General features: G+C 43.3%; 2 protein-coding genes, 1 long non-coding RNA gene and 1 other non-coding gene across 6 annotated transcripts; 2 read left to right on the forward strand and 2 right to left on the reverse strand.

The window, feature by feature from the left end:
• The first annotated feature begins 32,592 nt into the window (after positions 1–32,592).
• Positions 32,593–46,440, forward strand: LOC128597101 (uncharacterized). 2 transcript variants are annotated; one of them, XR_008383203.1, is made up of 3 exons: positions 32,593–32,728; positions 43,540–43,644; positions 44,613–46,440. It is a non-coding gene; the product is annotated as an uncharacterized LOC128597101 (long non-coding RNA). The 2 variants fall into 2 exon arrangements; XR_008383202.1 differs by having other exon boundaries at positions 32,611–32,948.
• Positions 46,441–50,258: 3,818 nt separating this feature from the next.
• Positions 50,259–53,618, reverse strand: ACKR1 (atypical chemokine receptor 1 (Duffy blood group)). The gene is made up of 2 exons (XM_053605971.1): positions 51,996–53,618; positions 50,259–51,292 (listed from the first exon to the last, which is right to left on the reverse strand). Exons 1-2 carry the CDS (start codon positions 52,014–52,016, stop codon positions 50,309–50,311), a joined length of 1,005 nt encoding a protein of 334 aa, XP_053461946.1. The 5' UTR covers positions 52,017–53,618; the 3' UTR covers positions 50,259–50,308.
• Positions 53,619–53,765: 147 nt separating this feature from the next.
• CADM3 (cell adhesion molecule 3) lies at positions 53,766–85,570 on the reverse strand. Of its 2 annotated transcripts, XM_053605968.1 has the most exons (10): positions 85,294–85,548; positions 66,408–66,509; positions 64,135–64,275; positions 63,573–63,725; positions 62,742–62,879; positions 62,261–62,431; positions 60,269–60,359; positions 59,679–59,848; positions 56,868–56,993; positions 53,766–56,008 (listed from the first exon to the last, which is right to left on the reverse strand). In XM_053605968.1, the coding sequence occupies exons 1-10, from the start codon at positions 85,373–85,375 to the stop codon at positions 55,890–55,892; spliced, it is 1,293 nt and encodes a 430-aa protein (XP_053461943.1). In that variant the 5' UTR covers positions 85,376–85,548; the 3' UTR covers positions 53,766–55,889. The 2 variants fall into 2 exon arrangements, with proteins under 2 accessions (XP_053461943.1, XP_053461944.1); XM_053605969.1 differs by lacking the exon at positions 66,408–66,509 and having other exon boundaries at positions 85,294–85,570.
• Positions 85,571–110,068: 24,498 nt separating this feature from the next.
• On the forward strand, positions 110,069–110,142 carry TRNAR-UCU (transfer RNA arginine (anticodon UCU)). Its single transcript has one exon. It is a non-coding gene; the product is annotated as a tRNA-Arg (tRNA).
• The last annotated feature ends 11,450 nt before the right edge of the window (positions 110,143–121,592 follow it).

Here is a 121,592-nt window from a genome sequence, read left to right on the forward strand (position 1 = left end):
CTGAGGGGTGAAAGGGATACCCCATTAAACAGAAGATGAACATCACCCTGGGGTGTGAACAAGACTCCCCTGCAGACAAATTTGATACAGACAGTTATTTGATGGGGAAATTTAGGATTAGTCTCATAGACCTGAGTGCTTTTCTCAAAGGAGACATGTACCACCTATTGTAATGAACTTTTTCTAAACTGACAGGCTTTCTTTTATTTTTTCTTACAAACTTTCCTTTTGACATAATTTTGGACTCACAGAAAAGATGCAGAAATAGTATAAAGAACTTTCCATCTACTTTTAAAACATTCTTTATTGTGGTAAAATATGCATAAGATAAAATTACTATATTAACCACTTTCAAGTGTACTTCAGTCATGTTAAATCCATTTACGATGTTGTATAATTATCACTATCCATTTCATTTCCATAACATTTTTACCATCAAAAAGCAGAAACTGTGTACCCATTAAACAGTAACTCTCTACTTCCTCTTGCCTCACATCCCCTAGCAACCACCAACCTATTTTTTGCCTCTGTGGATTTGCCTATAAATGAATTATAAAGTATTTGTCCTATTTTGTCTGGCTTACTTCATTTGGCATAATGTTTTTAAGTTTGGTCCATGTTATAGCATGTATCAGAATTTCTTTTTAAGAATGAAAAACATCCCATTGTATGTATATAACACTTTTTAATTTTTAGTTCATCTCTTGATGGACATCTTGGTTATGTTTTGGCTACTGTGAATATGCTATAAACATTGGTCTACAAGTATCTGTTTGAGAACTTTTTAAAATTCTTTTGGGTATATACCTAGGAGTAGATTTGCTGGATCACATGGTAATTAGATGCTTACCTTTGAAGAACCACAATCTCTTTTTCACAGTTGCTGCATCATTCTATATTCCTACTAGCAATACACAAGGGTTTTAATTTCTCCACATCTTCACCAATACTTGCTTTTTTCTGTTGCTACTGTTGTTGTTTTTAATATAATAATCATCCTTATTGGTCTAAAGTGGTATCTCACTGTGGTTTTGATTTGCATTTCCCTGATGACTGGTGATGCTAAATAGCTTTTCAGGTGCTTATATTAGCTATTTGTATATTTTCTTTGGAGAAATATCTATTCAAGTTCTTTGCTTACTTTTCAATTGCTTTTGTTTAGTTGTAGGAAAGATTTATATATTCTAGATATTACTCCCCTATCAGATATTAAGATATATGGTTTGAAAATGTTTCTCCCATTTTATAGCTTACTTTTTCACTCTCTTGAAAGTGCCCTTGGATGCACAAAAGTTTTTAATTTTGATGAACTCCAATTTGTTTTTGCTTTTGTTGCCTGCACTTTTAGAGCACATCCCAGAAAGCATTGCCAAGCCCAATGTTATAAATGTTTCATCTATGTCTTCTTGTAAGAGTTGTAAACTTTTAGTCCTTACACTTGGGTCTTTGATTCATTCTGAGTTAACTTTTGTATATGATGGAGGGTAAGGGTCCAACTTGATTCTTTTGCACGTGGATATACACTATCTCCAACACCATTTGTTGAAAAAACTGTTCTTTCCCCATTGTCTTGGTACTCTTGTTGAAAATCAACTAACCATATATGCAAAAGTTTTTACTCTGGGCTCTATTATTTTCCATTGGTCTACATATTGGTCATTATGCCTCATATACTTTTCACCAAGATTTCCCAAATGTTAATATTTAACCATGTTTGCTTTATATCCCCTCTTACTTATTCTTTCTCTTTCTTTCCATTTTCTCTCTTTCTCTCTCTAAGTATGTATGTTTTTTATTTACATTTTTTGAACTGTTGGAATTCAGTTGCAGACATAATCATCCATTAGCCTTAAATATTTAATGTGTATTTCTTAAAAGCAAGGATATTCTCTTATATCATGCATTCTCAGTAGGGGTGGTATATATCACCCCCAGTGAGATAAAATAGGTTCTTTTTTTTTATTTTTTTTTATTTTTTATTGTTGGAGATTCGTTGAGGGTACAATAAGCCAGGTTACACTGATTGCAATTGTTAGGTAAAGTCCCTCTTGTAATCATGTCTTGCCCCCATAAAGTGTGACACACACTAAGGCCCCACCCCTCTCCCTCCGTCCCTCTTTCTGCTTCCCCCCCTCCCATAACCTTAATTGTCATTAATTGTCTTTGTTAAAGAACAGATGGCTATATAGGCTGGTTTCATCTCTAGATTCTCCATTCTGTTCTACAGGTCTATGTCCTATTTTTATTCCAATACCCTGCTGTAGGACAGTCTGAAGTCTGGTAAAGTGATGCTTCCATAGCTGTCCTTATTTCATGGAATTGCATTCGATATTGAGGTTTTATTCTGATTTCATGTGAATCATAGAACTATTTTTTCCAGATCTGCAAAGTATGACACTGATAATTCAGTGGCAATTGAACTGAATCTGGAGACTGCTTTGAGTAGTGTAGACATTTTAGCCTACTTTCTTTTGAAAAGTTTCATGTCTTTGGCCCATTTTTCAATGGGGCGGTATTGAATTTTTGATTTGGTTCTCAGCTTGACCCTTGTTGGCATATATGAGTGTTACTAAATTGTGTCCATTGATTTTGTAATCTAAGACTTTGCTGAGTTTATTTGTCAATTTCAGAAGTCTCTTGACAGAATGTCCTTACAACTTTTTAAAATCCAGAACAGTTTTTAGTTTTTTCTTGTATTTTATAACATTGATATTCTGAAGAGTATAGGCCAGTTATTTTGCATAGTTTTCCTTAGCTTAAATTTTTCTAATATATCCTCATGATTAGATTCAAGTTATGTCCTTTTGGTAAGAATTTTGTTTTTTTGCAGTGCATTTTTCAGTCTTCCTTCTCTCAGAGTGCAACACTATTCTAGGCACTGGGATTATAATAGAAATGTAATACAATCTCTGCCTTCTTAAAGCTGGAATCCTGAGGAGGGGTTTATAAAGGACTGCCACTAGAAAAAAGGAAAGACTTAGTGGTAACTCTAAAGAAGGTTTGCTTTGTTTTTCACAACCTCAGTTAATTGGACTAAGGCTACTGATAAACAGATTTAATACCAATGTAAAGAAGTCTTTCCCTTGGGAATGCTGGAGATAAAGTAGGTTTTTCAGAGAGATGCTGAGTTTCCTACAAGTCAAAAGGTAGAATTTTGTAACGGCTAGCATTTGACTGGTTACCAGAGACCATTTTGATTGGAACTGATCCAGTCTCTGTGCCCTCAGGAAAATAAAACTTTTCTGAATCTTAATATTCTTTTTTTTTTTTTTGTGGTTTTTGGCCAAGCCTGGGTTTGAACCCACCACCTCCAGCATATGGGACTGGCACCCTATCCCTTTGAGCCACAGGTGCCGCCCTGAATCTTAATATTCTTATCTGTTAAATGGAAAATAAAAAGTACTTATTAAAGAGTTGTTGTGAAGGCTAAATGTGGTGATGCATGAAAAGGTCTTATTTCAGCACCTAGAATTTACTATGAGTTTAATAAGTATGATCATTTTTTACCTCTTTTATGTTTACATGGATGGAACTAGAAAATATTCTTCTTAGTAAAGTATCTCAGGAATGGAAAAAAAATATCCAATGTACTCATTACTACTACAAAACTAGTACAATCACTCATACTTTCATATGAGAGATGAATCACAACAATAGCCCAGGATGGAGGGAAGGAGAGAGAGATGGGAAGGGAGGGGGGTGTTTCGATAGAGAGAGGGTTAATGGTGGAACCACACCTATGGAGCATATTGCAAGGGTACAAGTCAAATATATCAGGCATTGAACACAAATGTCTTAACACTGTGATTAAGTAAATGAGGTGAAAGATATGTTAATTAGTGGGATGTAAGCACTCTAATTTGTACAAATAATCAACACATTGAATCCCACAAAGGCATAAATGTATTCATGATCTATGTATATATAACTTACTAAAAAATAAATAAAAAAGTGTGATCATTATAATTTTTAAGAAAAAGACTACTCCACCCTGCCCCCTCCTCGAGTTAAATATATATATATATATATATATATATATATATAAAAGAAAAAGACTACTTAACTTATTACTTTTTAAGAAGATTGTTCACTAAACAAGGCTTTTAAAGGCAAGGCCAGCATAGGAAGGAAGTTGGCATAATACTGGATTCTATTCCAGATATGCCAATTTTTAATTTATTATTATTATTTTTTTAAATTAATGAATGTCAAAGTTGTACATGTAATGGTTTTCTATAAGTACAATAGGGGATCTGGCTTCCCTGGGTTGGGCCAGTTTAGAAGATGGCTGGTTTCTATTATAGTTAAGTGTCTGTACCTGGCTGAACCTTGAATGAACTGAGACGAGCTTACAGCATTAAGGTAATCCTGGTTTGACTCAGGGGTGGATTTACTGAGAAGCAAATGAATCTTAAACTTCTCTCTCATTTGCACAGACCCTTTTTTTCATCCTAACTAAGCATTCATTTTCATGCATTCAAAACCTGAATCTGCCCTTGGTTAGGTACATGTACAGAGAACTGAAGTCAAATTCTGCCCTGCCTGTTTTACTTGACGAGAAACAAAAAAAATCCCAGTTTTAACATCTCATCTCAGGATCTTGTCTCAGAATGTTTTGGTACGACATATAGCAAAGGAAACACAAGGTCATTACTACAATGCCATCCAAAGCAATTTTTTTCTTCAACCACATGTCTCCCCTCTCAAATGGTCTTTCTCAAAAATGCCTTGATAGGCCACTAAGTTACATTGTTGAGTTCCCAACTCCTCTCCCTTCTTGTGCACCCAAAATCATTGTTTATAGAGGGACTAATAAGCAAAGGGAATTTAACCTGCTTTCTGTTTAAAAAATATCTGGATTTTTTGGTCCTCTGGAAGTAGAGAATAGAGGAGAAAGTGTAGAAAGAGGCTTATGACCTGGCATAGACGACAACCTATGGAGAAATGTTAGTCAGTGAGAGATGGAGGGAGTACAGATGGTTGAATAATTTTGAGATTATCAGATATTAATCTGAAATGGTTTGCAGTGTGATGCCTTTTTTTTTTTTTTTTTGAGACAGAGTTTCAAGCTGTCTCTCTGGGTAGAGTGCCATGGCATCATTATATCTCACAGCAACCTCCAACTCTTGGGCTCAAGCGATCCTCTTGCCTCAGTTTTTTCTACTGGTAGGAAAGACAGGATCTTGCTCTTGCTCAGGCTGGTATTGAACTCGTGAGCTCAAGCTATTCACCCACCTCAGCCTCCCAGAGTGCTAGAATTACAGGCATGAGCCACCACGCCCAGCTGTGTGATACTATAATTTATAGCCTTTCTCTGTCCCTTCCCTATAAATTCTGGTAGAAAGCAAGTGTCTGACCGACTGCTACATTAAGGCAAACAAATTGGGCTGATTTCTTCTGTTATGTTGGTGTCAGATCAAAAGACAGTAGCAGAATTCTGAATTGAGAAATCAGAATTAGGAACAAGTACAAAAATAAAAATTCTAGTGAATTTGCAAGAGAGTTTAGGCATTCCCATGGGACATAAAATAGGTTTGAACCAATTTTAAGTGATTATATGCATACATCAAAGGACAGGTTGATCCCCATTGACATCTGAGAGGACCAAAAGACGTCAAAGAATCAGCAGGTATCTGTCAACCAGAATACATTTGGTAGGTGTTAGGATTGTCTTCCCTTGGGTACTGAAGGAGAAATCAGTGACTGCTAGGCACAGAAGAAACTCATAATCCTTAACTGTGTGTGCCACTGACTGGTCTTCCTACTGGGAAAGACGGAAAGTGGTCACAGTGTGGAGAGAAGGGATGGGCAGCAGAAGGCGTGCCATGTGAATTGCTGGGGACCTTGGTTCAAGTGCCAGCTCTGCCATTAGTTCAAAGTGACTCTGGGAAGCAGTTTATTTTTTAAATTCTTTACATACAAACCATTCAAACCATTATTGCTCAAATGCTGGCCAGTCTTTTAGAACTGAGCTCTCTAGTTTCTCTTTCTTACAGGGTATCCATTTTTCTTCTGTTTTATTTTGCTTTGGGTAGGTGGTTTGTTATTACTCAGTCATCATGGTTTGATCATCGTGCTTACTGATGGCACATGACACTCTTGCATTTTTTGGTCATTCATAAAGTACTGTCTTCCTTCCTTGAAAAAGATTCTACTTGATTATCCTTAATAGGACTCTCTCCTCCATCCAGACAAAACAACCATTCTTCAGGGTCTTCTCGATGCTTTTTTATTTTTTTCTGATAGATACAATCTTGTTCTGTTGCACAGGCTGGAGTGCAGCGGAGCAATCATAAGTCACAGCAACCTCTGCAGCCTCAAACTTGTGGACTCAGGTGATCCTCCTGCCTCAGCTTCCTGAGTAGCTGGGACTGTAGGCATGCCCCACCACCCCCGACTAATTTTTTTAATTTTTTGTACAGACAGGGTCTCACTGTGTTGTCCAGGTGGATCTCAAACCCCTAGCCTCAAGTGATCCTCCTGCCATGGTCTCCCAAACTGCTAGTATTACAGGCATAAGTCACCACACCTAGCTGATTCTTCATCCTAATTAAGGCCTAACCAGAGTACCTGCCAACTGCCATTGATAGAAACGCCTACCAAAATTTGGAAATAACTATTTTTTCTCAACTGTCTAGAACTTCTACCCAATTTTTTGTTTCAGATGAATTCATTGGCTTTATAGTTGTGCAAAGTATTGGAAAGGATCATAGATTATCCAAAATAAGCACAGTGCTTATGGCTTCCCATCTGTAAGAACAAAATTCCTAGTAAATGCTGATTAAACACACATTTCTCCATTCATGTTTGCAGGGAAAATAAGTGGCTCCCACTGTATGAGATGGTGGTTTTATTTTAGGGAGTTCCCTTCTGTTTGACAAGAGTTAAGTATTAACTATGCTGGCAGTAAAATATAGATAATATGCTTACCAGGTTGGGATCTTAAGTTTATTCCTTTTAGAAAAGGGCCCTTTTTATTATAGGCATACTTTGTTTTATTGTGTTCACTTTGCAGATATGTACATATGTCATTTTTTACAAAGTGAAGTTATGGTGACCCAGTGAGCAGGCCTACTATCAGTGCCATTTTTCTAAAAGCATGTTCTCACTTCCTGCCTCTGTCAAATTTGGGTAATTCTTATAAATTTTCAAACCTTTTCATCATTCTTCTTATTATATCTGTTATGGTGATCTGTGATCAGTGATTTTTGGATATAGCTATTGTGATTGTTTTGAGGCACCATAAAATGTGCCTATATAAGAGAGCAAATTTAAGAAATGTGTGTGTTCTGACTGTTCTTCCAACTGGCTATTCCCCCATCTCTTTCTTTTTCTTCAGGCCTCCCTATTCCCTGAGACACACCCAGTTGATTCTTCATCCTTAATTAGGATAAAGAATTTCAATATTGAAATTAGGCCAATTAATAACCCTACAAACCCTACAATGGCTTCTAAGTATTCAAGCAAAAGGAGGAGGCACACATCTCTCACTTTAAATCAGAAACAAGCTGAGATAGGCCAAAAGCCAAGCTTCTCATGCCAAACAGTGAATTCAAAGAAAAGGCTCTTGAAGTGAATTAAAAGTGCTACTTTAGGAAATGCACTAAATGCGCAAATGATAAGAAAGCAGAACAGTTGTATTGCCAATACAAGAAACTTTTCATGGTCAGCATGGATTAAACAAGTCATGACACTGCCTGATGACAATTTCCAATCCAGAACAAAGCCCTGGTTCTCTTCAGTTCTACAAAGGCTGAGATGGGTGAGGGAGCTGCAGAAGACAAGTCTGGAGCTAGCAGAGGTTGGTTTAGAAAGTTTAAAGAAAGAAGACATCTGCATAACACAAAAGGGCAAGGGGAAGCAACAAGTGCTTGTGCAAAAGCTGTAGCAAGTTATCTAGAAAAGTTAGCTAAGACAATTGATGAAGGTGGCTACACTAAACAGATTTTCACTGTGGACGAAATGGCCCTATACTGGAAGAAGATGCCATCTAGGACTTCTGTAAGAAATCTGTGTAGTATCTGGAGGAAAAACCCCACAAAACTATGTGTGTGTTGGGATGGGGCACTAAGACTGCAGCCTCCAGGAGCCTCTCACTCTCAGGTTAGTCCTGCTTCAGCCTCCTGCAATCCATACAAATTATCATTTAAGTGCTTCAGTTTAGGGCTCCAGGGCTTCTCCAACTATAAGCACATCTATCTGCATGTGACTCTCTGGATTCACCTGTCTCTCCAAATTTGGGAGAGCATTTTGCCCTGCAATCTCATTATTCTGACGTATCTACGAAAAGTTGTTAATTTTGTTTGTCTATTATTTTTTTGTCAGAATGGGAGTGAAGATTTCTAAGCTTTTTACCTGTTGGAACCGAAAACTATCTGATCTCTCTTAAAGGCCAGATTTTTCTTACCAGCTTTTTAAGAGCACCCTCTGTAGCTTGGTACAGCTTGATTTTTTTCTCATGATGAACTCTTAAGTAGAAATATCAAGCCCATATGAATAATACAAATACAGAGTTCTTTTTAATATCATTCCATCTTGAAGCGTTATTTGAAGCTTTCAGTTCATACTGAGCTTCCCTTTATCTGAGTATAAATCCCTTTTTTGTCTTTTTCTCTCAATTTGCACTTACATACTTCCTAGTGACACTGATTTTTTTTCTTTGAATGGATGAACTGCCTCTTTAAATACAAGCTTTTTTATGGGAAGGGAAATATTTTATACAATTATTAAATCTCTAGTTGTGCTATCATGAGTGTACATTAGCACATGGGAAATATTAAATTAAATGCTTAGGGTAGTCCAAGGTTTACATTATTTTTTCCTTCTATTTTGGTGTTTGTGAGGCTCCATCATGTTTTTAGGAAAGAGATATGCCCAGGTCACCACAGTTTATAGAGGCTGATTATAACAGATGGAAAGGAAGGAAGTGAGGACAAAGAAGCCAAACATTCAGACTCCATAAGTGGCTGATATGTCATTCACCACCAGTTCAAAATACAGCAATAAATGTTTTTATTTCAAACTAAATGCAATGAATCAATAGCAGTTCTGAAAATCCTCCATGTAAATGATTAAACTCCTTCATCTCTACTTTCCCCCTTGTTACCTACTTTCTATTTGATTACTCTTTTTCTAACTTTTTATGTTAATTTGTGGATTTTTTAATTTATTTAATAATGATTTAGCTGGTAACATCAGCAAGATGGCAGGATAAGAGGTCCTAGGTTCCACTACTCCACCCCCAGAAAATTCAACTAGCAAATATCCACAGACAAGAAGAACTTGTAAACCCTCCAAAAAACTTGAGAATAAGCCTGAGAAAACTATGTGGACCACAGAACAGAATAAAGATCTCAGGAGGGGATAAGAGAAATTGTCTCACTGACTGCAACACCCCTCCCCCAAGTCAGCAAAATGCCATCCAATGTGAACTTCCCAGGACTCATGTTTTCAACAGTAGGTAAAGAGAACTGGAGGTAGATATCCAACTTCCCTTGCATTCCAGGAAACAATCCAAGGATGCGCACTCCCATCACTCCCTAAAAGCAAAGCAGGAGTAATGGCATGGCTAGACCTTTGAAGTCAGGTAGAAACAAAGCAAGGAGGTGGAGCTCACAGTAATCAGTACACTGATTTTGATGGGAGCTCTGTTTACCTGGCCATGGTGCACCTGATCAAACAGCTACTAGCCAACAGCATAGCCTCCTCACAAAGCCAAACTGGTCACTCCATGAAGTGGTGGGAATTTCTACCTGGCTTGAAACTCTGGAAAACCAGCCTCCATAACCCATCTTAGCTCTTACCCCTAGGCTCTACCTAGGGAGAAAGATGCTCATCACAGCACAGTTTGGTAAGTGGCCAGCTCTACCACACTCAGCCCTAAAGCTGACCCAAGACCCAATCCAGGGAGGGAGACAACAGCCAGAGAATACTTCATCAAAGAGCAGGTGCTAGTTTTGCCACTCATTCTTATCCATCTTGATTAGCTTCTCTACCTAACTTCATGGCCCAGCCTGAAATCCTATTCAATTTCAGATCTCAAGTGAAGAAGGAATTTGAAAAGAGAAGTGAGAGAAAGGAAATTTTTCTTTTTAACTATTGGGGATTCATTGAGGGTACAATAAATCAGATTACACTGATTGCATTTGTTAGGCAAAGTCCCTCTTGCAATCCTATCTTCCCCCAAAAGGTGTGGCACACACTAAGGCCCCACCCCCCCTTCCCTCTCTCTGCTCTTCCTTTCTCCATCCCTCCCCCCTTTTTACTCTCTCTGCTCTCCTCTTCCCCCACTGTGACCTTAATTGTCATTAATTGTCCTCATATCAAAATTGAGTACATAGGATTCATGCTTCTCCATTCTTGTGATGCTTTACTAAGAATAATGTCTTCCACTTCCATCCAAGTTAATACAAAGGATGTAAAGTCTCCATTTTTTTAATGGCTGAATAGTATTCCATGGTGTACATATACCACAGCTTGTTAATCCATTCCTGGGTTGGTGGGCATTTAGGCTGTTTCCACATTTTGGTGATTGTAAATAGAGCTGCAATAAACAGTCTAGTGCAAGTGTCCTTATGACTCTATTGTATGTACTATGTTTCTTATCTTTTAGTGGTTCAGAATTTTTCTTTGTTTTAGATTTTTAGTAGTTTGACTATTGTGTGCTTTGGTTAACCCTTCTTTGGGTTGAATTTTATTGGTGATCTCTATGTTTCCTATACCTGTATGTTGGCACCTTTCTCCAGATTTGAGAAGTTTTCAGCAATTACTTCTTAAAAGTTCCTTTCTCTCTCTCAAAGAAAGATTTTTTAAAAATGGCAATCAGGAATACTTTCCCCAACTGTGTTGTCTTTCAGAAATAGAAAAGTTCATTCCTGCTAGGCTTGCCTATAGAAATTACTAAAATGTTCTTTAAGCTGTGTCAAAATGCCACTAATAACATAAACACTACGAAAACAGAAAACTCAATGATATAAATAAACAGAGTCCTATTCAGAATACTCTGGACTAAAATGGTGCTATCTTAGGAAATTTTAACACCAGTATGATGGTTAATTGACAAATCTATTAAACTATTACAACTAAAATGAATCATCAGGGAACAAAAATTTTAAAATAATGTAAAATTTGACATTAAAGGTCTCTCTTTCTCACCTCTTTCATGATCGTGATCCACTTCTAACTCTCTTTTGAAGTTCTCTAAACTTTCCCTTTTCAAAGAAAAAGAAAAAAATGGCCTTAAAAACATAAAATGAAGACAGTAAAAATGTAAAGTTATATACAATCAAAGTCAAATTGCATCAGCATAAAATATCATAGTATCAGTATAAGATATTTTATGTGAGCCTAAGAAAGATTATAGAAGATATATAAAATAAAAATAAAAATATTCAAAGCAAACCACCACAGGAAACCATTAAATCAAAAAGGGAGACAGAAGTAGAGAAAGAAAGAAAAAATATATATAAAACAACCAGCTAACAAATTTTAAAATGGCAGTAGTAGGTCCTTACATTTTGAGTGTAAATGGATTAAATTTTTCAATAACAGGACATAAAGTGGCAAATAGATTAAAAAGGAAATAGAACTCAAATATATATTGCATACAATAAGGTAAGACTCACCTTACCTTTAAGGACACATAAGAGTCAAAGTAAAGGGATGCTAACAGAGAAAAGGTGTTGCTATACTCATATCAGACTTTAAATCTATCAAAATAGACTTTAAGTTAAAAACTGTTAAAAGAGATAAATAGAGTCATTATATAATTATTAAGAGGTCAGTTCATTAACAGTATATAACAATTGTGTGTGCATATATATACAACAATTCATATATATATAATAAAACTATAGAAGAATCTGAAAGGAGAGCTAGATTGAAATACAATAATAGTAGAGGATTTCAATATACCTCTTTCAACAATGGGTTATCTAGATGGAAAATTAATAAAGAAACACTGGACTTAAACTACATTTTAGAATAAATGGATCTAACAGAAGTATAGAGAGCATTTTATCCAAAGCAACAGAGTATACATTGTACTGAAGGGCACCTGGAACATTTTCTAGCACAGATCATATTATTAGACCACAAAGCAATACTGAAGAAATTTAAGAGTGTTAAAATATATTAACTACACCTTTTCTCACCACAATGGTATGAAACCAGTAATCAATAACAGGAAAATTTGGAAAACTCACAAATACATAGAAATCCACAAAATTATTTTGAGCAACTAATGGGTCAAATAAGAAATCAAAAAATATCTTGAGTCAAATAATAATGGAAACAGAACATACCAAAATTTATGGGATATAGCAAAAGCAATTCTCAGAGGAAAATTCATGACAACAAATACCTATTTCAACAAAGAAGTAAGATTTCAAATAAATAACTTAATGTCACACCTCAAGGAACTAGAAAAGGAACAAACTAAGCCCAAACTGGTGACAAAATGAAATAGCAAGGACCAGAACAGAAATAAATGAAATAGAGACAAAAAAAAAATTAGTAAAAAATCAATAAAACCAAGACTCAGTGTTTTGAAAAGATAAACAAAATCAACAAACTATTAGCTAGACTAAGAAAAAAGAAAGAAAAGACAAATAAATAAAAGCAAAAATACAAGAGGAGAAATTACAATTGATACTACACAAATACAAAGAATTATAAGAGATTACAATAAACAGTCGTATACCACTAAATTGGATTATCTAGAGAATGAATAAATTCCTAGACATGTGGGCCTATTGGCTCACACCTGTAATCCTAACACTCTGGAAGGCTGAGGCAAAAGGATTGCTTGAGGTCAGGAGTTTGAGATCACCCTGAAGAATGGTAAGACCCCATCTTTACTAAAAATAGAAAAAATTAGCTTGGCATGGTGGCACACACCTGTAGTCATAGCAAGTAGGAAGGGTGAGGCAGAAGGTTTGCTTGAGCTGAGGAGTTTGATGTTGTGGTGAGCTATGATGACAATACTTCACTCTAGCTGAGTTGACAGAGTGAAATTCTGTCTTAAAAAACCCAAAAACTTTCCCATCAAAGAAAATTCCAGAACTTTATGGCTTCACTGCTGATTCTACCAAACATTTAAAGAAGAACTAATCTTGACTCCTTCTCAAACTCTTCTAAAAAATTAAAGAGGAGGGATTACTTTGAAACTCTTTTTATTAGGCTAGCATCATTTTGGCAGCAAAGCTAGATAAGAACATCGAAGTTAATGATAATTACAGGCCAATTTACCCATTGAACACAGATGCAAAAATTCTCAACAAAATGCTAGTGAACTAAATGCAACATTACATTAAAAATATTATTCACATGGACAAGTATGATTTATCCCAGGGATGTAAGGATGGCTAAACACAAATTGACAACTACAAAATTTTAAGACAGGCTGTGTTATGGTTCATTATTTTACTTCCAAGAAACACAGTTGACAGCTTCCTTTCTGGTTCACCCATGAAAGTTTTAATTTACTCAGCTTATAGATATTGTTTGGAGGGCTTTGTTTGTTTCCATCTGCATAAATTTTGTTTCTTGATTATTTTATATCTTAAAACTTTGGTAATGATCAATGTACATTATGTGAGTCTATATATAGATATGATATAATATCTATATATATGATACATTTAACAAAATGAAGGAAAAGCCATATAGTAATCTCATTAGATAAAGAAAAGGCATTTAACAAAATTCAACATTCTTTTGTGCTAAAAATTCCTAAGAGATTAGATCTAGAAAGAATGTTCCTCAAGACAACAAAAACTATAGATGACAAGCTAACAAATAATATTGTATTCAACGATGAAAATTAAAAACCTCTCCTATACACTCAGGAACAAGATAAGGATGTCCACTCTCACCATTTCCATTTAATGTAATACTGGGAGTCCTTGCCCATTTAAAGCATGAAACAATAAAAATCCTCAAAGAAAGCATAGGAAAAACACTAGAAGATATTGGCCTGGGGTAAGACTTCATGAAGAAGACTGCCATGGCAATTGCAACAACAACAAAAATAAACAAATGGGACTTCATTAAACTGAAAAGCTGCTGTACAGCCAAGGAGACAACAACCAAAGCAAAGAGACAACCTACACAATTGGAAAGGATATTTGCATATTTTGAATCAGACAAAAGCTTGATAACTAGGATCTATAGAGAACTCAAATTAATCCACATGAAAAAAGCCAACGATCCCATATATCAATGGGCAAGAGACATGAATAGAACCTTCTCTAAAGAATACAGACGAATGGCTAACAAACATATGAAAAAATGTTCATCATCCCTATATATTAGAGAAATGCAAATCAAAACCACCCTGAGATACCATCTAACCCCAGTGAGAATGGCCCACATCACAAAATCTCAAAACTGCAGATGCTGGCATGGATGTGGAGAGAAGGGAACACTTACACTGCTGGTGGGACTGCAAACTAGTACAACCTTTCTGGAAGGAAGTATGGAGAAACCTCAACGCATTCAAGCTAGACCTTCCATTTGATCCTGCAATCCCATTACTGGGCATCTATCCAGAAGGAAAAAAAATCCTTTTATCATAAGGACAGTTGTAGTAGACTGTTTATTGCAGCTCAATTTACAATCGCCAAAATGTGGAAACAGCCCAAATGCCCACCAACCCAGGAATGGATTAACAAGCTGTGGTATATGTATACCATGGAATACTATTCAGCTATTTAAAAAAAATGGAGATTTTACATCCTTCGTATTAACCTGGATGGAAATGGAAGACATTATTCTTAGTAAAGCATCACAAGAATGGAGAAGCATGAATCCTATGTACTCAATCTTGATATGAGGACAATTAATGACAATTAAGGTCATGGGGGGGAAGCAGAAAGAGGGATGGAGGGAGGGGGGTGGGGCCTTAGTGTGTGTCACACTTTATGGGGGCAAGACATGATTGCAAGAGGGACTTTACCTAACAATTGTAATCAGTGTAACTGGCTTATTGTACCCTCAATGAATCCCCAACAATAAAAAAAAAAAAAAAAAAAAAATGGAGATTTTACATCCTTCGTATTAACCTGGATGGAAATGGAAGACATTATTCTTAGTAAAGCATCGCAAGAATGGAGAAGCATGAATCCTATGTACTCAATTTTGATATGAGGACAATTAATGACAATTAAGGTCATGGGGGTGGGGGAGAAGGAAAAGCAGAAAGAGGGAAGGAGGGAGAGGGGTGGGGCCTTGGTGTGTGCCACACCTTCTGGGGGCAAGACATGATTGCAAGAGGGACTTTACCTAACAAATGCAATCGGTGTAACCTGGCTTATTGTACCCTCAATGAATCCCCAACAATAAAAAAGAAAAAGAAAAAGAAATAGAAGGCATCCAAATTGGAAAGGAAGGAATTAAATTGTTACTGTTTACTGATGACATAATCTTATATATAGAAAACCCTAAAGACTCCACCAAAAAATTCTTAGAACTAAGAAACAAATACAGCAAAGTTGCAGGGTAAAAAAAAAAAAACAAAAAAACAGCACATAAAAATCAGTGCACTTCTACACACTAACAACAAGCTACCTGAAAAAAAAAACCCATTTATAATAGGCACAATAAATAAAATACTTGTGAATAAATTTAATTAAGAAGATTAAAGATCTGTACACTGAAATTTACAAAACTTTGATGCAAGAAATTGAACAGCACACAAAAAATGGAAAGATAGCCCATGTTCATGGATTGGAAGAACTAATGTTATTTTATATGTCTATACTACCCATAGTGATATACAGATTCAATGTAATTTCTATCAAAATTCCCAGCCATTTTTCACAGAAATAGAAAAAATCCTAAAATTGTTTAAATGACAAAAACATTCACAGAGAGCCAAGGCAATCTTGTGCAAAAAGAATGAAGCTGAAGGCATCAAACTACCAGACTTCAAAGTATATTACAAAGCTATAGTAATTAAAATAGTATGGTATTGTCATAAAAATAAACACTCCAACCAATGGAACAGAATAGAAAGAGCCAGAAAATGAACCCACAAATTTACAGCCAATTGATTTTCCACAAAGATGCCAAGAATAAACTATAGGAAAAGGACAGTCTCTTTAATGAAGGGTATTGAGAAAACTGGATAACCACATGCAAAAGAGTAAAATTCTATCTTTTATGTCACTTTTATCACACACCATATACAAAAATCACATCAAAATGACTTAAATACTTAATTGTAAGACCTATAACCAGAATGACTATAAGAAAACATGAAAGAAATATTATATAGCATTGGTTTAGGCAATGTTTTTTTAATATAACTCCAAAAGCTCAGGTGACAAAACCAAAAATAGACAAATGGCATTATGTCAAGCTAAAAAGTTTCTGTATTGAAGAGGAAACTAATAATGGAAAGAAGAGTCAACATACAGAATAGCAGAAAAATAGTTGCAAGCTGTACATTTGATAGGAATTATTTTCAAAATATATAAAGATTTGACACAATCCAATATCAAGAAAAGAAACAAACAGATTTTAAAATGGGTAAAGGACCCGAAAAAACACTCCGGAAAAAGAGACATAGATATGGCCAAAATATACATAAAAAAAAATACTCAACATCACAAATCATTATGAAAATTCAATTAACACCACAGTGTCATACTGTGAATGTGAATAAGCTTGCTCCTGCCAGCATGCCTATTTTCAAAACAACGAGAGATGAAAGTGTTGGAGAGAATATGGAGAAAAGGGAGCCCTAGTACACTGTTGGTAGGAATGTAAACTAATACATTATTTCTAGCCATTATAAAAAACAGTATAGAGGTTTCTTTAAAAACTAACAATAGAGCTATGATATGATCCAATGATATCACTCTGGTTATATATCCAAAATATTTGAAATCAGTATGTAGAAGAGATATCTGTATTCCCTGTTTATTGCAGCATTATTCACAATAGTCAAGATGTGGAATCAACCTAAATGTCCATCAATGGAAGAATGGATAAAGAAAATGCGTTCTATATACACAACGGAATATTACCATTTGTAACAACATGGATGAACCTGCAGTATTTAAGTGTAATTAGCCAGGCACAGAAAGACAAATACCCCATGTTCTTATTTATATGTGAAACTTATAAAATTTCAAATATACAGAAACAGTGAGAAGAATGGTGATTGCTAGACGCTGGGGAGTGGGGAAAGGCAGGGAACATCGGTCAAATGGAGCAATGTTCATTAGAGTAATAAATAAGTATTTGAGGTGATAGATATGTTAATTAGCTTGATTCAATCATTCCACGTAGTCTGCATATATTATAGCATCATTTTGTGCCCCATAGATATATACAAGTATAATTCATCAGTAGCTAATTCAATTCTTTTTTTTTTGAGACAGAGTCTCACTGTGTTGCAGCAGGTTTGAATGCCTTGGTAACTAGCTCATAGCAACTTCAAACTCCTGGGCTCAAGTGATCTTCTTGCCTCAGCTTCCCAAGTAGCTGGGACTACAGGTGCCCACCATTACGCCCAGCTAGTTTTTCTAATTTTAGTTGAGATGGGGGTCTCACTCTTGGTCAAATGGGTCTCAAACTACTGAGCTCAAGCAATCCACCTGCCTCAGCTTCCCAGGAGTATAAATTAGGATTATAAGTGTGAGCCACTGCAACCAGCCAATAAAAATTAATTTTTAAAAAATATTTAATGACTACTTCCTATGTGCTAGGCCTTCAGCAAAATTTTGGGGATAAAGGGTACAAAAATATACTGTTCCTGCACAGAAAACTTATAGCCCATGAAGACAGACAAGTTAAGAATTACAAAAATAGGCTGGGCATGGTGGTTCATGCCTATGATTTTAGTACTCTAAGAGGCCAAGACAGGAGGATTGCTTGACCTTAGGAGTTCAAGACAAGCCTGAGCAAGAATCAGACTGTCTTCATTAAAAATATAAAAATTAGCTGGGCATTGTAGCAGGTGCCTGTAGTCCCAGCTACTTAGGAGACTGAGGCAGAAGGATCACTTGAACTCAGGAGTTTGAGTTTGCTGTGAGCTAGGCTGAGCCCATGGTACTCTAACCTGGGCAACACAGCGAGACTTAGTCTCAAACAACAAAGAAAAAAAGAACTACAAAAACACATAGAAGAAATATTTAATTCAATCTAGGGGCTCAGGAAAGCTACTGGTAGGAAGTAACACCCAAAAGGAGGAGCAAATGAAAAGGAAGAAGTCCTTACTACATGCAAAATAGATAATATGCAAAAAAGCCTAGAGAGATATTAATACTATTGTGTTTAAAGAACAGAAAGTAGTTTAGAATAAACAGAGTGTCAAATATAGGATGACAGGCAGAGGGGAGGATAGGTGGAAATATAGAAAGAGAATGCCTTGAAGATAAGCAGGGTTCCATTTATTAAGACATTTTTATCACGTCAGTAAGTGTGAACTTTACCCTAAGTGCCCCTGGAGGGGAGACATTGGAGGCTTTCAACCACGGAAATGACATGATCCAAATGGTATTTTGGAAATATCACTCTGTTAACAGCTGAAAGAAGGGGAATAACCCTTGACATAAAGTGGCTACTGAGCTGTTCTAATGATCCGAGGAAGAGATGATGGGGCAATGGGAAAGAAGAGAAGGGAACAGAAAGGAGAGAGAAACATTTAGGAAGCATAACTGTTAGGCCTCAGGACTAGTTGAGTATGAAGGGTAGCAGGTGACTAGTTACCTTTGGATGCTGCATTTGCACCCCCTTCCCTCGTGCAATCAGCTGTGCTCAGGGTAGGAAGGTCAAGGGGTCCAAAACACAGCAGCAGAGGAGCTCCACGGAAGGACACAGTGTCTGTGCCAGTCTGAGCCCTTGCACCAGCTACTGAATAGTTCTCCACTTTGACTCCCGAGGAAATAAATAACTACAGTGGTTTCTCCAGGAATAAACAACTACAGAGGTTTTTCTGCACCAGAACAAGGTAGGACTTTAATACACATAGGAGGGAAAATAAGAGTCTTGTTAATGACGGAAAGGGTAGTAAAACAGAAGCATGGTGTCCAGTTAACTCAAGCCTTCCATAGAGATGGTGTGGATGAGTGGAGGGGGGAGGCCTGACTTCCCCCAGGGTAACCTTGTCTGCCAGTAGCCAGGTGTTTCTTTACGGAGAGGTGCCTGGTAAGTTGAGGCAGTTAGCTTCTTCCTCACCCAAGTCCTCATTTTTAGCAACTCCCTGAAAAGAAATGAGAGTCACACTGCTCTTTCCCAGCCAAGGACACCCCAGCACTCTAGTAAGCATGCTCCCTCCTGGTGGTTATTTCTCATGGACTGGCCCATGAAAGCTGTTTTTCAGATCCACAATAGTACCTCTTTTTTACCTTTGATCACTTTTCTGTGCTAGGAGGTTTCACTCTGAATAAAGCTGTGCTATCCATCTAATTATTGTGTGATTCTAAATGAATTCAGCACCTACCAGCAGCAGCCACACTGTTGCGCTTAGGTCCTGGTGGGGTCACAGGCCTATATTCTTGTGCTATTATGAAGCTATTTCTGGTGAAACTGAAAAACAAAAAAAGAATACTGCTATTTAAAAACAACAGCTTGCTTGTAAAGAAGAGTAGCAGATAGATCTTGTTAAAAATAATCTCGGGGACTCTGCATGGTCTTTTGTGCTGATAATGTACTGAACTACTTTGCCCCTTTGCCAAGAACCTTCATGGATTTTGGTGCAATGTGAGCCTGGAACTGACCTTTGGAGTAAGGACTCAAGAGAGCTTTGTTCTGTATTATAGTATGAAGGGGATTCAGAGTTGATAGTAGGTGATAGGATATGGGAGAGAAATGGGTGAGGGGAAGATGGGAAGAAAGACAGGAGGGCAGGGAGGGCAGAGCCACTAAGAGGGACCACTCTGTGCAATGCATGAGGTGCCACACACTTGAAAACACTTCTTGGGAGGGTAGCTAAAGTAACAGAGGGCAGAGATGACAGCATTCATTTGTAAGGGCACATTTCTGCAGTAATTTCTGTGCCTCACACCCTCCACATCATCATTTCAAACTTTACTTAATAAAGTCTGATATACACTGTATGTGAGAAATGTTAAGCAGAAAAAAAGGCAGACGCGGATGGCTCCTGTGGCTCAAAGGAGTAGGGCGCCAGCAGGTGGCAGGTTCAAACCCAGCCCCAGCCAAAAACTGCAAAAAAAAAAAAAAAAAGGCAGACGCCACATCCAGGCGAATGCATGAATGAGGAAGTATGTTTAGGACAATCTAGAAATTGAACCAAGGCAGCAGAAGCCAAGGTATGAGCATATCAGCCTCTGAGAATACACATAAATCACGGGCTGGCATTGCACTTTTCAGTTGTGAAAGGGAGGGAGGATGAGAACATTTTTTTGAAAGAAGGGATAAATGCTTGGTTTTACCAGCAATGATGCCCAAACACGTGTGACCTGTGCAAAGGCACAATGAAGTACATTCAGATCATAAGTAAAAGTTGTAAGTCAAGAGAAAAATAACTGGCTAATAAAATATGTTCAAAAATTTTACCTAAGCAAATACGTCTTTATAATATCAAAACTAAAAGTATGTAGAAAATTATGGTTTTGATATGACTCAAAATTAGCAAAACATCAAAGATGTCTGAAATTATTACTGTATATGTCTAGGTATTCTGTTTATAAAGTGGTTATGTTTGAATAAGGAATAAAATAGACACACAATTCATAAAATATGTTTTTTTAAATGATTTTTCTTGCCTTCATTTTAGAAAAATCACTAGTTATGTTCTTTTGATCAGTATTTTCACATAATATTTTTCTTATTGATAGCAATGTCAAATTAGGTAATTTTCCTGAGTTATTGTGGTCTTTAGATAGTTTTTGTTAATTTCATTTTGTAGAAATTTGCTTTTCTGTTGCAGTAGCAATTGGAGCTGACAAGAAGATGCTTAAATTAATGTTTAAATTTGGAAATGAACTGTAAATTTTACATATTATATTCAAATATTATAATGGGATCAAATATAAGAAATTATCTTCATCATAGAGTATGTTACAAAATACTTACATTTCATCATATAAATTACTATCATGTATATCACAATTCTTTTTTTTTTTTTTTTCAGTTTTTGGGCGGGGCTGGGTTTGAACCTGCCACGTCTGGTATATGGGGCTGGCACCCTACTCCTTTGAGCCACAGGCGCCACCCTATATCACAATTCTTTACTTTCTCTTGAAGTAATAACTATCAACACAAAATGATTTAAGTTCTTCTTTCAAAATTTCAATGCTGGACTATTGTAAAGAAAATCAAAAATGGCAACATCCAGTTTTCTCTCTTTGAGTTCTACCAATATCTCTCAAATGGACTTAAAAATAGTCTGTATAGAAATTAATCCAGGAATTTTTAGGTATGTACCATTTCCTTCAGAGTTAGGAAAATGCTCTTTTGATTCATTTCTTATATTTCTTCTGTGTTATTGGACTATCATTTTTATTGTAGGTCTCATATGCAGTTTCTTTTAACATAGAAAAGACGTTTCTCTAAAATCTTGAGCCCTATTTCTATATTCTTTTAAAGAATTATTTCTTTGATGGTGATGGTGTTCAGAAGCTTTTGCTAACATTATTAATGGCAAGTAATATTTCTTAACATGACTGTGGATGACACAAATTAAACTATATTTTATTTTCTGCTGAAGACAATGATTCACTGTCCATTCAAGGATCTTCTCTTGCTTCTCTTACCTTATTTAAGCTAAATTCAATTATTCCTAACAACATTTGGTTGTCATTCCTATCACATGTCTAACAGTGGTGGTAAGGTCAAATTTGGTACGCCTTTCACCAATATATTCCATCCTTGAAAGATTCAGAAAATATTGTACATAATCTTTGAATTGTTCCAAAGAATGCCATATATATCTTTCTGTGACCAATTCAAACTATTCAATGTAACGGCACCCACCAAAAAAACCTGCTAAATTTTTGGCTAAAATTCTGGCATCGATAACATTGATTGAAATTGAATTTTATTTTGCTTCAACTGGTTGTATGATGTCAGAACACTATGATGGCCGTTTTCAAATATCTTCATCTAATAAAGCTCAAGAGGTTTAGTCTTTCTTAGTTGTCTTCTTTCAATGAGCAGGTTGAAATTGCATTTGAGGTTTCCAAATGGCACTTTTTATTTGAATCATTCTCTTTTCATTCTCATTGTCTTTTATTAGTAATTAAATTTTCATTTAGTAAGGGGTATGAAGTCACAGGTCTTTCTTTTCATCTGTTCAAGTTGCAGATTTGATAAGAACAATTTTCTTGTTCATATGCATTGCTTTCATAAATTTCTTCTATGTAATAAAACATAGTAACATCCTAATGACAATTTTATACAGATCGTGCATGTCAGAAGTATGCTTACTTTCATTGTTGACATTTCTATATATTTTTTCTTTACTGCTTTTTTCTTTTCGGAGCTCAGATTTCTTAATTTTTACATTCTTGTACTCGCTCATTCTCCGTGATTAAAGGATTTGAAAGTTATCCTCCTTCAAAGTGCCAAAAAATTTGAATATATTTTCATAAAAATGTAAATTAAAGTAAATATGAAAGATTTTATAAAAACAATTTTCATCATTCAGAAAGTTACTTTTCTTTTAAAATACACAAATGTATTCAAGTTAAAGGGTAAAAATGAGTTATATTTAATAAGTAGCAATCTTATTCAAAATTATTTTAAGCTTAAGTTGTATATAATATTTTTAAATTTCACTTAAATCACTTCAAATATCTTTACAAAATTAACTTATTCACAATTCAAGAGTTCAGTGTCTATGTATTTGCCAAGGTAAAGAATCAGTGCCACACCTTTTGAATGTTATGCATATTATGTTGGCTACAAAGTCTAGATGTAAGAGTAATATGAATTGTTTTACATTGTAAAGCAGTTCTCCTCCGCTACACACAACCTGTGCTAGCTGATGGGTCTCTGTGGAACCGCAAATTGGAATGCAAAGAGAAGCAAGAAAAAGGACAATCGGCACTACTGGGAAATGATAATCTTTTATACAAGAATGTGCTGCGTTCATGTTATCCTGGAGGACAAATTTGACAAGTTAATTAATTTGTTTTTTTCTATCCTAATAGCTTCTGCCATTCAAATCTCTCCTCATGCTAGGGAGTATCCATCTCACAGTGCCACAACCCACCAACTTAATGGTATTTGGATGCAATTGCCTTTTATTTTTATTAATTTTGTTTATCATTGACACATAATCATTATACATATTTATGGGGTACAGAATATTTTCATACGTGTATACAATGTGTAATGATCAAATCAGGGTAATTAGCATATCTATCGCCTCAAAACATTTATCATTTTTTGTGTTGGGAATATTTCAAATCCTTTCTTCTCACATTTGCCTTCTAATTTTAGGACAATGGGTAAGAGCTATGGAGAAGAATTTCTGTCAGGGAGCAAAAAACTTTAGTCACTAGAGCAGATGTTAGGGTTATGTGTCCTCAGGCAACATTGGACACTGAAACCTGAGGGTAGAAACACCTTTCTATTTTTTTTTTTTTTTTTTGTAGAGACAGAGTCTCACTTTATGGCCCTCAGTAGAGTGCCGTGGCCTCACACAGCTCACAGCAACCTCCAACTCCTGGGCTTAAGCGATTCTCTTGTCTCAGCCTCCCGAGTAGCTGGGACTACAGGCGCCCGCCACAACGCCCGGCTATTTTTTTGTTGCAGTTTGGCTGGGGCTGGGTTTGAACCCGCCACCCTCGGTATATGAGGCTGGCGCCTTACCGACTGAGCCACAGGCACCGCCCCCACCTTTCTATTTTTTAATAAATTAGCTTTGGCTATGTTTATGATATGTGGGGCCTTCTCAACTGTGGAGCCTACAGCAGAACTTCTTTGTCCAAATCAAAGAGTGTTTGTTAACTGATACTGGCAATTGTTTTAAATATTTTTATAGTAATAAAATGGCCTAACTTTAGCTTATGATAGCATGTGTATCACTGATGAGAAGCCACATTTCCTTTTTGGTTTCGTTACAACTGGTACCCATAACATTTATTAACAGCCTTATTATGTATCTGGAATTCTAACGTCCTTTACAGTTGTGAGTATTGATGGTTATTTCTTTTTCTTCATCCTTTTTTAGTAAAATATTTTGCTTTTCTAGTAACTTCTCTTCTTTATCTCTGGGCTTTGTTCAGGGGAGATGGAATTTTCTAGATTATCCGACCTGAGTTGTCTGCTGATGACAATGTCAGGAGAAATAAGTCCCCACACTATGCTGGGCATGTAGTACCCAGTGGTCCTTCAGAGCTGATTTCCTGGCCCTAGAGGTGAAGATTAGTTCAGAGAAGAGCACATGGTCCCAGAAAGGACAGGGGTTTTCAGAGATGGATATGATATCTGAGATGTCTCTACTTCAAGACTATAAGCACAAAAGATCACATAAGCCCAGGCTATTTTTGCTATAAACTACAGAATACCTGAAAAAAACCAACACAGAAGAACAAGAGTTCTATAAACTACAGGATACCTGAAAAAAAAAAAAAAAGAAGAAGAAGAAGAAGAAGAGGAGGAAGAGGAAGAGGAAGAAGAAGAAGAGGAGGAAGAGGAAGAGGAAGAGGAAGAGGAAGAAGGAGGAGGAGGAGGAGGAGGAGGAGGAGGAGGAGAAGGAGAAGAAGAAGAAGAAGAGGAAGAAGAGAAAAACACCTAATGATGTCATTTCAGCTCCTAGATCTAACCTGACTTTAGATTTTTGAGTTATATGAACAATGATACTCTTTTATTGTTGTCTTTTTGAAAAATCCAGTTCAGGTTAAATTTTCATTATTTATAACCAAAATCTTGGAAATACACATAATACACAGCCTTCCTCCTGCCTGCCTTCTGGTCTTGCTCTTGTACGTAATTCACTTGAATTTTCAAAGTGACTTCCTCTCTCACATCTTTGTGACATTGAATAAAGGATGCTAACAATGATGTACTTTTTCACCATATTTGGAAATATTTGTCACATGCTCTATCATTTATTTTCAATGTGTGTGTTATTATCTTCATGGTTACGGGTTAGTAAATATATGTTTGTAAAGTTCAGGTTTCTTGCCCAAGATCAACAGCTGGAAGGCGAGTGAGGCAGGAATCAGAGTCTGGACTGACTGACTCTAAACTCTCTGTCCTTCTCTCGCTGTATCACTAGTAATAAAAATAGTGGTGCTAGTTTACTGTTTATTTTAGATGCTCTAGATCCAGTCACCTCTAAGTTGCCATTCTCACTGGGATTCCATGATTCTTTGTGCCCACCATACATCCCCATTTACTTCTCTCAAAGAGATCATTGATCTTTTCCTACTGTCTGTAGAGCAATTAGTTAAATAATTAGTGGTTCTCAGATTTTCTTTTCAGATTAATTAATATTTCTTAGGATTCTTCTTAATATTCCCAGCATCAAGCACTGACCCTGGCACATGGCAGCTGTTCTAGGCTATAGGCCTGTGGACACATGTTGGGGGATTATTTGAGCCATTAAAGATTTGCTCCTTCTCTGTGTAAAACTGTGTCCTCTTTGAGTGCTCTCTTTAGTAGAATACAGTTCCTTAGTTCTTTCAGTTCTTTTTGATATAAACATGCAGACATGCCCCAGTTGAGACAAGTTTAGGCTATGGTACTTTTATGAGTATGAAGAACTAGTTCCCTAGGATGATTAATTTAATGTTTATTTTCAGGATGGCTAAGAAGGGTAGGAGGAAGGAAGCAAAAAGACCAGCGATATTTTGTTGCAGGAACAAGTCATGAGTTCATCATGGCCCTTATCATAATGCATGAGAATTATTCATTGATCTGTACCATTAGACTATAAACTCCATGAAAGAAGAAACATCATTTGTCTTGTTAATTTATTGCCCAGAACCAAGTGCATGACTTCACACCTGGTGTTAAGTGCATAGACTTTAAAGTCAGACCACTTAGACCAACCATATAGATGCTCTGTGTTCTTAGCAAGCCACATAACTTTCATAACCTTTGGTTTTCTTACCTTTATTTATTTATTTATTTGGTTTCTACAGAAACTGGGATTTTTTTTCACTTTATTTTTATTAAGTCATTTGTACATAGATCATGCATACATTCATGCCATTATGGGATTCAATATGTTGATTATTTGTACAAATTGGAGTACTTACGTCCTACTAATTAACATAGCCTTCACCTCATTTACCCAATTACAGTATTAAGACATTTGTGTTCTACACCTGATAGATCCAACTTGTACTTGCAATATGCTCCATAGGTGTGGTCACCCTATTGGTTTTCTTATCTTTAAATGGGGATAACAGTCATTTCTATCTCAAACGGTCATTATGAAGGTTAAATTTGGTAATTCATAGATTTAAACAATTTGCTGTTTAGCATAATTACTGCTACTTATTGAGCATTCAAAAATGCCTGTTGCTGTTATTATTAATATTATAAGGTCTTCAGTAAATATTTTTAAGTGAATTAGTATGGGTTCCAGACCATCACTCTTCCTGTCCCTAATGTCGCCATCTACACCAGTTTCATAATGTTCTCAGCCTTCAACCAACACTTCAGATGGGATGTGACCCATGAAATGTCACAAAGACTGGCCGCTTTGCCCTTGCATTATTAGATTGCTCATATAATCAGGAGTTGACTCACATTGTTCTTGTCAGAATCCTTAACCTTTCTCAAATATGTCCCATTTATCAACTTGTTCAGGTAAATCTCAAGGTAAGGGAACCCACCAGTCAAGATGATAACTGACTTCAAACCAGGTGTGGACCTAAGGGCACATAGAAAGGACATTGTCTCCTCAGTGACTCAGGGAAGCAAAGAAAATAACTCTGGAGTTGGGTTTGGACGGGAGAACAAAAGTTAAAACTGGGAAACAGGATGGGGATGACAGTAAAGATGTGATTTACATGTCAGCAAATGCCGAACTGAAGTAACAAAAGTGTGCGGGTAGTTACTCACCTGAGTAGAGTTTGCATCCTGAGGGCTCTGCATAGTGTGCAATGATGCATCTTTGTGCTCTGAAACAGCTGAGAGGGAGGTGTGCAGCTGGACAAGTGAAGAGGAGAGCAAGTGGGTCCCGGGGCATGACCTCTGGAGGAGGCCCTGGCTGTCACATTATATAGCAGAGGTGGAAATGTACTCAGCAGGAAACGTGGCCTCAGAGCCTGGGGCTTAGAAGCTGCTCTGGTGCCTGCCTCATCACACGCTCATGGAGGATCATGCGCTTTTACTAGCCCAGATGGGCACCACCTGTTTCTGAGCTGACATCCTGGACTTGTGAGCACTGAGCAGCAGCCAAAGTGTAATGAATCGTCACTGTGGCCTGAGCCCTGTCATTGAGCTAAACACCTTTCTCCACACCCTTGATTCTCTCACTGTGGGGAGACTGGGGAGACAGCCTACATCTTAGGCACTCATAGGCAAAACCCAATGCCTCCCCACTCCCAGGCATATCCTGGACTGAGCCAGAGGAACCTCTAGTCCAGAGGAGGGCTTGGTCTTCTCAATAAATCCTTCTTGATGACTGGACTGGTATCTTGAAAATGCTTGGTGAAGATCTGTGTACAGAGTTGATTCATCGACTAGTTAATTAATTAAAAAGTTGCTTCTAAGCTTAATTGTTTGGCTTTTAAAAAAAATAATGTGGACATATAATAGTTGCATATCTTCATAGGGTACATGTGATGCTTTGATACAGTCATACACTGTGAATTAATCAAATAAGGGTAATTGGGGTGTCTATCCATCACTTCAGCCATTTGTCATTTCTTTGTGTTAGGGACATTATAATTCCACTCTTTTAGTTATTTTAAAGTATACCCTAATTTATTATTGATTATAGTCACTTTGGTATGCTGAGAAATATTGTTCATGTTATCTAACTATCCAACTTATATTTTTGTACCCGTCAACCATCTCACTGTATCCCCCTCTTCCCACTACCTTCCTAGCTTCTGGTAATCATAATTCTATTTTTGGATTTTTTAAGAAAGATTAAAGCATATGTTTAGTCTGGCCTACCCAAATGTAAGGTTCCTTTTTCTCCCAAATTCAAAACACCTTGAGGAATTATAATACATACGTGTAAATCCTGGGGCTCTATACGATATAATCTTGTCTCTAGCTTTCATTTAAAGACACTCTAAAACCAGAAAATAATTAAAGCAAGTCTGATCTTTATTTGACTCTTTTAAGGAACATTTAAGGAAATTCCATTTATAATCTACAACATTTTTGGCACAGAACAAGCATTCCATAAACAGAAGTTTTGCATATGTCATCATTATTATTTTCCATGTATTATCATTTTTTTAATAAGCCCTTTCCCAAGTTCTCATTTCTATAAGGGCTTTGTCCCAGCAGGCTGAAATCCTTCTGTGAAAGTTCGTGTCAAAGCACACATCTTATCTCAATCACACTGAAAGCCATTATCAGCTAGGAACACAGCTTAAATTAGTTTATAAAGATTGGCTTCAGTCACTTGAGATCAAAGTAACAGAACCTTGGAACCCCGTAAATAAAGAGGCTTTCTGGCCCCCAAAATGAAGAGCATTCAATGGAATATTTGTAACAGGCCCAAATTTCCAGTCTAAAACAAGACAAACCATTTGAATGCAATTTCTTCTTAAACACTTAAAGGAAGTAACCACCTTTTAATATGAATGTAAAAGAACATACATTCTTAGACTTTCTCTGTCATGAGACAAGTGATATAACTCAAATAGAGCAACCAGCTTGTATTTTACTATCTTTCACAACAAGCATTACCCATCAAGAGTGTATGTATATCTCTAGCACTAACTTAGAGAAAGCCAAGTCATTCAATTATTGAGAAACATACCTTTCCAGAAGAAGGTCAACTAATCAGCCAATAGAAATTTTATAGCTTTCACTTTTAATAATATCCCGTCCTTTTAATTCTACATTCTATAATCACTAAATAGTTTTCTGTTCTCCACTTCGCTAGTGACCTTAGTCAAGTGACTTACATGTCTGGGGCACACCTTTAACAGTAAATTAAAAAGGTGGGCTAAATAGTCACTAAGTTTTTTTTTTTTAAGTGCAAGAGTTTTTGTACACGATATTGTTTGTAATTTTACCTCCTAAGCAGAGCAACTTATCAAGGATCCACTGTGTAACTGGTTCTAATTTTTAAGGTTTGTCAGTAATGTGCATCTTTTCCTGTTTAACTATGTTATTGCCTCTATTTACCTTTAGACAGAACCAATTGGCATATATCAATAGAGCAATGCAATTGTTTAATTGAATACCACATTACAGTTTACAAAGTATTATCTAGAAGAGAGACAATAGGGCATGGTGATCAGAGAGTGTGGACTCAAGAACCAGGTTGCTGGGTTTGGTGCGTTCTCCATTACTTCCTAGCTGCATAACCCTGGGATCGCTGCTAGTGCTCCAGTGTTGCCTACGATATAAAGGGGAAGTAAGAGTGACTATTTCATAGGGCTACTGTGAGGAGTAAATGAATTAACACATGAAAGGGTTTCAAAGAGTGGCACAACCCACAGCAAGCCCTCCGTGATCATCAGCTATGACACTGATCATCATCACGTCCATTGATCTTCGCAGGACCAAATAGGCATTTCCAATGACCTTTCATATGAAATGATTGGAGGATAAGATGAATTGTGCTGTCAAAAATCACCCAGTTTAAAGCTGGGCACAGTGGCTCTTGCCCGTAATCCCAGCACTCTGGGACGCTGAGGCAGGCAGATCACCTGAGCTCAGGAGTTGGAGACCAGCCTGAGCTAGAGCAAGACTCTGACTCTAAAAATAGCCAGGTGTTGTGACAGGCACCTGTAGTCCCTGCTACTCAGGAGGCTGAAGCTAGAGAATCACTTGAGGCCAAGAGTCTGAGTTTGCTGTGAGCTATGACACTATAGTACTTTACTGGGGCAACACAATGAGACTCCATCTAAAAAAAAAAAAAAAAATTGGTTCAGCGCCCATAGCACAGTGCTTACAGCGCTAGCCACATGCACCAAGGGTGGTGGGTTCGAACCCAGTCTGGGCCAGCTACACAACAATGACAACTGCAACAACAGCAACGAAATAGTTGGATGTTGTGGCGAGTGCCTGTAGTCTCAGCTACTTGGGAGGCTGAGGTGAGAGATCGCTTAAGCCCAAGAGTTTGAGGTTGCTGTGAGCTGTGACACCAGAGCTGTGACGCCACACACAATCACCCAGTTTAGAAAAGTCTCATGCTGAGAGTAGACACCAGGCCTTCTAATTTCAAGTCTAGAGATTTTTCCATACATTGGCTTTCCCTGTGAAGCCAAGAGCTGGAATTTGACTGTTAACTGGTCTAGTGAGCACTGCCCCCTAAGCTAAGTGCATTCTGCCCCCTAAGCACGCCCAGTGCCTGGCCAGCCATCTCCCAGTCTTTAGCTTGAGGACCAGAAACTAGGGCTGATAGTTATACAATTTTCTGTGCAGGGCGCAAATCAGCATAGTATCTCCCAAAGACATCTGCCTTTATTCTCTTTTCCCTGGAAGTAATTACTCTGTTCTTCAAGCAGCCACATCATTTCATCTGTATTTCTTCCAGGATATCATTCACATCTCAGCACACACTGTGACTTCCTGCATATGTACCTTATCTGCTAGGCTACACTGTTCACTCCTTGAGTGAACTGTTTATGTCTTACTCAGTTTGCACCTGGTTATGTACTCTGTAAATACCTGATAATTCAATGGAAGAGTGAAGGAATGAATGCTTGAAGTATTTAGGATCAGAATCAAGCTCCTACAGAGACACAATTTAATTTAGCTCAAATAAGTTTTGAGAGGCAAAAATATACCTGCCACTACCCCAGATATTACAGGAGATCCAAAACATATGTCACAGTCTTTTAAAAAATTTTGGACAGGCAAGACTTATATTCACAAAGAAATTGTACTTGCAGGTGAAAATGGAAATGATGTGAGAGAGTCCATTCAAAGTAGAATGCTCTTCCAAAAATTTGTTTTAAGTTAGTTGTTTGAAGTTTAGAATCCATCTACCTATGTTTCCATTCCAAACTTATGATAATGTTTCCAGTTCTGGCCCACAATACTTTGCCAGAAAAGTCAAAGATGGAAAATGCTTTAGAATTTCTCTGACCACGTCCTCTCACCTTACAGAAGAGACAGTGTGATTTTCCCAAGATCACTCACAGTGAGTGAGCCGAGACCAGAATTCTTGTTTTAGGAACACTCAGTAGTTATGATAGAAAATGTAGTCATCAAGACAGGGAACTGTACTTACATAAATATTTCTCAGATGCCCATTATGGGAAGACATAATGCAGACCCTTTTCAGCACAGGCATCATCCTTGATCTCCTTTTCTTCCTGTGCCCTGTTTAGTTATATCCTGCTGATTTCACTACCTGCATATTCCTCTGATCCACTCCCTTCTCCCCAACACTATGATTACTTTATGCCTCTCGTTGGGCCAATTACAGCAACTTCCTAAATTGTTCTTGCAAGCCCTTTATCTCCGTAACTTCCAAAGCCATCTATCTAAAATATCTACAAAACAAATGTGATCATCCCATTTCTCCGCTTAAAACTTTCCTATGAGTCCCATGTTGTGCCTGCCAGATAAAATGCATGCTCCCTGCCTTACTCTACAAAGTTCTCCACAGTCCAATGCCTCCTTGCCTCGCCTGTCACTTTCTGCTTTCCACTTTGTGCTACAGCAGTACAGACGTGCTTGCCATCTCTGCTCAGACCATGATGTCAGTCCTCCCTGTGCTGATTCACATTCTCCCCTCTGCCTGGAGTCCTTACCGCCCTTCTCCCCTCACCTGCCCATGTCCTGTATGTTCTCTGGTGCTGGAGGTATCCCTTTCATCTGTCTTTATCTCCTGAGAGTAGGGTTTTGAGCTCTTCACCCACTGGGTAGTGATAGGAAAAAAAATTTTGAAGCAATCCTTCCATTACTATAGTAGGTGACCAGAAATTTTCTAAAGTATTGATATGTCCAGGGGCATTACCTGGGTGAGTCAAATGAGTGAATCTACGATGTATCTGGACCCATTGCATTAACTGAAGAATTGATACCATGGAGGCAGACAGCAGAGTGCGTGCAGTGGCGTGGTTCTCAACCTTCCTAATTCCTCAGCCCTTTAACAGTTTCTGTGGGTTGAGACCCACAGGTTGAAAACCTCCACTTTAGAGGAAAGGGATGGTTAAAAGTCCAGACGCTGCCAGGCCAGTGGCCCTTCTGGGAGAAGCAGAAGGCACTGTCAGAATGACCCTCTGGTGCAGGCCAGCCTCCCAGGCAGCCTGCTCTTTGTCCTCCAAGCTTGGCTTTACCTGGCCCCGTATCCTACCTGGCTCTGTAAATACTCCCTCAGGAGCTCAGAGAATCCTGATGTTGGGGGTGGAGGGTAGAGTTCCCCAAACCCAACTGACCTGGTTTAATTACTTGGTGGAACCAGCAAGTTCACCAGAGGCCCTGCTCGAATAGGAAGCGAAAGTGAGTACAGACCAAAAGCGAAACAGGAGCAGCACAGGCAACAGAAAGTAAAAGTGCATTCACACAGGCTTTAGTAGAACAAAGAGAAAATGTATTTAAATAAAGAGAAAACAAGGGGCCAGCCTTCTGGCTCACACCTATAATCCCAGCACTCTGGGAGGCCGAGGCGAGAGGATCACCTGAGCTCAGGATTTGGAGACCAGCCTGAGTAAGAGTGAGACTCCATCTTTACTAAAAAACCAGCTGGGCATCATGGCAGGCACCTATAGTCTCAGCTATCCTGGAGGGTGAGGCAAGGGGGTCACTTGAACCCACGAGTTTGAGGTTGCTGTGAGCTATGACGATGCCATGGCAGTCTACCCAGGGCAGTGAGACTGCCTCAAGAACAAACCAGTGAGAAGAAAGACAGACACAGAAGGAACGTAAAGGTATAACTATCCTCTTTCTCTCCCTTTGAAATTGTTTGTGTCATTTCTCTCTGCATCTCTAGGCACCTTTGTCCTTTTCTATTGGTCATTGACTACCTAGGTTACCTCACACCCATATTCTCTTCCTTCTTGGTGAGCATTGCTGAATGCCGATCTGACTGCTGATTTTACCAATACTTTGGGTATTGAGGTGCACTGATCACCCTGTGTCCCTATATGGACACTGCACTGTGTGCAGGACATGCTTGGCCAATTAAGTCTCGATGTTCCCGTAATGCTTCTATGCCCCTCCCCCAGACTTCTTATTCAGCAAATCAGGTTTGCCTCCCATTCCCCTTTGAAGCTCCTTTCTTTGTCCTTTCTCATCTAACATGTTTTTTCCCCTGTGTCTCCCTCAGATTCTCTCACAAAGGCCTGACAATCCTCTCAGGCCTTTTCCAACAAGGGCTGACTCCAGCCTCCCTACTTAACTGGGGCGTTGGCCTGTTGGGGCCCAAACATCTGCCCCAAAGCCTATTTACATGTTATTGTCTAGGCCACTCATAGCTACCTAGCAAATTCCCCTGTTGAGCCTTTAAACCCAAAGGCCGATCATTTTCCCAGTAAGGGAAAATAAGTGTTTATTTGGCACCATGATTATATCTCTCTAATAAAAAAAAACTTGAGTGGCATTTATTTATAACAGGGTGTTCTTGCTAAGCTTTAGACTCAGTTCAGCATCACTGCTGACCAGCAGCCACCCTGATGAGCAGCATATCCCCTCAGCCCCCTCCGCGTGGGCTGGATGCCTCTCCTCTGTGTCTTGTGACACGCACAGCCACATCTGCATCACAGCACTGAGGACACTGTGCTGAAGTCATCCATTCACATGTCCATTTCCACCATCTCTGAGATTTTTGAGATCGGGAGCTATCATATTCATCTTAATGTCTTTTATACTAACAACAGTGTCTAGTACACAGTAGGTGCTCAATAAATGATTGTTTTACTAGTTTTTGTTGACCTCCTATGGGAGGTCATTTGTCCTCAGGAAAGTTATATCCAGTTTAACCTGCATTATTTCTATTCTTTTTTGATATGAGGAAAAAGTGAGGCACCAAGAATTACTATACAGTGGAAGATACATAGAAATATACCTAGCAAACCAACAGCCAACAGCTCAGATGGGCTGAATGGCCAGCCAGAGGTGTGATTATTCAGCATCAGTCAGAGGTCTATAATAAGATCCAGTATTTTATGTTCTCCCTCAGAGCTCCAGATGAGGGATGTACTTTGTGGAGACATGGCAGGTACTCTGGCTCACAGAAGATGGAATCAGATCCCAAAGAGTCTTTAACAGAAACTTCTTTCAAATTAAGTTCATGTTAAAGAATAACCCTACAGTCTAGATAAGAACTGATTCAAAAAATAATACTCTAGCAGAATCTTAGGTGTGCAGGAATGGTGTCTATAACAAGGAGTCTTCCAGAAACTTTTCTTGTTACAGAGGACATGAGGCAGGCAGATGCAACTGGCCCACAGATCTCTAATCTCTTTTCTCTGAATTGCAAAAATTGGCAAAGAGGCAAGATCTAGCGGTGGTGAGGGACTTCAACCAGCAGGACATCTGCTGGAAGTCTCAAGCAGAACATCTGATGAATATTTGCCTGGCCTTGCTGACAACTTCATCTCTCAGTAGGTAGAAAAGGCAGTGAGGAGGAACTGCTACTTGAGACTTCATTATGACCAGTAAGGAAGACTTGGATAATGATTTGTATGTGACAGGTAACTGGGAGGAAAGTTACTATGTCATTTCCAAAAACTAATAATAAGTGATAGGGTGGCCACTTACTGTAATAAAATATGGCAACCATTTCAATTGCTTTTGAGAAACAGGAAGTGTATCAATAAATTAATTAAAATATTCAGATCAGTGCACCCTAGACACTAGGGAAGTAGATTTCTAATAGTTCAGAGCAAAAGATTTTGATCTTGTGACCCATGATGCAAAATAGTAATGGAGCTGTGCTCTGTAATGGGAGGGGCACTTCTAAGAAATGAAATTCAAGTACAATAATCATGAGTCATCCTGATATAAAAGGGAAAAGGCAGCTAACAAAACCCTTGAGGATTCATAAAGAGCTCTTTGATGAACTCAGATTGAATAAAGGCCTACATAAAAGATATAGGAGAGTGTAACAGAGCAAATCCAAAAGTTAACATGGTTCTTTAAGGACAGTAATTAATATTAATGCTCAAAACGTATAAAAGACTTACTGTGTGCCAAGTACTGTGCTCAGCACTTTTACATATATTAACTCACCTATTCCTCAGAAGAATATGATTAAGTAGATGTAATAGTTAATCTTCTCTTTACAGATGAAGGATGTAAGAGACAAAGTGGCTACATTACTAGCCTAAGGTCAAAACCTCCATAAGCTGCAGAGTTGGTATTTGAATCCTACTCAGCGGCTGGAGAGTTGACACACTGAACCTCTATTCTCTACTTCTCTCTATTTCATGATACTTGTCAGGACATTGTGTGGCAGGTTAAAGAAGAATGCATAGGTCCTTGGCAAAATAATTGCTTTGAACAGCTTTGAAAGGTGATCCCACCTAAAAGGAAGAAGAAGAAATAATGAAAAAAATAAAGGTGGTAAAATAGGAACAGATGCTAAAGAAAAAGACAACTCTATTAAACTCATATTTTGTTGCTATATTCTCCAAAGAGAAGGTGTTTAAGTTAGAAGGTTTTGAGATTAGACATTTTAGTCTCAAAGCCAATTTTTTTTTTTTTAAAGGACCAAGCTTCCAGTTGTTCTAAAATATTAGCTATCCTGGATTTTGAGGATGTTACCTGATCAGAAAGGAAACAGGTCCATTTGTGCTGTGATTACAGTATCAAAGTAGAGTGCCCAGGACAGAAGATATAAAGGGGAAATGGTCATGGGACCCAGACCCGAAAGACCATCCAGTCCAGTCCACTCCATTTTACTCCATATTGTCACCTAGATCTGAAGATTATGCTCATTTCTGGGCATAATATTTTGTGGAGAGTATGGTCTAATCATTACTCCACCCATGCCTGGAGGAGTAAAGACTGCTGGTAAGGAACAGATACTATGTTGTGTGAAGAGCTCTTGACGGAAATAGGTCTGTCTCGTAACTGTACCTGTAACGTGTGCAAGGCTCTTCCCAATTAACAAAGTGCTCTCTCATGCATTATCTTTCTTGATACATTCCCCAAAACATTATTCAGTGGGAGATGCTCCAAAGCCTATTTAACAGAAGGAGCCAAACAAAGAGGAGGAAATCAGAACTGGAAACTAGTTAAAGAAAAAGGCTCTGCCCAGTATATTGAGCTCCCTCATGGCTGCCGTCTTCAAAGATCTGACGAAGAATCACGTAGACGTGGGGGGTTGTCCATCTGAACTAAGAAAATTTCCCAGCACCCTGATGCTGTTTACAAGTAGCCAAGAGGATGACATGTAAGGTGACTCCTCTGAGTCTGTTACAGCACTGGTTCTCAGGCTTTTGAATTTCATGAACAAAACAACGGCAGCAGTAATAAATGGTGGACCAGCATGGAATCAACAAGCTTACCACTTGCCTTTTATCAGCTCATCAAAGGAAGGAAGACAATACCAGAGAAAGACTACCACTATATTGCCTTTCTGTTTTTACATTTTGCTGCACACTGGTTAAGAAAATAAAAATTGTCACAAATTGGCAACAATCCACAGACCATTGTTTGAGAAACATTGGATTAGAGAGTTTTTAAGATTCTAATTTTAAAAATTGTACAATTTAAAATCATATATTTTTGTACTTAATTATGCCTTTCTTTTTTTTTTTTTTGAGACAGAGTCTCACCATGTCACCCTCGACAGAGTGTGGTGGCGTCGCAGCTCACAGCAACCTCCAACTCTTGGGCTTAAGCAATTCTCTTGCCTCAGCCTCCAAGTAGCTGGGACTACAGGCACCCACCACAACGCCTGGCTATTTCTCTGTTGTAGTTGTCATTGCTGTTCAGCAGGCCTGGGCTGGGTTCTAACTCACCAGCCACAGTGTATGTGGCTGGCACCCTAACCACTGAGCTACGGGCTCTGAGCCTCTTATTTTAGCTAACGTCTTGAAAACATACTCAGTGCCAAGCAATGTGTTCAATTCTTTGTGTCAATCAATTCAGTCCTCCATGTAACTCTACGTAATAAGACAGTGTCTTATTTTAAGGTGTGCTCCCAAAGATGCACTAGGTCTTATTTTCAGGGGACGTCTTATCTTTCCTACAAGTAGGTCTTATTTTCGGAGGATGTCTTATTTTCGGGGAAACAGGGTAGATGCTCACTGGTCCACTCAAGGAAGTTCCCTGTCTTGTCTTAAGTCACAGGCTAGAAATTGAACTTCGGTTCTGACTTTGGTGTGTTTAATAATTACTATAAGATTGAATGTTTGTGTCCCCCCAAATTCATATGTTGAAACCCTAACCCCCAATGTAATGGTTAGCAGATGGGCTTTTGGAGGTGACTAGGTCAGGAAGGCTTAGGATTAGAGCACATATAAAAGAGACCTCAAAGACCTTCCTTACCCCTTCTGGCATGTGATGGCACAGTGGGAAGACAGCTGTCTATGAACCAGAAAACTGGCCCTCACCAGACGCCTAATCTGCCAGCACTCTGATCTAGGACTTCCCAGCCTGGAGAACTGTGAGAAATAATTGTTTGCTGTTTATAAACCACCCACTGTAGGGTATTTTGTTACAGCAGCCTGAACAGATTAAGGCAACAACTGTGTTACATGCTTCTATTATTAAATAGTAATAACATATTTCAAGTATCTTTATAAACTCTGAGTTCCTAGACAACAGTGTCTGTACATTTTTAGTTTCTGAATCCCACCGTAACAGCAGTATCTCTACTGCATTGAACAAAATTAACCAATATTTACTGAATGCCTATTCTGGTTCAGCTCATAAGCTTCAGAATTACTGAGACACCCAGACAGATACCCGCTGATTCAAATCAGCAGATTCTTATAGAGAATTTTGAGTCTATGAAACTGTTAACACAGTGCGCTGTCATTTAAACTTGAATGCTGTCTGAGCATTCGAACTCACAGGAATCATTAGCAAAGACAGTCTTCTCTGACTTAACTCCAAGCAGAAAAGTCCTGAGGTTCTGCTGCTTCTCAGACTCTGGGTGCCAGGGAGAAGAGCTAGGACCCGCCCGTCCCTTATTCCTGAGTTGTTCCGGTGTTCAGCACGCCTGTCCACTGCCTGACAGCCCCAAACACCAAACGGGCCCCGTCTGGGTCTTTGGGGGCCTCTGCACCATGAAAAGGCGGTGGGTAGAGCCGGTGGCCAGCCAGGTGGTAGGGAAAGCTGGTTAGGAGAAAAGGTGTGAGCCTGGGGGGAGGGTCGTCAAGAGGAAAACATTCCAAAGGGATTGGGGGCCTGACTTCCCCGCTGTCAGGCGTGCCAAAGGGTTTTTTTGTTGTTTTCGTTTTTTAGAGATAGTCTCACTTTGTCGCCCTCGGTAGAGTGCCGTGGCCTCACACGGCTCACAGCAACCTCCAACTCCTGGGCTTAGGTGATTCTCTTGCGTCAGCCTCCCAGTAGCTGGGACTACAGGCGCCCGCCACAATGCCGGCTATTTTTTTGGTGCAGTTTGGCCGGGGCCGGGTTCGAACCCACCGCCCTCGGTATATGGACCCGGCGCCCTACTCACTGAGCCACAGGCGCCGCCCCCAAAGGGGTTTTTTTTGTACCGCGCTGCCACTTTAACAGTGAACATCTATGTAATCGCCGGGAACACCCAACCCTATCCTCGTAGTTATTATGTTAGCGCCAACAGCAGGTGTGGACGAGCAGCCCCACAGCTCCGCTCCCTGCCCTGGCGACTGTCTGGCCGCCTCGCGGAGGGCGCTGGCCCCGGCTGGGGAGGAGGAGGTACCGGCTCCCTGGGGGGGTCCCGGCTGGGGGGCGTCCAGGCTCCCTGGGGAGTCCTCCCCACGCTGCGCAGGGCTGCTGGGCCAGCAGGGCCAGGGGCTGTGGGCGGGTGAGAAGGAAAGTGAGAAGAGCAAACTCTATCCATAACAACCCGAAGGTGGCAATGATCACATTTACTTGAAAATTGCTGGAGAATGAAGTACATGTTCTGTGAGGATATGTAAATATGCAAACATATGCAAATGTATGTAAATGTGAGACCCTCTTCACTGTTTTCTCCGTCAGGACGTGGCCCCTTGCGGTGAGGCCGGAAGGCAGTGGGCTCTCAGGGATGGATTCTGTCCAGTTCTCCCCCTGGTCTGAAGGAAGGAACTGGAGAAACACAGCCTTTGTTGTCCTGGTCACCTTTCTTCCCCACCTGAGGTTTGGGAGGAGGTTTAGGCACCGAGGTAGGCTCACAGCCGGCAAGGACACACTGCGTTAATTCTCTCTGGGTTGCTGAGGAGAAACCAGGCTGTCTGATCCCGTCTCCTTCCTCCTCCCCAGGCCCTGGGGTCCCAGCCCAGACCATGATGCCATAACCTGAAGACATTATCATGTTATTCTGAGTCTCAGAATACCCTGGCAACCCTCCACATCCCTGCACCTCAGCCATCATCTGTAAAACAAGGAGGCAAAGCGTGATTCACATTAAGCTTCCTCCCAGAAGGTCATAGCTGAATGTCTCGCATTTGTGATGGGAAATATAGCAACAGGGCTGTGCTGTCGTGACTCACCACCAGCTGGACGCATGAGCGCAGAGGGAGCAGGGGCTCTGCATTCATTCCGGAACACAGACCTGGGTTCAGATCTTAGGTTTTTTTCACAGTTTATGCTTGGACAAGTTGTGTAACTTCTGAATGGAGGGTCCCATTTTTCTCTTCTGTAAAAGGAGTTCATTAGGCCATGAAGTTTTTGTACTTAACCTCTATTCTCAGTACATGCCTTAATTAATGTATGTAACAGACACTTAAAATGCATTACATGTGTCTAAAAATTGAAAGATGAAAAAAACTCCTAGCCACCGTCCTTAAGTAACCTAGTCTAGTAGAAGCAACACACAAGGATGGAGGTTAAATAATACAGGACGATAATTACTCCACTAAAGGTGATCTGGGAGCAAGTACACCCAACTCACCAACCCAGCCTGCGGGGACATGAAGATAATTACAGCTCAGAGGATACTTGAGCTACATCTGGAAGAACAAGTAGTCATTGGCCAGGTGAAGGGAGCTGTGAGAGCTTCCCAGGCCAGTGAAGCAGCCTCACACAAAGGCAGAGGCCTGGGAGTAGGTGGCTTGCTCTAGGGGAGGTCATTGTCATGCATCTGTCTGAAACATGTCACGATGGCAAGGCCAGAGAGGAGATTTGAGGAATATTAAGGAGGACCTTGGGAGCCATACTTTGGCTTATACTCCAGGCCAGTGGGAAGCAGAGACACTTGGAGGGGTGGTAGATGGGCATGCATTAAGAATCTCTTTGGGTGCAGTTGGAAGTGTCAGGCTGGACCCTCCGAGGCCCGCCAGGAGGCTGCAGGGCTAGCCCTCATTTGCCCTGAGAAGCTGGACCTCTGTAATCCAGACCAGCATCCCATCCATGGACCAAAGCTGCTCCTCAGCACCTCTGTGAGGCAGGTAGAGCCAGCTCTCCATCTCTGCTTCTTCATCCACTGGGCTCCTTTTCCCTCATCAGCCACTAGCTTCTCTCCTGTTGCCCTCAACCCTCCTTGTGGCAACATTTCTGATACTTCAACTTGCACACGGTGTCTGTTATTATATTTGATTTGTTGCTGCTCTCAGAGAAATGTCTGTGTTAGAAGATGAACACAGGGAGAGGGCAGTGCTTGCCAGAGAAGAAGCGACTCTAATAGCAGGCCTTTCAGGGACCAGCAGAGTGTAGGCGGAGTGGGGACTGGGCTGCGAGGGACTGTGCCTCCAAAGGCTGGCAAGGCCTGGCCACTGGGAATGGGGCAGCATGGCCTCTTCCTGAAGGACATGGTGCCCAGACTCAGGGTATAGGTGCAGTAGACCATGTGTATCTGGACACACACATGAGTGTGAGTGTGCCTACTTGCCCTTGTCTGTGGGTGCATGGCCTGAGACCCCATATGCACCCTGTGTGGCCTCTCTGCTGCCTACAGGGAGTGTTGTCTTCCACTCCACAGCCAGCCCCTTGGCACCCTCAGCATCACTTCCCATCTTACCTACCTTCACGCCTGATGTACTGACGATTTCCCACAGTCATTTTTCCTATAGATCTCTTCCATCCAGAGCAGAAGAGAGATAAAAAAGGAAGAAAGGTTATGTTCACCATTGCCACACAGCCATACAGCCCTGTGCCGTCTGGGGAAGGCCTAAAGAAGGCTTACTTTTCCAGGATACAGAGAGTCTGAGAAAGAATGGGGATATGGCATGTTGTCACTTTTTCTAAAGCCTGGGAACTAAGTGTTTGTGCAGGCCTCCCCCTAAGAGACTGCTGGAGATGGCAGTGAGGTGGGAGATGGGGAACTGGACCATGTTGAATATCCACGTGGGAAAAGTGGACTGTTTCTTAGAATTCAATGTGCAAACAGATCACCCAGGATCTTGTTGAAGTGAAAGTTCTGAGTCAGCAGCAGGTCTTGGATGGAGCCTAGGAGTCTGCATTTTCTGCAAGCTTCCAGGTGATCATTGCTACCTTCAGGTTGTCATGGATAGAGTTTGCTCTTCTCACTTTCCTTCTCACCCACCCACAGCCCCTGGCCCTGCTGGCCCAGCAGCCCTGCGCAGCGTGGGGAGGACACCCCAGGGAGCCTGGACCCTCCTCCCAGGGAATCGGGAAACCCCCAGGGAATCAGGACACCCCCGCCCCCATGGAGCCAGGACCTGCCCTCCAGCCGGGACCTCATGCCCTCCGCGAGGCAGCCAGACAGTCGCTAGGGCGGTGAGCTGAGCCATGGGGCTGCTTGTCCGCACCTGCTGTTGGTGCTAACATAACAGCCCATACTTCAGGTGGTATTTGTAGAATGTGTAACATTAATGTATTTTCAATGAGTTTAGGGAGTGGGGTTCAGTGGCTGATGATCAGACAAGTTCTCCCAACTACTTTACCCTCCCACAACAATAGGGACACTATATTCCAAAGAACAGACTTGAAAGGAGGGGACGATGAAAAGAGTTGGAATGTGGTCACCTGAGGGTCCTCAGAATGAGGTTAAAATGATAAGGAGCTACACAGGCATTATCCTTTCTGGCATTCCAAGAACATGTTATGCTCTGTTCTGCAGAATATTGTAGAAGCCCAAATGTTAGCCAAATGCCCACCATTTCCACAGCTCCTGCCACCCACTGTGGCCCCTACCCTGAGTTGGCTCTCTTTTAAAGTAATGAATGCTTCCTTCCAGCTTTCTCTTAAATACTATCTAAGGAAGATCCTACTAGTGTCTTAGTTACAGGGCTGCGTGGACACCCAGGGACAGAGCTGGCAAAGTAACTAACTCCTAGCAGTGCAGCTCCTGCCTTCGTAAGAACTTATGTTTAGGTGAAATGGCCCCCAAAAGTAACAGACATTTTCCCAATTGCCTGCAGGGCAAACTCTTCTTTAATACTAATTGCAGGCATATTTGCTCCCAGCTGTAATTCATTTTACAGTTTAGACATCTGTTGGCTCATTTAATCTTTACAGCAGATCTGTGAACGAGGCAGGGCAGGTGTCATTACTTGCTTTTCTCAAGTGAGAAAACTAAAGCTCAGAAAGCTGATAAGTAAAGCAGCCGAACATGCATGACCCGTGTCTCCTGATACAGCCCAGTGCTCTCTCTGACCACTCAGCTATGACATATTTGTATTTTCCCAGGGCGTGAAAATGACACCTGGAATCCCTAATCTGTTGCCTGGTATTCTGGGGAGTTGTCCACTCTGGTCTGTAAAAGTTACGTATCCCTCAACATCTTTCTTTATCAAAATTTAGATCATCCAAGATAAGGCAAAAGGAGGCAGGGCGAATTTGGAAAGCAATTCCTGAGTTCTTCCAGCTCATTTTTTGTTGTTAATTCCAGAGAAGAACTTTCTATAATATGTCTTTAGGCTTCTCTGCTTCCTTTCCACAGACCTCTCAGAGCCCGTAATAGCATATTCTCTGGCCAAACCTGGGTCTGGAAAAGAAGAGGGAGCCGAAGTGTCAGCTTCTGACCACTAGAGGGACCCTGGGCACCAGCTACAATATTTCCACAACAATTGGTGCCTGGCATGGTACCCACCTCTTGGAAAAAAATCAGTTAAAGTGCATATCTGGCAAGGAATCCCTTTGATGTTCTATAAACCAGGCTCTGGAGAGACCAAAGTGTCCCCTCTCTGAACCAGAGAAATTTAATTCCAGAATCCAAGCAAAGAGATTAAAATCATCACAAATGAGATCCAGACATCAGAACCAAAGACTGTACATTTAGTCTCAGTCTTTCACTTAATGTATTATCATAGGGTTTCAGAGTCTCTAGTCCCAAATATTCTGATTAAGGCGCCTGTGGCTCAAAAGAGTAGGGCGCCAGCCCCATATGCCGGAGGTGGGAGGTTAAAACCTAGCCCCAGCCAAAAAAAAAAAAAAGAATACCTTAGGTTGGGTTTAAACTATTAAAAAATCTCTCTCCAGGTGATTCTGATGCACTGCTGATTTGAGAGAAATCTGCTAAAACCGGTGCCAGCTGTAACCCAGGGCAGAGGAGGCCCTCTGCTACCTTTAGATAATTTGTTACTGGTAAGCCTCAGCTAAAATCCTTTCTGCAACTATTCATAAGTCCAATTATTTTTACCTTCTTATTCTCCTTTTATTCACTCCAGTTCTTTTCTCTCAGCATTTGTAATTTATTTGTGTATATATGGCTAACCTCTGCCTTCATTTTAGTCTCTAAACTCCACAAAGGCAAGGACCATTTCTGAAATGTTCACCACTATAAAACAAGAACACAGGGCAGTGTTCAACACATGATGTGATCTTTCATAAATCATTCCCCTTTCCTTCTTTTTTTCCTTTCTTTCATTCTTTGACTAACAAGAATGGGACAGCCACTCCTGCTGCACATATTCAATTGTGGAAAGCTCTTCCTACATTCAGTCAAATCAGTCTTCTTGTTATTTCTTCCCATCCAGAGTTTCCAGTTCCAAAGTTACACATGTATAAAATCTTTTTCACAACTCTTGAGTTAAATACAGCTATCTATATTTTTTACACTTTTCTAATGAAAATCTCTCCCACCCCCTCCACCTTCTTGTACCTTCAGCCTCTCCTTACAGAAGTAAGCAAGGTCTCTAGATTATCATCATTTTGGCCACCCCTCTCTTAAGAGCTCTTATTTTTTGGTGCCCTTTGGACATGTGGTACCCAGAGCTGAGCACTCTATTCTAAATATGGCCTATCCGGGGCAGGAGTGGTGTTGTGTCCTCCCTTGTCCTGAACACTGCGTCTCTTAATGCAGCTGAAGTCTGCATTAGTGTTTTGGCTACCGCACGCTCTACTGAATCATCTTTAACATGTGGCCAAGTGAAACCTCTAAGTCCCTTTTTTTTTTTAAACAAGACCTTCTGTTGAGCCAGATCTCTTCAATCCTGTTTTTGCGTAATTGATTTATATAAATGAAAGTTTTGCATTAATCTTCATTAAATTTTATTTAATTTCTACAATTTTTGCTAACCCCGTGACCTTCTCTCCCCTTGTTCTTCTCAAAGCTTTCCATGGATCTCCCCCCATCAACCAACCAAGTGTGTGAAGTAAGCAGAACTCCTTTGGGACTTGAAGTGGACCGTGGGAGTAGGAGAAGCACGGTTGTGTTTTTGGAAGCTTCCAGGCTAATAGCAGAGACAGTCCACTTCATCCTCACCTCTTTCTCAGGTCACAGACTGAAAAGAGCCAACTAATTTGTAAAAAGCTTTCCTCTCCAATGCACCACACCCGTTCCCTCTCCTTGAGTAATTGGCTTTCAGCACATTGGCTTCCAGAATCTACCACAGCCACCTTGGAAGAATATGTAAGGACAAGCGCCACTTATCCTTTTATCTTCCCTGCATCTGCACATAATGAACATTCCTGGACTTGACGTGAGATAGGACCATGCAGTGACCGGGGGCTTTGTGGTTTGCTATAAGTCTTGGGCTATGAAATAGAAGGCTTATATCACTGAGGACTTGGTGGATTTTTCTCTGTGTCCTGGGATCCCGTACAGTAGAACCTCTGAAAACTGATCACCCAAGGGACTGTTACCATACGGAACTAGACCTTTGTGTATGTGGTGAATGTGCTGTCTATAAAAATTAGGTCATCTTAAGGAGCTGATCAATGTAGGAAAGTGGTCTACTGTGGAGGTTCTGCTGTATGTTCAAAGTTATTTGGGAGAAACTGGGAAATCCTGAGAACCAAGGAAGGAAGGAACCGGACAGGAGGAGAACTGATGGGCCCAGGGAGATACTTGTGTCTGTAATTGTGTACAATTCATTTCTCTCAGATCTCTCATAGCATCTTGAACTTAGGACACACTCAATACATTCTTTACACGAAATGAATTAGACATCCCTCAGTGCCTTAAAGGGTTAACTTAAATACCCAGAGCTGCAGAGAGATGAATCGCCACAGGGGGGCGACAGAGTCCAGAAGGTGAGAGAAGCAGCAGGTGCGCAGAGGTAGGGGTAAATTTGGCAAGGGTGCTAAACTGAACCTTAAAAGGAAGAGGGAAAATGAGACTAAAATGACTTTTAGATCCAAGGAGCGTGTGGGCTCTCTCCCTGGGTGTGATGAAATCTGAGGAGGTGGCTGGACTTCAAATTTGATTCTGAGCCAGTGAAGGACTTGGTCTCCTAGATCACTGGGGGAGTCTCAGTGACTCACATTTTCTCAAGCAAAGATGAAAAATGACAAGCATTCCCAGATTTCCCCTGCTGTCCAAAGCCCAGCAAGACCCCAAAGGAAAGATAACATTGTTCCTTCAACAAAGTGTCTACGGAAATGTGGGGAAGTTCCCAGCTCCAATCAGCCATAAATTGACACCGAAAACAGACTCACAGGCCAAATATCTTGTACTGACAGTTCTCCAGTCTCTTCAGTCTCCAAACAATAGAATGCCATGGGCGAGAGACCGATACCCTGGGGGACTTAGGGAGAGGAGGTCAGTTTCCTGTCAGTTCTCTGCACCAATTATTTGCTTACGCATTCCTCTTCCCCCTTGGACTGTTAATCCTCTGGTGTGGAGAACCAAGCTTCATTCATACAAATTTAATTCATTACTTTATGTATGTTATAAATGTTTCCTGAGCTCTGACCATGTGCCAGTCACAAAAGAGAAAAGACAGTTGCATAAATGCAGCTTATTTTCTATGGTGTAAGGAAGGGGGTTGACGGGCAATAAATTGGTGAGCAAATAAACAAGACAAGTTTAGCATGTGATAAATGGTACAATGGAAACATCTCAGGTGAATTAATAGGGAATAACAGGGTGTGCAGGGTAGCTAGGACTACATCCCCCTGCATGTCAGGGAAGGTCAGTCTTTAGGGAGGTGATATTTGCATGGAGGCTCCGAAGATGAAGGCACAGCTGTCCTAAAGAGCACAGGAAAGGGCATTCCAGGCAGAAGAGATGTCAGTGCAAGGAGTCTCAGGGTGGAAAAGAGATTTGCCCCTTGAAAGAACAAAAATTGCCACTCGGCGTAAAGCTTAGTGAAGAAGGGAGCAACAAAGTCAAGGACTGATCGTGGAAGTCCAGTCAGACGGTGTCCTGTCTCTAAGTGCAGCAGGGAGAACTAAAAGCCAGACTGGGGGTGTAATATTAGATTTTAGTAAAGATGGGCTTTATTACTTTCATCAGCTTTTCTAGGAGTGCTATAACATTCTTCTTCCACACCAATATATAACCCACTTCCACACCAATGATAGTAACTTGTGATTTACAGGGAGACGGCAAGGTCTAATCTCTTAGACTAGAAACATGACGGGTGGAGTTAGAGCTACCTCCGGTGTATTCCTCCAGGACAAAGAGAACTACCTAGGCAAAAATATCTGGGAAATCCTAGGGATTTGGCAACTTTAAGTACTCATGAACATGCTAGGAACACGCAAAGGAAGGAGGGAAGCAATGGCGGTGATGGGGAAGCTGAGGCTCTTGTACTAGACACCAAGTTTGCAGTTGACTGGATAATGATGTAGAGATACTGAAGAATTGCAAGGACTTAGTCCTCTTGTTTATAAAAATGTGTCTAAGAGGTTTCTTAAATCTTAATGTGGCAGAAGATGTTTGATCTATCCCTAAGGTGATGTTCCCAAATTTCCCTAAAAGAAATCCCCCCAGCTATCTTGTGGAGATACCCTCTTCTCTTCACCGGAAAGTTGTAGAAAAGATGAAAGCTAACACATATTTTTGCTGAACTGATTTCTAAACACCCCCCACCTCCTGGTGGGCCCCACACCCCTTCTGCCCAAATCACCTATAAGATGTTGAGAGATGATTTGGAAGGACTTGGACTTGTTAATTAGCCTAAACAGTCACATTCGTTTGCAAGGTGCATTATTGTTAATTAAACCTGTGATTCTCCTTGTGCCCAGACGGCGGGTTGCTGTTGTTGGAATAATTAGATAGCATATGATGGTTTTCATGCAAATCCCTGGCAATTAGATTTGCCGATGAATTGGGTTTGAAATCCCAGTGAAGTTCTCAGTCACAATTCCTCTGAGGGTGGTTCCAGAAGGAAGGTGACAATAGAGGTGGGGTATAGCAAAATAGGGGTGGAAAAAAGGCTGTGAGGACTAGGCATTTCATTCCTAAATCCTCCAGAGGGACCCCAGTCCCAAATAAAGGCATGATGGCATCATGTGATATTCAAACTTCCCTCAAACAATAGGTCTCTCTCTTTGAAAAAGTAATTTGGTTAGACCCTCCCCAAGGCTTTGTGTGCTCCTGAGAGCTGGCCACCTTGGCTCTCATCTTTCTGAGATTTTTTTCTTTAGCCAGGAGGCCCAATAACTCATACACAGCTAAAGTCTCTGCCAAGCCTAAGATTAAATTCTTAGGGGTTCTAAGGAAACAAGATTTGTATTCTGGAGGGGTTGCAAAAGAGATGCCAGATTTGGCCCAGTTTTAGAGTGGTTGGTGGCATGGAGGGGGTTTAATGGATGGGGTAGCAGGTTCCCAGGGAAGCTTTAAGAAAGGACTGAGGTCAGGGTTAGACTTAAGGAGGAAGTCTCCAACTGCCCCACAGACAATGAGAGGGCAGCCCCCAAGGGACTGGGGCAAAGCCAGAGGGGGTGGGCCTGAGGCACAACAGCCCCAGGATCCTGTCCCCAGCTGAGGGCTTCTGCCTCTGCCTTCCCTTTGTGTGGAGTGTGGTAGCTGCTGAGCTTTCCCTGCGGGTCTGGGGTTCTCTCTGGACTGAGCTAGGAGGGATTTCTATCCAGAGACCGCAGGTAGGGGGTGGTGGATAAGGGAGGCCTAGTGGGCTTAAATTAAGCCTCCCTAACACCAAGCCAATGCTGGAAGATTCACGGAGTCAAAATCACCCTCTCCTCCCCCTCAACTAGGTCAGTCTCCAAATCAGTAGCTTAGAAGGAAGGAGGACAACATCTGGCAGGATTGAGAGAGTGGTCAATGGTAGGGTTGGAGGGGGGATTTGGAGAGGAATCTAGAAAGAAAACAGGAGAGAAAGAAAATACCAAGATGCATTTCTGAACAGTGGCTGGAGACTTGAGCATAATTTAGGTTCATAAATTCTTTCCTTTTTCTTCATTTTCCCTCCCTTCCTTTCTGCTTCAGAATGCCTCCCGCGTCTCAATCGGTCCCTAAATCCCGCCTTCCAATTTTTGATGCACCAATCAGGAGCTAACCTGTTCGTTGCTAAGAGACAGGAGGTGGGAGATTTAGAGGCTTTGTCATGGCACCCACCTGGGAACATTCCCTGAGCCTTTTGCACCCTCTGCCTAAGATATTCTAACTGATCTCCCCTCCTCTCCTGCGCCCTCCTATTTATTCCCAAGCCCAGAGAGTCAAGCAGAAACATTTAAGGAAGAAGCCAGGCATAGCACATATTTGAAAAATGGAAAGACTGTAATTGGATTCAAACAGATACAAGGTAGCTGCTCAAGCTTCCCAGCCTCTAGTTAGGCTGGAGGGAAGAACTCATTGTTCTGTGGACTGTTGGATAGAGGGTAAATTTGTCATTGGTAGTGAAACCTGTGCCCCTTCTGAAAAGGGGCTTATTCCTTCTAATCACCACCTACACTTGGCTGGGTAAAGACTGAACAAAAAGCCTCTAAGGTCATGAGTAAGCAGCTGGAGAATCAGGGGCGTGTCCGTGGAAGAGGTGCCTGGAGTACCAGGGGACAACATGCAAGGTGGAAGGAAAGATGTAAGTGAGAAAGAAAGGTTTATTTTAAAAGCTGGGGTTTGAAAGGGAAATTTGGGGAATTCCAAGCAGAAGATGAATCAGATCCCCCTTTAAGTTTCTCCACCCTTCACAACTTCTTGATCTTTTCTTCCCTCCACACTTCCTACACAGAAAAGACTAGGCAAAAAAAACAGGGTACAGAAAACTCATTTGGGTAAGGAGTGAGTCATAAATCCTGATTCCATCTCCTGAAAACAGGGATGGGCACGGAATTAAGCAGGGGGTGGGGCCAGGAGAGAGGCCAGTGCACACACACAGGTGCCTGTGGCTCCGACGCTGGCAGGGGTGCAGGCACCTGGGTGGACACACGTTATTACATGCAGACCTCTGACCTGAATAAAGACTGTAACAGATCTAGAACAGATGCTTGTGTGTGCGCGCACACACACACACACACACACACACACACTCGGGAATTAGGGTCATGCAGAGGAACCTGGGAGACATGACTCCTAGGAGGTGGCTTTTAAAATTATCTTGGTATGTTCCTTGGGAAGTCCGTCCTGGGGGAAGGACTAAATAACTGCCTCCACCCCCAGCCCCGATCTCTAAGCAGAGCCAGAGAGGAGACAGAAGAGAGAGAGAGGGGCTGAGTGGCTCAGACCCCGAGAGGAGGCATTGCTCTGGGCCCTGCCGTCACTCTCTGTCTCTGTCTGAGTTTTGCTTCCTGCAACGTCCTCCTTTTTCTTCAGCTGCTAAGCCATCACTTCTGGTTTCTGGGTGTTTAGCTGCTGTCCTCATGTTCTGGTTCCTGTCCTGTCCCCTCTGGGGAAGATAGTCACCTCACGCCTAAAAAGAACGTCTATGTGCCCTGAGCGTGTCCGCAAGTCATCCACGTTCTCCTCAGAACACCTGCAGAAAAAGGCGCTGGCAGGAAAGTTGGGCGTAAAATCTTCCTCTCCATTTTCCTTCCTCTCTCTTTCATTCCCCGAAAAAATAAGAAACCACCTGTTTCATAAAGCAACGTAGACTTTAATTCAGGTTGACAGGTGGGAAGAAAACTAGGATTTTTCCTCAAGGGTGTTCGGAGGAGACCATCTCTCAGGAAGGGGCAGGGAAGGCAGGAAGGTGCGAGTGGCCTGGTGGCAGAACAGGGCCAGGAGCAGGGGCGCAGCCACACAGTGCAGTATCCCCAGGGCTTCTGCCAGGTCCAGCAGCAGATCCAGAACTCGCTGGGCCACACAATTTGGCAGTGTCCAGAGCCTGAACCTCACCAGGGAGTCCACTCCCAGAAGCACCCCATGAGGCCACCAGAAAATGAACCAGGCCCAGAGGACATCCACCCAGGGGCCCGCCCCCCTGCTTGGCACCTTCATCAGCACCTTGGCTCCCAGCAAACCCAGGGGCAGTAAGACGAAGATGACAAGACAGACAGCAGTGTGTATGAAATGCAAGACTTTCAAGTCCCTGCTGGATAGCATGGTGCAGATTCCATGGGAGGTGCCACTGGCCAGGGTGATCGGCAATGCCAGTAGGGTGGCTGCTACCCACAGTCCCACAGTAAGCCCCAGTGTGAGGCCTGGGACCTGGGCCAGTTTGGGGCCCAGACAGGCACGGCACCCTATCAGCAGAGCCTGGGCAAAGGCGGAACCATACCAGACATAGTAGCCCAGTCTGCACAGGGTGGTGCTGGGGGCGCTACTTAGCCCTGGCCCCAGGATGGGCACCACGATGCTGAAGAGGGCACTGCCCACAGCCAGTTGTGCCAGGATGGGCCGGCCAGGGCAGAGCTGCCAGTGGAAGAGAGGCCTGAAAAGTGCGAAGAGCACAGCTGTGCTGGCCAGGATGCCCAGGATGCTGGCCAGGATGAAGAAGGGCAGCGAGGAGCTGTCCAGCAGGTTACAGGAGTGGCAGGGGGCGGCGGCTTCTAGGCTGCTGCTGTCGTAGTCGCTGATGTTCCCAGTCTCATAGTCAGAATAATTCCAAAAGATGTCTCCAAATGCCTGCTGACTTAAGTTCTCGCCTGACAAGAGGGACGGCTCTACCTGGAGGACATACCCACAGGAGGCATCAGAGAGGCCAGTTCCCCACTGAAGAGTCTCCTGGAATCTAGTGAAAAACTGAGGACAGCGGGACTGGGAGGGGGCTTGGGTCAGGGAACAAGGGAACCCTGGGAGGTGAATGCAGTGAGGACAGAGGAGAAGGGCCGATGATGGAGGCTGACATGGCTGTGTAGGAACACAGAGTTACAGAATAACAGGGAGGGGTAGTGGGCAGGCTGGAGGGGCAGAATGAGGTCAGAGGAGGGGGTGAGGGACCTGGATGGAACCAACTGAGAAGCAAACCGGAAGGAAAACACTGGGGAGCTTGGAGGCTGGCATAGGAAGGAGAGAACAAAAAAGATGTTTTAAAATGAGAAAAAATGCTAGCCTGAGCAAGAGCTACCAAAAATAGAAAAATAAGCCAGTCATTGTGGTGGGTACCTGTAGTCCCAGCTACTTGGGAGGCTGAGGCAGGAGGATTGCTTGAGCCCAGGAGTTTGAGGTTTCTGTGAGCTAGGCTGATGCCACAGTACTTTAGCCAGGGTGACAGAGTTAGACTCTGTCTCAAAAAATAAATACATAAACAAATAAAATGAAAGAAAATGGAGGGAAAGATGAGAGATGAGGAGAAAAGGGAAGAGGTCTAAAGACAGGAGGAGCAAACAGAAGCAGCCATGGGGGTTGTGAGGCTCAGCCCTGTACTCACCTGGTGTAGACAGTTCCCCATGGTACTGCTGGGCTCAGGGCAGGCAAAGAGAAGGGCTGGGGCCACTCTGGCTCTGCCAGTGTCTGTGGTTCCAAGATAAGTGCCAAGGACTAATGAGGCCCATCAGCTTTTGGGGCAGGGCCATGGGGGGCATTCAGGAAGCTTTCACTCCCCCCGCCCCACTGCCACTGCCTGCCCAACCCTCAGAGCTGCATGGGGCACCAGCCCCGGGGCTTCCTGTTTTTTGAGTGGATTCACTGGTCAGGACTGCAGGCGGGAAACGAAGAAGGTGGGGACCACAAAGTGGGTATTTTCCTGAAGTGAAAAGAGAGGCCAAGAAACCAGGGGGCTTTCCAGCAAGTAGAGATTCTTCAAGCACAAGGAAGGAAGAGAAGGCCAGGGGTGACTTGTGAGGCAGAGATAAGAGAGGTGCTGGGAAGTTGGAGTGAAAGGGCAGCTTAGGACGCTCCCCTTGAACTTAAGCCAAGGAAAGCAGTCCCAAAGCCCCATGCTATGGAGAGGGATGTTAGTATGCTTTCGGGGGACCCGTCCACCCTGCCGACTGTGCAAGTGGGCCTGACCTCTGTGCATATCAGACCATGTGTGTGAGCCTATCTGTGTGTGTGCTGGGTATCAGTGTGCACATGTCTGCTTCTTAGGGCTGGGCACCCGTCGGGGTGTGGGTATCGCTATCTCTAGGTGTCTCAGAGTGAGGAGGGAGGGTTGGGTGACTGTCCAGGCTGCACAGTGAAGCTACTTCAGGGAATGACTGGGCATTTGCTGAGCCACCTATGGGCACAGCGAATGCATCTTGCATATGAAACTGAGCACATGGTCTGACAAGTTGAAGTAGGCTCTGGGGGACCATGGAACAGCATATTTTAAAATGGGACTGTTGCCCACAGGGTAATCTCCATTCATATTTCTGTTGGGGGATATAAAGTCTCTGGAATGCTTCACTGGCCAGCTATCTTAGCACTAGTAAAGTTTCTTATGGAGCAGCAAAGCTATTTCTCTCTGGCTGGCAGAGAAAGTGCATCTATCCTGCAGCTAGATCTTCCTAAGCAAGAGCTTCTCCTCCTTGGTGGCCCTTGTCCCTGTCTAGAGCGGCTTTCCAAGGATCTCTGCTGTTTCATCATCTGCTTTGCATTTAATCTCCTCAGTTGAGGAGACTTGTCTTTGTGGGGAGAGCCATGGAATGTCCAAGTCAGAACAATGTGAAAGGGAGGGTTGATTAGGGGGCACTTTAATTTGTTCAAGAAGGCATGGGATGTTTTAACTCCAATTCTATCAAAGATCTTCCATCCATTCAGGTAGAGGACCTTCAGGCAAAGCACCTCAGACTCAAGGTACCTGGGGACAGAGTGCAGACCTTGGAGAGATTTCCCCCTTTCCTCCCAGAACAGTAGCTCAAGATTCAGGTTCCAGGGCTAGAAGGAGGGTCTGGCAGAGGTTGGGTGAAGCTGTCCTGCAAGGCACTGGCATGTTTCCGTCTCCATCTCAACATTCTCCAGCCCTGCCTGGAGCAGTCAGATGCCCACCCCAAACACTCTGGAAGGGAAGGGCCTAGCAAAAAAGGTGAACACACTTCTCTCCCTTGGAGAGTCGCACCGTTTCCATACGCAGATCCTCTTGGAAGAGTGGCCTGGCAGGGGACACACCACCTGTCAAGCTACCAGTATCGGGTGCAAGGTAGACCAGAAAAATAGCCTGCCTTTAGACACATTCATCCCAGCAGCAGCGACAGCAGCAGAAAGGAGGCAGCCCAACGACACGGATAATCCAGATATATTGAGGGTGGCCCCTCTGAGATTAGCACAGGAGAGTTAGAAAGATTATAAAGATACACGGTCCCCTCCCTGCTCCCTTTTCCCACCCCCCGCCCCCGGACAGACGCACACAGCACAAGGCCCCTATTCCCCCCGCCCCCCGTACAAATATGGCTTCTGTGTAATATGGACAGAGTGGTTCAGCTCGAAGAGGAAAAGTCATTTCCCAAAAGCGGGTGCTGGGAGATAAGGAGCCCACCAGGCCTGGGGCCCCAGGCTCCCTTGCTGCTGTAAGAGGAGGGGGCCCTGGCTTAGGTGAGGGGCTGCCTGTGGTGCCCAGGGCCCAACCAGTGGCTGGAAGGTTCACAAGGGCATTACCTGAACTGAAGGGGGTGGGCAGGCCTGCTGGATTGCAGCTGCCCTGTTACGCACGCCTGTTGTCAGAGCAGGGAGGACATGCTGGCAAAGGGTGGGAGTGATGCCAAGGGCATCCTGGGTCTGAGGTGGGGCAGTCTGGCCAGGACAGGGAGGGCCAACAACCTGATCTCCATGGCAACCAGCTGGGAGCCATGGAAGGAAGACAGGAAAGCAAAAGAAAAATTGGGGACACAGCCCTCAACTCACTGGGTGCAGGCTCTGGGGAAAAGAAGTGATGGCAGGTTGTGGGTTGTGCAGGGTCAGGGCCAGGGAGAGGCCCGAGGGATGCATAGCAAAGGCGGTGCCACTGACTTTATGGCTTGGGACAAGGGAAGCCAGGGAGGGGCTGAGACAGAAAGGACAGCTGGGCAAACACATGATGGGACTCCTTTCTCTAAGACTGATGGGCACTGGGGGAGGTACGAACAGTCCCAGGTTGGAGCACCCTCCCAGGGAAGGTACAAACACTGGCCAGGAGTCCCCCACATGTGAGGCCTCCTTCACACGTCCCACATCCTTGCCACTTGCCCAGGACCCCTGGCCCTTGGCCCTCCTCCTCAATCCCTCCCTCTGCCTCACATTCACTCACACACATAGGCACACACACATGCACACACGCACACACACACATGCATGCACACGCACAGATTCACATCATTCCCTTAGCTGGGCAGGAAACAGCTCAGTGCAGTGAAGCTCCTTTTAGTATTTTTGTTGTTAAGTCTGCCTGGCTGCTGAGGGCGGAAGGGCTGAGGGCTGGCGTGGGGATCAGGAAGGAGCACAGAGCAGCCAAGAAGGGCGGAGCAGTTGCTGAGCAATGCCACAGAGGAGAGGTTGCTGTGCAACCATCCAGGGTCTTGGGTGAGAGTGAGGGGCCCCCTGGAGGGGGCAGCAGACACAGTCCAGGCCCCAGAGCAGCACTTCTCCTGTGGCTACGAGAACAAGGAGGGACAGCCCTATTCTGTGTCCCCCAAGGGTGGTTCCCATGGAAAGGGCCTGGAATCGTTCATTTTGGGGGCAATGGAGGGATGACCCATCTCTGCCACCCTTTCTTTCTAAATGTACCCTTTCTTGCAGGGACCCATGTCCTTTCCAGGCTGAAACCCTGGGACTTCCCATTCACCCTCTTCTCAGCAATGGAAGAAGGTGTCAGGGTGGTACCCACCTCCCTGTCCATGGCTCTTGGTGTGTCGCTGGCCACCCCGAGCCCTTGCTCACAACCCTCCCACTCCTGGGATTCTGGGGAAGCCTGGGAAGCTGCTCTGCTGTGGAGGATGGAGGGAGGGTGGGTGAGAGCCCCCCCACCCCGAGCAGCCTTACCCTCTCCCTGCCCCTCCACCATCATTCTCCTCCTAACACTCCCGAACTCCAGTTTTTTGCTCTCCTCACCCTAGGGCCCCCACCTCTCCAGCTTGGAGACAGATTTGATTTGGGATTGTTACAAAAATAATAATAATAATAACCCAAACGCAGAGAAGCCACGGAAAGGGCTGAGGGCAACCCTCCCCTCCCCCCCGCCCTCCTCCCTCCCCATTCCAAACCGAGTACAAAACCGCACCCAAAGCAGACATTCTGTACAGGGGGGTGGGTGGGCTGGGGAGCAAGCGGGTGGGGCGGCCCTGGGGTCGCTCTGTACAAGTCCGGGTTGGTGACGGCCCCAGCAGTCCCCATGTGGCCCCTGAGGGGCGCCGGAGGTGGGCAGGCGCCCCTAGATGAAGTACTCCTTCTTGTCATCCCCGCCTGACTGCCCGCCTTCTGCGTTGATGATGGCCGTGTCCGCGTCTGGGGCATCGTCAGAGCCTTTCGCCTCATGTGTCAGGTAGGTTCCTGCACAGAGACAGAGGCTCCTCCATTCAGGAGCAGCTTCCAAACCTCTGCTCATTTTCCCGGCCACCCCCTCACATATTGCTCAAGCGATTCTTCTCCTGCCTGCAGCCTTCTTCCACCCAACCTTACCTATTTTGCATTTTGCTGCCAACGTCCCACATCTGACCACACCCCCCTATGAATAGTGAATCCTACCCTTCAGCACAGAATCTCATCTAGAACACAGGCAAAAAAGAGAGGTGGGCATGTGTGTGCATGTGTGTGTGCGTGTGTGGCGTGTGCACGCAAATTGGTTGACAATTAAACTGCTGTGTCAGCATCATGAGCAACGCAGCTGAGATTTGGCTCACGTATGACCAGTCCATGGAGCCAGGCAGCTGGCCAGAAGTGGTAACAGAGCAGCAAGTCTGAAAGGAAAGATGTGAGGAAAGGGAAGAAAGGAGGAACAGATATGGGGAGAGAAAAGAAAAGCAATGGCGTGGGGGGTGAGGGTGAGCAGGAAATCAAAGGGGAGGAGAAATGAGGCTGAAAAGGCAGAAAGGAAGAAAGTGCAGGACAAAATAGGATGGAGATGCCGTTTCTGGAGCTCTGTCTTCTAGCAGGAGACCTGCAGGGAGAGCAGCCACTGGCCAAATGGTTTGGTTTTCCCTGAACCATCCCCCAAGTGCAGGTGGCCAGACTTTGCTCTGACTAGCGGTGCTCTTATCACAAGGTTAGCTGCCCTTTTTCTTTCTCAAACACCCCAAAGGGCTGACCTAGTCTCTGAAGGTCCTTCCTGTAGTAGTTATCCCTTCCCTACCCCTGATGAATCTCCCTGCCCCACCCCCAGTTCTGCTGACACTTCCCTCACACCTCTGACCTTTGTGCCGGATCAAGTAGTGGCCGAGGAAGATGAGCAGGATGAGCAGCAGGAAGACAATGAAAGCCACAACTCCCCCGATGATAGCATGGTAGGTGCTGGAAGAGGAGGGCACGGGGCTGGGGTCTGGAGGGAGGGGAGACACACACCGTCAGGTCTGGGGAGAGTGCTCGTCTCACAGCACTCTGACGTGGCCATGGGGAGCATTACGCAGCAGAGAATAGGCACTGACAGCAGGAGAAGGGGGCCGCACCATTCAGCAAAGGGGAGGTGCCTTAGTTTGTCCTCTAGTTTCTTGTACTCTGCCTGGAATTTAGTTATTGCTAGGATAAATTGATGTATTCATGAATCAAGAAGTAAATCTGGTCACACCCAACTGTCTAAGTTGTTTAAGTTCTTGGCTTTGAAGCTTGACCTTGGTCAAGGATCATTGCTTAAATGCCTGCCTGCCTTCCTTCCTTCCTTCCTTCCTTCCCTTACACATTTTCCTCTTCTTCTTCCTCTTCCTCTCCCCCCTCCTCTTCTTCTTCCTTTTTCTTCTCTCTCTCTCTCCCCCACAAAAGGTTATCAGAGTCCTCCTTCCTTATCATCCATGCCCTCTTACCCTCCTGTCTGCTTGGTATCTGAGCTGGTCCCTTTAGCTCTAGGGAACTTCTCAGCCTATTCACCAACTTCCCTGAGAGTAAATAGGAAAGGAGCAGGGAAAAGCTTGTAGAAATAAGAATTAACACTTTGACAATACCTTACAAAAGATGATAGACCTTAATCCCTGTATAAAGAACATTGTTCCTTCATTGCAGGAAAATTTAGTTTCTAGTAAAACTCCAATCCCAGAGCCTGTACTAACAGGGAGGTCCAGGACTCCATATGTCTTTTGCCACCACTCAAAGGTTTGTGGGGAGGAAAAGGGCTAAATTGCTTTCTCTGTTTTCTCTGATGATGGGGGACATCTCTGCCATTGAATGTAACAAGTCTGTCCTCTATAGCAAAATATAGAGAGGGTAGATCCCTGCAACACAGACTGTGTGGTGGGAATAGAACCTGCTATACTCAGAGTCCTGAATATCTGAGGACAAGTGCATAGTCCCAGGGCGCAGTCTGAGGTGCCCAAAATTACATTAGCCATAGATACAAATCTCCCGCCCATGGGAGAGCTACTATTTTCCATAGACTCAGCTTGAATTTTGATGCCTCATTGACCTCTTATATATTTTGTCTTTTGCTACCTTATGTCTCCTCAGGCTTGACTGGGCCAGATTTTCAGTTCCCTGCCTTGTCTATGCCTTATTTGAAAAGAAAACATTTGTGCTCTGGTTTTTTATGCTCTGCTTGGGAGGGAAAGAGAGCATTGGCCCAGGGACTCTGTGCTATGATTGGGGCGGCTGTGATGGTGTAATTTGGAGGAAGCCCAGTGAGTTTACACACTGTCTCTCTCCCAGAGAGTACAAGGAAATAAATGCCAGTTAATTATCCCAGAGACTATGGAAATGGCAATTCCTTAGAAAAGCACAGGTTTCCATGGACACAATGACCTCTGGGGTCATCATCTACAGGCCTCTTTCCCAACGTGGAACTACATTTCACTTGCTTCCAGGCGGCTGAGAACGCTCCGGGAAGATGCAGCACCTCCTTCCGCCACCAGGCGTCAGCACTGGCAGCCGACGGTCCAACAGGACTCCCGGTCCGCCCTGCTTTCAGCGCAGGGCAGGGGGGAGATGAGCGAGATACCAACCACAGGGCACGAGAAACGTTCTCTCACTGCCAGTCGTTGTCAGAATGGGACTGGAGAGGTCTGGGGGCAGAGACCGGACCTCAGCACATTGTCCTGGTTCCAGGCATCTGACAATAGCCGTGTTGTGCTCAGACAGCTCCCACATGCTGAGGGCTGCCCCTGGAGTGGGAATCACAGGTCCAGACATTCTAGTCCCAAGAATTCAGGCCTCTTATCCCTGGGAGGCCTGTTGATCCCCCCAACTTTTTAAATGGGTGTTTTAAGTGAGGGAGGCTCTGATGTTCCCCTGACAATGCATTTCCCCTACTCTAAGAAAGAGATTTATGAGACTTTCTGGCAGGACCCCACTGCCATCAAGATCTTCAAAGAAATCCTCTGCCAACTTTTCATAAAGGGGCCTCTGTGCTAGCCTGTCACTTCTCCTGAAGCTGGGCTTTGGGGTCACAGCTTGGAGAAGGATTTCAGAGAAGGAACATCACCTGGCCCCTCACGCAGCTGAGAAAAGATTCTGATTATATCTTGGTACAAGATTCTCTCTTTCCTGCTCGACACAGTATACCCCTTCAAGGTCTGGAGAAAAGGAAGTGACAGCAGTCACAGGCCTCCCATACCTAGTCACTGAGGACAGCCCACAGCCCAGTAGAGAGGGAAGTGGGTTTACACCCCTCGCTGGGGAGGCTCTGGGACCTCTACATGCAGGATTATTATTCTTGAGCAGAGGGGCTGGAGGATGGTATCACTCAGGCCACCACTGGAAACAAAGGCAGACGACAGCCCAGCTTTCTACCAATTTTTCTTTCTTTTTTTTTCTGTTGTTGCAATTTGGCTAGGGCCGGGTTCGAACCCCCCACCCTTGCTATATGGGGCTGGTGCCCCACTCACTGAGCCACAGGCGCAGCCCCTGATTTTTCATTATTTCACATTCTGGAGTGGACCTGGGTCCTCAGGCCCTCTGCTGCTGGGCTGGCTTTTCCTTTGCTTCGCTCCCAGGCGCCATACAGGGAACACAAGCAGAACAAAGAGGGGATAAGGCGGACAGAGAAGGGAGATGCTAGGGAGGAGATGCGAGGAGGGCTCACCGTTAACATTGAGGGTGTAGTAGGCCTTGTAGCTGCCCATGTTGCTGATGGCCGTGCAGCCGTAGGTGCCGCTGTCACTCTTGTTGAGGAAGGGGAAGATCAGGGCGCTCTCCTGGGCCATCTTCAGGGGCGGCACACTGCCCTCCTTCTCCCACAGGTACTTCTGGGGGCTGTTGGGCACACAAAGCAGAAGTGTTCAGGAGAGTGTAGGCCAGGGAGCTACAGGAGCAAAACAGTGACTGGGAGCAGGGCAGACAAAGACTGTTTGATGAGGCTCCTGAGGCTGCGATGGCTGGAGACATAGCGCTGCCCAGAGGGGGCTGCAGGGGGGGCCTCCTGGGTCCATTCGAGGGAAGGTGGAGATTTCCCACCTCGTAGCATGGCTCCTGTGGGGACCTCATGGTCTGAGCCAGGGGATGACCCCTCCCCTTCTGCTGCTTTGCAGAAGAAACAGTCAGAGCATAGACGTGGGACAGCATCAGAAAAATGGGAGGCGCAGGTCAGACAGCACAGAGGAGACAGGAAGATGCTAAGTGACTAAGTGGCGCTCAGAGTCTGGTGATGTATTTAGAGGAAATGGGTCTTCTTACACTGGATTGCCACGCCCCTCACAGTGTAGCAACAGCTTCTGGCCCTCACGGGGATGCGGAGGGTCTGGTCTAATCATTGCAGTCGGTGTGTCTGAGGAAGAAAAAATTGGTGTTTATACAAAACTCCCACATTGTTTCGGAGATCCCTTCACCCAGTTACACGCTACATCTTCCACTTCTCAATGCCTCCGGAGCCCGTGAGGCTGTGAACAAAGACCTTCCTTCCCCTTCCTCTCCTGCTATTGCTGTTGAATGTGTGAGCAACTTGTTGTATTGCAACCTCGTGAGATAGGATTCTGGGAGATCTGTCCTTAGGCGGGGGCCCTACCAGATAGCCTGATAGAGAGCTGATAAGGGGAATGAGTGGTTCACCTGTGCCTTGCACACAGATGGGAACAAATACATACTTTTGACAGAATAAATAAAACTTAGCACTTACTGAGCTCACAACTTCTCAGTTCGCTCTACTCTGCAAGGGAGCTTAGAACGGGAAGCAAAGCTTGAACAGCAAACATCATTTTGAATGGCCAGTCCAAATGCAAAGTGAGAGTTTTGAAACAGCAAGAGCTATGGGTCATATTTTGGCTGCAAAAAGGCACTGACATGATATAGATAGGCTCTGCAAAGGAAGAATGGTATCTGCCATGGACGTCAAGGGCTGCTTAGGAGGCTAGGTCCAGATGGCCGCTCAGAACAATGCAACCAGATGCTGGTTGGGAACAACAGATAAAGAGGCTGAGTTTCCCCTAAGGATAGAGCCAACCTTAACAACCAGTTAATGAACATGTTTCAGGCCAATCAAATGGGACTAAGAGAATCAGGCCAGGTGAAAGAATGGGTGTTCCAGGGTCCCACAGCCATAGAAACCTCTTGCACAGTGCCTGAAGTACAGCATTTGTGGACTGACTGCTGATCACAGTTGGGCCAACAAGGCCCTGGAGAGGGACTGCCAGATGGTCTAGTATCTAGCACAGGAGTCGTTGGGGGCAGGGAAGAGCCTTCTCTAGCTCTGGCCAGGGACCAAGGCCTGTTGGAAGAGCCCAAGGCTAGGGGCCTTACACTCAGAACTAATAATTAAAGAGACACCTTACAGGAAAATAGAACTTTGATGTTTACTAAGTTCTTTCATATATATTGTTTCATTTATCCTCATGATAACTCCGTGAAGTAAACAGGAAATATATACAGATCAAATGCTTTGGCCAAAGGAACTCAGCTAGTAAGTGGGTAGCACTACAATTGGAACCCAGTTTGTCCACCTGTAGAGTCTGCTAAGTGGACGGCAGGGCCGCCCCAAACCTGTGTCTTGTTAAAGTTTGAGTAATGAGTCTAGACATGAATTAAATAGTAAATAAAGGGAAAAGATCTAGGAATGATGATGCTGGAGAAACTGCATTTTCCTACCACCCATATTATCTTGAAATCATAGAATGTTGCAATGAAAAGAAATCTTAGTGATCCCTACAGTCACCCTCTTATTTAGCAGATGAAGAATTAGGCTGAATGTGCTTAAGTGATTTTCTTAATATTACAGAGCTAGTAAATGGTGGCATGCAGACTAGAAACCAAGTCCTGGGATTCCTGATCTGCTGCGGTTGCCACTGCAATTAACAGTCTGGCTACAGCACACTAGCCTTGCTCAGGGGTTGGTAAATTTACCTCTTGGGCCAAATCCTGTCAGTTGCATGCTTTTGAAAATAAAGTTTTATTGGAACACAGCCCAGCTCACTTGTTTACATGTAGCCTCTGACTGCTTTCCTGTGGAGTGGCAGGCTTCAGTAGTGCAGACAGACACTGCCTGACTCCCAAAGACTAAAATATGCACCACTGGGCCCTTTGCAGAAAAAGCTTGCCAACCCTTGGCCTAGTCCTGATGCCCTTCGTCTTATTTTTTTACCTACTCACTTATCTTTCATGCAAAGTCTCTTGCTTTTCTTTTCTCCACTCCCCATCCCATCCCTGATCCTCTTAACTCCCAAGCCCAGGACATACATAAAACTTCAATGTGTTGAGAGGTGGATCTGACAGCTCCCTTTAGAGACTCATGATTCACAGAGCACACGATGTTCGCCCCATCATCCTCCCGGGTAACCTGGAACGTCACTGAGCTGCTCACGGTGAAAGTTTTACCATTGGGATCTTCCTGTATCCGAGTTGGTTCTCCTAGAGCGCAGAAACAGATACACACATACACATATGCACATAGAGATTTAGATGTCGTGTGGGGCCCACTGTAGATATATAGATGGTGAGCCCCATGCTAGACAAACTTAGACAGCTGTGAGGTTGTGAAATGGAAATGTACACAAAAAGAATGTAGACCTCAACACACGCATACGTGAGTGCACACAAAGCCCTGCCGGTCCCCCTTTCTCCTTCTGCGCCATGCCCGCATGCACAGACAAATACATACGTCCCCTGCTCCCTTCCCAGCACCGTCTCTTCCTGGAACCCTGGGGCAGAAGGTACTCACCATGAAGTTCTTGGTCACCCTTTTTCCAGGTGAGCTGGGCTGCAGGTTTGCTCCCAGAAGAGTGACAGTTTAGGGTGGCTGTGTCCTTTTCTCGTAAGGATGATTTGTAACCCGTGATTATGGGCTTCTGTGGGATTCCTGCCATGGATAGAGGTTGGCAGAGATGGGGAAGAGAGGCACTAGGGGAAGTTACATTTCAGCTCTCCTGTGGAGATGGCCTCTCTGAGGGTCAGGATACCTGGGTTCTACTTTGGTTTATGACGGGTAGAAGACTAGAGAAATCATCTTTCTCTTTGATCTCCTTCCTGAGGACCTGAGGGAAGACCTGGGGGAGTGGGTGTGGTAGTGGGGAAATGTACCACACCTGTGACATGATACATGCCCTTCTATCCCACAGCACAACTGGGAGTCCACAGAAAAAGTGTGAGGCTCAGGGAAGCAAATAAGGAAGTTGAAATACAGGATGAAGATGACAGCATGTGAGCAACTGAGTTACCTAGGAACTATAATTACACATTGCATGCACACCTCATATTTCCCTCACATGATCTTGGGAGGTAGGTAAGCAGACAAGATCATCCTTCTGCTATGTGTTAAAAAATCCAGACTCAAAGAGAGTAAGAGTTTTATCTCCAATCAAACAGTGAATAGAGAAAAAGTGATTAGAACCCATTTGTCTTTGCATTTTATCCTGTCGCATGGAGAGCACAGGCTGAACTTTTGCAACATGCTTGGAGACTTGCCTGGCTCCAGGCTGCTCCGGGGACCCACACAGGGAGGTGTGTTTGCAAGGAGGCACTCTGTGGAGACGCTGGGGTTTGGGAGCCTCACCGAGCACAGTGACGAGGGACTTGGCGGTTCTCACAGGCATAGTGAAGATGGAGCAGGTGTACTCGCCTTCGTCCGCCAGGGCCACGTTGCTGATGCTGATGCTGAGCTCGTGGGGCGTAGAGCTGACCAGCTGAATCCGATTATCTCGAAGGGCTGGGGGTGGGGGGATCGAAGCAAGGGTTTTACTAGTGCCTTTACGTGTTTATCTTCCAATCCCGGGCCAGCTTCATTGAGGGAAGGGGTTTAGCATGGTGGGCCAGGGGGATTGCTCCTGACTTGAGCTGTCATTAGGCCATTTGGTCACAGCTGCTGGCCGTGATAGCCTAACAGAAAAGTAGGTTGCATCTTACAGACTCCTGGAGCAACACTGACACCAGCTACCCGTTCAGGCTCTTTGAGGGTGAAGTCATTCCAGGACCCTATTAGATTATGCATGGCATAACTCAGAGCTGTGACAATGGAACCAGTGGGAAGCCCAGGGCTTGTTGCATTCTCCAACTGCACACCTCCCTGTTTCTCAGCCCCTTGGTCCCAGGGAAAGAGGTAACTTGGGGGACACTACCTCTCTTCTCCCCAAAGTAGAGAGTCTGCTGGGCAGGGTTAGACCACTGCAGGGATGAGTCCTCATGATCTTTCACTTGGCACTTGAGCACCACAGTGCCACCAGCCACCACCGTTTCATCAGACGTCCAGGGCTGACTGTCTGCAGGAGTAGAGCAGGGTAAGTTTCCTGAGGAACCCACCGTCCCTCCACCCAATTCTGGGCCAATGTTCACCTCACCTAACTCAGAGCCCTGGTGCACACAAGGTCTCTGTGTGCTCTTATGCCCTCAGCACAGAAGAAATAGAGGTGGTGGTTACAGGGGGGTTAGACCTGCTTTTTGTGCTTTGAGTACACAGAAAAACAGAGAGTCACTTGGTTTGCTGAATGAACTGACAGGGCCACGAATGGGTAGAGGAATAAAGGCACTCAAATCTGCCATGCCAGTTCCACACGTATCTTTTCTGATATGGTCCTACCATTCCCCTTGAAAACACACATACACACACACACACACACACACACATCTGTCGTTCTGTGGTTTCCTTCCCTGCCACCAGCTACATATAAGAACAAGAACAGGAGGAGCAGTTGTGACCAATAATCCCAAACCGACATGGGGAAAAGGCCAAACCAGCCCTTGGGCTGTACATTCATTTACACAAAAGGTAGCTGATAAAACTGCCAAATAAACAATCACGATATAAAAAATAAAAACTGAAACATTCTGACATCCTTTTCAATTCTTCTAACAATAACTTCCCTTCAATCATCGAGTCCCTTCACATATTCCCTTCCGTGATGGCACTACCCACCTCCCAAGACACAAACCCAAATCACCATCCTGATATCATTTTAAAGAGTGAAGGATTAAGGTTTTCCCTCCAATGAGATAAAAACATGTTTCTAATCCTTCTCTCCTTAGTCAAGTTAAACAAAACAAAACAAGAAAGGCTAATAAGTTATCTCATGGATGAGCCATTTGAATCCCAAATGTGCTTCCTAGTCAGGCGTGCCTGTGAGCCCCTCGGACTCTATGACATTTACCTCTTCACCAAATATTGTTCCACATTCCCCAAAGGATGGATTCTGATTTCTGATATTGATTCCCTCATCTTCAGAACTTTCTGTGACTCAATAGCACTGACCTCCACAGACTAATCTCCCTCCAGCTCTGATTCTAAAACATCCATAACATCTGTTCTGGCATTAAAGCACTCACCCACCATTGTTTATCACTGAATGGGAAACCAAGAAACTTACTTCTTACATTCCCCTGTTGAGCATTTCACAAACCATTCCATGCTCCTCTTGGCACTGACTTTACCTCTGCCCTGTCCATTCATCTCTTCCTTTCCTGGTCACTGGAACTCCATTTCAGAGAAATACCCCATGGGCACTCCCAGCAGAGCACTGGCCCTGAGAAGCAAAGGTGTGTGTATGTGTGTGTGCATGTGTGTGTGCATGTGTGTGTGTGTGCATATATGTGTGTGTGTGTGTCTGTGTCTGTGTGTGTGTGTATGTGTGCGCGCTGGAAGAGATGCCAAGCCCTACCTGTTCAGGGTGACGATTCCCACATGGAACACAGAGCCTAGGGGGTACTTTTAGTGTTTAGAAGCATGGAGGTTAGAACTGAGTGAGGTCTTTGGGATCATGAAATCCACTTCCTTCATTTGACAGAAGTAGGCAGTGAGGCAATGGGAGGTGAGGATTTCCTAGGCTCATTCTACCAGTTCTAGTTAGGACTAGAACTCTGTTCTTCTGTCTCTCAATGAAGCGACCTTTTCGTTAGAATGCTTCTCAACTAATCATCTAATGTGAGAATTCAAACTATGATTTTGAGATTTGTGTGCCAGGGACTGAGCTGGCTGACCAAATTTGGAAGTGGTATATCTTTAAAATCTCTCAATGAATGGTTTGGGAAACCTTTTATTTGCCATCACCTTGTACCAATATTCCACTAGTAATCCCCCTGTCCCTTGCTCCTTTTCAAGCACTCTTGACTGTGTCTTTCAGACTTATTTATTCCTAGTAATATATTCCCCTGGAATCATTTTATTTTTGGAAAGAGGTGTGGGGTGTACAGAGGTCTCTGTACTGGAGTAAGGGAAGAAGGAGGAGGTGCAAGAGAAGTTGGTGGTGCAGACTAAGAACTAAAATGCCAGATGGGGAGGAGAAAGAATTGTGTGGTGATGAGGGGAGTGAGGACATGTGGGGAAGCACCATGAGTGGGAGATGATGTGAGGATGAGTGAGGGGACTGTGGACATTGAGATGAGGGGCCTGGATTCTCACCTTGACTGGCCAGCATGTCAGGGCTGCTCCAGACTGTGGAGCTGATGGCCTCGTCGAGTGGAGCCAGAGTTCCCAGCTCCACATCTTGCTCCTGCCAGTAGCCTGGGGAGAGAATCTCCATCAAGGATGAGCCCTACATGCACACTGCTGTGCTCTGGGTGGGTACCTTCATTGTAGGGCATGGGGGAGAGGCCAGGACCCTAGGAAAAGCAGGGTTACCAGGACACCTAAGAGGAGGCAGGTTTCTCACAATGGGGAGAAGTTAACCAGAGTTGTGAACAATTTCCTCCCAAGGGGAAATTAAGGGAGGATGCTAAATTGTATCAGTCAGTCGTGGAATGTTAGAGCCAAAGTGATCACAGAGATCTCCCACTTCATAGATAAGGACAGTGCAGCCCTCGAAGGTTAAAATTGATTTGCTGAAGGTCACTACAGAAAAATGAAAGATAACCAAAGGTTTCTCATTCCTAATCTAGGATTCTTTCTGCTATACCACAGTATTTGCTAAAATAACCACAGGTTTAATAATTAGAAAATATTCTCACATTTCATCCCTTTAGTAAACCTGTAAAGTAAGTGTGAGGACATTATCATTCCTCTTTTGCAGAGTGGAAACAGAATGAATTGACTCCACAAGTCTATACAAACAGAAGAACAAAGGCTGGGAAGTAAGTGCCTGATCCCACATCCAAAGCGCTATTCCTTTCAAGGCTTCATTCCCAGCATTGAAGAAAGACATCATGGTGAAAGCGGAAAGTTGCACCACAACTTCCCAGATCGTTACCGTCTATGTACTCAAATTTTCTTAAGTTTTCCTACTCCACCCTCAGCCCCTGAAGTCTGCTCCTTCCTTTGGCACAGCAAGACTCCTTTTCCAGAGCCTACCCAAGTCACTCCCTCTCTTTCTAGAGGGCAGTTCCTAAATTCTTTTGTGGGGTACTGCAGGGACGTGAGCGTACCTCTCCAACCCAACCTGAAGAGGCCGAGGGACAAAGAAACTACACACGCATCTTTCCCGGGTCTCCCGCGGCGGCGCCCTGAAGTAACCAATCACGCGCGCAAAATTCAGTGAGGTCACCGGCTGCTGAGCAGAAACCGGGCTGCTGCGTCCCGGGCCCAAGAGTCCCGGGAGAACTTTGTCAGTCTTCTCAGCGCGCCCCAGAGCCAGCAGGGGAGAGGCAGGTGGGAGATGGAAGGGGAGAAGGGGCGCGGAGACTAAGACACTTATAAGAGTGGAGGTGGAGAATAAAAGGAGAGGGGGGACGTGGGCTTAGGGTTCTTGGGGGAGACAGGGGACAGGACTAGAGAGAGAATGGCCTAACCGGAAGAAAAGAGGAGAGGAGGGGGGAAAGGGGAGAGGGAGAGAATGAGGAATGAGGAGGAAGGGGTGGTGGTGGGGAGAGGGACAAGGAGAGCCTGTAGAGGGAAGAGAGGGGGAAGAGGGAGAGGGAGAGATGGAGGGCCCTAGCATAGGCCTGGGGCGGGAGTATGAGAGTCCTAGCATGGGTGCGGGGCTCCAGGACAGCTTCAGACGTTCCCTGGCCCCCATGGAGGCACCTCCCTCTCCACTGTTCCTCACAGAGGACTTCCAGGAGATTTGAGAAATTACTTTGTTCTCAAAAGAGGAGAAACACTAACACCTAAATGAGAAGAGGGACTAGGTAGAGAAAACAGAAAAACTGTAACAGACAGGGAAAAGTAGGCAGGGAAGGGGGAAAGGGAAGTGTTGATAAAGAGAGGCCCGGGGAAGACAGCCCTGGGGACAAGACCAGGGCTGCGCAGTTCCGCAGGGGGTGCCCTGGGTGCCAGGCCCTCCTCTGCTGCCCTCGGTGGACCCCAAGGATGGAAGCAACCTGAAGCTGGTGAGTGCTTCTTAGTGTTTTCCAGGTTGTGTATTTGGGGATGCACTGTGTCACCACAGTAGAGGGACAGGGAGAAGCCGAGAGGGGAAACTGCTGTCTCAGACCCAGGAATAGATAGTCAGAGAGTAGATTCTCAACCATGAGTTCATTTTTTGTTCAAAACAGCCTTAAGAACCAGGCAGCCGGATAGAATGGCTTTTTAAGATGAGGTTCAGAGAGGTTCAGTGACTTACCTAATGGCACACAAACAGCATGCCTCTCAAGAATAGGCTTCCTCTCTCTGGAGGTGCTCTCAAAGCCTTCTCAACAGCTTCTGTGTCTCATGGCATTACAGTGTGATGTGCATGTTTAATTTTTGGTCTCCTCATCTAAACTTTGAGCTGGTTAAAGGCAGAGCCTTGTGTTATTCATTTTTACATCCTTAGCACTTAGCCCATAGAGGGCTGTCAGCACACGTAATCAGCTCCACTAATTCATTCAGCCGCACTTGGCAGTGTGCGGTGTGTGTGTCCTGTCCAACAGCACCGGCTCGGTCTCCACTCTCCTGCTTCGTCTTTCATTTGTGCTGTTCTCTACATCCTCCTCAGTTGCTTTTCGCCTTGCCAATATTTCTGCATCCCTCCCCTCCTCCTACATGTTGCAGGCATTTTTTTAATCTGCATAGGATGGATAAGTGAAATGGGGATGCAGGCCATTCAGACCAAAACGAATTGTTCAGATAAGGGGACCGATAACTAAACAAATAATCTCCCGTAAATGCCACACTGGGGACATGCATGATATGTTGCTTTTGCAGGTTTACCAAGAACTCATTCTGTTTTATAGTGCTTTAAAAAACTGCTTAAGAAGTGGCTTTTTTTTTCTCCCTTGGGGGTGACATTTCTCCCCCTAATTTTGAAAAAAAGAGTATCTCAAGAATGGAAGAAAAAGTACCCAATGTACTCAGCCCTACTATGAAACTAATTTAGGGTTTTCACATGAAAGCTATAACCCAGTTACAACCTAAGAACGGGGAAGGGGGAAATGGAGGGGAGGGAGGGGGGAGGTGGGTAGAGGGAAGGGGATAGGTGGGATTACACTAGTGGTGCATCTTACAAGAGTATATGTGAAATTTGGTAAACGGTCTGTAAAGCTAGTGAATGATGCCCCATGATATCAATGTACACAGCTATGATTTAAAAAAAAAAAAAAAAGAAACACAAAAACCACTTATGATCTCACGTCTCCTCTTGAAATCTGTCTGTTAATTGGCCTGAAAATTTTCTTGCTGTTTTAATAAAATTATAAGCCTGTGTGATAAACTCTGAATGGCCACTCCCCAGGGAGTGGATGAGTGATTACAATGCTATCAACAGGAACATGGATAAGTAGCAGAAATTATAACCTGAGTTGTGAAAGGCTTGTGCCTTCTCTGGATTCAGATTGTGCCAATCATTTATGACATCAGCATGAATCCCCTCAATTAATTCACACTGAAAAGGAAAATTTACCAGTGCTATGAATGAGTGGTATGGAATTTGAATTGGAAATAGTAAAAATTCTGCTCAGGGACATTGGACAGAGCTTCTGTCATGTAGGCCAGACATTGAGACCACACAACTGTTAGGGAGGGAAGGTCCAGGCAGTAATATCCAGATTTGTTATCCTGGCCCTCAAGGTCTTGTACAATTTAATGTCAACCTGCCTTTCAACTTCGTTTTTTCTCTACTTCACTCATCTCGTATTTCAGACATATGAAGCTATTTGGGATTTTCTCTATAAACCCTTCGTTTTCCTGTATCCATGTCCTTTCCTATAATAACTTTGTTGATAATGCTCTTCACCTTAGGGCTTTTGGAATATGGGCTATTCCTACTGGGGTTAAGTGATAGCTCAGTGTGGTTTCGATTTGTACTTCTCTAATGACTGGGGATAGTGAGCATTTTTTCATGTGTTTTGTGGCCATTCATCTGTCTTTTTCAGAGAAAGTTCTGTTCATATCTCTTGCCCACTTGTAAATGAGATTGTTTGCTCTTTCCTTGTTGATTAGTTTTTAAGTTCTCTGTAGACTCTAGTTATCAGCCCTTTGTCAGATTTATAGCAAGCAAATATCTTATCCCATTTTGAAGGCTGTCTGTTTGCTCTACTTGTTGTACCCTTAGCTGTGCAGAAGCTCTTTAGCTTGATCATGTCCCTTTTATTTATTTTTGGTGTTGCTGCAATTGCCAAGGGGGTTTTCTTCATAAAATCTTTCTAGTAAAGTATCACAAAAATAGAAAAGCAAGTATCCAATGTACTCAATACTAATATGAGACCAATAGATAAACATCTATATGCCCACAGGAGAAAAAACCACAAATTCAAGGGGGGGGGGAGAGGGAGAAGGGAGGTGGATTGGTAAGCTCTTACTTAATGGGCACATTGGAAAGGTGTACAGCATAAATCCCTGGGTGAAGGGCTCGACTGCAACTTGAACTTTGCCTAACAAATGCAAAGAATGTAACATAATCATCTGTGCCTTTACATTAATCTGAAAATAAAAAAAATGATAATGCTCTTCATTCATTTTCAATCCTCACACATCTAAACTTTATTTATTTATCTTTTTAGACAGAGTCTCACTTTGTTGCCCTCAGTAGAATGCTGTGGCACCATAGCTCACAACAACCTCAAACTCTTGGGCTGAAGAGATTCTTTTGCCTCAGCCTCACGAGTAGCTGGGACTACAGGTGTCTGCCACAGTGCCTGGCTGTTTTCAGAGACAGGGTCTCACTCTTGCTCTGCCTGTTCATGAACTCCCTATCTTTAAGGCTTATTCTTTTTGGTGGTACCTCCTTCAAGAAGTTTTCTTCTGTTGTCCCAGATGGAAATAGTTTCCCATTTCTCTGAGTTACAACACTTTACCTGATTTTCTTAGATTATGCATCTGATTCTACATTGTTCTTCAAGTGTGGGTTCCCAATTATATTATGAAGATTTTATAAGTAGGATGCAATTCATTTTACATCTAATCCTGGCCCTAATGGAGTATGTTGCACATAGATGGTGCTTAATACATACTTATTTATTAAATGAATCAAACACTGAGCATCTTTTCTCGTGAGAATTAGGTTCAAAATCTGCCAGTCCAGAGAAAATAGCAAACCAAACAGGATAAGAAGAAATAGCCCAAGGAAGAGGGTAGATCACCCAGAGGTCCATAAGGCAGAGAGAACTGATGTTTATCAACACTTTCTGAATGTCCGGATCCATGTGCTATATATTCATTATTGCAGAAGAACCTTTTAATAGGGTGTTATTATACATATTAAAGCAGAGACAAGGCACTTGTCCATATAGTGCATCTAATAAGTGTTGGATGGGACAGACCTCACGCTTAGATCTCTCTGACCACAGAGCCCAGGCTTTCTGAACATCTGCACTGCTTTGCCTCCGTTTGCCTCCCTCTGCAGAAGTATGTATTTTGTATGTGTGGTGGTGGGTTAGGGGACAGAGGGGAAAAGATTCTTTCTTGCATTGCTGGCCAAGGGGTGGCTCACCTAAATAATGTTCACAATATTCACCTGCATTATGATAAAAACAACAGTGTAGCAAGTTGGAATCGGGTGCTAAGGTCATTGTGGTGCTGTGATTTGTACCCATTCAATTACACTTTTAGTTGGATTTCTTAATATGTCTTTATCTATACCTTTGGGGCTATTCATGCACCCCCACGTGCCTTACAATGTGGGACTCTTCAGTTAACTAGGCAACAGATGGGTCTAGTTAAAACTAATAAAATTCCCTCACATTTTCGTAGTACTCTAGTCCTGAGGCTAAACACTAAAATATTATCTCCTTGTTTTCCCTCAGTTTCTTTGGCAGTTTCTTAATTCCTGGGTCATTTACCCTTGGATTCTACTATCTTTAGGATTCCCAGCATTTAAAAGGACAAAGTAGCCTTTTTCACCCACTGATTTCCTTCTGATTGATTGTTCATATTAAGAGTAGCAGAAGTGGGAATTGGAGACTTACTAATGTGCCTCTCTGAAGCATGTGTTGGCACCCATGATCCAGCTTTTCACTCATAGCATAAGACCTTGTATATAGTAAGTGCTCAATAAATATTTATTGAATAAATACATGGGTGACTCAAATAAATAAAAAATATTGTCTCCAATTTGAGTGACTCTGGCAGGGAAGTCTATGGGAGTCTGCCAGTGTAATCCACGATTTCTTGGTTTGCATCCTTTCTGTCCTATCCATTTGGGGGACCTGCAACATATTGGCCTGAGGGCCACAAAAAGGGTCACAGGTGCACATTTCGGATGGAGGGGCAAGGAGACAGACCTTGCCTATGTATCCTTTGCTGGCCTGCCCGTTCTTGGGTCCAGAGCCCCACTTTCCTGACTGTAGAGAAAACCAGCTCCCTGAGTAGGAGTTGATGATGATGGTGATGATGATGATGATGACTCAGCATTTCTCTAACTCCCGAGTTAAAAATAATGTTCGTCCCAGCCTACTTGTTATTCCTCACGACTACCATGACAGGTGGGTGGAGGAGTGTTATCTCCAAGGGAAAAACATATAGGGGGCTGTGGCCCAGAATACTGAAGGGACTCACTTTTAGAAAGGTTTAACCGCATCCATTGCTGGGCTTCCTGACCAGATTTTGTCACTCCCATTGTCCCCTGGCATCCGCTTCTCAGTGAATTCTTATGTACATTTGGATCACACATGGAAGAGAATGGTCATGGCAAAATCAGAATTGGAACTCAGTCCCTAGAGCGTCTCTTTATGCTCAGAGCCACATTTTTCCTTGACAGTGAATGTTTGATTGTGCATTTGGAAGAAATTGGACCGGTTCCATCTGAATCCTGATATAGATGACAACTCCAAGATCTGGGGGAATTGCTTTGACTTGAGAGCACAAAACCCTGATCAAAAGGGACTCTCTTTACACTTAGTTTCCTTCATTTGCTTTTGGGCAGCCACAAACTATGTCACATTTATTGAAGTCACTGTGTAGTTTCCTAGTCTAAGACTTGAATGCCTGAATATCAAAAAATTCTCTGACTTCCTGCCCTCCTTTCCTTTCTCACCATGTCTGCCCTCCCCTCTGCTCCTAATTCCCCAGTATCCATGAAATGACAGTGCAGCCCGACAGAAGCTGGGCCAGGAGGGGTGGGAGTTATTCTGTCATCTGGGATGCTCTGTCTTGTCAGGTGTATTTCCTGCTTTTTCTGTTGCTCCTCAGGGATGGCCCTCTGTCCCCTCCCAGGCAGCAGGCTCTCCTAAAGGATCCCCTTTCTTTAGCTCAGATGCACTCCAGCTCACTTTCCCTTCAGAACTTGGGAGCTCAGTCACGCTTCAGCTGCCTGCCTCCCCATCTAGGCCTTCTCTCCACCTCACTGCCTCTCCACCCTGTTTCTGGCTGGGAGACTGAGACCTTGCTCCTCCTTGTTCCCTCCCTCTATTATTTCTGTTGCTGTCTGTTCTTCTCTCCTGGAGTCTTGTTTATCAAGCAGCCTGCAGGGCTTGAAGTACTGCTCTCTCCCACCTTTGCTTTACTCTCCTAGGAGGCATGTAAGATATAAATGAAAATAGATAATAAATAGGGGTGGGGAACAGAACTTTCACTCTAAGAACTTCTTGACATGAGGATTAGATCCTTAGCTTGGTAAATCCTGGGTCAGAGAGTTAGGATTTACAGAAACAAGGTCCTATACTATTAGATTATCCAAGAGATTTAAGTCTGGAAGGGACCTGTACCCAATCTGAGCTGAAACAGATTTATTATTACACCTTGGCAGGCATCTTTTGGTTGCATCCTAAGCAGGTGGCAAATGAAAGGCTTTTGTTTGCTCAGCATGGAATAGTGTATGGTTTTTCTAGTCCAAATGGGGAAGGGATCTTTGTTGTAGATGGCTAGTCTGCCTGTGATGGGTGTTTGGGTGGGGTTAAAACAAAAGTATACCTTGGTATACTTTAACCCTCATTTCTCATCGAGAAAACAATTATTCCACAGGTTTTCCATATTGAAACATTAAGAAAAAATACGAAGAAAATCCCAATTTTTTTCCAAACCCAAATTTTAAGATATCTGGAATAAATATATTTTATATATTTCCTCAGACTCTGCACTCAATTTGCATGTCTGGTCATTTTTGCTGACCCTAGTGGTCAGAGGTGGTCATTCCCAAGAACTTTCTGATTCTGTTAGAGTTTGGAACTAATGTCCTTTCTGACTTTAGCGCAGAAGTTCAGTAATTCCTCTTCTCTTTCTGTTACACCTGATTCTGTCTCAAGATATTTCCCCCCTGTGATTCTTAGAAGCTTAGACCTTTAGAGTTGACAAGGATGCTAAGCAGCATCTACCCCAACCCTCTCATTTTAAAGAGGAAGAGTCAAGGCTCAGAGAGATTTAGGAACTCAAGCATCATCACACAGGCAGTTAGGAGGAGCTGTGGTTATGGCCTTGGTCTCCTGGACTCATTGCCATTTTACAGCAGTCCTTGTGGACTGGCTAATCCAAAGGTTACATTGCCATGAGTGTGGCTTTGCTTCCATGGACATCCGTTGTCCATACTTCCCATCTCCCTGTCCATGGTAATGAGGAATCCCAGGACTCCAGACCTCAAGGGAAGTAAGTCTGCTAAATGCTGGGTAGGTTGGAGGAGTTGGGGTGAGATGGGGAGTGAATCCCTGGATATGGGACAGATGGCAGTCTGTGCCAGTTCCAATTCCCAGAAAAAAGGAGCCCATAGGGCAGAAGCCACTGCCATGCACCTAGGGGCTAAAGCAGGTGACAATGAGGACAGGCCATGTGTGTGAGCATGTGCATGGGTGTGCGTGCTAGCACCTGCAGGTGGGGAGCTGTAGGAATGCTAACCTGACTGTGAAGTGGGAGACAGAGGCTAGAAAAGAAGAGAGAAAAGAAGAGGAACACATCCTATCCTTGAGCTAGAGAGAGAAAAAAAATCTGGAGGCAGAAGTGGGTTTGTGGTAGGCTGGGGGGGCCCTCGGAGACTTAGTTAAGATTCTGAGGAGCAGAGTCTGGGAAGTGGGTGGCAGAGAAGGAGGTGGGGACAGCTGTTGCTTTGATTTGCTATTGAGTCAGTGTTCCTGGTGCATTAGCACTAGGAGGGAGCCCTGGGCTGGCCCCCAACCAAAACAAGCCCCTCTGTAGCCAATACGGAGTTGTAGCAAGGAGAACTGCATTTGGGAAACAAAAAGGAAGGGGATGCCATCCCCAAAGAGCCCCTTCCTCGCCTAGCTCAATACTTCTAGGACTCAGCTGTGTGCTCTAGACAAGCTTCTAATGTTTTGCATGAAGAGGCTGAGAGGGCAGGAGAAGGCTGCATGCAGGGGAGGGCTCAGTACTAACTTCTAGACAACAGGCAATGTGCAGATCCTGACTTTCAGCAGGTGTTTTTCGGTAGAAGCCTGAGGCCAGGGATGCTAACAGCTCTGAGCCATTTTAGAAGTGTCTGTGTGCCTCATCTCCTCATGGTCGCATACTTCAAAAATCAGGCCAGGTTTGACTTGGGATCTGCATTCTGATGCAATAAAGGGTCAGGAGGCTGGACTTTGTCTGCACTCTTAGCTGTCCTCCTAAACTGAGTGGAGGGATTTTATACCCTTTCCCTAAATTTATCTTGCTGGTTTCACACATACGTTATAGAACTGGATAAAAAAAAATCGCCCCATCTTAAGAAAGTACTTGGGAAAGGAAACAGACAGATTCAAAAGCAGAATTCAATTTAGCTCATTGGAAGGGTATGGGAAAATAGGGACTGGGAATGGGCCAGGAAGCCCAGCAAATCAGGGAGAAGTAAAGAATAGATTCCTGAAGATGAGAAATCTCTGTCCAGGCTCCAGCAGCTTGCTCCTACTCTGAGGACAATCTCAGTGCCTCAGAACCTGTTGGAGTGCATGGATGAGTTCCCTTTTGCAATGGGCTCTGTCTTATGTTCCTTTGCTCTTTATGTTACATCTGAGATATTTCAGGCTGATGACTTGGCGTGGTGGGATAACAAGGTGGTGAAAAGTTTAATTTGTTAGAAGTCAAGCAAGAAAGATTCATCTCTGCTGGTTCTCATCTTCCTGCCTTGTTTTTATTGTTTCCCTTCACTGGGTGATCAGAATCAGGTTGTGGATGACAGGTTCAGGGCAACCGTTAGGAGCATTACACGAAGAAAAATGTGTTCCGCTCTACATACTCACGCTACTCTAGTTTCCCAGATTCCCTCAATCCTCACCAAGATTTAGTCTCTTCTTCACATTATTCTCACTTAAAAAAAATCTGAATTTTTCAAATTGTGGCACACTCTTCACATGAGCCTTACTCTGTGCCTTTCTGGAAATTTAACTCTTCTATGAAACAGTGATATTTTCTCAAGTCTACAGATCTCACAATCCTCCAAATGGCAAGTAATATTGATCTGGCAACAGAACACTTTCTGTCTTCTTAAACCTTCATTGAGTGTCACCTCTTCTTTGATGTGAATAAACACTCACTTTTGCTCACCAAGACATGTGCACCCATCAGTTCGGTTACTCTCTTTCTTGCCTTTCACGTGTGCCCCTCAACACGTGCACACAACACATTTTTCTTCTCACTGTCCGTATTTCTGTTTTATTTCTTTCTGACATCAACACACAGATTTTATCATGACCCACATACAGAGCCCTCTTCACATGCCCAAATTAATCAGAACCCCTTGCTTCCAGAAAACCATATGGCTTAAACTCAGAAATTCTCCCCAAAGCAAAATTGAGGCTCTCTCTTCTGCTCAGACTCCCCAGGAGAGGGCCAGAATCCTCTCCTCTCCAGGGCTGAGGCTCAGTCCATCTGTCACTGACATTGGACTCCAGGGCTTGGAAACCAGAAAAGAGTTGGCATTAAGCAGCAGTTGAGGATAAATGAAAATATGGAAGGCTCAGGGGCTTGGTGATGGTGATTTTTATATTTGTGTGAAATTACAGAATAAAGATTAGGGGAGGACACGTATAAAATGAGTTTGGAAAGATTTTATCCTTAAGAAGTAGAGTAGGAACTGGTGAGTGGAATCATTCCACTTGCAATTTTTGCATTTGCTGGGAAAAAAGTAAATAGGAGCAGATGGTCTAACTGGCCCATCATTTTATAATACCTCAAGAACTCAGCTCCAGGCCCTTCAAAGACTGACCGTTATGCTAAGTCCCAAGTTACTTGTCATTGATGTACTTATTGGAGTCTTGCTAGGTTTCCAAGAAATATCAGGCCTTTAAGTCAGAGATTCAATAAACCAGTTCACCTTCAGGAGCTTTTTTACCCTGTCTGAGGCTTTGGCTGGAATTCTAGAATCAGAAATCAGAGAGCCAGGGCAGAGAAAATTCAAAACAAACAAACATATGAAACAAGAATTTGCATATTCCCAATGAAATCTGGTTCTAGAAGTGCTAATTCTCCACCTCACCTTGCCAATATCTGGGACTACATGACGAAAAGGGCCGGATAAGCAATGGCTAGCTTAGAGATGAATGGCTGAGACATCAGCCTTCATTTCTTTTTCCTTTTTTTCCCTGTAGGGCAAAGTGATGCACCTGACCTTTCTGACCCTGAACTGGAAGTAAATGAGCTAAAGGTGCTTATAATTAACAGTCAATACCCAATTAGTGTAAGTCTAGCCGGGGAAAGGAAAAATAAATCCTTAGAAAAGATAGCATTTTAGTTTGTTCTTTATGTTATTTAGCTTTCTTATCATTCTCTTGGAGACTTCCAGTAGAAAGATGGGGAGAGATGACAGGGTTAAAGAATTCAGAGGTAAGAGATCATATAGAAGGATGATGTACATACTTACAAATAGGTTGGAATTTCTGCATTTGAATCTTTCTGAAACACATCTAATCTTCATGCAAACAGTGGGCTCAGAGAGATGGGAGATGGGAGATACTCCAGCTGTTACTGTAACTCTAGTTCTGTCTTCCTGAAGGCTCGCTCATAGAGATAAATCACTCCCATTACCTGTCCTTGAGGGACGGAGTTTCTCCTTGTTTCAAAGGAGAAAATGAAAAAGAGGTCCTAGAAATTCATTCTGGAAGCCTGTCTCTCTAATTAGACTGTGGGTTATTGATGAGTATTAACTATTATATGATCCATTATGCAGAAATTGACATGGAGAAATCAGCATTTAGGGGAAGAGACGCTTATGTAGCTCTAGTGTGACACGAGAAACAGGCTGGCTAGTCTAAGACTGAAAGGAACTGGGCATTCTTGGCTCCCTGTCACACTCGACACCACCAGCTTACTGGCAGACACCCTCACAGCATAGCAGAGTCCAGTTTAAACACGCATCTACTGAGGTATGGCCAAGGACCTGGACTCTGGGATGGGATAGTTATATTTAAGGCCATTTAGTTCTGCACTAAAGATGGTCATAAAGGGCGGGGGAATAAGTGAGGGTTTTGATATTCATTTTCGATGGCTATTATATATTGGATCGCTCCATTATCTGTTCTGATAAACCATTATTATGTATTGTTTCTGTATTTGCTAAGGTTGAGGAGAAATGGAAAATAAGCACCATGAAAGGACAGAGCAGGTTGTCAGGCTCAGAGTGCTATTAAGAGGTCCATGCTCATGAATTGTGCAGGACACATTTAACATTCCATATTGATGGTGAATACAGCCGGCCTCTGTATCCCTGGGTCCCACACCTGTGCATTCATCTAACTGCAGATTGGAAATGCTGGAGGAAAAATGTATCTGTACTAAACATGTACACACCATTTAATTGTTATTATCTAAACAATAGAGTATATTGACTATTTGCACAGAGTTTAGATTGTATTAGGTATTCTGCATAATCTAGACGTGCCTTATAGTATATGGGAGGATGTGCAAAGGTTATAGGAAAATACTACTCCATTTTATATCAGGCATCTGAGCTCCTTCAGATCTTGGTATCTGTAGGCGGCCCTGGAACCCATCCCCCAGGGAAGCTGAAGAACAGCTCTATATGGTTGTTGTACTTGAGCAATAATGAATCAATCTACAACACAGTTATCTGTAGTTCTGTTTTGAATCTATGAGTCAAGATATGGAAAAAAAAATCTCTCAAGGCCATTTAAGATCACTGTAGACCTCAGTTTCCCGAGCATCTTAAAAAGTGCCTTTAGCGCTTCTTTTTAACACCTCAGAATTACTTGCTCTTTTGTCCGCTTTCTTCAGGTGATTAGAAGGCTGTGAGGACGGCCCAGATCTATATCTCAGAATTTGGTTCCCGTTTCATGGTGAGGCAGTTCAGGACCATAATCCAGTTCATGTGTGTATGTTGGTGGAGGGGAAGGGAGATTCCAGCCCTGCTCTGTGGAGAAGGTTATGAAGCTTGGAGGTGGAGCAGGACCATGGAGAGCAGCAAAAGTGCCTGGAGTGCCTGTCAGGGGCTAGTACCATGGAGAGCTCAAAGCACAGGTAGTTTGCTCCACAAAGAACAGGGGAATGGGAATCACAGGGGGGCAGTTAGCTGCCAAGCACACACACTGAAAGAACAGACACCAGGGCTTTTGTTAGGATCAGTCTACACCCATCATTTGCTTTAGCAGACCTCCTGAAGTACTTTGTCTGAACCTGTCAGATAGATACACAAGGACATCCAGAAGATTGTGCTAAAAAAATGAGGACCACCACCAGACTGAGTTTGTCAATATGAGCCTCTGTAATTATGTCAAATATATAGGTGTTAGTGATGATGGAGGTGCTTTTAATTTGCTTTAATTTGTTATGAATAAAATTAGGCTTATATTCTAATGAGGGAACAGAGCCAGAGCCCCCTCGGAGACATTAGGGCACCAGAAAGCCAAAATGTGTGTTATCATCAGATAGGATGTGAGATATATCAGAGTCAGAGTGCTCTAATCTACTCAAAATTGCTGTGAATAGTTTATACTTAATTATACCCGAGAAAAGGTATGTGATCATGCCTGTTAAGAAACTTATTCTCTGGACACAGAGGCTTCTGTGTAAGTTGGAAAATGTGGTCACTCTCCTAAGGCTTGGGGAAATTTTAGTAAAGGGGGAAATGATTCTCTCTTCACTATTTTCGCTGCTTCAGTGAAGAATGTATACCTTTGCTGAGCCTCTATTTTGTAAAAAATTTCAACAACTTCATGTGTTCAAGACTCTTGAGAGCTTAGCTTATCAGCACTAGAGGGGATAGATCTCCTTGTCATACATAGCTGGATTGGAGTGGGTTTGCACTTGGGTAGCTATAGAAGCCCTGAGCATCAGCTGGCTCTGACCTTGTGAAAAATAATCACTACTGCTAATCTTAGAGGAAGAAACAGACTTTTCACCCAGAGACTTCTTCTTTTTTATTTTACAATGACATAGGGTGTTTGTACTTAATTTGTCCAAGCTCTTAGAGACCTGAATCTTTTTCTGATGCTTAGCTTCTCAGACTTTTTTCTGATAGCATTCTTCTCTCTATTTCTCATAAACATTCTCATGGGAATTGCTATTTTCAGAGCTTATGGGTAGACCTCTAGGACATGACCTCGTACAGGAAACAAAGTGTTCCAGTATGTGGGCCTATAGCCAATAGCTAAACATGAAACATTAAGTTCTGACATGAAAATAAAAAGACAAGATGTAATTACCCAAGCTTTCTAATAACCTTGATTTTTTTTTTTTTTCACTCAGTAGTCAGTAAGGAGCTGGTCCAGTCCACAACTTGCTTTCAAGGACAATCTGGAACTTAGATCACCATCCTTAGGTGAATTCCATTATGAGAATTAGACAACAAAAATGTTGAGCCAGTGTACAGTTCCACTGGAGTAGGAAACAACACGGAATGTGACTAGTCACAGCCCCAGGGGTTTTATTTCTCTGGTGATATGTGTGAAGATTTTTTTCCTTCCATGTAACTTAAGGAAAAGCATCTTTTGATTCCATGGTGCCTATCATTTGGCCTGCAAGAGAGAAGTAGCAGCAAGGAGGACCAAAATCAAACCTAGGTGTTTACAGAGCAATGGCACAACTACCTGGTCTGCTATTCAAAGTAACCAGAATACCAAAAAGATGCTGTTTGTGAAATTTTATGACTGCAGAACTATGAGTCACTCTCTTCAAGTGAATAAGGAATATCTCGAACAAGGCACTCTTGAAATTAGATTTGGACCTTCTTTCTTCTTCTTCCAAGGAAGAAGAAGGAGAGAGAGCCTAAGAGTAGCCATCTGGCTCATTCTACTGTCAGTCTAGGGCAGAGGATTTTGAACTGTGCAGCAGAACCCCAGATAGTGCCTTAAGGATTGTAGGAGTGTGAGGAAGCCACTGAGATAGGGAAAAAGGCTATGGGTTTTACTTGTCTATTTCAATAAGAGCATTTCCCTTTAATCTGTTTTACTTTTCTGTTTCAATAAGAGCATTTTCCCTTGAATCTTTTTGGCAAAGGAGTTTCACATGTTTTTATTCTTTAAGTGAGAAAGCCATTGCCCCAAAGGAAACTACTAAAACCTACAGTGTCATCCAGACCTAGGGAGAACTTAGGATGGACTGTTTGGCATAACTTCTGGGTAGGAAGTTGACATTTCATAGATTGCGCCCTACATCATACATATTGGTTCTTCATGAAATTAATTGAATTCTATTTTCCCAGTGTTAACATGCCACTGAGTTTTCTCAGCTTCTGTGCCATAATATGCAGTTGTCTAAAGGGAAAGCATATCCTTCTCAAGAGTTACAGCTCTAACTAGGAAGAGATCAGGAACAGAAATGGAAGAGAACAGTAGAGTTACAGCTGCAACTAGGAACAGAATCTGGATAGAGCCGATCTGGAAAACAGATCCACGGGCAGCACTAGAGCGAATGCCTGTAGGACTTCTCTGTCACACGGAGAATGATGTCTGCACTGGGCACCTGGCTGGGGGCTGCAGAATGGATGGTAGTGGATAGAAAGCTATGGGGAAGGAAAAGATATTCATGTGTGGGGAAGTGCAGTGAAAGGTTTAATTGCTATCATCTGATCCGATGCAAAGCAAGGCTATCCATCCATCTTTCTCTACACTAGGTTAACTCACAGAGTGCTGGACTAACTTGGGAAGGAGAAATCCAAAGAAGCCTGTTCACAGTGATCAATGTCGAGCTTCTCTCAGAGAGACGACCGCAGGGTACATTAAGTTCTTTTATGTCCTTGTAGGCCTTGTGTCCCATAAACCTGGGATTGCTAATTTCTGCCATTACTAGTGGAGAAATGTGAGAAGGATGGGCAGGTGGAAAATTCTGAATGTCTTAACTGTTCCTGAGCTTCTAGCCACAACACTAATGGCAAGTTTCAGCCCTCAGTTGCTTCCCCTTTTCCAGCCTCTCAGTCCTTGATCAGCCTTTAGAAGCTTAAAAAAATCGTGCTGTACTCCATGAAACTGTATATGTCAGCAGCACATGAAGTTTGTTTTTCTCATTTTAAATGGAAATCGCCACCCTGTCACAACACCCTTGACCATTCAAGCATCAGCGTATTCAGGTATCTCGTTGTTAAACCTTCACACCACATCTCTCCTTGTCTTGGTCAAACATTACCAGTTCAAGATATGCACTGCCTAGTTTTCTGATCTGAGGCCTCAGGTCAACTCAGAAGTTCTAGATATAACTTTTGTATGATCCTAGTTAGAAAAGCCTTCAGGATTACTATCCATTAGCATTAAATCTATACATCTACCTCCTACCCCATCAGCAGTGGTCTTCTTAGATCCAGAAACAGAGGGGTAGAATTAATTTAAGATAGAAGATATTGTGGTTATGTCTCATGGATCAGTGTGACACTGCACAACAGATGTCCACTGTCTGTAGAGATCATCTTCTAAAAAAAAAAAATTGAAGCTTGATTTGACTCTTCCTTGGAACAGATCCCTCCTCACCATCTCCCATTTCCCCTCCTCTTCTCTGGAAATAACCCATTCTGGAGGTACCGCCTTCTACTCTTTCTGTTAAGCCACTGTTCTGAGATATGTTTCTAAATATGGTAGAGCATTTCTCTGCCTCTCAACTTTAAGCCTGAATAGGGGCTGGCCCCCCAAGTTGAGGAACAGGAAAGAAGAGTTGATGAAGGAAGATTTGGCTAGTATCTGGATTTACTGGAGTCTCTAGTGTTTACATCCTAGATTAGAAGGCTCACAACTTCCTGGGATGATCGCCTTCCCTTTTTAAGTCCCAGCCTCTCACTGTCAGTTCTCATTGCTGAACAGTTGCTGTTTGGGTCAGTCTTGCCTCTCTTTATAAAACTCACCTAGCGGGATGGGAAGGCCAGGGGCTGTAGCTGGAAGTCAGCCTAGTGGGCGGGTCATTCCTGAGGCACAGACACCCAGCAGCTTCCCTCTGCGTTGGGCTCAGCCTGCTTTCCCTCAGGACTCCCAGCTCCTCAGTGAGTAGGGTCATCAGTGCAATCCTCTGGGGAAGGGGACTCCATGTAGGGGAGAGGAGGGGATGCAGGCTCTGTGGTGACTGGGGCAAGAACTCCCTGTGGGGAGTTAGGGGGTAGAAAGTGCAAGGAGCCAGCCAACTGCAGGGAGGAGATCCCCAGGGTCCCCACACCAGGGGAATTTCTTTATCATGGTGGAGACAGGTCTGGGGGAGGAGGTCAGGCAAGATGGAGCACTTATTTATTCCTCTAGCACCCTGGCTCTTCGCCTGTTTTCCTCTGATGAAATTCTCTACATCATCCTTCCTCGTTTCAACCCCTCCCCTCTCCACCCCCGCCCCGCCCTGTGCCCATCCCTGCTGGCCACTGGGTCCATCGCCCAAGAGCCACTTCCCCTTTCTCCTCCCCTGCGGTTCTTTCTGTTTTTCCTTGGCATCTGGCCGGGCATAGCCACCACCCTCCCCCTGACTCTTCTCACTTCCCTGGGCTCCGCAGAGGTCCTGTTCCCCTTCCCCCTCCTCCACCCCAGCCCTCCTCTGACAGGCAGGGGAGTGAGGAGGACGCATTCCTTTAGTCCCTTCATTGCCTGCCCTCCCTCCTCCGCTGACCTGAGGCTCTGAGCTTCCTTCCTCGTCACCCTACAAACTGCCCTCATGCCACCCCGTTAACCCTCTGCAGCCCTTAAGAAGGCTGAGGTGCCCCCACAGCGCTGACCTACATAGCCCAGCCCAGGGTGGGAGGGGCTCTTCCCCAAGTACCCTCACCCCGGCCCCGCCTCCCCCCCTTCCTTCTCTCTACCATGTCTATCCAAAGAAAGCTTGAGTTCCAGACTGGGGCAAAGGGGATAAGTATACTATCCCACCCCAAATTTGGGAAAATCAATGCTTAGCCCAGGACAGCTCTGGCTATTCCATGCATTCTCCTCCCCAAATTGCTTGATGCTTTCTTTTGCTCAACCGCCCTCCCACCCCCCTCACTGCTGTCTGGGTTTCTTTTCCCAGCTTCTTCCACCGCTAGGGATATTGCCATCCTGGGCGCCCTCCGCCCTGTTGTTGTTGTTGTTGCTGTCCAAGGATAAGCTTCCCCCTTCTTTGCCCACGCCCCCCTCCACAGCCTCACCTAGGCCCCCTTCTTTGCCCATTCGGATCTCAGCCGCGGATGGAGGGGCGGGCGGGGGAGAGAGATGTTTGCAGACGGCAGTTTGGGGGTTGCACTGGGTACCCAACCCCTATAGACACACATACACAAACACCCGACACACGCCCTGGCTGAAACATCGACGAATCTCACTCCGCCCCCAGCACACACTGACACAGACATACACACAGAATCTGACACAGGAACGCAGAGCCAGACACCAACACAGACGCGCGCGCGCACGGACAGCAACACATCCAGACCCCGGGCTGCTCGTAGCAGAAACCCAGCCCGAGGTCCAGACCCCGGTGCACACGCAGACATACGCCGGAGGGTGCACGCGCCGGCACACCCCGCGGTCCACGGAGACTTGGATGCTCAGAGACAGACACAAGGGTATTAGCAGCGGCTGACGACTCTAACCCCGCATTCCAAACAAAGCCAACAGGCTCCCTCCGCCCGCCTCCCAGTCCAAACCCCCGCCTCGGGTCACTCCCCCCCTCCCCTGGCGCCGCCCCCTCCCTCACTCACCGTCCTGGGAGAGGTTGGCCCCTCCGGGCGCCCAGCGGCAGGCGCCCAGCAGGAGCAGGAGCAGGGCTGCAGGGGCCCCCATAGCGCTTCCCGGCCGGCTCCCGGGCTGGGCGCTGGCGAGCCTGCCTCCCGGGGCCTGGGGCTGGGGAGGGGGCAGACTACGACGTTGACTGAAAGGGCGCCCCGGAGCCGTTTAAGAGCCCGGGGCCGAGGTGGGGACCGGGAGGGAGCCGGCGCTGCTGCAGTCGCGGGGATTAAATAGGGCGCTCGGAGCAAACCATTCGGTTGGAGGTGGAGGGGGGTTGACGGGGGGCTGGGCTGGTCGCGGGGGGGCCAGACTGCCGCATTCCCACCCCCCCGCCTCCCACACCCCCTCCGTACCTTAGTGGTGCCTTCCACCCTCTCCCCCCGGGAGCTCAGCCTACCCAGCTGGGGTGTGGATCAGAGGGAGGGAGCTGGCTCAGCATTGGGACCCCGCGCGCACCCCTCTTAGGCTTGGGGTGGAGGGAGGGGAGTCGGGCAGGGCGGGGGGCCAGCTGGCGAGAGCGGCCACTGCAGGCCTGGGCTAGGGCGTGCCCACTAGCCCGAAGTCCTCCGGCTCCGCCCTCCACCCTTTGGCAGCTGGGGATCCCCATAATCCCCGGGGTCTCCCTGTGAATGTGTGTCCTGGGACATCTCCCCAGTGGGGGGTAATCTGGAATCCTCACTGCTCACTATTCTCCTCAACACTGACATCCCCAGTTTCCCTGCCCCAGTCCCTAGTTATCCGTCCAGCAACAATTTGTGGCCCCAATCTCCCTGGAAAGGCATCTTCCAGCAAACACCTAGGACTTGGGAACCAATATCTCCCTCAATCCCCTGTCAAAAATATTACTCTCGGAAATCATGTTTTCACCTCGGATTTGTCTCCAACCAATAAGCTCTACAACGCCACTCAGTTTTCTTCCTTAACCCTCCCTATTTCACTCCTTTGGCCCCAGTCCTTTTCCCCATGTTTTTCTTCTTGATCTTTCAGAATATCTTGATAGTCCCAAGTTTCAGTTAGAGAAACTCCAGGGTAAATGTTCTGATCCACAGACCTTCTGAAGACCAGTGACAAGTGCAGCCCTTGCCTCTGAGGCCAGGTGCAGGGTGGGTGAAGAGAGGCGGAGGGTGTATACCTGCTTCTGGTTCAGGTGAACCAAATCCCGGGTGTTTGCTGTTCTTAATGGGTCTCTGAAAGAGGGTATCTGAAAGAGGCTTGGTACCTCTCCAAAAAGGGTCCTTCTGGGTCAATTTTCCTGAAACTCGGTTTTGGGAATAAATTTCAAGATTTTAGAATCCTAGAATAATACCATTTTAGTTACGTAAGAATTCTTAGAGAATATCTGGACAACTGAAGCTCAAGGGAGGTTAACTGACCTACCCACAGTGATACTGACAGAAAATGCAAGTGTTGACTAAGATATGAGGCAATGTGATTTTTAGTGTCTTCCATCCCACGAGGCTAATATTTTGTCCCTAGATGAAGGATTTGAGTGTACATCTTTCAAATCCTAGAGAGTTCTCTTTGTGTGGGGATAACTGTGCCTCATCGTGCTAATCCTTAATGTTTGGGTAATCTTTCCCTCTCTAAAATAGAGTTCCTTAGCCCTCTGTGGTGGTGTAGTTAATGTCTCTGTTACCCAGAAGCTCAAGAACAAGGGCGTGGAAAGTACTTTGCTATCAGTAAAGCCCTATATAAATGGCAGTCAATGATGGGGACGCCAAGAGGAAATACTCTCTAGGGAGATCCCTCAGGATCGGCAGATGCTGGCCTACTGTTTTTCTCTTATACTTTTTAGAGTTTATACTTTTTGGGAGAAGAACTCTGCTTGCCTCTTAAACATCTGTTGAGTGCTTGGGTAGTTATGATTTTTGCAGGGTAGTTTTGAACATCTTTGGCTGTCTGACTTGCCTGATATCTCCAAATCATTCTGCCTCCGTAGGGCTCTCTGACATCTTGGAATCTCTGATGGATCAGAGTGGAGGGGTGGTGTAGTTGAGGGATGTGGGGATCTGGATGGGAGGGGGAGAGAGAGAGAAGAGGCTGGGCTGGCTAGAAAAGGAATGGATGAGAGATAAGGGGAAGGAGCAGACCTTCTGACAGAAGAGGGACCAGGTGAGCATGAGGTTAGTCATGTAGTGTGAAGGACAGAGTAGGGTGTTTTAAGAAAGAATTGGCCTCAGAGGGGAAGGATCAATCTATCCCAGTTAAAGGGTCTTAACGGGTAAAGAGCATTATCTTTGGAACTAGAAGAAACATTAGAGATCATCCAAGCAGGCTTAATACAGGGCAGGTTAATGGAGGGGGAGGGGAATGAGAGTGGGGGTGGGTGGGACTGGGATGGCAGGATGTGGGATTAGGTCCCAAAGTCCTCTAATTAATCATCTTTTCCATCTGCTGCTCTGCAGTGATCCCCTTCTGCTTGTCCCCCTTAATTCTCTAATGACTGCTGGTCTGGCCCCACCCTCTGCCAAGGGGAAAGCTGTTTTGGAGAGGGACTGTTAAGAGCTAGCAAATGAGACTCTGGAATGCTCTTTTCCTACTGGCTGCTCATCCCTTTTCTGCATCATCAGCATCAGTTTGGCAGCAGTTTAGGTCCTGGGAATAGGAAGCAGTCATTGGCTTTAGAATTATAGAAGAGCATTAGAGTTGTAAGGGAGCTTCAAGATTATCTAATTAATACTCCTGTTGAACAGACAAGGAAAATGAAACTCAGAAAAGCTAAGTGACTTTCTGTGTCCTTACAGTTAGCTGGTAAAGGGTGACCAGTATTGGTTACCAGTTACCAGTGTACTATGTAGGTAGTACCCTCGGGGGCAGGAAGGATAAGGAGAATCATGCTCAATATTCTAGAGCTGTGTCTAGCTTGAGAAATTTCTCAGACCTATGTAGTTCAGAGTGAAAGGGTAATTTCTCCTACGCTGATGCAGATGTCCCCATTTGGAATAACTCCTTGCCTGTAATCTTTCTGTTTACATGTGCACCTGGCATCCTACAGGTTTCTGCCCTGTTCACTAGGAATAGAGTTTTATAAAGAAAGACTAATCTATGAGAATTATTCCCATCACAAAAATAGGGAAAATAAAAGTATCCATATTGGGTTCTGATCTCTGTGGTTACTATCCACTCTAAAATATTACAACAAGTCAGAGTCTGGTGTAGCTTATCTGTAGAATTACAGAACTACAGTGAAAGGGAGGAGAGAGAAGGCAGATTTTGCCTCCTGGATGCCCCTGTCCACTCAGCAACAGCCTGGGTAGCTGGGGGTGTGGAATGTGGTGCTGGCACCGGTACTGGGCTAGATGCAGCCGTGTGGGCCCTGAGCATTCCTTTCCCCACGCTGCTCCTGCCTGGGAGGGGAAAGGGAATGAACTCAGCCTGATTGGGTGAATTTTACATATTTATCTGTGAGAGGATGGCAGTACCTGTGGGGAAAATCTCAGAAGATTTGGCTCAATATCCATTTGAGTGCAACCTACCCCTTTTCTGTATGAATTTGTGTTATCCTTAAATTCTACATAGGCTTCCACATTGCTTTCCTTTCAGTTTTCCACCCAACCAAACCAGGACTCCTTATACCATTTCTTATTTCTATTATCCAGTTTTAATTAACCCCATCCTTAATAATAACCTCGGTATGCATTTTAATTTTAACCTTAATTGAATTCTAATTTCAGTCCTAACCCTAATCTATTACAGATTCTAACTACTAATCCTACTGCCAACCCAAATTTAATTGCCAGCATCTTCATTTTAACCAGTTTTAAGCCAGAAACTAGATCAGCAATTTGTACATAATAAAAATAATCACAGACTACCCTGGAGTCCTCTCTCAAACCTTGGACCAAATGGAAGTAAAGCTTTGTGCAGCACCTAAAAGAAAAAAAATAATCCCAGGTACCATAATTGACAACCTATCATATGTCAGACTTTGTGGTAGGAACTTTACATAACCAGCATCTCATTAAAGTGCCAGAGAGTCCCCTAATGTATTTGGAATAATCAGGGTAAGGAAACAAAGGTCCAACAAGATTATATAAATTGTAAGTAGTGGATCCAAATCCAGGTCTGCCTGGAAAGCCTGTGCTCATTCCTCTTTCTACCAACAAATACTTTTTTTTTTGTTGTTGTTGAGACAGAGTCTCACTGTACCGCCCTCGGGTAGAGTGCCGTGGCGTCACATGGCTCACAGCAACCTCTAACTCTTGGGCTTATGCGATTCTCCTTCCTCAGCCTCCCGAGCAGCTGCCAACAAATACTTTTTAATGGGCCTTCTCTTAAAATCCTAAGTAAGGCGAGATGTCTTCTGAAGTACTGAGTTTCTTCAAAGCCTATTATTATTGGTTTAGTTTTATTAAAAAATAAATGTTGTTACAAAATGTAAACCCAGCAAACAAACAAAAAACTAAAATATCCCTGCCCAGACACCCTATGGGTACTTTAAAACATTAAGTAATTTATTTATAAAGTTAAAATATTCCAGCTATAGACAGAAATAAATGGAAAAGAAAAGCCTCCTTTTTGTCCTAGAGTCACCATATTACACAACCCCGGGGGGTATTGCTTGAATTGGAGTTGTGCAAAGCAGCAGCACTGTCTCCCATGGCTTATCAGAAAAGCAGATAAAGTCAAGGTAAATATCTACCAAATTAAATCACCCTATATATACAACTGAGGTGAAAGAATTACTGGGCAATTTGTCTTCATGACTAGCAATAGCTATTAAAGGCCAGACTACACTAGATTTTTTACATTTATTACCCACTTTAATATCCACTAGCCCTCTGTGGAGTATTCTTTACCCCTATTTTACAGATGAGGACAGTGAGGTTTAAAGAAGCAAAATGACAGACACAAGAGCATGAAGATGGTGAATGACAGATCCAGATGTCAAGCCTAAATTTTCAACCCCTGTACTTAGCTAGGAAGGCTTCTCAGACAAGAGGTCATTTGAGCTTGATTCTGAAGAAGAGCTGGGAAGTTGCTTGGTTGTTAGAGAAGAGGATGGCCTCTCAGACTGCAGATGGACTCAGATTGATATGGGAAGAGTTCATCAAGGGGGAGGGGGAGAAAGACATAACTAGTTTCCAGAGGGAAATGAGTGAAGGGTGAGAGAGTCATAGGGGAATAAAGCAAACATGAGCAGAGACCAGGAAAAGAATTTGTGATAAATTCAGGCAAAAATAAATTCACATAATAAATATGTTTGTCACTTTTACTCCAGCTACAGGCTGATTGATGTATTATGGAAAGACAGCAGACACGCATAATCATCTGCAAACAAAAATATACATTTCCAGCTATATGGTATCATGTATCCAGTGAAATACTTTTGCATTCCAACCTGAGCATTCTATGCTCCAGCATTATCAAATGGCTTGTAATTTCCCAGACACACTATGTTTTTTCATGCCTCAGTGTCTTTGCACATAGTATCTCCTATACCAAGATTGCTCAATGAATTAAGCCTGATGGAATCTGTATTTGTGTTTATCCATCCAAACTTTGATTAGGTGTGGCTGCCTCTGTGAAGCCTCCTTGCTAGGTTCTACCACCATAGTGAATGTACACCTCCACTGTTACACATCTTTCATTGTGGTGCAATGACTTGTCTACATTTTCCCCTTCAACTGTGAGCTCTTTGAGGGCATGAATGATATTTCATGAATCCCATTATTTCCAGTGGTTAGTATAGAAATTAAAAAATAGACTCTTAGTGAATTCCGAGTTAAGTTGAAATGGTGTGCTTATAAATACATAGGCTTGATAAACCACCTATCTTCCCCAGAAGCACACGCATGCTTATAATAACCATACTACACTGACATATTCCCTGCAGGTATGTATGCACGTGATTACATTGCTATAATATGTCCAAAATGAAGTGATTGACTCTAAGATACGTTTACAAATATTTTCATCTATTTACTCAAGATACATTTTGTGATTCTTGGAACTGGCATTGGAGTCTGCCATGTCCCTTTGTATACTTTGGCTGTAGAAAATGTTCATCCTTTGATCCTGGCTTTTAATTTTGAATGTATTTAAATGTCTTTAGAATCTAAGATTTGTGATAAAAAAAAAGAATAAAAGATTTGTGAATAAATTAGTGGTTCTTTTTGGTAGTCCAAAAAACAAGACCTGGCTATAAAGTAATATAGTGAAAAGGTTGTTCCCACATAGGAGTTCAAGAAAATTTTTGAGCATTGGATTCTGATCTATTCATTAATATAAACAAAATCAAATAAGAGTTTTGTCATTTTATAATCATGCCTAGTGACATGTTTGTGTATAAGAACACAAAAAGTTGGCTCGGTGCCTGTAGCTCAAGCAGCTAGGGCGCCAGCCACATACACCGGAGCTGGCAGGTTCCAATCCAGCCTGGGCCTGCCAAACAACAATGAGAACTACAACCAAAAAATAGATGGGTGTTTGGCCGACGCCTGTAGTCCCAGCTACTTAGGAGGCTAAGGCAAGAGAATCGCTTAAGCCCAGGAGTTGGAGGTTGCTGTGAGCTATGACGCCATGGCACTCTACCCAGGGCAACAGTTTGAGGCTCTTCTCAAAAATAAAAGAACATAAAAAGCCACATTTACAGAACAGAACTAATTCCTTGACCATTCATTTATTCATTTATAGTTTACTGAGTTTCTACGTGCCATGCACAGTGCTGATTGAAATTCGTTGTTTTGACCCAGAGTTTGCTGCAGCCTATTTAAAAAATCTATAAACTCTCATATTTTATTTTTTTTATTATGAAAGAAAATTTCAGTGGATGCATTTATTCCATTTTCGCTTCTTTTCCTATGTTTGAGCTTCATTTTATCTGTGAGGAATAATGCAAGGGTTGGGGATAGAATAATATTCAGGGATGCAAAATACTTGGTAATGAAGACCAATCTGACAGTAACGATTTTCTTTTTAGAATTATAAAATAAGATGTTAAAATATGCTACAGCAAAATGGCAACATTTGGTGCTAGTCAGTTGAGGAAACAAAGATGAGTAAGTCATGAAATCTACCTTCAAGGAACGCATAGTCCAGTAGGGAAGACAAGCCTGCAGACGTCACTGCTGTATCATGTGATCAGTGCTACAGAAAAAAATGACATTTAAGGCATAGTGGGAGAAGAGAAGAGGCAGAGATTAAATTTGTGTGAAATCTTAAGACCTCGAGTTGGCCAGGTATAAAAGGAATGAAAGACATTACAAGAGAGGGAATATTGTATGCAAAAGCAGTAAAACAGGAGACAGCATGATTAGTTGTGGCTAAATTGTGAAGGGAATTTATGCCTGAAATTGCTCTTAACTCTGCAAACAAGGAGTCATTGAAGGGTTTTAAGCAGAGAAATGTCAATTCCAGATTTGCATTTTGGAGCGATAACTCTGGCAGTGGTAGATGGATGGATTGGTGGGTGCACATAATTTGATGCAGAATGATGTGGTCCTTCTGAGGACCACAAATCCAGTAGGATGCAATTGACTAGGACCACTGACTTTGGTCCTATCTTAGATCCTATGGGTGAGATAGAGAAAGCACCCAGGCCCAGGATACTGTTACAGGATCCATGCACCAATACTGGTCTGGCACACAGATATGGGCAATTGTGCACAGTGACATCAGGTTTCACAGAGTAAGGGATGATGACCAACTGTCCCAGTTTGCCAGGGACTGAATGATTTTCCAGGACTTTCAGTGTGAAAATTGGGAACATCTTGGTCAAACTGGGATGGTTGGTCACCTTAGGCAGTTCCTGGCAGAAACACTCAGTAGTACCTGTTACCCAGACCATCTCCCTGGCAACCAGCTAGGGTTCATCTTGGGGGCAGATTGGAGGGGGAGGAAAGCGAAGTGAGGTTTTTTTCTGTTTTAGTGGAGGGAAGAGGTAGGAAAGAGTAGGGGTTGGTGAGTCAGAATGGCTAGGCCAATTGAATGGGGGGAGAGGGGAAGAAGGCAGCTAAGTAGGAGACAGAGGATGGAGGTTGGCTTCTGGTCCAGGATCCCACCTCGGCTCTCTGAGATCTTGGGCTCTGTGGTGCTGAGGAGCATTACAGCCTTAAAATAACAAGTATCTCAAAGAGTGCATGTGTGTATTCATTTTTTCATTTACACATAGGTTTTCTGTGACTTGTAGGTAGTACTGTTCTCATTTTACAGATGGAAAGGGAGGAAAGGGAGACTCAGGAAATGTTTCCTGAGCTAATTTTCTACATGGTGCACCTTACCTGGTGGAGCTGAGATCTGAAGTTAGGTATATCTCTGAAGTCCCTTGTCTTGTCAGCAAACCAGCATACCCATTGTGGCCTAATCAGAAGGGTTGCCCGGGGGCATCTGTTAAACAAAATTCAGGTACCCAGGACATTCTGGTTCTGTAGGTTAATAATGAAGATTCCTGACCTTAGTGGTAACAAAGGCTTCCAGGTGATTCCTAGGCCCTGACAATCCTGAGAAACAGCACACTGCAGCTTGGGTCCCTTGGGGAGGAGTTTATTGACTCCTGAGGGTACCATATGCATAATAACTCCTCAGAACACAGTGCAATAAGGTGTACAACCAAAAAATAGCACCGAGTCTTTGAATAAATAATTTTCTTGACTCTTTCTCTCCGGTGATTTTCAATCTTGTTGGTAAAGTTCTGTGCAGTCTGGCCCTTGCCTATTTTGCTGACTATCCCCACTTTTTTGCTATTTCCAGTACTCCTCCAAGTGCATGCCCACCCTAAGTCTTTCCACTGGCTGATCCTTCTGAACTGGAACAGCCCTTTGCTGAGCCATACTTCCTCTCACGTGTTAGCATAAAACATCACCTCCTTGGAGAGGCCTTCTCATTCCCTTGCAATCACTTTTCTTCTTTCTTAATATTTATCTTTTGTTCATTTATTGCTCACATTTCTTCTCCTAGTAATTGTAAATCTCTGTGAGGAAAGAAACTCTGTCAATTTTGATCAAAATTGTGCTATTAGTAACTTAAAAGGTATTACATATGACGGGGCCTGGCACACGGTAGGTTCTTACTGAATGTTGGTTGAATGAATGCCTGAAAGAGAATACTCTTATGCATCACATTTGGATAAGAGTGTTCATATTCTTTGATTTTATAATTAAGTACTTTTATCTTAGGTCCAAAGTGAACCCCCCACTGCCATTTAACGCTTTCCCCCTGGGTGATGAAAGGAGACCTCTTTCTTTTTACTAGCCTCTATATAATGTCCTTCTAGAGGCTTTAAGATTGTTATGAAATTGCCCCTCAATCTCTTACACCTTAGGTGAAATGTCTTAATTTTTAACCTTCTGCCAGTTCTTTTTATCATTTTAGTACCTCTTGCCTAATCTTTTTCTCTTAAATAATTGCGTTCAGAACAGTTCCCAGAAGGTGAGTAGGGACATGGCTGGTGGTTGTAAGCTGAACATGAGATGCCATTCCAGGCCCTCTTGTGTATGTCCTGCTATTCTTTATTGTTAAACTGTCTCCCTCAAGTTAGCACATGGCTAGTTTGTGGTCCATTTTGGCCCCAAGATATGTTTTTAAGCCCTAAAGTTCCAGAACTTGGTACCACTAAGGTAGTATTCCCTTGCCACGTGACACATGTTGAGGTTGGCCTGCAGAGCGTCTAGTGCCAGGGCTGCCTTTTGCACTGGTGTGCCGTACCTGTCAGATTGATGATGACTGCTGCTGTTCCCGTGGCTGTGCCAGAAATGGAGGAAGATGCACTTCATACTCATGCTGTGTTCATGTGATGCCCTTGTTGGTTTTATGTGGACTATGAAGGCTCAAGAACGACTACGAGTACTGCCGTAGGGAAGTTGACCAGGTTCTGGAGCTAGGACACATTTCTGACTCCTTGGAGAGGCAGTGTGGGAGTGAGCGTGGATTTTTGAATTGGACTCACCTGGGTTCAAATACCAGCTGCACCACTTACTTTGACATCAGTCTTTTCATGTGTTAAACATTGGACATTATTACTGTCTATCTTGTTGCTGTCTAGGCTTGTTGTGGAAATTATAAAATGATGGTGTTTATGGAAACCTGGCGAGAGCTCTGTGCATGCTAGTCACCTTTCTCACTGCCCTGCACCTCGGGGCAGATATATGAGGATGTTTCTCTGTGTGTATCACAGAATCATGCCTTGTGCCTGCTGCTGCATATGAAGTGCTACCTGGATGAAGATTTTCAGTTCCAATAACTTTTTTCTTTTTTACCATCTCTGGTTAGCCTGCTCTCTGCTACCCTCCTGTGGCCACCCTGACCCCTTGTCATTCCTGATCCTCTGCTCCCTCAGTGTGGCTGCTTTGCTGTAATGCAGCCTTTCCCCAGCTTTTTGGCAGCCCTTGCTCCCACGCCTCTGAGTTTCAGGCGCGCAAGTGAAATACTTTCCAGTTTAATTTTAGTCTTTTCTTTTCAGGTAGTATGAACTCAGTTCCTCTAACTTTTTCTCATTTATTTCTAATATTTTTTCTCATTCCTTTTTACTGTTTTTCTCATCTGTCAGAGATACAGTGTGAAATGTATCCTGCGTGTTGAGAGTTTGGACCCACCAAGGTCTCTTCAAGTTTCAAATCCCGCTATCTGTTGCCTTGCTCAGCACCGGATTCTCTTTCTTATGCTGAAAGAACAGTGCAGAGCTGACCCTTGACGGGTTTGAGCCACGCAGATCCACTTACATACTAATTTTTTTCAGTAGGTAAAGCAGGTTCTCCATACCTGTGGGTTCTGTATCTGTAAAGCAAACAGGGATGACAAATACAGCATTAGGGAAATGTGAAACCCACAGATATGGAGGGCAGAGTTTTCTTGTAGGTTGGTCACACAGTTGGCCTGTGGGACTTCAGTGTGTGTAAATTTTGGTATATGGGAGGGAGGTTGGTGTGGAGGGCACAGGTGGTGGTGGTGGTGCGGTGTCCTGAAATCAGTACCCCGGGGACACTGGGGGACAACCGCATTGCCATGGGGTATTTAGCATAGAAAGCTCCTCTTTTTTTCCCTTCAAATTTAAATCTCTTTAAATTAATAAGGAAAAGCATGCCCAATCTTGCCACGACAATGGCTGATGGTGGATCTTGGACAGACCCAGAATGTCAGCTTCACAATGAGGATGTGTGAATAAAGGGTTTATTTGCCTTCTTCTTCTTCTAATTGCATAGCAGTTTGAGCAGAGGGAATGCAGGATTATTCAGAATGCAGTAAATTACATTCACTAGTTTGTTTGAAAAACTGTGTGTATAAGAAACAAGGGAAATAAATTTGGCGAGAAGGCTTTAAACCAAATTTGGGAGGATGAGATTTCAAAACCAGACATGAAAGAGCTTTATCTTTATTCCAGTGTCAGTTGGAAAAACAGTGTAGCAGGATGTTATGTGATTGGTATTTAAAAATTGATCTTCAGATTCAATCTGGTAAAGATGGTAGATTTTTTAATTTATAAATTCAGTGCAATACCATGCTAAGCCTCAATAAGATATTTTATGGAACTTGACCAGCAGATTCTAACATTCCCTTGGAAGACACAATCAAGAATAAATAGCTGTGATTTCAAAACAAAACAAAACAAAACAACACATGAGGTTAGGGAAGAAGAGGGTTTTCTAGCTATCCCAAGCTACTTCAAAATTATAGCAATTAAAACATGAAATCTTGGCATCATAATACATAAATAGATCCATGGTACAGAAGAAAAAATGTAGTTACATGCCAACTTGGAAATTCAGTATATGAAGAACTACCTTTGTTATATACTACACTTCTAGTCAGTGACTAAGGGACTGGACTATTTAAAGACATTAGGATAACTGATTATCTAGTTGTCAGTTGGTGTGAGGTAGGTCTATCCTTCTCCTGTATCATATTTAACAATATATTTCAAATGGACTTGTGCTCAATTTTATAAATGAAACGATACTAAAAAATATACATTTTGTGAGACAGGGTCTTGCTCTCTTGCTGGGGCTAGAGAATTGTGGCATTACCCTGGCTCACAGAAACCTCAAACTCCTGAGTTCAAGCTGCCTCAGCCTCTTGAGTAGCTGAGACTATAGGCACCTGCCACCACTCGTGGCTCATTTTTTTACTTTTTGTAGAGATGGGATTTTGCTCTTGCCCAGGCAAGTCTCAAACTCTTGACCTCAAGGGATCCTCTTGCCTCAGCCTCCCAGAGTGGTAGGATTCTAGGTGTGAGCTGCCACGGCCTGCTGAAAAAATATTTTTAAAAACTTTAGAAAAATATGTTTAATCTTGAAGTGGGAAAGATCTTCCTAAGCAAGTCACAAAACCTAGAATCCATTAAGGAAAGAACTGATGAGATTTCCTGCATGGTTTTTAAAATTGATGTAATTGTGGAACCTATTGACAAATTATAAAACTAAGTTACAGATGGAGGAAATTTTATTTACAACGTATATGCCAAAATATCAAAATTGATAATATGCAAAATACCCAGCAAATATAAAAAAGACAAACAATCCAGTAGAAAATTGGGTATGAACAGGAATTCTCAGAAAAAATACAGCTGTCCAATAAACATCTGAAAAGATGATCAACTGCATTTGGATTTTGAGAAATACAAGTTATAGCACCAAAGAGACCCTCGACTGTTAAAAAACATCAAAGAGCTCATCAAATTGTTAAAAACAGAAATGATGGATGCTATTCAGTATTGGCAAATGTTTAAGGAAATAGGCACCTTCATATATTGTTAGTAAGAATGTAAATTGGTACAGCCTTTTTGGAGATACTTTGGCAGAATGTATCAAAATTAAAAATGGAAATACCAACAGTGCTATTTCTATAAATTATGCTGTAGATCTCTTCACACATGAGTGCTATGATTTATGTATAGAGATGTGCACCACATCCTTTTTTCTCCAGTAGTGAAAAATTGAAAACAACCTAAATATTCATCAATACTGAATTGGTTAAATAAATTATGCTATATCACACTTTGTAACAACACATTGCAGTCAAAAAGAATGAGCTGGATTTATATCTACTGACATGGAAAGAAGGTATACTATTAAGTGAAAGCACAGAGAAAATACATATATTCTTACCCCTTTTGTGTAAAGTGGGGGAAAAAGCCTAAAACAATATATGTGTACATGTTGAATTTCTGTACATGTAGCTGTCTGTTTAAGTAAATGGTTACTTACTGGCTGTGTGACCCTCAGGCAAGATACTCTCCTTCTCAGTATTTTAATTTCTTTGTATGGAAATGGAAATAATAATTGTACATGTCCCCTAGGCTTGTATAATGTGAGAATTAAATAAATTCATCTATTTAAAGTGCTTTGAATAGGGTCTGACATGTAGTAGGCACTTGCTGAGTGTTTCTACCGTTCAGATACATGTTAAACTTGGGAAATTATTATGGGGTGGGACTGAGATTTAAGGCCTAGGAGGAATTATGATTACTTATATTATATACCTAATGTTTTTTCAACATGATCATGTGATTAATGTATTGAATGATTGGTAATTTAAAAAAATTAAAACTTATTCCAGGAAGATCAATTAAAAGATGGTCATAGAAATCCAGGAACAAACTATGACATCCCTGAGCTGGGGCAGTGGCATCGGGAACTGAAAGGACGGACAAGAGAGAGGGAGGAGACAGGAGCAACTCCCAGCTTTGGCTTTGGAATGACTTGGAAACTGCTAAACTATGGGAAGAAGTAGCGGAGTTAGGAGAAGTTTTTTGTGGTGTGTAGTGTTTTGGGGTCGAGGAAGATTACTGTCTTAGTTCAGGCTGCTATAACAGAATGCCATGAACTGGGTGCCCCAAACAGTGCATAATTATTTTTCACTTTTTGGAGGCTGGGAAGTCCAAGATAAAGGTCATGGCCAGTTTCAATCCTGGGGTGAGTGCCCTCTTCTTGGTTTGCAGACAGCCTCCTTCTCAATATGCCTTCAGGTGGTGGAGAAAGAAACCATCTCTCTTGGGTCTCTTCTTATATGGACACATTCCATTTATGAGAGTCAACCTTTATGTCCTAATTACCTTCCAAAGGGCCACCCCTACATACCAATACATTTGAGATTGGGGCTTCAACATTTGAATTTGGAGGATACACAAACATTCAACCCACAATAATCAGTTTCATTTAAATTATGTGGAGTTTAAGATAATGGGGACCCATCTTATAAAAGATAGTGGATAGACTGGACATAAAAACTGGAGCTCTAGAGAAAGTTGAACATTATACTACTTTGAAGTAGAGTAGCAGAAAAAGTTGGAAGTTCTCAGGTCTTATTTTCAAAGTTCCTATCTTATATTTCCATTATAAAAATCAAGAATCATGGTAAAATGGAACAAGCTCAGGGCTAGGAGGACAAAGGCCTCTTCTAGTGAATCTGTTTATTCATTTTTTTTTTTTTATAGGAAACACAGATTAAGCAACTACCATGTGCTAGGCCCTGGCCAGATTGCCAAGGGTAGAAAGAACTCAAGTGGCTCTCTGTGTGGTAGGAACAGACATACATGAAATTGATGGCCTTTACAGTGTACTCCAGGAGCCATACACACAGGGTGCAGCAGTGGCGTGAACATGGGTGTGATCCAATCTTCTTGGGGCTGTGGTGGATGTCAGCAAAGATATTATAGAAAATGAGGGGATTGAGCTGAATCTGTAAGGAGGAGGAGCAGTCTTCCAGAGAGATGGGAGGATGGAGACGAGAGAAGGGCATTCCAAAATGAGGAAACACTGCAGCCTGCCAAGACAGGGTAGCATGGGACCAGGGTTTTTTTTCTGCCCAGGATTTTTAAAAAGCAATTTTTTTTTCCAGCTGGGCTCAGCGGCTTATGTCTGTAATCCTAGCACTCTGGGAGGTCAAGGCAGGTGGTTGCTTGAGCTCAGGAGTTCAGGACCAGCTTGAGCAAGAGCGAGACCCCATCTCTACTAAAAATAGAATAATTAGCTGGGCATTGTGGCAGGTGCCTGTAGTCCCAGCTATTTGGGAGGCTGAGGCAGGAGGATTTCTTGAGCCCAGGATTATGAGGTTGCTGTGAGCTATGACACTGCAGCACTCTACCCAGGGTGGCAGAGTGAGACTCTGTCTCAAGTAATAATAATGATAAAGAAAATAATTTTGTTTTTCATTTAGGGAGCTGAAGGACTTCAGCATTGCACAAATAAGCTGAGGAATGGGAATAGGAGATAGTAGTAAATTAAGTTAAAAAGATGGACAGGAATTGGGTGATAAATGGCTTAGAGGCCTTTCTCTAGACAACAGAAAAACACAGAGCATCTCCCCTCAGTTGCTCAGTTGGCAGTGAAGCTGAGTGGTAGAAGGGCAGTGTGGATGGTTACTGGTAGACAAATGAGGAGTTATTAAAATGTTTACATAGCCCTTGTTACAGAGGAAGACTGTCTGAACTAAGCCAAGAGCAATGGGAATGGGGAGTGAGGTATAGATTTGAGAGCTTTGCAAGGGGCAGAATGGATAGGCCTAAGGAGCTGATTATGTTTGGAGGATAAAGACAAGGGCAAGGTCTTGACACGCTCCTTGTTTATGGCTGGAGAGATTGGATGTCTGGTTTTGTCTCCCCCAAACTGCTTTTATCAAATCAATCTTCTCCTTTCAATTTACTATCATGTAGCCAATTCTGTTAGCCGATTCTGCTCCTGTAGTTGAGATCCCCATAATATCTTGACTATCGCAAAAGCACAGCAGCGAGTGATCTCTGTAAAATGCAAATCAAACCCCAGTTCTCCCTTACTTAAATCCCTTCCCTGCCCCTACATCTTCTGCAGGATCAAAATTGGTCTTTAACTCGACATATGATGAGCTCCATGATCTGCTCTTTGCAGCCTCATACTTTGTCACTTCTGGCCTGGGAAGTTGGACTTAAGCAACAGCTCTCCCTTCTTATAAAGACATGAGGGTTCTGGGCTATGTGATTTCTTGTAACATCCTCTTTTCTCTGAATGCTTTTTCTCCTTGGCTTCCCCACCAAACACACGCATAGGCACACACCACACACACTACACACACATACACACCACACACACACACACACATCATTGATACACCCACAAACACACACACACCCCCCCCAACACAAATCTCTCCACAAACCCAAGCTTTTCTTTCACTCTGATTGACAGCTGTTCTTATGTTCGACCTCCACATAGGTCATTAGCTCTAGAAAAACTTTCTTAAACTCCTCAGACAGGAGTACTTGCCCACTTTCTTTGGTTTTGTAGCATACAAGACCTCTCTCTCCAGTCAGGCAGCTTTGGTTTATGATTCTGTTTAGTTTTCTTTTTCTCCCTGCGCCTTTATTAAGGATAGATAAGGTGTTATCATTATGTGTTGCCAAGACCCAGCACATTTCTTGTTATACAGGAGGGATTTACGGGTTTGTAAAACAAATACATTAATAAATGAATAGGGGGTGGTGCTAAGTATTAGCTAAATTAGTGGATTATGAAGAGCATAAGATTTGTGGGGAAATACAAGCCCTGATGTACACGTTTCACATTTGAGCTGCCCGTGAGTCATGCAGGGGTGGTAATCCAAAGGCAGCTGAGTATACCAATCTGGATTTCAAGTGAGATGTAGACATAAGGGGTTTCAGCACATGGTTAGTAGTACGTGCTATGGCGCCATTTAAGATTGTCAAGGGAGAAAATACAAAAGCAGAGAGCTAAGGCACACTTTAGGGCAGTGTTTTTGACCACAGACCACAGAAGAAAAAAAATGTATTCTGACTCAGAACACACATGCCCATACATATACATTCAGGTGTAGCTGAAACAAAAATTTCATGAAACAAGACACGGCCTTTTTAGAGGGCGATGCCCTCTGATATTTTCTTTTTTGTTCTGTCCTGTCCTATCCTATCATTTATTTTCTCTGCTAGGTAATACTATAAAAATGCTGCTAACCTCCTGACTGGCAGTCTGATATGCACGCTGCTCTTGGAACACTGATATTTAAGGAGGAAAACGGGAGCTGGTGAAGAAGACAGGGAAGGAGGGCGAAGACCAGGAGGCCAGTGAGGGAGAAGGAGCCCCCCAAAGCCAGGGAGCAGACATTTCTGAGGGTGCAGGTGCGGTCACTGGTGTGGAGTGCTGCAGAAAGGTGAAGTGAGACTGTCGAATGTGACAATTAGACCGTCAGTGATCTTAGTGAGGACGTTTGGCAGTAGCTAGGCTGGGATGGGTGGGTGGGATGGAGGGAAAAGGGTACAAGCTATTCTTTTTAAAAATAGAGACCATCAGGTACCAGTCTAGTGAGGATTTCCCCATCTTCCATCTCATTCACTCCTCATGATGAATGATCTTACAAGCTAGGCATTATTACTTCTCTGAATTTTTAAAATCAAATGAGTAATCTGAGTCTCAGAATCATTCAGGTGGCTTAGATGCCCATCAGCACACAGACTGGGATTCAACCCTGGTCATTTCGACTTGAAAGTCTGTAGTTTTCTAACCGGATAATAACTGTCAGTCTATTTTTGTAATATTAGATAAGTAATTTAATTTCTGCGGGTCTGAGTTTACTAATCTATGTAATTACAGATGGAGAGGCTTGACAAAGATTATAGACTACAGAAATATGGAAAATAAAGAGCAAACATTCACTCACTTAGCATTATCAATCTTTAGATTTTTTAATTTATAAAAACAATACAGTCGTTAAGGCAAAAATTCAACTGGTGCATAAGGTTAAAAGAGACAATTATTTTACAATCCTTTCCCATTTTGAGTGCCCTGTGATTCCTAGAAGAGCTTATTTGATATTTTTTGTCTCAAGTGTCTCAGTTAAGATTGAATACAAAGCATTTTACTCTTTCCCTCACACTCTGCATTGGGGGTTTGGGAGTGATTCCAGGCAGGGTGCTCTTCAACACACTGCTCTCAATTCCTCTGGATATACACCCAATAGTGGGCTTGTTCTGCTTTTAATTTTTTGAGGAGCCTGCTTACTGTTTTCCATAATAGTTGGCTGGAGTTAACTATTCCATGATATATATATCGAAACATCAATGTGTATACATTCTCTGTTGGCTTAAAAAATTAAAAAGAAAATTTAAAAAGAGTGATTCAGTGACCCTGTACTGAAATGAAAAGAACACTGAATTGGGAGTGAGAAAACTTGGAATTGAGAACCACAGTTGTGAATGACTGGCTGACTGATCTTGAGCGAGTCATTTTATTCATTTGGACATCAGTTTCTTATGTCTTAACGGGAGGAGACTGGGCTGCTCGGGAGGACATCAGAGAGAGCTCGCTGACTCACCGATGCAATGCAGCTCGTTCTGCCTTTACCCCTCCCTATGGCCTTTCTCAGGCCTGTTGCCTCCCAGTCCTCCCCCCATCCGATCCTTAGGACACTACTCTGTGATTACAAACATGGGAAAGAGATCTGGAAGGAAAGATTTCATATTTTTGACCCTGGAACAAACCACACAGGGAAGCTTGTGGCCCTCAGCAGCACCTTCCGAGGAGGTCGGCCTGGAGTGGCCACAGAGGTCAGGACACCAGACTGGGTTCTCTCCAGCCCCCACTTGTGAGCTGAGTGACTTTGGCTAAGACATGTGTCTTTGATCAAGGTTCTTCTTTTGTAAAAGGAGGATAATAATAATCATTCTTCCCACGATCTAGGATAGTTCTGATGATAAAATGAGATAAAGAATTCAAAATAATTTTATCATCATTATTACTGCCATTAATAATACTGTTTCTTAGAATCGGAGAGAGGTGTAGCATGAAGAAGGACCTTGGAAATTCAACTACCACCTTCTGCAGGAGGAGACCCTGAGCTGAAGGAGATAACTGGCTTCCCTGAGGTAAAAATGCTTCCCCTGGGCTTTGCCCTGTCTCCAGTTTGGGGACTGGATGTCCTTTAGGAGAAGACTTGAGATGGACCCTCCCATGTAGTCAGAGTCCTGCTCTGTATAAGGAGAAACCATGCCCTGACCCTGCTGCTGTTTGTCAGACTTAAGGTTCCTATGTAAGGACAAGTTTATTCTCTGGGATAGAAACTTTTCATGGTCATTCCTTTTCGTTCAATGAAACTGATGCATTGTAGAAGACGAGCATCTTTCTCTCTCACCTTTGTGGAGCTTGCTTAACTGCGTTCACCTCCAAGCTTCTAGGCTGAACGGGGAAGTGGAGCCGAGGTAGGCAGAAAAGACAACAAAAGCTCAATTTGCTCATAATATAAGGCAAAACCAATGTTCTCCAATCCTTTGGCTATAAACATGGAACCACTGACCCTTTAAGGATCAATCTTCTAGTTCTTTGGCCTCTGGCCTAGAGCATCTGGCCCTTTAAGGACCAGGGGCCCCATAGGGACTGAAGATTAAGAAGCCTGGTTGCCAGCCCATCCCCATAGCAACTCAATGCCATGGGGATTAGCAGGGCCCTTTTCAGGGCCTCCAGTTTTAAAGCCAGTGGTTCAGAGTCCCAGCCAGAGAAGTTTAACCAACAGAGTTGTGTTATAGAGCCAGACGGGGCTCCAGATGTCTGAGCATGATCCTGGGAAGAAGGTGAGCACCAGCAAGTCATTCTGGACAAGCCTCAGCAAGCTGGTACTGTGTGGACCGAGTGAAGAGGGTTCTGAAGTACAGGTACTATAGTCTGAAAATTCAGGGATAGGAGACGATCCTCAGCAAGCTGGTCCTGTATGGGCTGAGTGAAGGATGTTCTGAAGAACAGGTACCCTAGACTGAAAACTCAGGGAGAGGAGACCAGGAACAGAAGGATAGGGAGCAGGGAAAGAGGTCTGGAGAATGAAATCTGGACGAAGGGAAAAGAGGCCCTGAGAGTGAAGGGCTGACAGTAACTAAGACTCCGGGTCCAAGCAATGGAGATAATGACATGGGGTTTGGAGGTTGGGAAACTAAGAGGACCTTGAGGACAATGACTAAAGAGGCAGAGAGGGAGGAGAGCAGTGGGCTGAATGTAGGGAAGACCAGGAGCAAAAGTGTTTGGAGTAGATGGATCCTAGTGCAGAGGAGGACAGATGGGGACGTGGCTGAGAAATTGGGGGTTGCAGATAGGAGCTGGGGAGTCAAAGGGTTAGGAGATACCGACTGCAGTAAAACGGGCATAACGTGGAGAGATATGGACAGAGGGGGAGAAGAACATTTCAAAGCAGGAAATGCTTAAGGATTATTTATCCCGAGGAGGAAAAAGAAATGATGAGGCCGGCAAGAAGGAAACTTTGGAGAGGGGAGCTAGGACTGGACACACAAAGAGGCGATGGCTTGGGGTTGGAAACAGTGGCATAGAGAGCCCCAATTCTAAAGAGGAGAAAGGGGGTTGAACTAGAAAGTTAGCACCTGGAATTAACTTACTCGTTAGGCCTGGGTGAAGCAGACAGTTTCTCTCCAAATTTCCAGAAAAATCTGGCAGGACATGACAGCCCACTGCACTTCCATTTGTAAACACTGTTGGCTTCCTCATCCAGGGGTCCAGAGGGACTTCATGTCCTTGGAGGGACATACTCTGGAATTCTCAGCACCACTTTTTGGAGAAGTCTGTCAGAGTTAGGAGAGAGGCAATCAGGAAAGGGAAATTCAATCTCCAGCTTTTTCACCATTTCTGACTCCTTCAGGAGTGTGATTCCATTGTGTCCTTGACTAGTCCTGGCAATCCAGCCCATTGTCAAGGTAGGGTGGTCTGGGTCTACTTCGGTGAAGGTTTGGTAACTAAGTTGGACTGAGCTAGACCTGGAATGGTTTCTGAGAGTTGGATGGGATGATCAAAGGAAAATTCTCTGTGTATCTGTCTTCCTTTGACTTGATCCTCAGGCTCAGTTATCACCTGGATTATCTCACTTCTTCCCTCTTAGAGGGTAGGAAAGGGCATGCCTAGGGAATGAAAAGCTTGCAGTCAAGTTCACAGGCTAGGAAGGCGGGAAATAGGTGGCTTTGGGAACATAACTGTTTTATGATGATGAGACAGAAAAAATGTGTGAGAGGAATAAAGATATGAGCATGAGGCAAGACCCCCTAGGACAAGTGTCTGGAAAAAAATAGAAGTGCTTTTGCATAGTAGGTATGTCCATTTCACCTTTCTGTAAGGATAAGGAGTTATGAGCTGACCATAGGCCAGACACTGCAGAGTGCCTTCCCCAGCCTTCCTGGGGGGTGCTCACAGGAGGCAGGAGGTGACTGATTCCTGGGGGTGACTCAGTAAGAGGGGGCTGATACCAGATGAGGACATGAGGGGTGATTCATGGGAATCAGTTCTAGAGAGTGTGCCCACAGTGGATGTGCATGAGTCAGGTCTGGGGCATTGTAGAGACTGGGGGACGAAAGTATGCTGTGTAAGGACCATGCTACCCAAATGGCGATTTCTCTGTCCTACTGCATCTCCTATCCCTTAGCATTTAAACCATGGACTAGTTGGCACAGGTGCCCAGAGGGAAACTGTAAGTAGAACCACAGTAGAAAGGGAATTTTTTTTTTGTCATTTATCATATGTATCCCAACAACACTTTATGAATGAAATAATCTGTGAGCATCACCAGTTTGCGTGTGGGGTCACGGAGTGGTACTCAATTAGAGGCATGAGTAATGCTTGAGTCACAGATCTTTGGAAAATTAAATCAGTACAAATTCTTTTTGGAAGGGGGATATATGTATCTTTGTAAGGGTTTACATAAACACGAATGACATACACGTAGTTTAAAAGAAGAGAAAGATATACTGTCATCGGTCATTTTGAATGACTGAAACTCATCTTTCCTGCCCCTTTTAGCTTTGTTTTTCTCCTTGCTTTAAATTAGAAAACTAGTTTAGAGACATTCTTCTCACTATCAAGAAGTTTTCTCTGATTTATAGATAATAGAGTAAAATCAGAGATGTTGGAAACACCACGTCTTATTTGAGAACAGCCCTCAGATGAAGTCCAGAATATTTTTGTTAATATAAATTGTAAGTATGTAAGGGGTCCTGTAAAGATTCTTGCTGTGGCAAGCATTTTTTTTTTTCTGGGATGGCGAGACTTCTGAGGGTGGTGGGAAGGGGATAGAAGGAGAGGACGGGGAGGGGAGCCGGGAGGATGGGTGGAGGGAGGGTAATTGGTGGGACAACATCTATGGTGCATTTTACAAGGGTACATGTAAAATTTACTAGGTGTAGAGTATAAATGTCTTAACACAATAACTAAGAAAATGCTGTGAAGGCTATGTTAAACGTTAAACGTTTCACCAGTTTGATGAAAACATTTCAAATTGTATATAATACCAATACATTGTTTAAAAAAAAAAAAAAGGATATTCCACAGGAAGGAAGCAACCCAGGCAATAATTGAGAATTATAGCTCGTGGAATGGAGGAAGGAAGCGGACAAACACTCTGCACCATGAAATCTCAGCTAATCTGATCAACAGTATGTATTATTTCCCTCATTTTAGAATGAGAAAATGGAATATCAGAGAAGTCAACTTATTATTTTCAGAGTCTCAACAGCTTGTTATTGAAACTGGATCTTTCTGCTTTCAAAGTTATAGTCTTCGTTCGGACTTGGAAAATTGACACCTTACTTAGTGGGCAATAAGATGGATTCCTTCTTTTCTGCCATATATCTTTTCGACTCATTCATATATCGGAATTTGTGTACAGGATCCTGGAGGCTGGAAGCACGCCATTATTTATCTTTCACGGTTATATCCCCAGCACCAAGTGAGAACTTTGAAAACAATGAATGAAGCTTCTGGAAGGAGTTTCAGAGTTGGGACTCTTTATTCAGGTTATAGAGAACATGTGATCTTTTAAGAGGCAACAGAGCTTTGGACATAAGTCAGGGTACTGATAGGTTTCTTGGGCTTAGGACAATATGAAGACCCCAGGGTACGTGGGTGTGTAATCAGACATTGAGCCTGGCAGCAAGTATCCAGAGAGTGTAGCCTTTCTTTCCTTTGTGTTGGAGGTCCTAGCCTGGGCCGCTGAGCTTCCTTCTACATATACATAGACCTCTTGACTAACTCGTTGACCAGCCCCTTGTTACTGACCAGCATTCAGTTTTAGTTGTCAGGTCCTTGAAACTCTCTAGGGTAAATGTGTTGAGATAGACCTATCCTGTGCCTCCTTGTTTCAGGTTTACTATATTCATGATCAGTTTTCACTTTTCTGAACTCCTGTCTTTAGACCCCATGTGGAAGGCAAGTTTGGCTGGAGTAGCTGGTTTCCCCCCAGACACCAGAGGAGTGTTCAGCTTATATCCCTGACCTGACGGAACCTCCTCGGCTGTGTTCTTCACAGATCTGTCTTGGGGCTGTATAAGTGAGTAGGGAAGCGTGAGGTGTGTTACTGTAGTCTCAGGGTTAGAAGGAGCCTGAAAGATCTACGCTTTTCATTTAGTCAGGCTGTGCCTTTACTTGGCCATCACCTGGTCTCACAGATTAGAAAGAACCACCTTGTGTTATGGTAAGGGTCTGCTGTCAATGTCCAGAGCCACGGGCCCTGGAAACACATAGTGAGGGAGGAGGAGGGTGTCTGAGTTGGCTGTCTGTTTTAGTGTGACCTTCTGAGTGGGAGTTGGGTGCAGACCACTGAATCAGAGTCTTTAAATCAATGGATTGTCATCCAGAGCATAGAGTCCAGTTATCCCGTTGGGAAATCAAGTAGGAGAAAATGAGCTGGGAGAATTTAGATTAGACATTCAGAAGAACAGGCACAGTCTGTTGGAAACAACAGTGATTATGGAATTTTCTTCTCTAGGAGGCTTTTAAAACTAGGAAATCATTTTCTTGCATCTAAACTGGGTATGGAGATCTTTACATAAAATCGTGGAGGGATGGTCAGCTTGACTGTATTATGATTCCTCTAGCAAGCCCAGGCAGCTGAATAATCCTCATTCTTTAAATTAGGCAGCCCCCGGGTGGGGGTGGGGGAGGGAAGAACAGCAGGAACTTGGGGCTGGGGAAGGTGGAAGGAAGGAAGAGACACAGGTATTCACAGAGGGTCGTGTGAGGACCATCTGTATTTCATCAGAGTGACATCTGCCACTCTCGCCGTTCCTCCCTGTATGTAAACACACACACACACACACACAAACACACACACACGCTCCCTCCTCTCTCTCTCTCTCACACACACACACACACACACACACACACACACACTCAGCACTGTTCCTCTCCGTCCTTAATTCTAGCAAAGATGCTGAAGGGATATCAAATCAGACTCCGGTTATGACTCCAGTTACCTCTTCCCTGGGCTTGACGATACACTTCTGAAAGCTGAGAACAGGACCAATCTCCTGGCGCTTAGCTTCCCTGTCATTTTCTGCCGTGTTTCACAGTGTTTCTTTACAGAGCAGCTCCTTTGTCTCTGGGATCGAGGTTTTTCCTGTATCCCTGAGCTTTGCCCAGCCCCTGTCTGAGAATAGCTGGACTGGGATGAAACCACAGTGAGAGAGTAGGGGTGGAGGTAGAAATGGCTGCTTCTTTCTCTGCAGGGTTGGGTGTTTTCTGCCTAATTAGCATGAGAATGGCGAGATTTTCATATCCTCCCTTAGTATGGAGAGGAAAGGAGAGCGAAGACTCTAGCTCTGTCCTGCTCCATCAGGGATTCTTGGCCTGGGAAAACGACCGCTGTCACAGTCCTCCAATCCTCTAAAGACCCCAGGACCGGCGGTATTGAGAAAAGCTTTATGGAGTCAGTTGGTGGATCTCCACTCCAGATTTTCCAGCTGTCCCTGTCCCCCCACCGCTCAGAGAGCAGGATGCTGAGATGGCTCGGTGATGCAGAAGGTATGTGCTTTTTCAGTTCTGGTGCTGATGCTGTGTGTGTGGTGAGGTCTCTGTGGCGCAATGGACGAGCGCGCTGGACTTCTAATCCAGAGGTTCCGGGTTCGAGTCCCGGCAGAGATGGTCACCTGGCAGGTGCCTCTTTTATTTTGAAGGCTGTCATACTAAGTTGGTAATTATATTTATTCTTCCCTGGAGGCTCTGAGAGAGAAAAGGAAACCCCTTTCCTTAGGAACTCTAGACCTCCTCCCCCTTTCCCTTCTCTCTTTCTTCATTCTTTCTCTAGTTCTTTTTTACTGATTTTCGTTGTATAGAAGGGGCTCAGATGTCTGTTGTGTCTCTCTGCTCAATACAGCCTTTGAATCTTCTGCTTTATTGTAGGAAAATTTGACATATAGGGACCATGGTTCCGAGTTACAGATTTTGGGACCACTATGATTCCCTCTTTTTATCTCGGAGAACACAAAAGAGCAGATTGTTCCATATGTCGATGGGACATGTCCAGCTGTCCACCTTGACCGAGGTTCTCCCTTTTGAGTTAGGTGATTGACAGGTCATGCAGAAGATAATTTCTTTCACTGTCTTGTCGGCTGTGCCTTTGTATTCTTAAGGCTTTTTGTTCTAAAGCTCATTACTCACTTCCGCATTTATAAGGTGAAATGTAATCATTGCTCTTTGTCTCCTTGGAATAACCACACAGCAACACGCTAATTACCAGCAGCAAGTTGTATGAGCTTGTCTCCGGCGACCCAAAGGTCTTATACTTAATGCTTTTTACTGTGGAAAGTTTGCGCCCTTTTCTCTTTGTAGGACAAGGTTTCAGGGTTGTGTCTGAATGTTATTTTTGTAATTTTTAATTTCAAGCAAGCCATATTCTCACCTCCTCTCTCATCCTGCATTCATTTCGCCTATCTCTCTGTCTCGTCTAATGGACCCCATTCAGCTAGACTGGGGGCTTGGTCCACTTGCCAAGTCCTTTGGGTTTCTATTTGGGGCTGGCATGGCTCTCTCCCTTGCATATTGCTGCCCCTGCCAAGAGCTGACCTCCACCTCAGTTGAACCCAGGAAACATGAGAAGACACACTTCCCTGGACAGTTGGGGACAGTCAGCATCCTCCCATGTGGACCTGCCAGAGGACACAGCAGTGTACTTGCACTGTGAAGAAGCTCTGGGAGGGAGGGGCAGAGTCCCAGAGGAGCAAGGACTGGAAGGAAACCATGCTGGAAGGTGAGGGACTGATGGGCCAGACAGGAGGACTCTGGAGAGAGACTGATGTGTGTGTGCGTTTTCCCAAAATGTGCATGTTTGTAACAAGTTGAAACACCTGAAATTCTTTTGAAGTAATACAATACTTTAAAGGGACTTAAAATTCTTGCAGTAAGAGCCAGAGTAACTTTACCTTTCTGAGTTACCTTGGTGGAAGGACAAATCAGATATTAACTATCTCCAACCAGCCCTTTCCATAGGCCCTTTGGAGGATCCTGTTGTGAACTAGAAGTTCCTGGGAGTTTGGCTCCCTTCTTGGAGCCTTCTGTTCATTGGTAACTCAGCCTATGTTAGATATTTTTGCTTTAAGCCCTGACCTGAAGGGAAAAAGCGTATGTGGTGGTAGGATGTGGGGGCAGGGAGGGAGTTCAGGAAAGGGGTACATCACATTTTTCAGCCATAATCCAGAATACTGACACAGCTTTCCCATCCCCCTCTATATCATGCTGTTTCTATGGAGCTGTTCAACCACAAAAGGTCTGAGAGAGTGAGGCTGTTGTCCCTATATCACCATTAAAGGTCAGGGCAAGGGTATGGGTTCATTCTGCCCACTCTGAGGTCTGCTCATTTCTAGAAGCTTTCTAGGAATGATTATCAGATGTTATGGACTTGTGGAGTCTGGGGCTAGGATGGGAATCAGGAAGGTATGTGTGCCCAAGCAGACATTGAATTTGGATTTGGTCAAGGCTCTGATGAGGGTGCAGTGTAGCCAGTTAGTTATGGGAACTTCTATGTCAGTGAGAGTTAAATCCCACAGATAATCCCCCAGGCCAGATTTTAGCCCGTTCTTTCTGTTGCCTAACTTGGACTTAGAAGACCTTGAGGTAATTACGGATTTATCAAATTGCTAAATGTATGAACTTTAATCTGCTTATTTATAAAATCAAGGTAATATTAATGTGGAAATGGACGAAAAGCCCCTTGTATAGCTCTGTATGGATGTGTGGACTGTGCTGGTTTTCAAGTTGCTTTTGCCTCTCTCCTAAGCTTATGGGAAAGGTGCCTGGGCACGAAGCAGGGGGAGGAAAGGGTCTAAATGATCAGCCCCTCCCTGAACCATCTGTGTACACCTCCAGCTAGGCTGGCATTGACCTGTGTTTCCTGTGAAATAGGACAGATTGAACTCTTTGTATCAGTGGGGTCCTTCAGTGGGCAGGTGACCCCAGGTAGGGAGAGAGGCTTGCAGGCTACCCCACTCAAGGGACCTGGAAACTTCTCTTACCCAACTGTCACCTAGCCTTCAGTTCCCTCTGTTTCTAGAGGGTAGGGGAAAAGCGTTTTAGGAACTCGAAGAAGGATGTCACAAGGACTGGAGGAAGGATTTTCCACATGAGTAAAAATTCTTCTGTATGTGATAACAGTTTTCTTTTTAATACATGAGGGATAACTCCTAATTTATGAATATCATAATTACTGTGTTTTAAAGATATTCAGAATATAAAATAGAAATGACTGTTTTTTTTTTTTTTTATCAAGTGATCTCACTGTAAAATCCAAATGCTTCAGAGGTGCTGAAGCTAATCATTAATTGCAAGGAATGCAGGCAGGAGATGCCTTATTTATTATTGTATTCTCAGTGCCTGAAATATGGTAGGCATTTGATGGATATATTTGAAAGTATTAATGCTGGCTTAGATTGGCTATAAATTATGTAGATAGGAAAGAGAAAGAGACTCCTTCTGGCTCCTAGGAAGCAGGAACACAGGCAGTATCATCATGCATAAATTCATTCACTCAACAAATACTCATCAAGCACCCACTTTATGCCACTTTCTCTTACTCCAGGTACTGGAATCTAAAATACTGGTTCCCACCTCCCTTGTGGAGTGCATATTCCCAAGATGGAGATGGTGATAGGTAAATAAATTTGATAGCATTTTATATAGAGACAGGAGCTCTGGAGGAATTTAAAGGATGACGGGGTGGAGAGCAATGTGAAGAATGGTGGTTGTGGAAGACTTCTCACAGGAGTGAAGACCTGAGTAGTGCAACATGGAGGATGGGCTTTCCAGACAGAAAGTGGGCAAGGGCAGAGTCCCTGAGGTGGGCACCAGTTTGATGGGAAAGCACAGAGGTCAGTGCAGTGCAGTAGAGGGAAGCAAGGGGAGAGTGGGGGTCAGAGTTTAACAAAGCATTGTCTTGGAGGGCAGTGTTCCCCATCCTGTCACATCCAACCCTGCCTTGTTAAGTCCAGGAATTTTTCACTTTCCCTCTATTGTCCAAGCAATGAAATTCACAGGTATTATAACTTTCCTATGTACCCAGTGAAGACAAATCTGTATAGTATCCGACTTGTAAGATAAGAGAGAAATAAGAAAATCAACTTGTAATCAACGATGTGTATTTTAATATGTCAGTGCTATGCTAGCCGTCTTGATGCCTCTGCAGAATCACCTTGAATGCAACAGTTACATGTGCAGATGATGGGTGCAGGCACGTTCCATTGCTGACTCAGATATCACGGGGGATGTCATTTACCAGTCATGTTGTGATTTTCCAAACTAGTGAACACTTCTGGATAAATTTTTGATCACGACAAAGTAATTCTTGAAAAATACACATTACTTGGCATTCCTGGAAAATGTATGATGTTTAAAACCCTGCAGAAAACTCTCTGTATTTCCATGTAAAAACAAGTTAGACTCTAGGCTCTGATACCAACAAATTGGTTTTTAGGTGAGTTTTCAAAAGAAATACACAGGATGGGACACTTCTTCTTTGTGTGGGATGCTTCTACACACAGTGGGACATGCAGATCCCAAGTACCTTTCCATTCTAGAGCGAGCAGTGGTTTCCGATTATTATGACAACAAAAATGACTCCATCAAATTTGCAAGCCACATCTGAGAGGCAGTTCCAGCTGCACTGGCATCACTGATGTAGGGCTGACAGGTGAGGTTTTCCTCATGTCGGTGAGAACCTGGATGGGTTTGAGCAGAGGATTAAAGGGCTCTGGTTTATGTTAGAAGGCTGATTGTGTCTGTTGTTAGAGAATAGCCAGGGTTGAAGATGCAGGCAGGTTTGTACACCCGATAGTGCTAGCACCACCAGAAGTAGAGGGTTTTATAACAAAATCAACTTACAGAAGTGACTTACAATCTCCAAAGAGCTGATCTGGTACAGATCACTGATGTTTTGTCTGAGAAGTAGTTATTTTAATTTATTTTCATTACTATAGTTATTATGCACTACTGAAATGTTCATTTAACTTGTATTTTAATGCCATAGCAAGTAGAACTTTACTGCCCCAAAACATGACTGCCGTGCTTATGTTCTTAGTAGTTCCCATAAATTACAGCAGAGGAGAATATCTTTAAATTTCTCTATGTCCTTCTTGGAGGTTATTTGTGTCCTCCTGTGATGGTGATACTGTCCTGTGGCGATTCCTTTGAGAGAGCGAATGGTGAGATGTGGAGACCCTGATGAGGGGAGTTGATCACCCTGAGCTCAGTAGGAGAGGCAGCTGCATGGGAATGGCACAGACCTGGGTCTGAGTCTGAGGTCTTGCTATTTCCTTGTATGATTTTGCTCATGCACTAGTCTCTCTGAACCTCAGTTTTCTCTTCTAGAAAATGATCTAAAGAATATCCAGAATTAAATAAGGTAAACTGTAGAATCGTCCGGATAGTTAGGTACATAGTAGGTACAAACACAGGGCTAGCTTCCTTTTTTTTTTTTTTCAAATAGTCTTCTGCAGATTACAGATGTCCAGCTAGTTTCCTGGAAGCTGTGTGTGAGGATGTGGGGGAACTTAGCTAGGGATGACAGTTTCTATTCCTTGAAGATGCTTAAGCATAGTGGAGTCCAAGTGGAAGTGAAGAAATATGTAATGCATTTTAGAGAGCAGCTACCCTCCAAGAACATCCTCTTCCTTCTGTGGCCATGAGCCCTGGACTTTTATTTTTCTCCTGGGGCTACAAGCAGAGAGAGAAGCTGTAAACACCCCTTTGGGCTCCTAGGCCCCGTGCAGAGGGTCACACGAGGACTTCCCTGTGCGGAGTGACACAGGGCTCTGAGGCCAGATAGCAAGACAGGGGCGTCGAGCTTGAGAAGGCTGGTTGGCATTTTGAGAGACAGAATTTGCCTAAGAACTAATGCCTGGGGAGCTGTGGGGAGACAGGAGACCAGGCCTTGACTGTTGCCTTTCTGGTGAAAGCCCTTCTTGGAGCTGTCCTTGGCCCAGGGAGCATCTTCTCGGAATCACTAACAGCTGTCAGTAATCGTGTCTTCTTTTAGCTACATCTGTAGACCACTTCTGGACACAGAAGTAGACAATTTAGAACCAATTACATTTATTTTGAGGAAGCATTAAACTTTTAAAATTTCTAGTTATGTACAAACTTGTAACAATGTTTTGTTTTTTAAAGGTTTGTAGATAAGCTTTTTCCGAAGAGTAAAGGAGAGTGATTGCTTACTACCAGGTGTCAGGAAGCAGAGGCAAAAGTGGCCTGTGCCATGTACATTTTTCTGAAATCATATACCTTATGTACCAAATATGTACAAATATTTGGTTTTACTTGCATTCTTATTTTTTGAGTGCAAAAAATAATTACCAGGCCTCAAATATTAGAGTAAAAGTGATGTCCAGCATGCTCACATATGGCACACCCTAGTTATACAAGTGTATAAATGAATTTGTGGTTGTTGATGGTCTACTCCCAGATGAAGGGTGAGGTGGTCTAGAGACAGGTTAAGTAGATGAAAACCTGACAGAGGTGAATGAAGAACAGACATGAATTCATCTACTCATTCAACAAATACTTAGTAACTACTGTGGGCTAAACATCAACCTTAGTACAATGATGAGTAAAAGAGACAGAGGTTACCACACCAGTTCATGTGAAACTGCATCAGTAAGTGGAGAGACTCATAGAGCAGAGAAGGTCTACAGCAGGGAGAGTTGACTTCTTCAGGATAATCCAGGAGTGCTTCCTGCAGGAAGTGTCTCCTAACTAGACCCTGAAAGCTAAGCACACTGGAAATAACTAGACAAAAAATGAAGAGAAGGGCTTTCCAGACAAAGAAACAGCACGAAGTTGCTGTGGAAGGAGTGGCGGGAGGGGGAATGCCATGACTGAAGGGCTGAAAGGCGAGTTTGATCTGAGAGAGCTAAGGGAGGTGGTGGTGTAAAATGAAGTGAAGAGAGAGGCTGGAAGCAGACAGCACAGGGCCTTGTAGTCCCTGTAACCAACCTACCTACCTTCCTTCCTTCCCTCCCTCCCTTCTTTTTTTCTTTCTTTCTCTTCCTTCCTCCCTCCTTCCCTCCCTTCTTTTTTTCTTTCTTTCCCTCCCTTCCTTCCTTCCTTCCTTCTTTCCCTAGGATCATTGAGAAACCACTGAAGGGTTTTAAGCCAAAGAATAGCACAATCAGACCTGCAGCTTGGGAAGATGACTCCAACTGCTTCTCAGAGTGGAAGACTGCCAAGATAGATGCTGGAGCTAAATTAGAAGTTACCACCAGTAGTTGTTGTGAAAATGTTAGCTTGCATTAAAGGGTGGTAATGATGGTGGTGGTAATGGTGGAGATAGAAAAAGAAGGATTTTGGCGATATTTATGAGCTAAAATGTACTGATCTGTCAATGGATTAGAAATGGTGTGTAAGGGAAGGACCTGACAGGATGACTCTAGGATTTCCAGTCTTCCACCCACTAAGATAGGAGACACCAGAAAATGATGAGTTCAGTTTTGAGCTTCTCATTTTGAGGTATCCCAGAGAAGATGTCACATATGCATGAAGATGAGGGCTGGGTCAGGGTCTGAACTGGTGATTTAATTCTGGGAGTCACATGCATGTTGGTGGAATTTGGTACCAACAGTATGAATGAAGTCTCCTGAGAGAAATGCAGGGTGAGATGAGAAAGAGCCTAAGAATGAACTAAAAGGAGCGCCAATACTCAACAGCAGAGTAGAAAGAAGGAGTTAGAGAAGTATCTGCAAGAGAGAGATAGAATGGCTACCAGAACCTTGTAATTTCTGAAGCCAAAGGAAGAGAGTGCTTAAGAAGGGACTTGATTACCATGTGCTATTGAGAGGTTGAGAACAGCAACTAAAAATATCCATAGTGTTAAGTGGCATAAGAGTCAAGGATGAAAATGGTCTTAGTTTCTGTGGCATATCAGAGTGAAAAACCAGAGTGGAGGAAACCGCAAAGGGAGTGGGCAGGTAAGGAAGTTGAGGGAACACATATGGGCAACTTGTAGGATTCAGGCTGAAAAGGGATGAGGAGCGGGTGGTGAGTTGGAAGGCAGGAGGAGTTGAACACAACTCTTTTTTTCTTATTTTTAAATTTTTAATTATGGTAAATCTCCAACATAAATAAACCAGATAGATTAGTATAATGAATCCTCACGTGCCCAGCATTCAGTTTTAATGTCAATGATCAGTTCATGCCCAAATTTGTTGTATCTATAGCTTTACCCATTTTATGTGTTTTGTAATGAGAGAAACTTGAGCTTATTTGAAAGCCTTTGGGAGGAAATTATTAAGAGGGAGAGCTTAAGTATGAGAGAGGGCGGGGGAGAGAGAGAATAAATGGTAGACAAGGTTTCTGAGAAGATGTGAGAGAGGGACACAGAGTTTCAGGGAAGGAATTAATTATAGGTGGGGTGGAGGGGACAGATCCTCTGCTACTATTGGAAGGAAGAGAGTGGGGTGTGCAGTGCAAGCTTGAATGTCTGATACCCTGAAGATGGGGAAATTTCACCTGATGGCAAAGGTAGAAGCAGCTTCTCTTTCTCCTCTTTCTTATTTTAAAATAAGGAGCCTTGCCATGATCAAGAATAAAAGAAAAAGAAAAGAGGATGTCTGATGTTTAAGGGGAGCACCAAAATTTGAATTAGATATTGTGGAGAGTGAGACAGTGATTATAGCAGAGAATATTTGCTAGGCAGTGTTGTGGGCCCATTTGTAGGAGATGGGATGGCCCTGAGAAACAGATTCAGTTCACATAGGCATGTATGTACCTTTGCATGGCCAGCTTGTTATGTTTGTCCCTGTAACATAGTGTGGTAACTCCGTTCCCCGGTGGAGATATGTGCCTGCTTGCATCTGTACGTGTGTGTTTTACAGAAACTATGCATTCCATAATCTCCTGAGTGTGTGGTCAGAATATATATTTACACCTCACAGAAGGGAAGTGTTTTGATTCCTTAGGTGTGTCTGCGGCCCATGTGGCTTTCTCCTATTAATTGGTTGAGGGCGCCACCTGCTGCCAAGCTTGCTCAACGTCACCAAGCTGGTTTTTCAGATGCGCTGTCTATAATAAAACCTTTATTCTTGGAACAGTTGGTGTTCTTCTATGTAGCATTTTCCTCGATGAACTTTGAAATTTTGAGTTTCATTTTTCAGATACCCTTTCACTTTATGTATTTGTGGTTCAAAGTGGAAACATTGAAATGTGTCCTTTTCTGAGTTGATTTTGCTCTTTCGGTCAACTAACACATCTATCTTTCCTAAATGTGTTCATTGTCTAGAAACCTCATCCATGATCCATATGTGAAAGAAGAGAAAGAAAATGTAAGACTTGTACCTGAAATGGCACCAATAATAGATTGTTGGTTAAATATGGATAAAATACAGATTCTACGGAGACCAACTGTACAGATCAAGCAATGGTCTTATTTAGTAGTCCCTCACATTTAGATTTTGTCGTCTACTTATTTCCTCTCCCCAATTCTTTTCCTCTAGGATCTTTAACTGAAATGTGTATTTCTTCACAGTTTCCAAGCTGATCTTTTAGGAAACTAGTGTGCTATAAAACATTTTCATTGTAATTCCATTTTAATATGAGTGCAGCGTCCATTAAAATTTGTCTCTGAGGTCTTTGGGTCACACTACTAAAATATTTTCAATTCCTAGATTTTCATTAAATACTTTCTCTCCTTCCAATTTATAAGAGAGTTCAAGGAAAAACTATTCTAACTGCTTCCTTTCCTGTAATTCAGTCAATAACCCTTAATTATGGTCATTATATATATACAAATTCAGTCATGATTCAACAGAATTTAGAGAAATACAAGTATAAAGTACACTGAGTCATTCTCCAAGGAAAATAGCATTTGGTCGTTTATCCAACCATGTTTCTAAAGTGCCTGCAGTGAGTGGGTCTGGAGCTTTGAGGGGCACTGGAGACACGTGGGGAAAGGCAGGCATCCTGTTCCTTAGGGAGGGTGCTATGCAGTGTGGAAGGCAGATATTGACTAAGTCATCTCATCACCTTATGGTGAGTTCCCTTTAGGGGGAACATACAGTGAAAACCGTGGAGCTCACTGTATGTGAAAACCGTGGAGCATCTGGAAGCTAGAGAGTCGTGAGGACCTCCTGGAAAAAGTGGCCTTAAGCCACTAAGTAAAGGGAGAACAGAAATGTAAGGCAGTCTATGGGCCTGAAGCCTAACGCCAAAAACCAGGATGTGGAGGGGCCAATAAACCTTTTTAAAAAGTTTGGATTTTATCCTATGAGAAAATACTAGCTGATGGTAGATTTTAAGTGCATGTATGGGCAAGGTGACCATGCTCAGATGTATAGTTTGGAAAGATTATTCTAGCTGGAATTTGGAGAAGGGCTGGAGGGAAGTGAGGTTGGAGACCCATTTAAAGGTGTGTGAGATGTGGCGCTGGCTGGTGTCAGGGCAGGGGAGAGGGAGAGAGGGAAGGAATCTGAGGATTACTGTCTCATGGGTAAGACTTGGTGGAAATGGGCGAAAGAGAGTAGTCCAGGATGACCCCTGGCTTTCTGGGTTGAACTGATGGGTGACTAAAGGTGGTATTTAACCTGATGGGGAATATTGCAGAAGAAGAAGATCATCAGACTGGCCAAGGAAGATGAGTATTTCTGCACTAGAAATACTGAATTTGAGGTGGCTGCAATGCATAAGAAGGCAGATCTAGCAGGCAACTGGACATATGAACTTGGAGCTCTGAAAGAGAAATCTAGGCCAGAAATACAAGTTAGAAATGATCAGTCTGTTGAGAGTAAATTGATGTCTTGGGAGTGGTCAATATCTCATTGAAGGCAGAGGGAGAAAAGAAGAATGGTGAAGAAGGAGCCCTGAGGAACCCATCATTTAAGGCATTGTTAGAGGAAGCAGAAGCCAGCAAGTGAGACCGGCGGGAAGCTGGAAGAAGGCCCTGAGGCCTGGGCCAGGCAGATGAAAAGGTTTCCAAAAGGGTGTGTGTGCAGCAACATCCAATGTGGCTGAACAGGGCTGGTGTCTTCTGCAGAATTTAGTAATATGTGGCTCGTCAAGGGCAGTTTCAGTGGAGTGATGGGAGTAAATTGTGGTGAGTTCACAAGCCAGCAAGATGTGGAGGCAGTCAGGGCATACAATTAAAAATTTGTTGTGAAATGGAGTTCAGAGAGTTCAAGTGTGGGGGATGGAGGGAGAAGAATGTTTAAGGGAGTGTTAGTGTTTGTTTATTTTTTAGATAGGAAATGGTAATGAATATTTAGAGAGGAGTGCTCAATAGATAGTTTAGTCCCTGAAAAGTCAGCCAGGAATGATAATAATTAAAAAATTGCTCCTTTCTTTGTGGGAATTCTTCTAAGAGCATTCATTATACCATTCAGTTGTTAGACAACCTCTCTGAGAGAGGTATTATTATTATGTCATTTTTTAAAATGAGGAAACCGAGGCACAGAGAAGTGGTGTGAATAACCACATAGTAAGTGGAAGGGCTAGGATTGGCAGCCAGCCAATCTAGTTTAAACATGCACCATTAACCGCAGTGTCTGATTGTGAGGTCTACAACCTTGCTGGAGACTTAAGTCAGAGATATCTACTTTGCAATGTATCTGGACAGAAGGTGGCTGGGGCAGGTATGGACATAGGTGTCAGAATAGGTATTGTGATGAGTTTCCTAGGGATTCATAATAAATTACCCCAAACTCAGTGGCATAACAATAATAAGAGAGTTATCCTTTCAAAGTTTTGGAGGCCAGAAGCCCTATATCAAGATCAAGGTGTGAAGGGCTCAGTCCATCTGAACAGGTTTTGTGGCTTGGGGCTGCATTTATTCTTCCAGGCGATGGCTCTGTTTTCACCTGGCCGTCTCCTCTGTGTCTCAGACATTTCTGTGCCTTTCTCTATAAGAACACTTGCCACTGGATTTCAGGCCCATCCTAAATCCATGATGATCTCATGTCAAGATCCTTAAGTTAATTTTATGGTAATACCTGCAAAGTCGGTTTTTCCAAATGAGGTTACCTTCACAGATTTCAGGGGTTAAGACTTCGACATATCTTTTTAGGGGGCCACTATTCAAGCCACTACAGCTAGGAAATTGAAGGAGTCCTTGTCAAATGGAC

This window comes from Nycticebus coucang, chromosome 10, assembly GCF_027406575.1.
Source record: "Nycticebus coucang isolate mNycCou1 chromosome 10, mNycCou1.pri, whole genome shotgun sequence".
NCBI lineage: Eukaryota > Metazoa > Chordata > Mammalia > Primates > Lorisidae > Nycticebus > Nycticebus coucang.

Coding starts and splice junctions, on each gene's coding strand:
- ACKR1 (XM_053605971.1), bottom strand. CDS start 52,016: ATGGGGAACTGTCTACACCAG. Junction 51,293..51,995: donor TGGGGAACTGTCTACACCAG/GTGAGTACAGGG, acceptor TATGTCCTCCAG/GTAGAGCCGTCCCTCTTGTC.
- CADM3 (XM_053605968.1), bottom strand. CDS start 85,375: ATGGGGGCCCCTGCAGCCCTGCTCCTGCTCCTGCTGGGCGCCTGCCGC. Junction 63,726..64,134: donor CTACTTTGGGGAGAAGAGAG/GTAGTGTCCCCC, acceptor CCCCACCCCCAG/CCCTTCGAGATAATCGGATT. Junction 60,360..62,260: donor TCAACACATTGAAGTTTTAT/GTATGTCCTGGG, acceptor TTTCTTCCTCAG/ACACACCGACTGCAATGATT.